Below are 144,179 nucleotides of genomic sequence, written 5' to 3'. Positions count from 1 at the left end.
CAGTATAGTGACAGCTCTACCACACATCGTCTGGTTTTAGCATTGTGTGATATTATAATAATGCAGAAATGGATTAAAAAACTCATATATATATATATAATGTCATATAAATATTCTTCTTGTGTCAAAAACAACAAATACAATAATAACTAACCGTTTTATCTATAACCCCCCTATACACACACACACACAATGTAATACATTACAAAATAGCATTATGCAAGCATTTCTAAATTTAGTGGTGATGGGCAATTCATAAACAGAATCATCTTTGCAGTTATGACACAGCAAAATATCCATGTGATACCACTTTAAAATTATACTTTTGAAATTATACCCACTGGTTAAAAAGGATCCTAGCCCTCTGATTCCATTGTTTCCTTACCTGACATTTTAAGAATCTGTTCTCTGCAAATTGACTCTTGTCAACTATTAGTCGTTTAATTGTACAAGGTGTGAAATGTAGAAAAGGCAGCCAGTCTGTTCTCTTAGTTAGTAATTTAACATGCTCAGCATTGTCAATAGAGTAGTTAGTGCAGACAAAGCCAGGAGGTAGGATATCCCAGGCTTATCCATCCATCCCGCATACAGAGCATGCATAAACAGGATTTAATTTAGTCTTTTCGACTTCATGCTGAATTGCATTCCCTAGGAAACAAGAGCTGTGCACATCAGTTCCTCTTGGATAGAATTTTAATGTGTTATTGAACAGTTGGTGATTATCGCAAGTGGCAATAAATAGTGCATGCTTTGTGTGATTTATGCCCAATATTACCACAGAGGTAAGCAGCTTAGTAACAATAGCCTGTTCAGAGCTGTGTATTGTTTAGACCCTACTACAAGAGAGGTTAGCAGCATAGTGACAATCAGTGGCGTAACTAGTAGTGGCTGGGCCCCATAGCAGATTTCTGCATGGGGCCCCCCTTCCCCTTTAAAAGATATATGCAAATTTTTACAGACATATACACACATATAAAGTTCTACACTCATACATTCACTATCCTATACTCGCATCCACATACATACATGTATACACTCATATGCATACATTTATGTACTCAAATACATTAATACAAATATATACAAACTCATACAGTATATACACATCAAATTTACTGTATAGTACATACACATTATATACATATAGTATGTATATGTATACTTATACATACAGTATAAACACAACATATACATACAGTGTTTACATACAGTACATACAGCATTTACACACATACATTTAGTATATACAGCATGTACACACACATATAGCATGTACACACATACAGCACATGCATACATTCACATTCGCACCATATACAAAAACACACATACAGCATTTATATATTATATATAAACACACACACACAAGCATATATATATATATATATATATATATATATACACAAGCATATATATACACACACACACAAGCATATATATACACACACACAAGCATATATATACACACACACACACACAAGCATATATATATATATATATATACACACACACACACAAGCATATATATATACACACACACACACAAGCATATATATACACACACACACACAAGCATATATATATATATATATATACACACATAATCATATATATATACACACATAATCATATATATATACACACACACACACAAGCATATATATACACACACACACACAAGCATATATATACACACACACACACAAGCATATATATATATATATACACACACACACACGCATATATATACAAACACACACATACATAAGCATATATATATATGCTCACACACATACATAAGCATATATATACACACACACACACAAGCATATATATACACACACAAGCACATATATATACACACACACATATGCACACACACATACATAAGCATATATATATACAAACACACATACATAAGCATATGGATAAGCAGACACGCACATAAGCATATATATATATATATATATACACACATACATAAGTATATATATATATACACATATATACATATATATATATATATACACACATATATACATATATATATATACACACATATATACATATATATATATATACACACATATATACATATATATATACACACATATATACATATATATATATATATACACACATATATACATATATATATATATACACACATATATACATATATATATACACAGATACATGTAAATAATAGTACTTACTTTTTTGATGTCCAGCGTGGCGGCTGTGTAGGCCATCAGCTGGGTGGTTCGGCGTTCGGGCGGGCAGGTGGGCTCGCGGGCGGTTGGTAAGTGCGGGGGGGGGTGGTTGGTAAGTGCGGGGGGGTGGTTGGTAAGTGCGGGGGGGCGGTTGGCAAGTGCGGGGGGCGGGCGGTTGTCAAGTGCGGGGGGGCGGGCGGTTGGCAAGTGCGGGGGGGCGGTTGGCAAGTGCGGGGGGGCGGTTGGCAAGTGCGGGGGGGCGGTTGGCAAGTGCGGGGGGGGGGGCTTTTGGCAAGTGCGGGGGGGGCGGTTGGCAAGTGCGGGGGGGGCGGTTGGCAAGTGCGGTGGGCGGGCGGATGGCAAGTGCGGTGGGCGGGCGGATGGCGGGGGGGGGGCTTTTGGCAAGTGCGGGGGGGCGGTTGGCAAGTGCGGGGGGGGGCGGTTGGCAAGTGCGGTGGGCGGGCGGATGGCAAGTGCGGTGGGCGGGCGGATGGCAAGTGCGGGGGGCGGTTGGCAAGTGCGGGGGGCGGGCAGCAAGTGCAGCGGGCAGCTAAGTATGGTGGGCGGGTGCGCGCGGGGATAGTGCGGTGGGGGCGGGCAGTGTGGTCGGAGGTTCCTTGTGCCGGCGGCTGGGAGGGAAGTTCAGTATTCGGGGCGTGTCAGTCACGGGGTGGGTGGTCAGTCCCCTTTGTCGGACGGCGTATGGGAGCCTGTTTGGGAGGCAGTAGGCCGGTTAGGCACATGCGGCCATGCGTCCCCGGGCCCCTTAAGTTCACGGGCCCCGTAGCAACCGCTACGGCTGCTACGGTGGTAGTTACGCCACTGGTGACAATACAAAGCATGCACGCAGCTATCTATTGGATGTTACATACGCTACCAGAGATTGTTTTTTTTTTTTATAATCCCCATGTTATAAACACCAATGACAAAAGAGAAAATATGTACTCCTATTTAATCTGTTGGAGTTTTTATCTTTTTGTAATAGTTTAAATATAAGTTGTTTTTACAAAGATTATGAAAAAGAACCAATATCAGATTCTATTGGTTATATAGATCCAGCATTGCATTATGATGTTGTTGCAAGTACTGGTTATGCCTTAATGTAACGGGTCACACAGACAACAGAACTAAAAGTCCGGAGGGAGGAGTCTGTGGACCAGTGGACCCTCTGGACCACCGCAGGAGATGGTATGCGGCCCGCCGTGGCAGCCAAGGTACAGGGATGTGCAGGAAACAGTCCAAGCCTAGGATGACAGCAGCAACACAGAGGAATACTGGTGACACTGGCACAGACTGGAGACACCGCTGGACTGAAGACAGGAACACCAGGAGCGTATGGGAACGCTGGAGACAGGAGACACGGAGGCGTCTGGAAACGCTGGAAGAACACTGAGGCGTCTGGAAACGCTGGGAGACAGGAGCGTCTGGAAACGCTGATGGGCAATCACTTGAACAGGAACCGCTGTGGGAAGCGAGGTGTGAAAACCTTGGAAGTTCCATTAGAATGCTGAAGATCCGGCCGGGAGAGAAGGAAGGTGCCGGATTATAAGGGCGAGCCGGATTAGCAGGAGCCAATCAAGAGGACGCTGGCCCTTTAAGGCTTGAGAAGGCTTGAGAAGTTGCCTTGCGACTGCAGGCAAGGAGGCGTGCAGCCTACATGCCGCAAGCCGGAGCACAGACAGGAGCCAGGAGAGGTAAGTGAGGGCAGGGGAACGGCAGACAGCGGAGCACGGGTGTACCCGCGATTCGCGACATGGATCGCGGGAGTACTCGTGACACTTGAGACAGTGGGGAAAATTAATATTTGATCCACTGACGATTTTATAGTTTTCCCATTTACAAAGAATGGAGAGGTGTCTCATATTTATTGTCAGTACACTTCAACTTTAAGAAATATAATCTAAATAAAAAAAACAAGAAAATCACATTGCATTATTTGTATATATTTATTTGATTGCAACATCCGCCACCGGGGCCTAGAGGCAGCCGGGCCCAGAATACCGGAGTGGCTGGCAATTGCGTCCTTGGACGCGTTGGTGTTATGGTGCTTGGTATGGGGATCGGATGGCTGTCCTACAGTCAGGTCTCCAGCAGGTGGTCTGTGCAAGAAATATGGAGGGAGAGGCTGATGTAGTTGTTCTCCCTTGGGCAACCCCTGACTGTCTGTAAGATAGGTCCCTGGATAATGGATAGGGAAGCCTGTGGTGGTAGACAGCCGTATCCAGGGATCAGACAGAGGCAACGTTGTGCAAATCAACTCACGGTTCTTTATTGAACATCAGATAGCAGGCAACGGGCCTAAACGGTCATACAGCAGATGTGGATTCTGGCAATGGAGTGGTCATGGAGATTAGTCCTCAGGAATAAAGCACTAGCCTGGTAGTAGGTGCAGGCTGGGAGAATTGAGATGGAGTTGTGTCCAAACTGTGGAAGCTGCATCACTGGATTAGAGTCTCCTTGACTTAGTTCCTGGGATTGGTTCTGTGGTAGCACTGAAGGTGTGTTACACACTGACTCTCTCTTCTGTCTGTCCATGTGCTAAGAAACCTGGTGGTAAAGAGCTGACAGGCAAAGACGAACTCTCTGCTCTGTGGAAAGACCATAAGGTCTGGCCCATGTGCTCCCACTGCACGGGGGTTTTATACTCCTCCTGGTCAGGTGGTAGCACCTCTCCAATCACACTCCAGTTTACAATACATCCACATAATTGGATAACATCTTACATCCATGTAACTATTACATTTCAAGGCAGGGGCTACAGCTGCAGATTACCTGAGTTCTCTCTGCATTATCCCTTGGGTGAGTTGCACAGGCTCACCAGATGGATCCTGACAGATAGAGGGCCCTATTTGCAACTACCCCCTTGCCTATACATTGCACATGAAATAAGTATAAAAACAGAATTATTTGACCAAGGCTCTGCAAAGAGAGCTGAATCACAGACTGTTGCGGTGTGGCAGTGGTACTGATCTGAAGGAGAGGATTGCCATCCGGACCCCCACTGAGAGGGCAAGTAGCAGCATCCTGGAAACTACTTTGTTGCTGATTGAGTCCGTCTTTCAGCGGTCCCTAAAGATTAAGTACCCAACAGACCAAAGTTAGTGAGAGAACTGATGCCCCTGTGCAGACACAGTGGGTAACTAGGCATGCATCGCATTACACTCTTGGCACATATTGGGGCACATTTACTTACCTGTCCGGAGGAGTTCACGAAAGTGCATTATCCAACGACAATGCACTGTGCTGCGATTCACTAATATCGTGCGCCCGATATTCTGCAAGTGTCGCTTCCCTGCTCAGGTTTGCCGGAGTTCACCATCTTCTTCTCAGTGTATGTAAGTGCATTGGTTGCGACACAATTTTAATCTTAAATCCTGCGCTCAGTCCGAATCAGTCAGATGGTCCAACGGCCCGCCTCCCGATTTCTGTTGCATGAAAGCCGGCGCCGCCTCTCACAGCGGCGTAAATCCTGAAGTCGTCAGGAAGTCTGACGGAAATGCGATCCGCTTACCCTTAGTAAATAAGCCCCATTGTGTGTTAAAACTTAAGGTAGTTCGTAAGTCACAGGCCAGCAGGTGGTTTACTTATTTGCATAATGTTATACTCTTTTTTGGGGGGAATAGAATTAATTTGTTTGTAAGCTTTTGTGTTATACCACTAGTGTGCCTCTATCAAACTCACAGAATTGTTCCTGTGGATTAGGGTATGAGCAATGAGCAATCACACTGCCAGCACAGAGGAACACTGGTAACGCTGGCACGGACTGCAGACACCGCTGGACTGGAACCCTGGGAGGCATAGTAGGAAGCACGGAGGCAAACTGAAGACTTGAGACAGGATGGCAGGAGCACATGGAGGTACCCTGGTAACGCTGGAGACAGGGACACAGAGGAACACTGGTAATGCTGGAGACAGGAACACCAGGAGCATTTGGGAGCGCTGGAGACACACAGGAAAGCGTCTGGAAATGCTAATGGACTTTCTCTTCTACCGGAACGGCTTAGGGAAGCCTGGCATGGAAACCATAGGAGATCCTAGGAGAAGATCCGGCCTGGAGTGAAGGGAGGTGCCGGATTATAAAGGCGAGCCGGAGTAGCAGGAGCCAATCAGGAGGACGCTGGCCCTTTAAGGCTTTAGAAGTCCGCGCACGCGCCCTAGTGACGGGACCACGCGCCTGCAGGGAAGGAGCGTGCGGCCTACACGCCGGGAACCGTAGCACAGACAGGAGCCAGGAGAGGTAAGTGAGGGTAGGGGGACGGGGACCGGCAGGCAGCGGAACACGGGTGCATCCGCAATCCGCGACATGGATCGCTGCCAATCTCCTGCGACTTATACCACGGCTTGTGGGAGTGCTCTCATTCACAGCCATAGTTAAAGACCCAGGAAATGACCTTTTCCATTATGATACTAGCAATGAGGATGAGAACTTTCCCCAGGTTCATTCCCTGTGCTTGGTGGCAAAACGTTGGCTTCCTCAAAACTGGGCAGAGCCAAGGGTTTTCCCCAGTTTGCGTGTTTAAAAAGTGGAGTGCAGTTTATACATAATTTTTTCCAATAAGAGCATATGACATTGATGAGACCGTTCACTCTGATGCAATGGTACCCACTGAAGTGCCTTCCAGATGTGCTGAGTTGTGTAATTCCTTGACTTGGGTTGCAGTCCATGATCTGTATGTGGGAGGCTGGAGTAGAAAAGGGTTGGCATCTGTTCCTTTCCCATTTGATGTTGAGAAGCTTGAATTGGATTGTTATAAAACATGTTTTTCTACAATGCTGGAATGTGTGTATATGTCTGAATGTACTTGATGGGCCTATGTGCCTTATTTTGTGGTGTTATTTGTCTTATAATAAAAAAAATTAAAAAATGGAGGATAGAAAAATTATAAATTCACAACCACCAAGCACAAATGTGTTACTTTGTGTGGACAGTAAAAGGGGTCATCAGAGACAAAAACAACCAGAATTTCCGAATAGTGGTTTGCTGATACTGGTGTACTATAATCGCTTGGCCACTAGATGTCCTTCTCTGCCTATTTATATAACAGCAGTAGATCTGTCATGGAGCAAAACTCCACCTTTATAAACTAACAGCTGATTCATTATACATTTTATCTAAGAAGATCTAATATTTGAAAAACAAATGACTGCATAAATGATGAGCAACTCAGCAGTAAGTTGCCGTGCCTGCACTGATGCTTCTGGTACAGGCCCGTCACTAACAGAGGTCTTAGGCCTCTTTCACAAAAACGTATGAAAACATTTGCTACCCATTCCATATTGTTTTCAGACGGTTAGGATACAGCCACATTCATTACAATGGGTAATATGGACATACATTTAAATGGCTGTATTGTCCAGTGTACCATGAGTGAGACATACAAAAAATTAGCACTTTTTCTACTTTCTCCAGTATTTTTGATTCATACTCCCCACAGAAGTCTGTGGCACTGGGTCTTATTTTCAGTGGAGCATGAAAAAGAATTCACATTTATTGTTGAACAAACTCAGAATTTTATGCTGACTCCACTTCTATAGGAATCATTGGGCCCAATCTCTCATGTTTAGCAATAGTACAGGCGGTCCCCTTCCTAATAATAATAATAATAATCTTCATTTATATAGCATCATCAGGTTCCTTAGGGCTGTACAGATTGTGGGGAACATATACAAATAAAATTACAAAGACATTACAGAGTAACAACAGTCATATGAGACATTAGGATTGAGGTCTCTGCTCGCAAGAACTTACAGTCTATGAGGATGGGGGGAGGGGAGTGACAAAAAAGGTAAAAGAGCTTGTATAATGGTCCAGCCAATTATTTTTTTTTAAGGGAATGGAATAAAAATAATAAAATAAAAATAAATAAATACTGCTGCTTGAACCAGCCAATCGCCGCCATCTTATATACAAAGTCCATGGGACTGCCGAGGAACATTTTTTACCCATAACAGACTGGGGGAGTACCTGGAATTGGTTAATAAAGAGTTAAAGTTGCATGCAGTTAGCGGGCGTGATAGGCCTGTCTAAATAAATGTTTTTTTTTAAAGCATGTTTGAAGCCCTGGTGGTTGGGTGTTAGTCTGATAGAGCGGGGTAGGGCATTCCAGAGAAATGGTGCAGCTCTGGAGAAGTCCTGGAGACGTGCGTGGGAAGTTCGAATTAAGGAAGAGGATAATCTAAAATCACTGGCAGATTGAAGAGCATCGGTTGGATGATAGACTGAGATGAGAGAGGAGAGGCAGGGTGTGCAGCGTTATGAAGAGCTTTGTGGATGAGGGTTATTAATTTAAACTGTATTCGCAAAGAGACTGGCAGCCAGTGGAGTGACTGGCACAAACTAGAGGCATCTGTGTAGCGTTTGGCCTGAAAGACAAGCCTGGCTGCTGCATTGAGAATGGATTGTAGAGGAGAGAGTTTAGTGAGTGGAAGACCGATTAGTAGGGAGTTACATTAGTCTAGACGAGAGTGAATCAGTGCAACGATTAGTGTTAAAGAGGTTTCAGTTGTGAGAAATGGGTGCATTCTGCGGATGTTTTTAAGGTGCATCCGGCAAGAGTGGGCAAGAGATTGAAAATACGGTGCAAAGGAGAGGTCAGAGTCCAGCACAACTCCAAGACAGCGGGCCTGCTGCCTCAGGGTTATAATGACATCACAGATAGAAATGGAGAAATGAGGGTTACATCGGTCAGAAGACGGTGGAAAGACAAGGAGTTGAGTTTTGGAAGGATTAAGTTTCAAGAAGAGAGAAGATGATTTTAGAGACGGCGGAGAGACAGTCACTGGTGTTCTGCAGTAAGGCAGGAGTGATATTATGTGCAGAAGTATATAGCTGGGTATCATCAGCATTGAAATGATACTGGAAACCAAATCTGCTGATGGTTTGTCCAATGCGGGAGGTATAGAGGGAAAAAAGAATAGCACCAAGGACTTAGCCCAGAGGAACCCCAACAGTGAGAAGAAGAGGAGAAGAGAGAGATCCAGAGAAGGAGACACTGAAGCTGTGGTCATAGAGATAGGAGGAAAACCAAGAGAGTGCAGTGTCCTTCAGGCCAATGGAACGAGGCATCCTGAGGAGGGGCTGGTGATCCACAGTGTCAAACTCTGCCGAGAGATCCAAAAGAACAAGGAGAGAATATTGCCCTTTGGATTTAACAGTGAGGAGATAATTGGAGACTATAGTAAGAGCAGTTTCAGTGGAATTCATAGAGCGGAACTCAGATTGTGATTACAATGGTTAGTAGCCAGGTTAGGACAGGAGAGAGAGGAGATGGGGGACAGTGATAACTGCAAAGTTTCGGTGAGACTACAGGGGGCTGACTGGCTATATACTACTGAGGGCTGGCTGGCTCTATACTACTGGGGACTGGCCGGCTATATACTGGGGAGGCTGTGACCAATGCATTTCCCACCCTAGGCTTATACTCAAGTTAATAGGTTAATAGCTTATACTCGGGTTGGCTTATACTTGAGTATATAAGGTATATTACTTTTGGTCCTCCACTTATTTATTATTATTTATTTAAGAACCTTTAATTCTATAGTGCTGTGCAATCAGTGAGGCATTCACATACATTATAATAAGACAAGAACAAATACAAGTGCAAATACAAACATTGCAGTGATCAGGAAACAGGTGGAAGGAGGATCCTGCCTGTGAGGGCTCACAATGTATATGGTAGGGAAGATGGAGACATGAGGTGAGGGAGCAGAGCTGTGCAGTTATTGTGTATTGTAGGCAACCCTGAACAGATAGGTTTCAAGGATCAGTCTCACACATTTTGGTAGAGAGTCCCAGACTACAAGGGATGTAATGGTAAAATCCTGGATACCATTGTGAAAAGAGCGGATTGTAATAGAGTGGAGCTGAAGTTCCTTTGAGGAACTGAAATGGACAGGTTATGGACAGCGTTATAGAATGTAGTATTTTAAATTGATTTCACTGTGCAATGGGTAACCAGTGGAGAGACTGGAAGAGAGGAGAGGCAGAGGAGAAGCAGGGAGACAGATGGATTAGCCGGGTAGCAGAGCTAAGGATGGATTGTAGGGGCATTAGACAGTTAGCTGGAAGACCACAAAGAAGAGTGTTGCAGTAGTTCAAGCAGGAGATGATGAGGTCATGGACTAACGATTTTGTAGACACTGGATTGAGTAAGGGTCGGAGACGAGGGATGTTCTTAAGATGAAGGTAGTAGGTTGTAGTAAGGGAATGTATGTGAGGCTTAAAGGGGTATTATGAGCATCTGCTACAAAAATCCATAATGTTACACATAAATGAATACAGCAAAACTCAATGTAATCACAGAATGGTGCTTAAATAGTTTTATGGATTCACAATATTTTATGGTCTTTTTAAAGGTGTAGTTATCTCCAAAATGGCCACGACAGGATACTACAAGTCCCACGATACCTCAGTTCTCAGTAACAGCTCCTCCCTCTTATACTCTGCTCCCATCGATGATCTAACAGACTTGCTCTGTTACCATAGTACTGTCTCACCAGAACATTGGCCATATTGAATTCACTGCAAGCAACTGGCTACAGCTGAACATAATGATCACATGACCTGTTGAGGCAGGTGCAGGAACTATGATGCGGACATGGACCAGCAGCCATCTTCTGTCCTGTGTCTCCTCCACAGGGACAAAGCCACTGGACTAATTAAAGGGCCAGTATCATTTGAATTCTTCATTATACAATACAATACAATAGGGGAACAAATTTTACATAACTAATTACACATTAGCTTATACGGATTTCTCTGTTGGTCACTAGAGGGCTTTAGGCTAGGCCAACAGGTTTCTCCGCGGCCTAACCTTAGGACTGCAGGGGACTGCACGGCTGTGACAGGTATTTAGCAGGGGATTGTGTCGCATGCGATCGGATTTTGGAGCAGCTGCAAATCGCAAGGCGGGTCATGGGATGATCCAACTGATTCAGACTGAGCGCAGGATTTAAGATTCAATTTGTGTTGCAAGATAATGCACTTACATGCACCGGAAAGAAGAAGGTGAACTCCGGCGGACCTCAGTGGGGAAGAGACACATGCAGGAAATTGGACGCACGATCTTAGTGAATCGTGGCAGCTCCGAATCCTCGTCGGACAAGGCACCTCAGGGATTGTGACGGGATGGGTAAGTTAATGTGCCCTTAAGGGTTTTTGCTTAGAGAGTCCCCACTCTGGAATTTTACATTGACCATCACTGAGTTATAGGAGCTAAAACAGCAATAAAACTGAGTAAAATTGTGAGTGGGAGTGAAATCTGAGAATTTTCTTTTTTGGGAAAACCCCTTTAAGGTTGGGTAAGGCTTGTTTCAAGACCCCACAAATATCTGTGAAGGGTAGTTCTATCTATACTGAACTTGTAGTGCTTTTGTTGTAAAATATGTCCCCTGATGTCATTTTGGGTGCGATTTGTACATTGTAATGAATGAAGAGGAAAATCTACATATACTGCCATACTGGCAGGGCCGCATCTGCCATGAAAATCTGGCAGATGCCCGAACCCTGAGACAAGCGGCAAAATTTGGGGCCCGTAATGTGGGCGATTCGGGTGACCATTGCCATCACCCACTTGAAACATCAATCGTGCCTGTCTCTTTAAGAGACAGACGTAAATGATGTACAGAGTGGCACAGATCCTTCTGTCTGTGCCGCTCTGTTTCTCTGGAGGACTCGATGACGTCACACTGCCTGCGTCCCTGCCTGCTTGCACAAGGCAGATGAAGATACAGAGGACGCGAGTGGCGGCAGAGGAACGTGACAGGAGTCGAGGTGAGTATTTGCTTTACTATTTTATTTAATAGAAAAAGGGGCTGTATATGTTGAAAGGTGGCCTGTATGTAATGAAAGAGGGTCTGTATGTAATGAAAGAGGGGCTGTATTTAATGAAAGAGGGGCTGTATGTAATGAGAAAGGGGGGATGTATATATTGAAAGGGGGGCTGTATATAGCCATGAACTCACAGAAATACAACTACAAGCAATGCAAGAAAGCAAAAGTGAGACAAAAGTTGTAAATTATTCTGCAAAAACACAAAAAAAGGTGGCCTTTTATCGATGCCAAGGTAAAAACTCGATTGCCCTGCATATGGTGAAATTTATCAAATAGGAGCAGTAAGCGCTCCAGGATCACAATGGTTTGTAACACGTTTAGAGTGCATGCTGCTACAGTTACAAAAATAAAACCTAGATGTCATCTTCAAAAAAGCATATTGCAGACTTCTTGTCAAAAGCAGCATTACCTCACAAAAATGTGGATAAGATGCACAAAGAAATTTTAGCGAGGACTCTTATAATCACTTAGGAATTTAAGCATGCCTTTGTAAAGCCAAGGATGTTATTTCATGGCCACACATGGGTCCAAAGATAATAGAAGCAATAAAGAACTGTGATACTTGCAATAAGTATATGTGCAGACAAACAAAAGAACCACTAATGACCCACAAACTGCCAATTATGCCACAGAGCAAGCTAGGCATGTACTTCATTTTTCCAAGACAAGATTATTAAATAATTGTTGATGTCAGGGTCAGTGGTAGTGGACCCAATGTACCACCGCAAGATGGCGTAAGCCGACACCTGGGAGCAGAGTTTAAGTGGCACCCGGTTTTTACCAGAGCCTGTCGCAATGCGGGTTGGACTTGCTGCAGCGGGATACCACCAGGTCGCTCCACACGTTCGATCTTTGCTTGTGGTGGTGGCCAAGCCGAAGTACAGAATCGTAAGGCAGAGATGGAGTCAGGGGAATCGAGGTCACAACGGGAAATCACTATAAACTTACAGGGTAACAACAGGAAAGCTTTCTCAGAGGCACAAGGCACAAAGATCCAGCAGGGAACACAGGAAGGGGGAGACAATTTATCAGGGCAGGAAGCTGGCCAGTGCCAATCATCGGCACGCTGGTCCTTTAAATCTTACAGAGCTGGAGCAGAGGGACTGCCGCTGGAGTGAGAAAAGGTGAGTGAGGCTGCGGCCTGGCTCCAGCGGGACAGGGAGGCACACAGGTGTGCCTGTGACCCGTGACAGTTGATTATTACGATTTCTGGGTGATTGATCTTGTTGCTCAAAAACCATCATAGAATGCTGTAAAGTCTGGTTTAGTAGACATGGGATCCCTGATCATGACAGATAATGGACCACAGTTTGTAAACAGAGAGTTTGCATGAATTTGTAGAAATTGTGAATTTGAACACATTGGGGGATATTTATCATACGCTGGCGCTCGTGCGCCAGCATGATCACCCCGCCGCTGCAAATTCGCAACCCGATACATCAAGAGGCTTCTGCCTGGCGTAGATAAATACGCAGCCGGCGACTTTTCACGTATGAAAAGTCGCCGGCAGCAGCGAGTGCGCAGGCGCAGGGACAGTAACGCCCCGCGCCGGCCCACTCTCGTCCGGCCGTGCCCCCCCTTCACGCCCCTTCACGCCCCACTGGCGTGAAGGTGGCGGATTGGGGAAAATAATCGCAAAAGCTAGCAATAAGTTAGCATTTGCGATTATTTCAGGGCCTCTGCGCCACTGGCGGTGCGCAGAGGTCCTGATAAATATGCCCCATTGAATCCTCCACATATCACAGTCAGACAAAAGGGAAAGCAGAAGCTGCACATTTATCTATCGCCTTCATCAACAGATGAAATTTGAATGAAAGGGAACTTTTTTTAGAGCAAGTTGCTCTATGACATTGTACAGTCAAACGGACAACTTTACAGAAGGAACAGCACATTTTGAAGGGATGTGGATGACAAGAGTAACAATGAAATAACAGAGATGACTTCACCAAATATATCCACAGAGACTCCTGACACTGCAACTCCAGAAGCAGAGACAGAGGAGAATAGCCAAATATGTAAAACTTTGGCTGTGCCAAGACATACAAGGATGAAAATTATTCAGACACCAGACAAATATAAAGACTATACTAATTGTATTCTAGATAACATTTTTTTAAACTGTATTTATTGAGTTTTTCCAATTTTATAGGAAAACAAGACCCCAATCCTTCTCCAGCTTAAAGGTCGAAAGGAGGAAATTCATTTTATTTAAGTCTTTCGGTGTAAGAGTCAAGGGCAGGGACTGTAGGAGATATAACAGCTTAGGGAACTCCACCATCTTAAGTAGATTGGCTCTACCTATGAAAGAGAGGGAGTGATGTTGCCATTTGGAAATTGTCTGTTCCAGGTTTTGTATGTTTAGTAATTTGTACGCCTAGGTACGTAAGGGAAGTGGTTTTCCACTTGAAGGGGAAGTTCCTTGTCCAGAGGGGCCTAGCCGGACCTCTCAATAGGGTCTTTGTTTTGTCCAAATTTAAAGAGTAACCTGACAGTCGGCCTATCCTAGGTATGTCCTCCGGTGCCGGTTGTAAACGTGTCTTAGAATCAGTCACTACCAGTAATAGATAATCTGCAAAGGCAGAGACTCAGATCTCTCTGGTTCCCAGTTGTATTCCCTGGAAACTGGGGGTGGTGTGTAAGTGATAGAGCAGGGGGTCTAGAGAAATATTGAAAAGAAGAGGGGATATTGGACAACCCAGTCTGGTTCCTCTATATATAACAGTCTGTGGAGTGTTCCTTTTATTAACCGTGATCTTAGTGTGGGATCCTGTGTATAACAATTACATTTTGGAAGGGTCCACCAAAGTTCCTTTGGCCCAATGTCGCTTGTAAGAAAGGCCAGGAGACCTTATCCAAGGCCTTCTCCTCATCAAGCCCTAACAGCATTGAGAACTGGCCCTCGTTTTCTAGTCCTCTATCGTGGCTGCTACAACACGTGGAATGTTTTTGGCCCTGTGGTGCCCCTTTGTAAATCCTGCCTGGGTCGGGTGCAATATATGAGGTAGAATAGATTGCAGGCGAGAGGCCAGAATGGATGTCATGAGTTTAGAATTGTTGTTGAGCAAAGTTATAGGGTGGTAGGATTTAAGAGAGTCAGGGTCTTTATTACTTCGGGGACTAGTATTTTATAATACTCCGCTGATAGGCTGTCTGGCCCTGTCGACTTTCCTGACCATGATCCTGAGATAGCAGCCTTGACCTCCTCCTCAGTAAAGGGGGCCCCCAGTACCTCCCTCTGTTCCTTAGTCACTCCTGGTAAAGAGAGAGAGTCATGGAACGTCTCAATACTAGCAATATCAGTGGGCGCAGTTCGGTAAAGATTCTCAAAGTAGTCATGTATCAGAGATGTATCAGAGAGCTATCATTAAGGCCGGGTCATGAGAGAATTCCAAGTGGTCATCTAGGTAAGTTGTCCAATTGATTTTAAGAAGGGTACGGAAGTCTTCCGACTGCTAAATATGTGGGGAAGCGCCATATTTAAGACTCTATGGGGGTAATTTACTAAGGGCCCGATTCGCGGTTTCCCGACGTGTTACCCGAATATTTCTGCTTTGCGCCGATTTTCCCTGTATTGCCCCGGGTTTTTGGCGCTTGCGATCAGATTGTGGCGCATCGGCACCAGCATTCACGCGACGGAAATCGGGGGGGCGTGGCCGAACAATAACCCGACGGATTCGGAGAAACCGCCGCATTTTAAAAAAAAAAAAAGTGTCGCGGGACACGCACTTATCTTCACCAAGTATAGGATCGTGCACTCCGGCGGGCCTCGGCGGACTTCAGCGCAGCAGCGACACCTGGTGGACGTCGGAGGAACTGCCTTAGTGAATCGCCGGAAGACCCGAATCCGAAACACGTAAATTGAATCTATATAGGTTCTTTCATGAGGGAACGGGACCCGACATAGAACGAAGACCGGGTGAAGTCCCAAGCATCATTGGTCCTCTAAGTTTCAGCCCCCTAGATAGAACAGACGGAGTTGAACTGACAGACATTCAGTTATTACTTGACTTACACCTGCCACAAGACATAGAGGCGTCTGACATTGGTCCCTCTTCCATCCAAATTGAGGATTTTAGGGGAGGAATTCGATCCACTTTCTGCCCACCCTTGCCGGCCGGTCATCCTATTGAAGTTTTTGTCTCGCATGTCACTGAGGATGTGAGAGCACTCGTGTATACCAATCCCGGTGACAATTTGTCATCCGGAGAAAGGAGGCTCTTGACTTCCTCAGGGCACGAGATGACTTAATTATAAAACCGTCCGACAAGGGTGGGAATGTGGTGATCATGACGCGTGACTACTACGCATTGGAGGCCGAACGACAACTTGGGGATAGGGATACTTACCTACTTCTGGATCATAATCTAACTAAGAAATATTTATCGCGTCTGCAGACTCTACTAAGACGCAGTGTAGAAAATGGGATTCTATCTCAAAAAACAGCTGAACGCCTTTATCCAAAAAACATACATACCCGGTATGGAATTTTCTTCCGAAGATACACAAGACCCTCCATGATCCACCAGGCCACCCGATTGTGGCTGGCATTGGGTCAGTCACTGAGCCCATATCCCAGTATGTGGATTGGCTGCTACGCCCCCTCCTCCCGACATCCCGTCTTACTTAAAAGACACAACCTCATTCTTGACTGCGATAAAGGACGTGAATTGACAGGACTCTTTTAGTCTTACCTCCATAGATGTGGAGACTCTGTATACCCGCATCCCCCAGGACCTTGGTGTGAACGCTGTCCGCCAGGTCCTGGAGGGTGCGGATAATAACGCAGGCTATATCTCATTTGTCTGTGAAGCTCTGGAATTTATCCTCTCCCATAACGCCTTTATGTTTGGCGATAGGTGGTTTGTACAGAGAGTGGGAACGGCGATGGGCACTCCCGTCGCCTGTACATTGGCCAACATTTTTCTGGCCGTTTTTGAATCTCGTTTTGTCCACTCTCTCAGCAACCCCTTCGCCAAACATATTCGCTTATTTTTGCGTTATGTGGACAACGTTTTTATGATATGGGATGTCTCCGAGGAGGAATTTTTTCAGTTTGTCCACTACTTAAATACTTCCAATGATATGAATATGAAATTTACAGCCAATTTTGGGGGTGAGTCTCTGGATTTCCTAGATGTCCGGGTGATAGCGAAAGATGGTTATTTAGTTACCGAAGGGTACAGAAAGCCCACAGCAACAAATTCGCTCCTGCACTATAAAAGCTTCCACCCAGCACACGTAAAATCTAGTGACCCGTACAGCCAGTTTCTCCGCCAAAGGAGGCTAAACAGCGAGATCTCAAATTTCTACCACCAGGCGGATGAACTGGCTACACGGTTCACCGAACGTGGGTATCCAAAAGATATCATACAAGGTGCTTTAGAGAGAGCCGCAAGGGTCCTCCGACGCAACCTTCTCTCGAGCGTTAAATCTAAGAAACAGAGCAACGACAGAAGATCTGCCTTTTCATTTTACTTTAGCTCCAACGAAAATGTTATTCGTGGAGCTATTAATAGACATTGGAACATACACTCACCGGCCACTTTATTAGGTACACCATGCTAGTAACGGGTTGGACCCCCTTTTGCCTTCAGAACTGCCTCAATTCTTCATGGCATAGATTCAACAAGGTGTTGGAAGCATTCCTCAGAGATTTGGTCCATATTGACATGATGGCATCACACAGTTGCCGCAGATTTGTCGGCTGCACATCCATGATGCGAATCTCCCGTTCCACCACATCCCAAAGATGCTCTATTAGATTGAGATCTGGTGACTGTGGAGGCCATTTGAGTACAATGAACTCATTGTCATGTTCAAGAAACCAGTCTGAGATGATTCCAGCTTTATGACATGGCGCATGGTGAAAGTAGCCATCAGATGTTGGGTACATTGTGGTCATAAAGGGATGGACATGGTCAGCAACAATACTCAGGTAGGCTGTGGCATTGCAACAATGCTCAATTGGTACCAAGGGGCCCAAAGAGTGCCAGGAAAATATTCCCCACACCATGACACCACCACCAACAGCCTGAACCGTTGATACAAGGCAGAATGGATCAATGCTTTCATGTTGTGGACGCCAAATTCTGACCCTACCATCCAAATGTCGCAGCAGAAATCGAGACTCATCAGACCAGGCAACGTTTTTCCAATCTTCTACTGTCCAATTTTGATGAGCTTGTGCAAATTGTAGCCTCAGTTTCCTGTTCTTAGAGGAAAGGAGTGGCACCCGGTGTGGTCTTCTGCTGCTGTAGCCCATCTGCCTCAAAGTTCGACGTACTGTTTGTTCAGAGATGCTCTTCTGCCTACCTAGGTTGTAACGGGTGGCGATTTGAGTCACTGTTGCCTTTCTATCAGCTCGAATCAGTCTGCTTATTCTCCTCTGACCTCTGGCATCAACAAGGCATTTCCGCCCACATAACTGCCGCTCACTGGATGTTTTTTCTTTTTCGGACCATTCTCTGTAAACCCTAGCGATGGTTGTGCGTGAAAATCCCAGTAGATCAGCAGTTTCTGAAATACTCAGACCAGCACTTCTGGCACCAACAACCATGCCACGTTCAAAGGCACTCAAATCACCTTTCTTCCCCATACTGATGCTCGGTTTGAACTGCAGGAGATTGTCTTGACCATGTCTACATGCCTAAATGCACTGAGTTGCAGCTATGTGATTGACTGATTAGAAATTAAGTGTTAATGAGCAGTTGAACAGGTGTACCTAATAAAGTGGCCGGTGAGTGTATTACGCCAAGAAACAAAACTGGCGGAACTTGTGTCTCGTAGACCCCTAGTTACATTTAGACGTTGTCCCACTCTAAAAACTGAGCTTGTCCGGAGTAGGTACTCTGTCTCAAGACACAATTGGCTCAGCAAAGGGATTCCGAAAGGTAACTGTCACGGGTGGTCCCGCGATACCCGTCGCAGATCGCGGGCTCACCCGTGCCGTCGGTCCCCCGCCAGCGCGCCGCAAGCGCTACTCACGGGTACCGGCTCCTGCCCCGCCGGCATCGGCTCCGTCCGCAGCTGCTCCGTCCCCTTCGGCTGTGCGCGCGCGTCCCCGACAGCTAGGGCGCGCGTGCGGCAAGTTCTGCAAATTTAAAGGGCCAGCGCGCCACTAATTGGCGCAGGTCTTTTCCCTTTAAACTATTTAACCCTGCCTCTTCCTGTTACCCTTGCCGGAGAAAGCTGTATTTGATGCCTTGTGCTGTTCTTGAGATTTCCTGTTGTGACCCCAGTTCCGTTTCTGACTACGCTCCTTTGCCGCCTGCCCTGACCTGTTGCTACGACTCTGACTACGAACCTGTGCTGCCCGTCCTGACCTCCTGCCTGACCCCGACTACGAGATTGCCTGCCGATTCTGTACCTCGACCTTGGCTGCCACTGCGGACAAGTCACGCCTGTGGAACGACCTGGTGGTACCACGCTGCAGCAAGTCCAACCCGCTTTGCGGCGGGCTCTGGTAAAAACCGGGTACCACTTAGACTCCGGTCCCAGGTAGTGGCTTGTGCCATCGTCCGCAGTGGTTCAGAGGATCCACAACCTCTAAGCCTGACAGTAACTTTAAATGTGGGCACTGCAATTTTTGCAGATTTAACATGCAAGCTAAGACTTTACAGATAGGGGTACCCAAATAGATGTCAGAGACTTCATCACATGTAGAACCTCCTTTGTGGTTTACGTTCTTTTTTGGTCATGTAACAGGTTCTACATTGGTAAGACAATTAGAAGTCTTTTCATTAGGATCAGAGAACATCTCAATTCCATATCGTCAGGGAATGGATGTCCTAGACTTATAGAGCACATTAGGACACACCATGCGAACGACCCCTTCCCCTTACGGTTCTCCGGCATTGAGAGGGTACATGTAAATCCCAGAGGGGGGGGGGGGGACCGCCTGAAGGACCTACTACGGCGTGAAGCCAAATGGATCCTTAAATGTAATGCACTGGGTGTATTGGGGTTAAATGATCGTAATGATCTAAGTGTGTTCTTATAATGTCTTGGATCTTGGATCCAGATTTTCTAAGAGATAATCGACCAATGAGTTCTGCCACGAGTCTTCCATGTTTCTCATGCTTTTCATGTTCTGCATGTTTCTGCTTCATAGCTTCATCATGTTGCAAGCTTCCCCTTTAATGTATTTATCTCTTTTTAATCGTCACTTTCAGTTTGGATATTTTTATACGTGTGATGTGTATCCAGACGCATTTGTTTACACACTGTAATTTTTGTTGTCAACTACTATGGCAACCTCCCTCGAGCCATGCTTAAATTCAACACGCCCCGAGGAAGTGACGTCAGAGGCTTGAGCGAATAAAACGAATAAAAACAAAGTTTGGAATACCATACTGGAGAGTGCCGCACCTTCTTCTCTTCCATCGCTTAACTGTTGAAGAAGAGCTTTGTGTGTGTCTTTCCACCATTCCTGCCAGGATATCCCTTTTGTGTTTATCGAAACAGGCACAGGTTTCACACTGAGTGAGTAAATATTTTCCAAATTTGAAAAATGGCCCCAGATTCTGAGCCTCATAACATTCTAGTAAAATATGTGGAATCTTAAAAAACCATGCCAACATAAAGCAGACATTTGGGAAATGGAAGTTATGAATTTATTTAGGTGCTATGACTATCTGCATCAAAAGTAGAGAATTTAGAACTTTAAAAATAAAGAATTTTTCCAAATTTTTGCCAAATTTAGTCTTTTTTCATAACTAAACACAAAAGTTATCATCCAAATTTTTACAGTAATTTGAAGTACAATGTGTCACTAGAAAACTGTCTCAAAATCCCCTGGAAGTCTTATATCGTTCCAAAGCAATAAGCACTTATAGAGACACAGGGCAGATTTTAAAAATGGGACCACGTCCTAAAGGCCAAAAAAGGCTGAGTCCCGTAGGGGTTAAAGTGCAAACTTCAAGTGATATGGGCTCCCCATATTTTTGCCATATTTCAGCCTATATTGAAATGTCGTTTACTTTCATCAGGATTTTCGAACATCAAGGTGCGTCTGTCTTGGACTCGCAGGCGAGCAGGGTACTGTAGTTGGAATCGTGTGCAGTAGTCGTGTTGATATCGGCAGACTGAAACAGTCCTGAAACAAAAGGATGCAATGCCCTTGAATTGTGAGCTGTGCTTCGCTTCTGTAGGCTCTGAGGATTTTCTTTCGTTGCCCAATGAAGGTATTTCGCAATGACTGGTCTAGAACATCCTCCTCCATTATCCCTTGGTGGCCCTATACGATGCGCCCATTCTATGGTCATAGGGTCTTGAGGACAATCCATTTGAAGGGCTCTCGGGAGATCTTCAGTGAGATATTTTGTTAACGTGTCCCCAGTGATTGACTCCGGGATGCCCACAAATCACAGATTATTTCTACGGTCCCTGTTTTACAAGTCCTCCAGTTTGTTTTGAAAACTCCATTGTAATTATTTTTTGCACAGGCAGCAACTGAGGTTTCTGTGGCCGTGACTCTGGGTTCCAGCTCTCCTATACGCTGTGTGTTGTTGGTGATTTGCATTAGTGTGTTGTTAATGGAGGTGTGAAGGACTTCCAGTCTATTGTCTATAAAAGGCATCAGGACTCGAGAGACTTCTTGGGCAACAGCCGCTGCCCTATCATGTGTCGGTGATGAAGGTGCATCATAGACAGGTGACAAATTTGGAGGAGTGATCCTGGAGGTGAGAGCGGTGGACATCTTGGGGACGTACACTAGGGATGGCTCTGCTTTGTGTGCCCTTGCGGGCCGGCCTCTGGTCCTTCTCAGTAGCTTTAAGTCCTCTTTGGGAGGTAGGTTGTGAAGCTTTAGTAGCCATATTAGACTGTATAGGCAATAAAAACTTTTCCATGTTGGGGAGTAGGTGAAGCAGAATCACTTCATATTTTGTTAAAAGGTCCAATGATGGTAAAAAAAGGCAGTCGCCCCAAAAGCAGAGGAGGAGGCAGTAAATCACAGGAACAGCAGTTATACAGTTGCTATAATGTAGTGCGCAGGAAGCAAGTTATGGGGTTAGGTTATGCCCAGCAAATTCCCCAGCATGATTTTACTAATACAGGTATACCAAACACCATGATGACACATTTAGCTAGCTGTCCAATGTCCTTTTTTCGACTATACAGGTGAAAGACAGCAATGTGCACCTGAAAAGTTGAAAAATGAACAGCAAACAATCTAGATACAATAGTGATATATTCCCCCAATCCCCCGCCACCCCCGAGTAAATATATATTCAATGCAGGGTCTGGGAATGGACATGTGACAAAGACAGAGACAATGGGCCCTGAAACTAAATCCACTTTTCTGCTGTCCCTACACGGCCTCACACTACCCTTAAAAATGAGGAACAACTGGTTGATGTCCCCTTCATGCACCGAAGTGCAAAACACAAATGAAAACAAGACAATACAAATAGGGAAGAGTAGTCTCCAGAGCCAAGTCACAACAAACAGGGCAAACACAGTACAGAATTGCAAGGCAGAAGGGTAGGCTGCATACAGGGAGAAAGTTAAAACACCAGAATACTAAATACAGGAACATAGGGTCCCAGGAGCTAACTACACACAAGATCTATAGTCAGCACTGAACTTATTGCGAGCAGACAATTTATGTCCCAGCCCCAGGAGTGTTTGGAGCAGAGCTCTATCAGTCACAGCAGGTTAACTGGAGCAGAGCTGCAGTTGAGTGTGGTTGAGAAGATGGGTGTGGTACCATAAAATACAAACAGGCAGCATGCTTATGCCCCTGAGACACCAGACACATTTAATGCATCCTCAGATTTTACAATATAAGTCATGTACCAAAAAAAAAATTTCACCCAGATGTACTGATACTGTTCTTCTGAACGACACAATGTTAAAAACCATTGGTGGTGTTTCTGTTCTCTGAAGACGATTTTGAAAACTACATATATACTCGAGTATAAGCAAAAATAAGTTAACAAAAAATGTGCTGAAAAAAACTAACTCGGCTTATACCGGAGTCTATAAAAAAAATGTCAGGTGCTCTTCTTTCCATGGATGTTCCGGCTTCAGTTCTGTCTCCGTGCAGTACCATCGCTTGCATCATGACGTCATCCACGTGCTGGCATTCTAGTATGGGCGCTGCCAAGTGGCTGATGTTATAGTGCGTACACCAGCACCATGTGGAGACACAGAGCCGAAGCCGGAACATCCATGGAAAGAAGTGGACCTGCCGGGGGGGCGTCTGAAAGTGAGTACACATTTTTTTTTATAGGCTGGGCATTCCTGAGCCCTGAACAGATGTAGCTCACCTTATATACAGTCTCTATATGGTTTACCACCCAGACTGCGTCCTACCAAGTCAACGGCGCATGACCGGAAGTAAGTCCACATATACAGGAAGTAGCCCAAGTACACAACGCGTGCGCTACCCTGGCCGGGGTTAGGATGTTTAGGACGTTACCTTAGCAACGGCAAGGCGTGCTGAATGATCTGTCATTATACAATTGTCGCATAATAGTATAAGGGTCAATGGTACAGAGTATACCCATAACAGTACTTCGTAAATTCGTAACTTATAAATTTAATATTGTTATACAGACCAACAAATAATTAGAAGCCGGCAAAACAGATGGACCGAGAAAAGGGAAACAGGTGATATCTGAGAACTCAACAATCCCAGACATGAATTTAGATCAGCAGATATGTCCATATACAGTAATCGGAATCATACAAATGTCCCTCAGTCCATGACTATAGGAAAGTTACATAGCCTCAAACTTGTCTCCATGAGGCAGGTATTCTTATAGTGAATTCAATCAGGGAAAGAAAGTAATTTTAGAACTGGTTGGTTTCGCAGCAGCCTTGTAGAAGTTAAAGTCAGAAACTCAAAGAAGCATCCTCAGACAAATATGGCAAAGACAGCAGAGCGGAGGACATCAATTCCCAGGGTAAGACCTCACTGGGACTTTGTAGAAGATAAGATCACATTTAATCCTCCAAGAATAGATTATTTTATTTACATGTGCGTTCTCTGGGCATGTACCAGTTCTGTATGTATTTCACCCGCGTGGGTCCCTTTGATCATTGTATGGCGCCGTAAAATTAGACTCTTTTATGTCTGAATCATTCAGCATGCCTGGCCGTTGCTAAGGTTACGTCCTAAACATCCTAATGGGGCTGCGCTTGCACTGTGTACTTGGGCTACTTTCGGTATATGGGAACTTACTTCCGGTTGACTTGGTAGGATGCCGTCTGGGTGGTAAACCATATGGGGACTGTATATAAGGTGAGCTACATCTGATCAGGGCTCTATACCCCTGAGGAAGTCGCCCTTTTGTGACGAAACACGTGGGAAGCCCGTCGCCCCTGTCTTTACTTACCTCCTCCTACTGCATGCCGGCTTATTAGTGTTAACATTTTGGTTGCATCTTTCTTTGATACTTTGTCACGTCTACCATGTAATCAGTATTATTATGCCTGGAACTGCTATACATGTGGGGGGTTAAATCTTCCAGCCTTATGGGTGCACAGACCCTTGGATCTTTTTTGACTGAGGTGTGCATACAGCATGTTTTTTTTTTTTTTTTTTAAATTTCTTTATTCAAATTTTCCATAAATATTACAAAAAACATTAATCAAAAGCGAGGGATAATTCTAACAATCACAAGATATCAACACAGTGTTAAACAACCTTTTAGTACATTAGAAATATGCTATACGTCTCAAATAATCCACTATATATTATTGATATCTGAGCATCTCAACAATCAACAATAACCATAACACTTTCACTTATACAGCTTGTTTATAATCACCTTAACTACAACAATAAATATTTGATATCATAGTGCTATTCTTTATCCTCAGATTCCCTCTTACTTTTTCTTTCCTCCTAATCTATTCCATTCCCTCCCTCCCCACCCCTCCCAGTCAGCGAGAGAAAAAAAAAAAAAAAAGATATGCATACAGACACATATATACACACATAATTCCTCCTCACAGTTAGTTCTCTACATTATCGTCTAGCCATCTTTTTTGCCACCTTTTCTCCTTTCCTAATTCCATATATTTAATTTTTTCAAAAATTTTTATTCTATCTAATCTCTTATGCCATTCTGCTATGGATGGTCTTTTAGGGGACATCCAATTATAAATCAGTGTACAGCGAGCCACCTGTAGTCCCATTCCCAGCCATCTGACCTGATGTGAGGTACCAGCGATATCACACGTATTTCCCAGCACAGCATGTTTAATACTCTTTTTCACTCAATGTAGTGTTCAGGCTGAGATTTATTTGGGAGGTTTTATATCACTACTTAGTGACTGACAGTGGGCTGTTACAGTGTACCAATACCTGGTCACTGTACGGTTTTTGGATTGTATATTATATGTTTTTAATGCGTGTTGTTGCTTGTTTGTCATGTACTAATAAAATTTGATGAATTCTTTCTCTTCTTTTTTTGGTTTGGAAATATTGATCTAGGCTTGATGATGATGAAATCTTCAAATATTTAGTATAGACTCCTACAAAGTTATATTAGTGATACTAAGAAAGTAATTGTTAACATAGTGCACTGCATGTGTTGTACAGTAGACATCAATTAATTTACATTTCATTTAAAAAACACATACAATTGCATATAAAGGGCTGTTTCTTTTTTTTAACTATGTTTTTTGTACCTTTCATTAATTATGTATTGTCATATTTTTAGCTGCAAAGGAAGTCCTATGAACAGATGTTGCTTACCAGGAAGGACATCTGCGCAGCCTACTTAACAAATTACCAAAGAGTAGGGTGTAACAGTGGAAGAAAGATTTGCAGCATAGTAGGAACTAGAAAACACCTTTTGAAACATTTCATCTACTTCCTCCTTACACCCAATGTGTGCAGAAATCTGAAATCACTGCATATGAATAAGCACTAACATATACAATCATTACATTACATCCCCCCACATTGTTTCTACTTACCAATTTCACTTTCCTTTCTTTTGTTACATTACCTTGAAGGATATCTCCTCTTGCGCACCACTTTGCCCACTATTAAGCACCTACTATGACTGAAGAAAAACTGGCTTCAGTACATACAGTATTGCATGTGATTGACAAGAATTCACTAATACATGCATGTACATTTATTGTTTAACTCTTTGCTGCCAATTGACATTTACCATTTTATGTTTTTGTTTTTCACTACACACCTTCAAAAACCCTCAACCATTTTATTTTTCTGTGTACAAAGCTGTGTTTTCTGAGTAACCAGACGTTGCGCTCATTTTTTTTTTTTAAGGACAGTAAAAATAATCGTCTTATGATTCTTTCTGATTTTTACAGAGGAGGAGTATGATATTTTCAGTAATACAAACACTGCATAGGAGTTTAAAATGTCAGTGGATGTATATTTATTTAGGTCCCCAGACCTGACAGTGCCCGAGGCTTAGGGCCTAATTATTTTTTATTTATCACTTTAAAATATAACCTGGGCAAGAGTAAGCAGGGTGCTCATTGAGTTTTTCATATTCAGGACAAATGTGGCAGTGATCTAGTGGAAAAAGCCCATTAGATCACGGTTACCAGTGATCTCTAACAGGATGCATATGGAATCTTCCCTGAATGTCTATTAACCCTGTCTGTCCCCGAGAATCCTGATCACCGACGTCACAGGATTCCTTTACATTACTGTACGCAGCGCTGTGGCAGGGGACTGATTATATTGGCCACCAGTCATGTTAGAGAATCCTGCCGATGACAACAGTAAGGGCAGTTTCTAGGCTATTTGGTTTACAGAGAGGGTTTTAGAAAAGTGTCCCCCCCACATATACTGCTTACAATATTAATAGACATTATTACATACTGCAGGACCTCATTGTGTTATAGACATTGAGATGTAAAAAGTGTCCTAATACCTATATCTTCCTTTTAGTGAACAACTGAAACTACGGTAAGACATCGACTGTGTATACATTTAAAAATAATAAACACTGAGATATATAAAGAGTCTTAAGACATTTCCTTCATATAAACATTCCAGAGCAGTATGTGAAAGGTTGAATGATGGTAATTCTCACTATAATGCTTGAATTATAGCTGGTTTTATAATCCTTGATATAATCCTTGATATACATGAGATTTCTAATATCACAAGAAACCACACATTAATTCCAAAAATTAAGCTGTCACTGAGATATTATTACAGCAAAGAGCAATTACAAAAAAGCAGGCTAACCTGGATAATTTTTTTTTAAAATAGTGTGCCTATTTTTTTTTGTTTTTATTTACACTAATAACAGTTACATTTTAAAAAAATAGTTCAGTTTTGGGCACAAAAAAGTCTATTATAGGTGTTCTTTAAAAGCACTCTTTTTTGGTTGCATAGTCACTAATTAACATTTTGATGTGCTATGAAACGGCAAGAAAATGACAATTCAGACATTTAGGCACCATTTTTCATTATGAGGTTCATAATAATATTTAAATAACAACAATAAAACATATACTAGTCACTAGTTATTTATATAGATGGACCACAAAAACCATAGGGTTAGAAAAGAGGCCGAAAACCTGGTGAAACACATGTCTAGATTTTTCTAACACTTTGTAAGTAGCCAGCTAATTATCTTTTTTCTTTCTTTATACTCACTATATTTTTGTGCATATAATTTTGTTCATATCTGAATATTCTAGCCTTTGGCAGACAGATATTCCCTTGATCGGATTCTCTATCATGCTTCTTCTATTATATATACCGGAAAAGGTGTAATAGATCATTATCTAACTGTATGTTTGTACACCTATTCTGATAAGGCAGCCCTGGAAGAAACCCTCCTTTGTAACCCTGTGGTTTTACTGGTCCATGTATATAAATAATTTTTCATCTTACTTTGACTAGTTTATGTTTTAGTGTTGTTATTTGAATATTATTAGAATACTATTAATAACTTGAAATGAAGTAGAGCTCTCACTAGTTTATAGGGTGTATTTTGCATATGGAGCTAACCAAATATCAAAAACAGTATGAACTGATTATTTGGCAATACAGGTTATTAAATTCTGTAAACACAACCTAAGAACTGGAGAGCTGACTCACAGTGGCATTGGCTGTGTACGACACATTGTCAATTGAAATGAAGCACGACCAAGGGAAAAAGTATATGAAGACATAAATGGTCAGCCATGGTAAGACCCATCCAGTTGTCCCTACCTACTGCCAATCCGACCCTAGATGGTAGATGCCATCTCCCTAGATGGGAGAATAGTTGTAACACTATGTGGACAATTCAGAATAGAAATGTAGACAAATGGAAGGGAAGGGGGTGAGCAAAAAACAAAAAAGTTTAAAGTAATACAAAACAAGCTACCAAGCTCCAGAGAAGACTTATAGAAAGCACTAGGAAGAGGCTACACTTTGGGGGTTCCCATTGTTTTGACCCCATTGTCAGAGGCCCCATCCAGCCATGGTGCTACCCATAACTGTTGAAGGGAGAAGAGAACAGGGGGGTTGGGTAAGACATGTTATGCTCATTGTAACAGCCTGTGAGTTTACAGCAATAAAGATCTCGTAACTCCCTCCCAGCATACTTTTAAAAGTTGATTTTAGAAGGAAGGAGGGCATGGATAAGAAATATAAGATTTCCAAAGTCAAGGTGCCTGGATCTATGAGTAAGTTTCCCAGGTTTATCATGCTGGATTTTTTAAAATAATTTTACTGGTGTCTTTAACACATCAAAGGGGTTATTTGTGGGGGTTCCCACAAAGGAAAGTTAACTTGCTGATCAGTGGGGGTCTCAGTGCTGATTAATGGAGCAGATGGTCGCACATGACCGTTCTGCCCCATTAACCTCTATGGAGCTGATGGAGATTGGTGAGTGCCAACAGACCCCTTGTTTTCGCGATCTGCGGGGGTCTCAGCACTGAGACCACCACTGATCAGCAAGTTAGGCCCTCTCCCATGGATAGGGCCTAACTTTCCTTCGTGGGAAATCCCCTTTAAAGATTTCTCTGTGGCATCATCTGTGCAAGGGCTGGGATCTGCATCTGCTATCTGGATCTCTCCCATATTGCGCATCAGAGAATTAAAGTCTATGGCTGTTTACTTCCTCACAGGCCACAGTAAGCTTGTAGCTTGTGAGATGGGAAGCCTGTGTGGCCACACAATCATATTGTCACGGCCGTACCTGCGATCCTCTGTACGGATCGCAGGTACACCCGTGCCCTTCCATGTGGCGCGGTGTCCCCCCGGCCCGTACTCACCTCTCCTGGCTCCTGACTTAAGATTTAAACGGCCAGCGTCCTCCTGATTGGCACTGGCTAATCTGGCTCGCCCTTATAATCCGGCACCTCCCTTCCTTCCTGGCCGGATCTTCAGCATTTCCAAGGAACTTACAAGGTTTCCAGACCTCGCTTTCCACAGCGGTTCCTGTTGAAGAAGAAAGCCCATCAGTGCTTCTAGATGCTCCTGTCCGCCAGCGTTTCCAGACACCTCCGTGTTCTCTTGTGTTCCTCCAGCATTTCCAGACGCCTCTGTGTTCCCTGTGTTCCTCCAGCGTTTCCAGGCGTCTCCGTGTTGCCTTTCTCCAGCGTTTCCAGACGCCTCTGTGTTTCCTGTGTCTCTCCAGCGTTTCCAGATGCAACCATCTCCAGCGTTGCCATATGCTCCTGGTGGCTCCTGTTTCCAGCGTTCCCAGATGTCTCCTCCAAGTACCTACCATTCCGCCTGGGTCCTGTGCCAGCTCCTGCCTGCCTACCTGCTGTGAGTTCCAGCTCATCCTTCCAAGCCGCTGTCATCCCAGGCTGAGACTGTGTCCTGCTACTCCCTGTTTCTCTGGACACCGTGGGCCTAGTCACACCCATGGAACGACTTGGTGGCACGTCGCCGCAGCAACACCATCCCGCTTTGTGGCAGGCTGTGGTTAAGACCAGGTGCCACTTAGACTCCAGGTCCCAGGTTGCGGCTAGCACCATCATCATCTCCCGCGGTGGTCCAGAGGGTCCACCGGTCCACAGACTCCTCCTTCCAGAGTCTTCCCACAGAGACTTTCCTCCCTTGGTACTCCCAGGTACCTTCCAGAGACTGTGTCACCATAACACATATTTACACAAAATAGGCTTTTGACGTGTTGAATGGACCTGGGATAAAGGTGCCAGCTTTGGATAGATGAGTATTATTTTTTGTTTGGGCACTGACTATTTGCTACTGTAGGGAAAGTTAGATACTGTGACTATTGATTACTGTGAGGGAACTGTGACTATTTTGTCTACTGTGGGGAAACCATTGCTATATTGGCTACAGTGGGGCTCTGTGGCTACGAGCCTTCATAATTAACATTTATTATCCCCTAAATAAATTGAGAGGAGCCTAATTGAGAATATGACAAATAGTGCAATATATAGTATTATTCATTATGAGGGGGTTGTTATGGGGACAATGTGGGGGTCATTTACTAAGGGCCCGATAAGCGGTTTCCCGACGTGTTACCTGAATATTTCCGATTTGCGCCGATTTCCCCTGAATTGCCCCGGGATTTTGGCGCTCACGATCGGTTTGTGGCGCATCGGCGCTGGCATGCACGCGACGGAAATCGGGGGGCGTGGCCGAATGAAAACCCGACAGATTCGGAAAAACCGCCGCATTTAAAACAAAAAATGTGTCACGGAGCTTGCACTTACCTTCACTCAGCCCGGCTCAGTGTATTCCAGTGCGTTCCAGGGAACTTCAGCGCAGAAGCGCCACCTGGTGGACGTTGGAGGAACTGCCTTAATAAATCCCGGCCGGACCCGAATCCAGCGCAGAGAACGCGCCGCTGAATCGCGAATGGCGATTCACTAAGATTATGTGCCTGATATCCTGCATGTGTCGCTGTCCCTTTTTTCTGCTTAGTTCCGACAGAGTTCACCATCTTTTTAGTGGTGCATCTAAGTGCTTGGGCTTGCAACACATTTTGAAAGTTAAACCCCGCGCTCAGTCCGAAACAGTCGGACAGTTCGACAGTGTGCCCCCTATTTTGTGTCGCATGGAAGTCAGCGCAGCAGCGCCACAAAAGGATCGTGTGCACCAAAATCCCAGTGCAGACACTTCTTAATACCTGTGCAAGCCGTGTAATCCCCGAAAAAGGTGCACACTCTAACGAAAGTGAGCAAAGCAACCCTTAGTAAATGAGCCCCATTGCCTGAAGGTAGGAACAGTCTGAGGAAGACCATTCTGGGAGCAGGAGACAAGTCATGATGCTCAAGCAATGGTACAATTGTTGTACAGAGTTTTAACTGGCCCAGCCATCAGCCATCTTGGGTAAGGGCAAATTCAAGGACAAATACATGGAGAAGCAAAGTGCAGCATAAGACTGAGAAACAGCAGCCCCTAGTGGTCATGAACCAAAATACACCAAGATTCTGACAAATAGATCACCACAGTCCATATACATCACCATGTGGGTAGGAGATGAACACCACAAATTGTAAAATTCCAAAAAAGGGGCTTATTATGCTGAAAGCCCATAAAACTTTAATGGGTTTCCTTTGAAACGACAAATTCCACTTTTATTATCCATAAATTAAGGTTATAACTTGCTACAATTTTTAAACAGAAGTTCTTTTTTTACAGCATGGGGTATCAAATAACAAACACAGTGGGGTACATTTACTTACCTGGTCCAGTCGCGATCCAGTGGCGGGTTCTCCGACGCTGATTCGGGTTCTGCCGGGATTCACTAAGGTCCGTGCGCCGATATTCACCAGGTGTCGCTGCTGCGCCGAGGTCCGCCGGAGTTCACCTGCTTTTTTCTGGTGTATGTGAGTGCTTGATCTTGCGACACGAATCCTTCGGGTTGTCCGGTGGCCGCGCGCCCCCGATTTCTGTCACGTGAAAGTCGGCGCGATTGCGCCAAAAATCGATCGCGTGCGCCACAATCCCGTGAAATACAGCGCAAAGCAGAAATATTCGGGAAAAACCAGACGGATTCGCGGCTGCGGACCCTTAGTAAATGTGCCCCAGTGTAATGACCAAACGGGGCCAAGGACATTGAGATCTAAAAATGAGCCACCCAAACTATCCCAGCCTACTTGCTTGGTCCATCCTTACTAGTGGCCAGTAACTGGGCACTGTTCCTTGCCTACGCCGAAGTGACAACACAAAACAGAAGAATTGTCTACAATCCAGGTCACAACAGAGATAGTGCTGCAGTTCAGAGTTGGAGAATAGTCAAAAACAGAAGCCAAGATCAAAATACTGGAAGATAGCAAACAGAGTCACACTCGCACAGGGAACAAAATGGGCAGAGAAAAACTTTAAAGGGTTAACAAACTTCCTGAAATTTGTTTTACATATGTTATTTCATGAAGTTTCTAAAATGAATTGGTTAATGTATGGGGTTTTACTTTTATCTTGTTTTACCAAAAAGTCGCCCGGCTTGCGACCAAAAAATCCCTTTTTGTCCACTTAGGCCAAAGTGATAGGATAAAATATAACTTTTATTTCATATTTATTAAGACCGATTCAGTGAAGATTAAAATTACCTATCCTCTGCACTCTTGTAAGCTCTGTTTACTTCTTTTTTTCTAAAACTGAACCTTATTGGTAACTTACTCTGTGTCGCAGGCTGATGATCAACGTATGGTAGGTTATATAAGCTTTGAACATCTACTAATCATGCCACAGTCAGCCCTAAACCCCTGATGACGCCAGTCCAGGCGAAACATGTCGGGTGGGCTTAGCTGATGTGTTATACATTTTAATGAGCAGCAACCAGTGTTCTATATTTAACACTACCCCTAGGAATTCTAACTATAGGCTCCTATGCTAGGTTTAACCTGGGGTTGATAGTACCTTATTATTTGTGGTCTATTAGGAATATAGGGAGAATATAGGGAGAATCCTGTCTGCAACTCATAATTATGCATGGTATTTGGGAGGAAGCGGAAACAACTCCTCTCATCTAAATACTTTGTTGTCTTTTGACAGTGTCCCTATATCCCACTCTACTAGAAGTTTGGGCACTGCTTGTTTGTAATTTTAATCTTCACTGAATCGGTCTTAATAAATATGAAATAAAAGTTATATTTTATCCTATCACTTTGGCCTAAGTGGACAAAAAGGGATTTTTTGGTCACAAGCCGGGCGACTTTTTGGTAAAACGTGTTGTTGGTTGATACCCTTGTCCACCCAGTGCCTTTAATCCTGTAGGGTCCAGTTGCTCCCTTCCCCCTCAATTGGGGGTTTGTTGTTTTGTTTACTTTTATCTTGGTCTCTTATTGTCACTTGAAACCTGAGCTGGCCTCTCAAAGGGTAAGTTTGGGTAATTTTCATGGAAATTGCCCTGAAGCTCAAAGCCTCATACAAAATGATCAAAAACTTAAAAAACCATGCCAACATAAAGCAGACATATTTTGGTGGTTGGACTATCTGTCTTAAAAGAAGACAATTTAGAACTTCGATGGATATTTTTTCCAAATTTTTGTTAAATTTTTCAACTAACATGAAGTACGAAAAAACTCTCTCAAAATCATCCTGCTAAGTCAAAGGGGTTCTCTGGTCACTATCTGTACTTTTTTTTATTAAAGCTGACCAGTTCTTTTGCATTTATTATAGTTACACTTCCTTACCTCACCACACTGGGCGTATACTTTCTTTTCCTTCACTTGTCACTTCACAGCTCACTGCTCCAAGATGGCTGCCCCCATTCTGCTAAAAGATTACATATCCCACAATCCCCCTGGTCACACAGCTTTTTCACACAGAGGAACATGCAGCCACACCCCCACAACAGGGAACAAGGAGCTGACCTCACATGCCCAACTGGAGAGCAGAGAATGTATACAGGTCGTTTCTGTGGAAACTGTAAGGCCCCATGCACACAACCGTATAAAAATGTCCAGAATACGACCCAATGCATTACAAATGCAACCATGTACATGGCCGTAATGACCACCGTACCGTAACTGAGCCATATATATATATATATATATATATATATATATACAAATATAGAGCATGTTGTATTTTCCACCGTATTTCCGTTCCGTATGGCCCATAGAAGTAAATGGGAATGTATAAAATACGGGCTAAATACGTGCTGCATATGGCTGTGCACCATATGCTGCCGTATATACGTGCAGTGTCCAGGAACAGTGGAAGGTGCATTCTGTCAGCCATCTATTATCTGCCAGCCCACTGTATTTTATATGGGTACAATACAGATACAATGCAATACGCTGCCATACTGGTGAAATACATCCCGTATTTTTGGCAAGAATACAGCCATATATACAGAACAGAAAAGACCATACGGTTGTGTGCATGAGGCTTAAGTGCAGCAGGAGCTGGCAGTGCAGACTTTGATTCCATGAAAAGGGGCAAAAGATTTAATGACACTAAATTAGTGAAGTGTGAGGAGATAAGGCATAGTGAGGTCAATTTTTGTGAATGACACCTTTAAAGTGTTCAAAAGCTATGCCCACATAAAATGATAAATGTCAGAATGGAAAAATAGGGCATGATCAGGAAGGGGAAAACTAACTTCCGCTGCAAGGTTAGACCTGTATAAAGAGGAAATAAAACTGTTTACCTTGTATATACAGGGCCAGCGCCACGGGTAGGCAAAGTTGGCATTTGCCCAGGACCCCCTTAAAGAGGAGAATGTCTTCTTTCAAATTAATCTAGAATTGTGTTTCTAGGTGCCATGGATCCAGAAATATTCAGGTTTAAATTCAGAATTTCAGGTGCGATCTTTATATATAAAAATCACTCCCGACGGTATTTTAAGAGTTAATATCTCCATTTTCCTAACACATAGAAACACAATAAAATTGTCCATATCCATATAAAAGAGGAGACTCTCTTTTTCTTAGGAAAAAAAGAAGTGAGATTCTATGTGTCACAGAGCCATAGATACAGCCCCCTGAAATGTGAACCCCCCCCCTCCAGATTCTTAGCCATCAGGCTACAGGGAGAATTTGCTGCACACAGGAGCTGCTGCTCCTCACAGATAATGGAACTATTCACTTTATATATACTACATTCTAATGAAGGATAATATCAACTAATGTTTATGTTTTTATGTAACCCTCTCCTATCCAGAACTAATCTAAGAACACACTTTCTCTCTTATTGCCTTTTATTTTGTGATTGTTTCTTTTTGTGAAAATTGACTGATACGATGAACATTTGATCCTCTTCGCCTAATGTCACTATATATTAACACTGCGACCCAGAACATATCTATAAAGTTATATGTAACACCAAAAACACACACATGCTCTGGAATAAAGTTTTTATTTCACACGATCCTCCATTATTTACACCTACAGTATATTATGGCGTTCTCACTCAGAGTCTTATGAAGCGCGGAGGGTTCTGTTATTGCACGGCTAATACAATGGCGCACATCTATAAGTGACTTTTGTTACCTCATTAGCTTGGTTTATGGATATTTAGTTAGTTATTTGGGTTACTATTGTGTAAGGAGCATACAATAATAGATCTGTGTGAAGCTCAGTGCCATTTTCTGCAAAATTAGTTTGGTTTCTCCTGTGGATTTGCCATTCCCTTTGCTGCATATTTTGGTTAATATACCCATGTGGGGTATGTATGATCTCCTCACATTTTGCTGTTTTAGGAAAGTATGTTTTCTTTCTATAAGTATTCTGGATTTGTGCATATTTTGGAGGAGATTTAGAATTATCATGCAATTTTTGTATTTTATTGCCGTTTGCTGCAAACTTGCATGAAGGTGGTAGTGTGTATGAATTTAAAAGTTATTCTTGTTTACATTGTGATTTCTGGAAAAATTAGATTTTGACAGAATAGGAGCTTTTTATTTTGTGCGTTATATATTTTTAAACACATTTGAAGAAAGCAACCAAATATGGTTTTTGTTTTAGCATTTTAGGGAGTGTAAATTCTTGATGTTGTGTATTGTTGTATATATAAATCTGCACACTTTCTGATATTATTTTTAAATCCCTATTTGTGCGTAAACCTGATGTGAGTTTCATGTAAAAACGTATGTTATCAAGGCATTTTCAATGCACATTTTGTTCAATGATTTGTGTTTGTCACAAAGTTACATGAGGGTGGTTAAATATTAACTGCCAAATGCATCGCTTGGTTATCTGCTTTCAAAAATATATAGGTTTTACGGGTGCCTTTACTTTTTAATCTGTTTTATTGATATATTTTGCAGGTTGTGACTGTCTTATAATTTCTTTTTTTTTTTTATCAAATAAAATTTTTATTGAAAACCCAAAAAAATTGATTTCCATTTTTTTACATTTGAACAGCATAAACAGTAAACCAAAGACCTCCCAACCCCCTCCCTTCCCCTGCTTTGTCTTATAATTTCTAAAAGCAGATATTTGGTATTTTCAGTTTTAGTGATATTATTATGATTTATTCATGTGAACATATCAATATGAGTCATTTGTGAACTCTACACATGTCCATCTATTACATTTAGGAGATGTGAAGGTTAATATTTTCTGTTTGGAGCACATTTTTTTGCCATCAAAGTCAAATTTTAAGTATTTTTTATAAAAAGTTTCAGTTTGAATCAAAATTGCATGATGGCGCCTATGTCTATAAACTCTTTAATGCAATTTTGAAAATGGGGCAAGTGTCTGATTTCAGAAAATATGTGGTTTGCTGCGGTTCACATTAACTCTTTTTGCTGTAATTTCAATTTTATTTGTCAAACGTCAAATTTTTTTAAATTGCTCTGGCCAATAACATGACAAAATATACAGAAATGGCAGTGAAAGGGTTAATACCCCTTGGTTGAATTCCTGGGTGAAGATGCTTATTATCTATTTCGTGTCTATATATCTATCTGTCTAGTTATCTATTTCCTATAATCTGACCATTTATATATCTCACTTTTTCTCTATCTATTTATCAATCAATCTTCACTCTCTCTTCTACTGTATTTATCTCTCATATCTATCTACTGTATATATCATCTACTTTATAGTTCTGCATCTAGAAATCTTTATAATCTTTCATATTTATCTTCTATCATAATAATTAGACTGAATAATTCCTTTATTTATATAGCGCACAAAGATTCCGCAGCTCTGCACAGAGTTTTGCCAAATCAGTCCCTGTCCCCAAAGTGGCTCACAATTTAATCAACCTACCAATATGTTTTTGGAGTGTGGAAGGAAACCGGAGGACCCAGAGGAAACCCGCACAAACACCTAGAGAACATACAAACTCTTTGAAGACGTTGATCAGCGCTGCAAGTGCTAACCACTGAGCCACCGTGCTGCCCATCAATCTCCCTATCATCAATCTCCTATAAAATTCTCCCATATTACAGTTTGTTTTACCATACTAAAGGGAGCCTCTTACTATCTGTGACAGGCCATAAAATAGTTTTATTTTGGGGCCCCACTTTTAGTTTTGCCCAGGGCCCCACTTTATATTGCTACTGTAAATATTACTACAATTAAAAACTGCATGTAATTCTTAGATACTTGGATTTAAATGTGCAACACAACTGAGAAAAAGACAATGGGGGTCATTTACTAAGGGCCCGATTAGCGTTTTCCCGACGTGTTACCCGAATATTTCCGATTTGCGCCGATTTCCCCTGAATTGCCCCGGGATTTTGGCACACGCGATCGGATTGTGGCGCATCGGCGCTGGCATGCACGCGACGGAAATCGGGGTGCATGGCCGAACGAAAACCCAACGAATTTGGAAAAACCGACGCATTTAAAAAAAAATGTGTTGCGGAGCTTGCACTTACCTTCACTCAGCCCGGCTCGGTGTACTCCAGTGCGTTCTGATGCTCTTTAGCGCAGCAGCGCCACCTGGTAGACGTCGGAGGAACTACCTTAATGAATCCCGGCCTGACCCGAATCCACTGCAGAGAACGCGTCGCTGGATCACGAATGGACCGGGTAAGTAAATCTGCCCCAATGAGTGAACCCAGTCTTATAGTTCACCAATTGTTGGTTATGCAATAATAATGATAAAACATGGGTAAGACAATTTTACTTACAATGTTTCAACACCTTGGGGTAACCCCTTAAAGATCATAGAGAATACTCCCACACAGTACTGTAGTAAATGGATTTCCCAGAGTTAACAGCTATCCTTGCACATCCACCACCGCTTGGCACCTGTCATAAGAACTTCCTCTTTGAAAATGAACTGTTCTCCATCACTGCCTTTTTATCCATCCGTGACTTTCCTTTTGTGGTGACACTTACCTGTCAAGCCTCATGAGTTTTGTACCTTTCAACCATTAGACTTTTCAAACATACCAAATCAGAGTATAGAAATACATTCAAAAACTATTCATATGAGTTAAATTGGAGTATAGTAAATACACTAAATATCCTAAAAGTCCTCAGGGTGGCTGCACGCAGTATTTTGCATTAGTATTTGTAAGCCAAAACCAGAAATAGTCCGTAATAGACACAGATCATTTAGTTATACCTCTTTCTGTGTAGTTTCCACTTCTAGTTTGGCATAGAAATGCTGATGCAAAATATTGATCAAATCCTGACGCCTGAGGCCCAAATTTTATATTATATGTTTATATAAAGTGTTTTAAACATGTTGTAGACATTTTTACCTCTTGAGTGAAAAATAGGGGTCTGGGCTTCCCATGAAAAGTGGTTTGGTAAAAGTTAGGATGGTCTATATGAGAAATAGAGAAGCAAAAACAGGACTAGCACTACAAAAATCGATATTATACAAGTCAAAGCTATACAAGAAAGCAACAATGCAAAAGACAAAAGAAAAGGACCTATACTAAATTACCAAAATAATGTATGATTCTATTTATATAAAAAAAATGTACCACAACACAAACAGGTTAAAACATCTAAAAAGTGTGAAAAACACACAAAAACTGTACAAACAAGAAGACCTCGCATATGAGCCCCTCTCAACAGCATTGTAGATGTAAGCCATAAGTGAAACAAGCTTGTAAGACAAACACCCCAATATATACACACTCCAATGATAGAAGAATAAATATTTGTAATTGTAATGGTACCAAGAAGGTGAATGCAGCACCACAAACAAGCTGGAATGCTGTGTATATCTACCTGGTATGACAAGAAATCATGCAGAAAGAGGGGTAGGAGGGAGCTGGGGAGAACCCCACGCGTATCGCCACCCAACTGGCTTCCTCAGGGGTGCCGTAGTATTGTGCTGTGTCCATTATAAAGGGTGTCCCATGTGTGATGGCCCGATCGAAACTCCCAACTTCCGGTCCCGACCAGAAGTACGCTATGTGCTAGGTAAGCTGCTCCGACCTCCGATATGACGTGCGCCCAAAAAGCGCCACCCTGCGCCAAATCATGTTTATTGCAGGATGGTCTATATTGCAATGCATTAAGAATAAATTATTACATTATATTTGTGACAACTCGCCATAAAAGGATTCAAGGACATCAGAAGGAGATATGCATTTCTTCAGCCCTACCTATCCTAGAATACTTTTAGCAGATCTACTTAAAGGGCACCTACCACCACGATTCTACCTATAAAGGTAGATCGGGTGGTAGGTGGATGTAAGGGACGTGAGGATAGCTCTTTTTAGAGCTAATCCTCACGTCCCCGCTAACTTTTGGTACACTTTATTGAACCAATATGTAAATTTCGTTATGCGGCTACTGGGGCGTGGAGTAGCCGGGCATGAGGCTAAACGGCGCGGCTACTCCACGCCCCAGTAGCCGCATAAGTAAATTTTCATATTAAGGGAATAAAGTTTATTAAAAGTTAGCGGGGACGTGTGGATAAGCTCTAAAAAGAGCTATCCTCACGTCCCTTACATCCACCTACCACCCGATCTACCTTTATAGGTAGAATCGTGGTGGTAGGTTCCGTTTAAAGGAAATCTATCACCGGATCCTGGGTGAATTGACAGAAGCACACCTCCTTCTGGGCTCTGTACTACTGATGCCGGCACATTTGTTAGACGCATTGGTTAGGGACAAAAACCTATTGTTTAGTCAAAAAAGCATTTTATAATATAGCTCTGGAGCTCTACTTGCATCACCAGGCCGATTCCCCACTCTGATATTTAATTATGCATGACTCCTTGTTTCTTCTTCTTGTTCCTCATTCCGCTCTCTGCACTTGCGCTTCTCGTGCAGCTGCAATGTGAAGCGCAAGATTATATGAAAGCCCATGCACCAGCAGTGCCAAGAGGCAAGTGATGTCATCGGCTCTTGGCAGCAGGAGGAACTGAAGAAAAAGGAGGTGTGCATCATTACATTTCGGAGGACCGCAGAATCGGCCTGGTAAGTGTAGTGGCAAAGCCTCATTTGAATAAATTATAAAATCCTTTTTTTTAAACAAAACTATAGGACTTAACTATATTTAGGAATGTACGACCTTTTTATCACTTTTTACAGAAATTTTTATATTTTTCAAAATGGCAAAAAGTGGTGTTTTTGACTTTGGGTGCTAATTTCCATTACGGGGTTAAACGCTGTGAAAAAACGTTATTATATTTTGATAGATCGGACATTTTGGGATGCAGCAATAACTAACATGTTTATGATTTTTACTGTTTATATGACTTCCAGGGAAAGGGGGGTGATTTGAATTTTAAGGTTTTTAAAAATTATTTTAACTATAATAATTTTTTAAGTTTTTTTAAACTATTTTTCATAACTTTAATGACGTTGCACACACTATGATGTCGGCAGGCGGCAAAGGTGAGTACAGAGGGTTTTTTTCATAGATTTGAGTATAAGCCGAGGAAGGGTTTTCAGCACTTTTTTTTATATTCGGCTTATGTTATGTTTTTTTTTACTTTATATATCCCCCCCATTAGGTCATAAAAGACCTCTGGGGGACATCTCCACTGTTGTGTTTTTTTAATTTTTCTTTTTTTACTAAAGATGAGTGGATCTGAACTTCCTATTGGGGTTCGGGTGAACCTCTTGCTACCCAGACATATTACTGGATTGCCTGCCTGAGCAGCTATCTCTACTTTTCACCTGTAACTGGGGCATCTATAAGAGCCAGAGACATAGCTAGGGGTTCAGAATAGGGGAGGCAAAACTCACCCAAGTGGGCCCCCAACCCAGGTGTACCAGTAAACCGCCCACAGGTCCTTATGGGGCGTTTAAACTTATCCAGATGTGCATGTTGACAGATATAAAAGGAAAATCTTCACTTTATATCCATCAACCTTGATTTATCATTACTAGTACTGTGCACATATATACAGGATAGGAGTAGTAATATTGTGGTCTGCTCATATATACAGGATAGGAGTAGTAGTATTGTGGTGTGCCCATAAATTTCGGGATAAGAGTAGTAGTGTTGTGCCAATATATATATATATACAGGATAGAAGAAGTAGTACTGAGCTGTGCTCATATATACAGGATAGGTATAGTACTACTGTATTGTGCCCATATATACATTCAACATCCCACCGGGGCCAAGCCTTTGGAGGCAGCTGGGGCCCAGAATATTGAAGTGGCTGGCTAGTGTGGCATAGGGCACGCTTTGGTCACGGTGCTTGGTATGGGGACCGGAGGGCTAACCTACAGACTGGCAGGTCTCCAGCAGGGGGTATGTGCAAGAAATAAGGAGGGAGAGGCTGATGTACTGGTTTCTCCCTGGGGCAACTCCTGAGTGTCTGTAGGATGAGTTCCTGGGTAATGGATGGGGAAGCCCGTGGTGGTAAGCTGCCGTATCCAGGGATCAGATGCAACGTTGTGCAAATCAACTTACAGTTCTTTACTGAACAGCAGGCAACAGCCCAAAATGATCAAAACAGCAGATTCTGGTTGCTGGACTGGTCATGGAGAGTGGTCCGCATGAATGGTGCACACAGCCTGATAGTAGATGCATGCTGGGATAGTTCAGGTGGAGCGGTGTCCAGGTTGTGGAAGCTGCAGTTCTGGGCTAGAGTCTCCAGCACTGAAGGTGTGCTCCTCACTTTCGGGGAAAAACAGACCAGACGAAGACTAAGTGCTTCCATCCAGCAGAGGTTTTTTTTTCCAACTGTATTTTTTTTTCAAATACATCAGCATAAGAAAAACAAGAACAGTCAATAAACAGGGTTTTTGCAGACACATTATGTCTCATCTAGGTGGACATGTAAAGCTTACGTCTCCCATATTTCTGGCGCTGTTCATAATTGCCTCTTTGACCTGGAACCGGTGTACTCTACATATTATATTCCGTGACTAGAGATGAGCAAACACACTCGTCCGAGCTTGATGCTCGTTCGAGCATTAGCGTACTCGTAACTGCTCGTTGCTCGGACGAATACTTCGCCAGCTCGAGAAAATGGCATCTCCCGCCGTTTTGATTTTTGGCGGCCAGAAACAGAGCCAATCACAAGCCAGGAGACTCTGCACTCCACCCAGCATGACATGGTACCCTTACACGTCAATAGCAGTGGTTGGCTGGCCTGATCAGGTGACCCTGGAATAGACTAGCCCCTGCCCGCATCATTCTCTGTCTGGATGCCGTTAGGGAGAGAGCTGCTGCTGCTGCAGGGATAGCGTTAGGCTGTTATATTAGCTTACTGTTAGGCAGGAGTGAGTCTACAAGAACCCAACAGCCCTTGTTATGGCTAGAATAGCGTTATATATATATTTTTTTTTGTTTGCTTGTGGCTGGCCTTGCTGGCACTAGTAGTGCAGCTAGTACCATATTGTGACAAATTTGCAGGGAGACTGGCGAACATTATATTTAGCTCTTTTTTTTTTACTTTACTTTTTTTTTATCAAAACTAAAAGTCATCACAGGCAAAGCACAAAATCCAGTTGTGTGCTGTCAGTGTAGGTTAGACACTAGCCATACAAGAATCCAACAGGCCTTCTTAGGGCTACAATAGCGTTATATATTTTATTTTTTTTGTTTGCTTGTGGCTGGCCTTGCTGGCATTAGTAGTGCATCTACTACCATATTGTGAAGAATTTGCAGGGAGACTTGCGAACGTTATATTTAGCTCTTAGTGACACACATATCCATCTCAAACACCTAAGTGGGACAATTTATTAGGGGTTTGATTGAATTAGGGACAGTCTGATGATTTTATTTTTTTTTTTCAAAACTTAAAGTGACTTAAAATCCAGTTGTGTGCTGTCAGTGTAGGTTAGAAACTAGGCATACAAGAACCCAACAGCCCTTGTTAGGGCTAGAATAGCGTTATATTTTATTATTTTTTTGTTTGCTTGTGGCTGGCCTTGCTGGCACTAGTAGTGCAGCTAGTACCATATTGTGACGAATTTGCAGGGAGACTTGCGAACGTTATATTTAGCTCTTAGTGACACACATATCCATCTCAAACACCTAAGTGGGACAATTTATTAGGGGTTTGATTGAATTAGGCACAGTCTGCTTTTTCTTTTTTTTTTACTTTTCTTTTTTTTTTTTAACTCAAAGTCATAAGGCACAGCACAAAATCCAATTGTGTGCTGTCAGTGTAGGCTAGAAACTAGCCATACGGGAACCCAACAGGCCTTCTTAGGGCTACAATAGCGTTATATATTTTATTTCTGGTTGATTTGCTTGTGGCTGGCCTTGCTGGCACTAGTAGTGCAGCTAGTACCATATTGTGACAAATTTGCAGGGAGTCTTGCAAACGTTCTGTTTAGCTCTTAGTGACACACATATCCATCTCAAACACCTAAGTGGGACAATTTATTAGGGGTTTGATTGAATTATTTTTTTTTATAACTTAAAGTCATCAGGCACAGCACAAAATCCAGTTGTGTGTTGTCAGTGTAGGCTAGAAACTAGCCATAGCAATAGGATAGCATCGTTTTGTTAAAAAAACAAAAACACGGGGGGGGGGCGTGGCTAAAGAATGGCGGGTTAAGACGCACGGGCTGAGTGCTCCGCTCCATAACCCGGCTATTTACGCGGCAGCAGGCGTTTAATACTTACCACCCCAGCCATGATGGTGGGCAAAGGCGGCAGGAGTACCGGGAGATCCCACCAGAAGAAAGAATCCGGGAGCTTGGCAAGTTTCTTTGAGCCGGCGGGCTCCGTCAGCAAGAGGCCAGCATCACCCAAGATGGCCGCCGGCACTGTGAGACACAGCGCTTCCTTCCCGGAGACACGGGGGAGAGAGAAGGTGCCCAATCAGGCGCCCACTACAGCCTCTCCACCCGGTCGAGCGGCAGTTGGAGCGGGGGTAGTCGAGACCGGGCAGTGTAAGGAGGCATTGCACGCCACCACAGTCCAGGTAGGCGAGGGACCGGAGGCGGCATCAGTGTCTGCTCCAGCTCAGCGCACACGCGCCACGTGGGCAGTTATGGCGGCCCCACCATTATCAGGAGGAAGTCAGCCTCATGACTCCCCAGAGAGTTTACAGGTGTATAGCCCCCGGTCACAGCAAGATGCTCCCCAAGATTAACAGGGGTAAAGGTGGGTGCTCACACCAACATCTATGGGGAAGATCAGCCAAGGCCTTATTCAGCAAGCCCTGGGGCCCATTCTGCTTCACTGGGAGCCTCTCCATGCTGGGCATCTCCCAACAGCCCCAACCCTCCTGTACAACCCTCTGCTGCAGGCGATGAGGGGGCATTGGCCTGGCGCATCCTCGCCTGCTTCACATTTAAGTGACCAGTGGGACTGGAAGGCCCATATAATGGCGCTACCCACAAGAGAAGATCTCCAGGCCCTTTTGGGAAAGATGGAAGCCTCACATAGAAAAGATATGGAGGACATTAAATCAGAGATTAAGCATGTGGGACACAGGGTCCTGGAGCTGGAGGACCAGCAGGAAGGCCTGCGTGATATTATTCATTCTCATAAAGAGGTCATTTTGCAGCACACATCCCAAATAGCTGATATTATGGATCATATTGACGACATTGAAAACCGGCATAGGCGGAACAATCTGAGAATACGTGGCCTCCCAGAGGAGGTTTTGCCAGAGCAACTAGAGAACTGGGCTCAGAAATTCTTTGGTAACCTGTTGCAAATGTCTCCCAACAAGAAGATAGAGATAGATAGGATTCATCGCACACTTGGTCCACGTTCTTCAGATCCCAAACGTACACGTGATGTCATTTGCCGTGTCCATTTTTACAAGGAAAAAGAACGTATTTTGCAGCGTGTTCGAGACTCTGGGGGCCTACAGCATGGTGATTGATCCATTTTTATCCTTCCAGACCTAGCCAGACGTACGTTGTTCCTCAGGAAAGCTCTTAAACCTCTCTTGCAGCTCTTACGGGACCGTGATATCCCCTACCGTTGGGGGTACCCCTTTCAATTGCTGGCCAGAAAGGATGGGAAGAGTGCCTCCTTCAGACGCTTAGGAGATCTACCTAAGTTCCTAGGAACTTTTGAGTTACCAATGGTGTCACTGCCAGATTGGCCAAGTCCGATCTCTCTACCCGTGTCCCCCCCGAGGGAACAATGGAATAGGGTCCCGCCAAAACAGCAAAGAGATCCCAAGAGACCCAGAAGCGCTGCCTCTACGGGTTCACCCTGAGATACAATCCGCTTAGAGGCTGCCCCTGAAGTAACCACTAATCTAGTTTTATTGTGGATCTTCCGCTTGTAACGTCCAGCTGGGGCGCCTTAGAGAGTAATATTGGTGCTCGATATAGGAACTGTTTCGCCTGCTGCCATATATCTGGCCTGATGGGCCATGTTTTCTCTTAGGGGTGGGTGCTAATGCACAAACGCCACAAGTTTGCCCAGTTCCCAGGTAGGGTTAGCAACAATTAGTGTTGCTTAGTGCATAGCACTCAGTATAGAATAATATATTGCATGGTCTGTGCTGGCTTCCTGGCTCCCTCGGGAAATAGGAACCTAGTTTACGGCTTGCTTGTTTTTTTTTTCTCTTCTTTCTTGGTTGGAAGTTTATCATTTGAAATCCCCTGTCTGTCCTTGTTTACCCGGTAAGTCTTTGTCAGGTCTCTGTTCGTCTCAATCCCCCCCCCCCTCCTTTTTTTTTTCTCTTCTTCTTCCTCCTTTGGTACGAGTGATCTTCTTCTAATATATCCAACCTATCCTTTGCCACGTTCAACGCTAGGGGCCTGAACAGCCCAGGGAAGAGGGGGCAAATTCTATACAAATTTCAGCGTGTCCAAATAGTCATGTTTCAAGAAACTCATTTTAAAACATCCTGTATACCTGTATGTCGCAATAAGTTCTATAATGTCTGGTTCCACGCTCCAAATCCAGTACAGAAGTCTAAAGGGGTCTCGGTGGCATTTCACTCTTCCTTTTCTCCACAGGTCCTGGACTCAAGGGTGGATCAGGAGGGCAGGTTCCTCTTCCTTAAGATATCTGTAGCAGGTTCTTTATACACCCTGGCTAACGTGTATTTCCCAAATACAGGGCAAATTGCATATGGCATCCGTCTCTTGGAGAATCTAGCAGACTTTGCTGGGGGTTCGGCCATCATACTTGGCGGTGATCTGAATACACCACTTGACCCGGACCTTGATACTTCTGAGGGTAAGTCCTCGATCTCATTTGCAGCCACCCATAGATTAAAACAAGAAATAGCCAAATTGAATCTAGTGGACCTTTGGAGAATACTGCATCCAACACTAAGGGATTATAGTCATTACTCTTGTGTTCACAACACATATAGCCGAATTGACTTTATTCTGGTCTCTCATTCCCTTCTTGATCTCGGTCCCACATGTTCCATTGATTCTATTCTATGGTCCGACCATGCGCCAGTGCTGGGTGCGATCAGGCCTTATCTTCAGAGGAGGAAGACATTCTCTTGGCGACTGAATGATCATTTGCTAAAAGACGCCTTATGTTTGACAGAGATCAGGGCGGCCATAGAGAGATTTAGGACAGATAATACAATTGACCACAACAATGCCCCGATTATGTGGGAGGGGTTAAAATGTGACCTTCGTAGAATATTCATGTCCCATGGGGCCAGGCTTAAGAAATAAAATGCCTTTAAACTCAAAACCCTGTTATCTACCTTAACTTCCCTTGAATCTGCGTACAAGCAGCAGAAGACCGATGTCCTTAGAGCAGAGTTATGCGCAAGAGATCGGTTGCGTTTTGGCTTTTTTGAGTATGGTAATAAATGTGGAAAATGGTTATCTAGGGCCCTACACCCTAGGTTACTTTCCTCAAGGGTTATGTCTATAAACTCTCCCACTAAGGGCGTATTGCATAGTCCCTCAGAAATCCTTGAGGAATTCAGGGAGTTCTATGAATCCCTCTATAATATACCAACACATACAGACCCAAGCAAGAGAGAGGAAATCGCTGCATATTTGTCTAAATATGCCCCTAAACGTATTTCACAAGAGATAGCGCAGGGACTCGAAGATGAATTTGCATCAGAGGATCTTTGCCAAGTGATCAAGGAACTGAAAGTGGGTAAGAGCCCGGGCCCGGACGGCTTCTCCGCGCGCTTCTATAAATTACTGAAATCGGATTTATTAGAACCCCTCTTAGCTTCCTATAATGCAATAGCAAAAGGAGCCTCCTTCCCTAAACAATACTTAATGGCACATATCTCTGTAATCCCAAAGCCGGGGAAGGACACCACACATTGCGCCAATTTTAGGCCTATTTCCCTTATAAATATAGACATAAAAATATTTTCCAAGCTGTTGGCTCAGCATTTGCAAAAATTGATCCCTGGCCTCATACATAAGGAACAGGTAGGCTTTGTCCTAAATAGAGAAGCCAGAGATAATAAGATTAAAACAGTTTCTCTGATGCATGCTGCCCGCCGACACAAGATCCCTATGTGTTTGCTCTCTGTTGATGCCGAAAAGGCATTCGACAGAGTCAGCTGGAATTTCATGGAACAGACACTTAAACAAATAGGTCTTGGCCCACTCATGCTAGCGCGTATAATGGCTCTATATCACCACCCGACGGCGAGGGTCAGGGTTAATGGGGACCTTACTAAACCGTTTACTATAAGTAATGGGACACGCCAAGGGTGCCCCCTCTCGCCGCTGCTTTACATTTTAGTAATGGAATCCCTGGCCATTAGAACCAATTAATCCATTAAAGGTCTAAATCTCGGCGGTTACCATCATAAAATGGCTATCTTTGCAGACGACCTATTATTATTCATCACACAACCACGTATAACACTCCCAACGGTTATGGCAGAGTTTAAAATCTTTTCCAAACTCTCCAATTTCAAGGTGAATCTCACTAAATCCGAAATCCTTAATGTAAACTTGCCTGACACCTTGGTGGGAGACATAAGAGGCGAATTTCCTTTTCGTTGGGCCGAGAAATCTATCACGTACCTAGGGATACAAATCCCAACGGACTTGTCTAGCCTTTTTCAGATTAATTACCAACCTCTTCTGACCACAATTGAAAAGGATCTTCTCGCATGGAAGCGTCTTCCGCTTTCCTGGTTTGGAAGGATTAGTGTAATTATAATGGACATATTGCCAAAAATACTTTCATGTTTTCCAAACAATCCCCCAACGCATAGCTTCTTCCTTTTTTAGCAGACTCAAAAAGCTAATATCAGGTTTTGTATGGGACTCTTCCAGACCCCGGATGTCACACAATATTCTTACCAGACCTAAAGAACTAGGAGGAGCGGGTTTGCCTGACATGGGTCTATACTATGAAGCCTCTATATTAGCCTGTATAGTAGACGCAGTTCTAAGCTCACCATCTAAGTTATGGGTGAAGTTAGAAGCCTCCTTGAACTCAACATCTTTGGGGGCGTCCCTATGGCTTTCTACCGCAACACGTTGTCCATCCACGGTCCACACACCCCTTTATAAAACGCTCCTTAGCACCTGGGACTTGATGAGGAAACGCCACTCATTGACATCCATACCTGGCCCTATGTCACCAATATTCTTAGATCCTAGATGCCCCTTGAGAGACATGACACCGGAATTATTTGGACTCCCACCGAACACGGTGGTACAAATAAGACATGCACTGGTCAATCGGGATATGCAGTCCCTAGAGGGGTGGTTTCCCACAGATATGAGGGGTAGTAGATGGTTTATGACTAAACAGTTGGGTAGTTTTATCCAGTCTTTAGGCCCTACACAATCCCTCACTCGAGAATTGACATTTATAGAACAGATTTTCACAAATAAAGACGCGCCAGGGTGGCTGCTGAGGGAAAGGGCTAAGAAAACGCCAGTCCCATATAGACAAGCATGGGAGAGAGCTCTTAACAAAACATTCTCCGAGGAGGATTGGGACAAGGCGGCTATCTTGACTCACAAACTCTCTGTATCATCACAAATTCAAGAGACAAATTTTAAAATCATGGCTAGGTGGTACCGAACCCCAGTAAAGTTACACAGGATGTTCCCCTCGGTACCTGAAATCTGCTGGAGATGTAATCGGGAGCAGGGTTCCATGCTGCATATCTGGTGGTCTTGTCCTGGGGTCCGGGACTTGTGGAAGGGAGTTTGTGACCTGTACAACAAATTGTGGTCGGATACTATTGCGCCACTTCCAGAGCTTGGGTTATTGTCTATGATTCCTAGTTCTATCTCAACGGTGAAGAAAGGCTTTCTGAGACACTGCATTGCTGCTACTCGCCAGGTAATTTCCAGGCTCTGGAAGTCAAGTGTGTGCCCATCAAGAGCCCAGTGGGCAGAAGCCCTGAACAATATAATGAGGATGGAGGAAATGAGAGCCATAGAGGGATTGGTGGACTCACAATTTGATAGGTACACCAAGGTTTGGTCTCCTTGGATAGAGTTCCGCAGCTCAATGGAATTTGCTTCTTGGATAGAGGGAGTATAGACTGAACAGGTAAAATTTAGGATCAAGTGGGCGAATCCTCGTACCCCGTACCCCCCCCCTTCCCTATTGTATTCCCACCCCTGACCCTTTCCTATCTCCCTTCCCATTGTTCCTAATGTGTTTTACCGGTATATGTTCGTTTTATGTTGGTTTTTTTTTTTTTTTGTTAATGTTGTTAGTTTTGTTAATCAAAATTGGTCTTTTACAATACCCTTAAATATAGATCTTCATAGAGGGATGGCCTCTTTGGTGGCACTCATACAATGTTTTTGCTTTCCATGAAGCGGCTATCCATACTATGTTAGTTGTACCATTGGTTGTATGACATTTGTCTTATGTACACTAAGATATACATTCACCGTTGTTAGTTTGAACCTTGTTATTTACCAATTTCAATAAAAGTTTATTGAACAGAAAAAACAAAAACACAAAAAAACACAAAAAATTTTTTTTACAGTTTACACTTTAATTTTGAAAATGTTGAACCCGAGCGCTAGGGGTAGAGGACGAGAGCGTGCAACTACTGCAGGGGTCAGAGGCCGTGGTCCTGGGCGGGGTGAGACACCACCTGCTGATGAGGGAGCAGGGGGATGCCGCAGAGCTACACTCCCTAGGTTCATGTCCCGAATTACTGGGACTTGTGGTAGAGCACTGTTGAGGCCAGAACAGTGCGAACAGGTGATGTTGTGGATTGCGTACAATGCTTCTAGCCATTTGTCCACCAGTCAAGTTAGTCTTCCACGCAGTCCACCCATGTCACCGAAATCAGCACTCCTCCAGCTCCTCCACCTCAGCCTCCTTCCCCCCAGTCTGCCCCCTCCCAGGAAAATTTGGCATTTGAACCGGCATACTCTGAGGAACTGTTTTCTGGACCCTTCCCAGAGTCACAAACCACTTGTCCGGTTGCTGCTGAGTTCTTTTCCGATGTTTTCCAGGTTTCCAACCTTTTCCAGGTTTTCAACCGGTCGCAGTATGTGGGTGATGATGACATTGTTGACGTAGTGGAAGAAGTGTGTAAAGAGGTGTCGAACGATGAGGAGACACGGTTGTCAGACAGTGGTGAAGTTGTTGTCAGGGCAGGAAGTCTGAGGGGGGAGCAGACTGAGGGATCGGAGGATGATGAGGTGACAGACCCAAGCTGGGTTGATAGGCCGGGTGAACACAGTGCTTCTGAGACGCAGGCGAGTCCTCAACGAGAACAGGTTGGAAGAGACAGTGGTGGGGCCAGACGGAGAGGCAGGGCCAGAGCTGATGCATCAGTGCCAAATGTTTCACGTAGTGAAGCTCTCGTGGCGAGGGCTAGATTTTCGGAAGTCTGGAGGTTCTTTAAAGAAACATCGGATGACCGACGGACTGTGGTGTGCAACCTGTGCCACACCAGGATCAGCAGGGGTTCCACCACTACCAGCTTAACCACCACCAGTATGCGCAGGCATATGAATGTTAAACACCCCACTCAATGGAACCAAGGCCGTTCACCTCTGGCCGGGCACACCACTGCTCCTTCCCCTGTGTCACCTGCTGCCTCTGCTAGTCAGCCCTCTGCCCAGGACCCGGGCCCAAACACCTCCCGTGCGAAAACCACACCTTTGCCTCCACGATCCTCCACAGCATCCACCAATGTCTCCATGCGCAGCGTTCAGCTCTCCATACCCCAGAAGCTGGAGCGCAAGAGGAAGTACAGTGCAACCCACCCACACGCCCAAGCCCTCAACGTCCATATCTCCAAACTACTTAGCCTGGAGATGCTGCCCTATAGGCTGGTAGAGACCGAGGCCTTTCGCAACCTCATGTCCCAGCCCTGCACCAGCACGTGTCAGACATCATCCGTGCCCTGACCAACGCCGTTTCTGACAAGGTCCACCTGACCACGGACACGTGGACGAGTGCTGCCTGGCAGGGCCACTATATATCGCTGACTGCACATTGGGTTAACTTGGTGGAGGCTGGGACCGAGTCTGACCCTGGGGCTGATCATATACTGCCGACGCCGAGGATTGCGGGGCCTACCTCGGTCCAGGTCTCTCAGGCCTACTATGCCTCCTCCTCCCGCCCCTCCTCCACCGAATTACCATCCGTGGGCATGGTGCCATCAGTCGGTAGCTCTAGGCACAGCAGCAGTGTCGTCGCTAAGCGACAGCAGGCGGTGCTCAAACTGCTGAGCCTAGGCGATAAAAGGCACACCGCCTAAGAGCTATAACAGGGCATCATGGCGCAGACTGATTTGTGACTGGCACCGCTGAACCTGAAGCCAGGCATGGTTGTGTGTGACAATGGCCGTAGCCTGGTGGCAGCTCTGCAACTCGGCAGACTGACACATGTGCCATGCCTGGCCCATGTGTTAAATCTCATAGTTCAGCGGTTCCTCAAGACATACCCCAATCTGTCTGATTTGCTCACGAAGGTGCGCCGCATCTGTGCGCATTTCAGGAAGTCCAGCACAGATGCTGCCACTCTCAGGGCAGCGCAGCGCCGTCTCCAACTGCCCGCTCACCGACTGTTGTGCGACGTGCCCACGAGGTGGAATTCAACATTAACCATGTTATCCAGAGTTTACCAGCAGCGCCGAGCGATTGTAGACTGCCAGATGTCAACTTCCACCAGAACTGGTAGTCAGGTCAGTCAGCTTCGTCAAGTCTACAATGAGGAGTGGACGTGGATGTCTGATATCTGTCAGGAAGAGTCAACACAGATGGTCAGTGGCAATGCCGCCATCATCAGCCTCACCATCCCGCTGCTTGGACTGTTGAAAATCTCTCTGGTCAGCAGAAGCTTTGGGCTCGTCACAAGAGACGGGGGAAGAAGATTCCCTTGTTGATAGCCAAAACACCCTCAGGTCTGTTTCTCAGCACATATCGGAGGAGGTGGAGGAGGATGAGGAGGAAGAGGAGGAGAATGTTGTTGAGACAGAAGAGGGGAGCATTGCTCAGTCCTTCACTGTTCTGCGTGTATGGGCAGAAGTAGAGGAGTTGGAGGAGGAGGAAATGGACAGTCAGGCCAGTGAGGGGAGATTGGGACTCTGGCGCATATGGCAGATTTCATGCTAGGCTGCCTATCCCGTGACCCTCGAGTTCAAAGAATTTATTCCAGCACCGATTCTTTCCACTCTCATCCCTGGAGAGGAAAGGAGTGTGAGAATGCATGAATACCAGCAGACCCTGGTGCACAAGCTGAAACAGTATTTTCCTTTCCTGACAGCGCTAGCGGCAGAGGGCGTACTTCTGCGGGACAAGTAGCGAGGGAGAGTAGGCGAGCAGGCAGCATGTCCAACAGTGGCAGGGGTACGCTTTACAAGGCCTTTGCCAGTTTTATGTCACCCCAGCAAGACACTGTCACCTGTCCCCAGTCTCGGCAGAGTAGGGCTGATCTTTACAGAAAGATGGTGAGGGAGTACGTAGCTGACCATACCATCGTCCTAAATGATCACACAGCTCCCTACAACTACTGGGTTTCAAAGCTGGACATGTGGCACGAACTGGCGCTGTACGCCTTGGAGGTTCTTGCCTGCCCTGCCGCTAGCGTGTTTTCTGAGCGGGTTTTCAGTGCAGCTGGTGGCATCATCACCGATAAGCGTACACGCCTGTCGACTGACAGCGCTGACAGGCTGACGCTTATCAAGATGAATAAAGCCTGGATTTCTCAGGATTTCCATTCTCCACCAGGTGAAAGAAGCTCAACCTGAATAATGTATGCACTCCTCCTCCTCATTTTACTCCTTCTCCTCCTCTTTGTACACTAAAGCAGAGGAAACTGGCTATTTTTTGCCAGGGCCAACTGGCTCTAGGTATAGTACTCTATGTATTTAATTTTTCTGGAGGGCCACCTACCTGGTCCTCTGTTTTAAAAATTTTTGGGAGTGCCACATACAGGTACTCTATGGGGCAGATTTACTTCGGTCCGTTCGCGATCCAGCGGCGCGTTCTCTGCGGTGGATTCGGGTCCGGCCAGGATTCGCTAAGGTAGTTCCTCCACCGTCCACCAGGTGGCGCTGCTGCGCTGAAAAGCATCGTTCCGCACTGGAATTCACCGGGCCGGTCCAAGTGAAGGTAAGCGCGTCCCAAGCGACACTTTCTTTGTTTTAAATGCGGCGGTTTTTCCAAATCCGTCGGGTTTTCGCTCGGCCACATCCCCCGATTTCCGTCGCGTGTATGCCAGTGCCGATGCGCCAAAATCCGATGGCGTGTGCCAAAACCCTGGGGCAATACAGGGAAAATCGTCGCAAATCGGAAATATTCAGGTAACACGTCGGGAAAACGCGAATCAGGCCCTTAGTAAATGACCCCCTATGTATTTAATTTTTCTGGAGGGCCACCCACCCGGTCCTCTGGTTTGAAATCTTTTTGGGACTGCCACATACAGGCACTATCCAAATTTAATTGTCTCCATAGCAGCCTCCACAAGTCGTCTTTATAGCTGCCACCACACGTTGTCTCCATTGCTACCTCCACACATCATCTCCATAGCTGCCTCCCAAAGTCGTCCATATAGCTGCCTCCATACATCGTCCCCTTAGCAAACGAGCTGTGTCAGGCAGAATTTTGGGTTATTTTCATGGCTTCCACGTCAAACTTGTTAACTTTGTTGCCACCCTGCTGTGTTATCCACATAATATACTGGCAAACTTTTATCATTTACCGATATTATTTCAGCACTTCTTGCGCATCTGTTTACACTCCCCTCACCCGCCATAACAAAAACTTATAAGAACAGTACTACACTTGATCTTATCCAAAAGGTTCTTAGAAGTGCTGTTTGTAGCCCCCGCCTGCTTTGAAAATTATAAATTTTTCAAAGTAAACGCTTCTGGCCCCTAGGCCCATTTTGGGTGAGCAGGAGCCGAGAGACAGGGGCTTGGACAGGCGAAAGCTCGCCTGGCAGCGGACCGCCAGCTCCATCCCAAGATTAGGCAGCCTCAGAGGCATCCATGCATGCTGCCCCTGCTGTTTCCTGTCCATTTCGCCTCCACGGTCCTCCACAGCATCCACCAATGTCTCCATGCGCAACTTTCAACAGTTTATACCCCAGATGCTGGAGCGCGAGAGTATATATAGCACATCATCCCCTTAGCAAACGAGCTGTGTCAGGCAGAATTTTCAGGTGTTTCACCAGATACATAATGGAACTCGGCGCATCTGTCTCCGCCATGCTGGAGACCTGAAGTTTCAATCATAGCAGCGCAATATGGATGCCCCATCCTGTCACTCTTAATCATAGAAGTCGTCTCCATGGCTGCCTCCACATGTCGTCCCCTTATCAAACGAGCTATGTCAGGCTCATTTTTCAGGTAGATACGTTATGGAACTTGGTCACTATGTCGCCACCATGCTGTGTTATCGACTAAATATACCGTCAACCTTTTGTTCACATAGGAAATCATTTCATCGCTTCTTGCTCACCTCCTTTGGTTCCTCTCTGCCACCCATTGGTTTGAAGCCTGAGTCCATTTGGGGTATGTCGACATGCCACTCTCTAGCCTTCCGCTGCTGCCGCTGCCTCTGCATGCCGTCTTCTATAGTGTCAGGGTCAATTATTGGATGTTTTAGATGCTATCTAGCCTCATTCGGTCACTCGACATGCTGTTGCCCATAATTTTGGCATAATGGTGCGATTAAGCAGCCTCAGAGGCATCCATGCATGCTGCCCCTGCTGTTTCCTGTCCATTTCCGTGGTGTTTCCATCATTTTCTGAGGTTTCCAGGTGTTTGGCCAAGCTTCCCTGTGCAGACCCTTGGTCCCCTTGAAAAATGCTCGAGTCTCCCATTGACTTCAATGGGGTTCGTTATTCGAGACGAGCACTTGAGCATCGGGAAAAGTTCGTCTCGAATAACGAGCACCCGAGCATTTTAGTGCTCGCTCATCTCTACCCGTGACCTATTCGGCTCTGAAGGTTCAGGTCCTAGGGACCGATGAGCACGTTGAGTTCCAGAGGGGTATCAATAGGAACATCCAGAACCATATTGTATAGCTCCTGTAGTGTCGAGTAAAGGCGGGGGCCTCTATGGATTCTACGGATTTGTGGCCAGAACGTTGAGAAGTCTACTGTCGATACCCTGCCTTCTATCTGATTTACTTTGTCTCTGAGTGCAGACATTTTGGATCAATAAGATTGTTCCTGTCTGGAGATATAGTTCTCCATATCTTCCCTGGTAGGGTTGGTGTGTATATGTGCTCGCATTGCTCTTAGATCAGACAACACCTCTCTATCCAAAGAGGGTTTAGCATAATACATGTGCACTGATGGTGTCTGGTTTTAAGTAGAAAAGTTGGATGTGTATTGAAAAATGGCTTAAATCAAGACTATTTAGAATAATGCAAAAATGTATTATTATACACAGAAACACTGACATTTAAAAACACTTAAAAATAGCACAAGCAAATGTTGTGTTGTGTGCAGTGCATGACAATAACATGCTCTGAGCTAACTCCCCCTCTGTTTACAAGTCTAGGTAAATCTCTGCTTGGTGTCTCATGAAAATGAAAAAATATGTTGTAAACATTGGCTGGCTGTAAACATTTGTAGCCCGTGCTAAGTAAGGTGCAACAAGAATCCCGGGATCAATATTCAATGCACATATCCAAGGAAAGCTTGGACAATCATATAAGAGGCGATGTGCGGGTGTGAAAGGTAGCAGTGGCCCCAGCTCCTTTCCTCTTCTTTGCACCCATGCAGGTGAGGATTTCAGGTGAAATTGATATATATCTGGACTAGTTCCCTGGGTCTAGCGCGGGAGCTCACAAGGAAAGCATCCTCACGCCTCCATGGCCAAACCATGCCCCTCTTAGCTGTCTACTTTTATGAAGAGTAATACAAGAAAGATCTGCAAACGCCTTTGCCCCATACATTTCAATTGAGTTGATTTTCCTGGCGCTTATTGCAATACGTTCCTTGATTACGTAATCCGCCAGATGACAGATGATGTGTCTCTTCCTAGTTGCTGATCCCTTTGTTTTGTTGTTGGGTCACATATGTTCTAGTATTATTGTGTGCAGTTTCTAGGCCATCCACGTTGTCTACTAGTAATCACATGTCTTCCCTAATTATTTCAGTGCGGAAGGTGGCTTTCACCTATTCTATCATAGCTTTAAAGTAAGACTTAGTGGGTAGACTTTGAAGAATGAGCTATAAATCAGGAGACAGTCGGTGGGGCCCATTTGACATAGGTGGGTCTGAGGAGGAAGAGGTGGCTGGGGACAGCCAGGGAGTGTTCTGGGTGATCAGATTGGTGAGTGAGGGAGTCGCACCTAATGCATCCTCCGAATAGCTCGGCCAGTCAGACTCTGTGGCTTTATTGAGGGGTTCCTTCCCCCCATTTTTCCTGTTTCTCTGGGGGTGTCTCAGCTGAGGCCTGCCGGGTGTCGCTTGATGGGGCCGGTGACTGGACCTGTGGGGCAGTGTTCCCTGCCTCCATTTCCCTCTGCTCTCTCATGGCTCTCCCTTCACCTCCCCCACGCTGATTACTGCGTAGAGGGGGAAGCAGGGCCTCCGCTTGGAGAGAGTCCTGTGACATCCCACATGGAGGCTTTGTGGACGCTTACCTGTATTGCCGGGTCGCCAGGAGGCAGCCGCTTGTTGTGCTGAGGAGGGTTGCCATCTGACTTCCTCTCCCTCCTCTGTGCTATGCTGCAGCAGCGGGAACTCGTCCTCACGCTGCATCCACGATGTCGACCTCTGTGCTGTGGTCTGGGGCCTGTCCCGGAAGGTCCACAACCCAGTCGGGTGAAGGTGGCTGTTGCTGCCACTAGATTCCTGGGATCTCCGTCCGCACCTGGACCCTCGCAAGGTGCTGGTTCGCTGTTGCGCTGGTTCGTCGTGTCTGTGGCAGGGGCCTACATGGTTGGGCTGCCGCGCGGTCTTTAGCCTCCTGGGATGAGGTCACAAAGCGGTCCATCGTCGCCGTTTACCCTGACACAGTGAGAGGGGAGTCCTGTCCCTTTCTGGGATGCTTTTTGATTCGGGTAGCCAGGGTTCTATTTGCTTATGAGCCGATGATAGGTGTAGGCAGCAGGAGCTCAGGAGAACGCGTCCTACTCCATGAGGTGCTAGGACATGAGCAGAGGTTTTTATTCTCCCCCTGGTCAGGTGGTAACACCTCTCCAATCACACTCCAGCTGACATAGCAGATAGATCATTTGTTAATTACTTACACCAGTTAACTGTTGCCTTTCCGGGCAGTATCTACAGCTGCAATTACACAATACTCAGTTTCTAGAACCTTCCTAGAGAGGTGATCAATCTCCCTAACAGCTCCTGACCTGAGGGGGGCGCTATTTGCAACTACCCCCTTGCCTATGCGTTGGCAGGGGTGTTGCATACAGGATAGGAGTAGTAGACCTGACTGGTGTCAAACGTTTGTGCTGGTTTGTGCAGCAGAATTTTCGTTTGTGCCGCTATCATTTTTAAGATATTAATAAAAGGCAACCAGGTTGCCAAAATCAAACAAAATGGGTGCCAATCAATTGTGCTGGTTTGTGCTGCTAAAATGTTTGTTTGTGCTGCTTTTGTTTTGAAGAAACAACAAGAAAATTATAAATTTTCATTTATAATACATTTATAGTTTTTCCAGAGGTCATCAGAATGTATTCCTTACAATGTACAATGTGTTTGCTGGCTCCCCTTGGTTTGACACCAGTTTTGTTTGATTCGGTTAATGTGGGGGGGGACTGCCTGACCTTTTGAACTTTACAAATTGCTTTATATCTTCAAAACAAAACTAGCACAAACAAAAATTTGAGCAGCACAAACCAGCACAAATGTAGCACAATTGATTGGCACCAGTTTTGTTTGATTTGGGAAAAGTGGTGGTGGTGGTGGTGGGAGGTTGACCTTTGATGACCTGGAGCCTGAGCCTCTGCTTCCCCTGCCCCCTCGGTAGCTACGCCTCTGATTTAGCAGCTCTGATTAACCTCAAAAGAACTGGCAGCTTATAAAATCAGGGGCACCGTTGGCTACTGCATTTACTACCTAGCGGTACTTTAGTGATATGCAAGAAATGAGGAGCCAGAAGTGGTAATAAAGTGCTTTAGACTTCTCCCTAGGGTCTCCGGCTGAGTCTGACAGTCAGAGACATGTTCCTGCACCAGTGATTAGCATGGGAGCATAAAAAACTGCACCGATGTCGAAAGACATCACCATAGACTCTAGTCTAACGTCTATTGACTTCTTAGGGTGATGCCACGCATGGAGTTTTGAATCCATTTTTGGTCCGTTTTTAAGCAGTCCATTGAAAAACGCATCCGTTTCTGACAGGTTTTACCAATTATCTTAATTAAAAATGGGTGCATTTTCAAAAATGCATGCGTTTTTAGACGGACTGCTTTAAAACGGACGGGTTAAAAACGCCATGTGTGGCATCACCCTCAAATGTGGATATATGGGAAGGTAAAAGAAGGTACATTGAAGTCTATAGGGAGCAGAAGATCTTACATTAGTTTCTGTTCTCCTGAAATGGAGATTGTTACAGTAACATGTTTGCCGTCATATTCACCCGTGTTCAAAGTTATCAAGCACTGTGCAATAGTTTGGGTGCTAGTAATTCTACCATGGTTTTCATCAATGTCGACCACCCTCCCAATACAGGACCCCAGAGAAGGGTACCCTATTGGTACGCTATTGGAGTCTATTTACTATGGGTACATAGTGGTCAGGCCCTAAAAATAATTTCTCTGGTGGGACCAAGGGCCCACAGTCAGACACTTGTTTTGCAATGGGCTCCTTCTGTGTGGTGATATTGTGAAACATGAAGGGGTAACCTTGTAGCCGACACAGAAGGGCACTGGCTGTGGTTAATAGAGACTTCGTGGCCACAACATACATATGTCAGCTTCTAACGGGTGCGCTAAAAATTAAAAAAAACTTTGTGTCATGCTTTCACTGATCTTGTGACTGGAACCGGCCGGGAGTGCAGTTCCTGCAGCGCACAGCAGATGGCAGTGAGGAGCCCGGCTCGCTAAGCTTGTTGCCACTGAAGGATGAGGCCGCGCCTGGTGAGGCGGGCCCCGCGCGAGCAGCTTCAGCTGTCACTGACCGCTCAATGACTAGTCCCTGAGCCAGTGCTGGTGCCAGTGAAAGCAGTGCGGGCGCCGGGCACACACGTCCTAGCAGCGGTAGGGCTGCTCTGCTTATTGTTGTGTGTGTAAGTGCGCTCCAGCCACAGCCATGGGTAATGGCATGAACAAGGTACAGTACACTGCATGGCTTCTGTCTACTTGTATCTTCCTGTTCACACTGCGCGTCCATGAGGAGAGGCGCTCACTCGTGTTATAATGGCATGCCCCACCCTGTGCATGGCTGTGATGTAAGAAGAGCAGCAGCCATACTGAGCTCAGGGAGCTGTAGTATATAGGCTGCCGCTGTGACGTCACTGGAAGTCGTGTGGGCTGTGTGTGACGTCAGCAGTATTTACATACGTGGTGGCAGGTGGAGGGCACGAGGTGTGTGCCCACATCAGGGCCATCTTTTTCAGATAGAGTCACAGGTCATCACTGGTGCTTCAGAAATATCAGTAAATTGCATAAAAGTATGTGTTATTGTTGGTAACAATAATAACCATCAGGTGACAAGCAATGCAATGTGGGGGTTGTCCGTTCTCTTCCCATTCTATAGCCACCAGAATCCGATATTGACAGCAGTGATTCCCTGGGTTACGTTCAAGATAGGTTTCCTTTAATTACAAACCTAAAAAAAACCTAACACTTAAAAAAATAAAGTCCTACTTACCTTCCGGTGCCCTCCGGTATCCAGCGCTGTTGTCGCACCGGTCCGGGCGCCATGTAAACAAACATGGCCGCTGGAGCAGCGCTGGACTCAGCTGAATCCAGCGCTGCTCCGGAGCGCTGGATACCGGAGGGCACCGGAAGGTAAGTAGGACTTTATTTTTTTAAGCAGCGCCCTCCCGGCCTCCCTGAGATTTTTTTTCAGAACTTGGACAACCCCTTTAAAAGTGGTAGTTCTAACGCACAAATACATGGCACCAGCTCAGGGTGAGCTGGTGCCGGAGCATATTTTCATTAACGCAAGAAACTTCTATTACAGCCCGTTTCGGCGCACCAGATTACAGCACGGCGCACCATGCACGCGACCGTGCGTGCGGCTGATTCGAAGTGCCAGAGAGCCGGTGACGTTATCAAGCTCTCAGGCACACTCGCGCCTGCACAACTTCGCACGGGGAAACAAATCTACCATTTGTTTTTATGCATTGTGAACCAAACATACCTTGAGAATGTTGTAGCTACACTGATGCAGAAACATATCTTGTTTAATGTTTTGCTCAAAAAACAATCATAAAATTCAGGATCTTGGGAAAGCTGGGTGCAGATGGTCTTCCTTGCATAAAAGAGGTGCTGCTTGAACTGTCCAGACAGGACTAATCCACCTGAGCTGCATGACACAGCAGCTTCGGCATAGTGCAACGATTGAATACTTCTGCCTGGCAGGGACATAACAGTGATTACATATTCTTGGCTTATGCTGGGCAGGACAAGGCTGAAGCAGTGTATAATTAGGGTGAGGAGAAACGCTTAGGAAGCCACAGGAGCGCCAGAGCCTCATTATCAGAATTTTATAATTGTTTTATTTTTAGCAGATTAAACAATTAAAATTATTAGGGCGTTGCCCATTCTCTACCAGTGTGGGCCTGACACTGTCAGTGGGTTTCAGATATTATTCTAGAAATAGCAGGATAAAATCGATAAGTTTTCTAGAGAAAAATGTAATTTATAAGTCTGCATAAAAATATGCGGGGAATTTATCAATGAAAACTGGGGTAGAAGCAGTGGAATAATAGCAAATCCTTGCACACTGCAATAATTTGTAGATTATTATGTTACTACCACACCTCCATGCCAGGGGGGCGTGGATAGAAACTGCCGCCGGTGTAGTGGGCGGGCACAGGGCATTCCTGCCCTGTGCCTGCCTACTTTTTAAGAACATGCCTAAGGCCGGTGCCACACGCACCGCTTTGTCTGCGTTTGAAAACGCAGACAAAGCCGCGCCTACCGGGGCGGCCCGCGGCCCGATCGCATCGGCGTTTCTATGGAAACGCCTGCGATGGGGAACGAGCCGCCGGTGTTTTGCGTTAATTTAATGCAAAACACCGTCGGCTTGTTCCCGATCGCAGGCGTTTCCATAGAAACGCCTATGCGATCGGGCCGCGGCGCGGCTTTGTCTGTGTTTGCGTTTTCAAACGCAGACAAAGCGCTACGTGTGTCATCGCCCTTAGTCTTTTGATGTATCTGTTGGGACGGAGGGTGGTGTGGCCTCTACAATGTGCCGGCATATGATAAATTCCCCCCTATATGTTTGAGGCATTAAGCAAGAAAGATGCTCAATTGGAGAATATCTCCTGATCTGGGTGGTACAATTGCTCTTGAGCACAAACAGTTGGTCACTCTGGCTCTCATTTTCAATAGATGGCTTATTCTCTGAATTTGTAGAGGTGTGCAGAGTTTTGTTTTTCTGTCTGAAAGCTTATGAATTCAACAGACTGAATAAGACCTGGTTTGTACCAGGGTACAATATCCTGATATATATATAGTGACAAATGGCTGCTGCTGTACTGTTATGTCATCAACAGGAATTCAAAGTTTTCTTGGACTTTTTTATTTTTCCATGTACAGAGCTGTGTTTGGGCTTGTTTTCTATGTAACAAATTACACTTCAAAATGGTGTAATTTAATATTCCATGCCGTGTACTGGGAAGCAGAAAAAAAATCCAAATGCAGTGAAATTGGTAAAAAAACGCATTTGTGCCGTAATTTAACCCTTAATACTATATACTACTGTATTGCAGTATATACCAATGTTACAATCATTTCTAATAGCCTGCCATCTGCTTGCTATTAGAGATCATTGCACATGGCAAGCCTGCGAGTCTCTATGAGACTGTAGGCTGCCATGCCAACCGATCACCGCCCTCCGTTGATGTTACAGGGGGTGGCGATCGGCCATCCAAGATGGCGGCTCCCATGTAAAGGTAAGTTAGGTGCCGCGGTTGTGTTCGACCGCGGCAGTAACAGGCGGGCATCAGCTGTGTTATACAGCCATCACCTGCTGTGTATGGAGAGAGCTCAGCTCGTGAGCTCTCTCCATACACCCTTCGCAGCACGAGGACAATATAGTTTGTCCTCGGTCGCAGAGGTGTTGATGACCAATCCTTTGGATAGGGTGCTGAGAAACAGGGGGTTAATGTGGAATGTAGTGAATTACCACTATTTCTTTCGCACTTTTACAATGAGAAAAAATAGCTATACAGATAGTACAAGTGTTTTAAGGGTTTTCTAGTTTTTGATACTGGGAAACGACCCCAAATGATCATCTGATAGGATAAGATGCAAAATTGGCAAACGCTCTGTACTGAATCAGACAAGCAAATCGTCCAGTTTGGACGTGTTTTCCCAATTGTCACTAAAATATAACTTTTAATAATTTCTAATTTAAAAAGTGAAAGTTGATAGTGTACAGCGGATAGAGGGTGAGGGTACAGTTCCAGCACACTCAGGTTAAAATTACAGTCAGATGAGTAGTTAGAGCCTTATTTTACTCAGTGTCAAGTAAGTCCTATGAGTGTTTTTTTCCTTTCGTGTGTTATTGATACTACAAGTTTGTATTTGACTTCTCACTATGATCTGATTAGTGAGAAGGACTCAGAGAGGAGAGGCCATTCACCCCTATCCCTGTTAGTAAACCTCCATAGGGTATGTATGGGGGTACATAAGTCCTCCCTATTTAGGGGCAGATTTCACCCATATACTGGGATCATACTCTCATAGTTCGTATAGTTCTGCCTCTCTTATCCCTATTTAGGAGTATTAGTGGATGTTTTATAGATTCTGTACTCCAATAAGTACTCTGTAGGTTTTACACTCGATAGAATTCAGCTATGCTAGTAATCCTCTTTTTTGGCTCCACAACTCTACTGCTGATCTAAAATCCTAACGGTATAGCCCCCCCGACATGTTTCACTGCATAGAGCAGCGTCCTCAGGGGTGCCGGGGCTATAATGCGGCACACCACGTGAATTCCCGTCCTTTATGACTTCCCATTCTGACGTAGTCAAGAAGGGCCCGTCTCTCCCATCCAATCAGAGGGCTAGGTTCCAATAGCCAATCGCGGCAGTGGGCTGTGTCTACTGTTATCCAATCCTCGTGAAGTCACCCTGTGACATCACCGATAGCGTCCCTTCCCTGCGCATGTCTGTTTTTCTTAGTACCTAGTATATTCGTTTCAGTGCGCCTGCGCAAAGGTACCACATCTAGGCCCCTGCGCATGTCTATTTTACTTAGACCCGATCTCGGTGAGTCCTCTGCGCATGCATGTCGACTTGGTGTTTCGTACTCTTAATTCTTTGTCTCCGCGCATGCGCGCTGACTTAGTATTTCGTGCGTTCAATTCCTGTTGTGCGTTCAATTCCTTCTCTTCGCGCATGTGCGCTGACTTCGTATTCAGTACGCTCGATTTCTTCTCTTCGCGCATGGTAAGGAACCTGTTTGAGGTTCGGCTGTTTTCCCATCTACTTAATAGGTGGGTCCGGGCAAGTAAGTGGATTCCAGTGGCTATGTATTTTTTATCAATACTAGGGGGGACGGAATTATTACAGTATCAAGCGATGGAGTTATCTCTCCATCTTAGTGGGGACGAAGTCGTACCTAATGATGGGATCTCTGTGACTACAGATACTAAGTCGTATCTGATGATGGGATCTCTGTGACTACAGAGATATAACAATACCAGGTGACGGGATATTTGTGACTCATTTTTAGTTTTGTCCATTTATGGTGTCTCAATTCTTTAATTGGCACCTTGACACAGTAAGTGGTGTGCTTCTTAAGCTGGATTATCCTTCATCCTACAATTCCTATTTATTATCATTTATAAATTCAAAACAAGATTCATTTACAGAAAAGCTGCATAATTAAATCCCTCGTTAAGGCCTTTAGGGCTCATCGTTCCTAATTTGTAAATCCATTTTGCCTCCAATTGGAGGAGGTCTCGATCGAGGTCACCCCCACTTGTACCCGTCTTCAGATGATCAATGCCCCAGAAGCGGCATGCACTTTACATCAGAAATACACCAGGAACACATCTGCTTTCTAGACCTGAACATCAGAATAGATGAACAGGGCTCCCTACAGACCTCAATATATAGGAAAGAGACCTCGACCAATAACCTGCTAAGCTGGAAAACCTGGCACCCAACCCCCCTTAGAAGAGGCATTCCTGTGGGGCAATACCTCCGGGCGAGGAGGAATTGCTCATCAGATCTGGAGTTCGAAAAGGAATGTGGAGAACTGTACGAACGATTTCGAACTAGAGGGTACCCCAAGAAGGCCCTACATAGAGCCTACCAGAGAGCAAAGGGGACAGCTCGTGAAACCCTACTGAAAAATGAAAGGAAGCAGGAACAACAGGGACCAATTAGATGCATAGGCACCTTTGATGGCTACTCACAGGAAGTAACAGACATCTTTCGGAAATACTGGCCACTTTTGAGGGCCGATAATGACATCCAATCCGTTCTAACAGAACACCCGTCAATAACATATAGAAGAGGAAAAAACCTAAAAGACCTCCTGGTACATAGCCACTATGCGGACAAACGTCTAACCTCACAAACGTGGTTGCCACCTCGAAACACTGGTTCGTTTCCCTGTGGGGATTGTTCCCTTTGTAAATATATGTCTAGAAAAAAAGAATTTTCTAATCCAGATAATACTCGAACCTATCAGATTAGACACTTTATTAATTGCAAAACAACAGGGGTGATATACGTGGCACAATGTAGGTGCCCAAAAATGTACATAGGAAAAACAATACAGGAGTTAAGAAAGAGAGTCTCCTCACATCTTAGTACAGTGAGAACAAAAAAAGACACAACCCTCTCAAAACATATGAAGATGACACACAATGGGGACCTTGAGCAGCTTCGCTTCTGGGGCATTGATCATCTGAAGACGGGTACAAGAGGGGGTGACCTCGATCGAGACCTCCTCCAATTGGAGGCAAAATGGATTTACAAATTAGGAACGATGAGCCCTAAAGGCCTTAACGAGGGATTTAATTATGCAGCTTTTCTGTAAATGAATCTTGTTTTGAATTTATAAATGATAATAAATAGGAATTGTAGGATGAAGGATAGTCCAGCTTAAGAAGCACACCACTTACTGTGTCAAGGTGCCAATTAAAGAATTGAGACACCATAAATGGACAAAACTAAAAATGAGTCACAAATATCCCGTCACCTGGTATTGTTATATCTCTGTAGTCACAGAGATCCCATCATCAGATACGACTTAGTATCTGTAGTCACAGAGATCCCATCATTAGGTACGACTTCGTCCCCACTAAGATGGAGAGATAACTCCATCGCTTGATACTGTAATAATTCCGTCCCCCCTAGTATTGATAAAAAATACATAGCCACTGGAATCCACTTACTTGCCCGGACCCACCTATTAAGTAGATGGGAAAACAGCCGAACCTCAAACAGGTTCCTTACCATGCGCGAAGAGAAGAAATCGAGCGTACTGAATACGAAGTCAGCGCACATGCGCGAAGAGAAGGAATTGAACGCACAACAGGAATTGAACGCACGAAATACTAAGTCAGCGCGCATGCGCGGAGACAAAGAATTAAGAGTACGAAACACCAAGTCGACACGCATGCGCAGAGGACTCACCGAGATCGGGTCTAAGTAAAATAGACATGCGCAGGGGCCTAGATGTGGTACCTTTGCGCAGGCGCACTGAAACGAATATACTAGGTACTAAGAAAAACAGACATGCGCAGGGAAGGGACGCTATCGGTGATGTCACAGGGTGACTTCACGAGGATTGGATAACAGTAGACACAGCCCACTGCCGCGATTGGCTATTGGAACCTAGCCCTCTGATTGGATGGGAGAGACGGGCCCTTCTTGACTACGTCAGATTGGGAAGTCATAAAGGACGGGAATTCACGTGGTGTGCCGCATTATAGCCCCGGCACCCCTGAGGACGCTGCTCTATGCAGTGAAACATGTCGGGGGGGCTATACCGTTAGGATTTTAGATCAGCAGTAGAGTTGTGGAGCCAAAAAAGAGGATTACTAGCATAGCTGAATTCTATCGAGTGTAAAACCTACAGAGTACTTATTGGAGTACAGAATCTATAAAACATCCACTAATACTCCTAAATAGGGATAAGAGAGGCAGAACTATACGAACTATGAGAGTATGATCCCAGTATATGGGTGAAATCTGCCCCTAAATAGGGAGGACTTATGTACCCCCATACATACCCTATGGAGGTTTACTAACAGGGATAGGGGTGAATGGCCTCTCCTCTCTGAGTCCTTCTCACTAATCAGATCATAGTGAGAAGTCAAATACAAACTTGTAGTATCAATAACACACGAAAGGAAAAAAACGCTCATAGAACTTACTTGACACTGAGTAAAATAAGGCTCTAACTACTCATCTGACTGTAATTTTAACCTGAGTGTGCTGGAACTGTACCCTCACCCTCTATCCGCTGTACACTATCAACTTTCACTTTTTAAATTAGAAATTATTAAAAGTTATATTTTAGTGACAATTGGGAACACACGTCCAAACTGGACGATTTGCTTGTCTTATACAAAAACGTACCCTATGAACCCAGTCACAAAGTGGTCACAACTTCTAAACTCTATTTTTTGTATAAATCTGTACTGAATCAGACATGGACACTTTCAGAAACTGTATATTGGCCACTGGGAGCTGAAGTATAGTTACCTATTTTGGTCACTGCCTGATGTATAAATCTGTCTTCTGTGTGTGCCTGTGCCACAGCTCCTGCTATCAGATGATCAGTTGTGTTGCTAGACCCCTCGGGATTTCATATTGATTATAAAAGTATAATTTTTAAAATACAAATGTATAGCAATTGCTACATTAACAGATGAGTCTGAAACAAGCTTAAAGGGAACTTGTAATCAGAAATTGACCAGTATGTTGTCAAGTAACTAAGCAGTTTCTAGAAGATGTTTCTCTCATGGCTTGGTGTGGTGTCATCATCCAGAAAATCAACTTTGAAGTGACATTTAAATTTGTTTTATGAAGTCAGGGAGGTAGAAAATTTAACACTGAAGTCAAGCTCTTCCTACCTTAGAACTCTCTTCACTGTAATTGACGGTCTTGCATCTAGTGACATCATTGATTAGATCTCCTTAAAGGGAACCTGTCACCAGGAGACCCATTTTTAGCACTCCCCCAGTCCCCACAGAGCATAGAACATACACTGTCAGTGTTTTTGTATAAAAAAAATAGGTTTTACAGAAAAGAAGATATGTTATATTGTACCTTTCATTAGCATCTGCTGTGTGACGAGGCAGTTGCCTTTTGGGAGGAGCTGGAAAGGAGCAGTTCCCCCCCACCCTTGGGGAACAGCTTCTCCATGTGACCTTTTCAAATGTATGAAAACACCCATCACTGGGCTTAGCGACGCCCCTTGCTCCTCTACAGCCAATCCCGAGTGTTGGGAGTTATTCATATATTTGAAAAGGTCACATGTTTCCCAAGGGTGGGGGGGGGGGGACTGCTCCTTTCCAGCCCCTCCTATTAGGCAACAGCCTAGTCACACAGCAGATGCTAATGAAAGATACAATATAACATATCTTTTTTTCTGTAAAACCTATTTTTTATACAAAAACACTTTGGCAGTGTATGTGCTATGCTCTGTGGGGACTGGGGGAGTGCTAAAAATGGGTCACCTGGTGACAGGTTCCCTTTAAGCCCAGTACATGATGTCAATCACATGAAAGGAGGTGTTCAGAGGCAGAGTGAGCTTGGCATCAGCGTTAGGCAGAGTGAGCTTGGCGTCAGCATCTCCACCTCCCTGACTAAATGCATCTCACTTCAAAGTAGATTTTTTTGGATGATGCCAACACACTGGGCCATGAAAATGAAAATTTATCTAGAAGTTGTTCAACTGCTTGGAAACATACTGGTAGTGGTTTATTAGGCAAATTTCTGATGACAGGTTCCCATTAAAACGTGTTTTAAATAACATTTTAAAGGGATTGTCCGACTGTTATAAAAATGTAGCAGGTGGACTGGGGAAGGCTTTTAAAAATAAATAAAAATAAAGCTGTACTCGCCTGCTTACACATGTCGGATCCTTACCCCTATTCGTTTAGACACGGAAGCTCCGTTCCGTCAACTTCCAGGCTGCCTGTCACACCACCACTCTCCAGTCCCATCACTTTAATACGTGCAGGAGCAGGTGGGTAAGCTGTATTTTTTAAAAAGCCCTCCCCAGCCTGCCTGCTACATTTTTATAATAGTCGGACAACCCCTTCTAATTGGATTTTACCCCAAATTTTTTTTTCTATTGTACATAAGTCTCCAGGATGATTTTTGTTTGTGTGACAGCATTGGAGAAAAGACACTGCACAGGATTGTATACAGTGCAGACCAAAAGTTTGGTCAAACCTTCATTGAAAGAGTTTTCTGTATTTTCATGAGTATAAAAATTGTAGATTAACACTGAAGACTTCAAAACTAAGAATCAAAGGGGTATCCACACGAAGATAAGTTTTTTAAATGTACTAAGGATGACAGAATAACACATTGGGGGGGATTTAACAATGTGTCTTGGGTTCTGCCAATTTCTAGCTGGAAAACGCTAGTCCTTTGCTGCACCAGATTTATCACAGTCATAATGAATTCTGGTACAGGATAAGAATGTTGGTTCCTGATTTAGAACTACTTTTAGTTGGTCTAAACTGCGGCAGAATTTTGAGCGCATGGACAATTTTTGATAAGCCACGCCCCTTTTGCCTGAGGCCACACACATTTTCCCGAAGGCCACACCCCTTATTCAGACAAGTGGGAAAGATGCCAAAAAATGGTCTAAAAGCCTTGATAACTGTGGTGCAAGGCATTTTAGACAGTGTTTTAGGCGCAAAACCACCAGAATTGTGGCACAAGTGCGTTAATACATCATACAGCATTTCACATATATAAGTCCAACCTATCAGTCCTGTTGTACACAATTTCAGTTGCCCCTAGACACGACCGTGTAACTTCTGACTTGGGGTCGGGGACGCCATTTTGGATTTTTTTGTGTGATGGCCGTGCACCTGAGATTTGGCTTTCTCTGCTCCCTGCATTGTAGCCCCTCCGCCATGCAATCCAGGACGGAGCTCACAGACACTCAATTTCTGCCAGCAAACACCACATTGTGAGGAGGAAAACTGCAAACTGCAGGCAGATAAGTTCTTTGCCTGGGGAGGGAGAACAGATATGTAGCAGAGCTGAAAGTGTGTAATGGGCATCTCATGGATCTCATAATCTCTGATCCGTCTCATCTCTCTTTCTATGGGTCAGATACTAGTACAATGTTCAGAAGCTAAATAAACCCTGTACTCTGTAATCTAACCACATTTTCAGCTCACAGAACTAGATGGATCATAATGTGTCTGCTTAGATAGTCCCCGCCCACACTCTGGAATTTTATACTGAGTGATAGGAGTTAAAACAGCAATAAAACTGAGTACAATTGTAAAGTAAGGGGTTAAAATGGTCTTTATTGTGTTAACATCACTAGGGGTTTGAGATTCGAGAAAACCCCTTTAACATGTGGAATTATATACTTAACAAAAAAGTGTGAAACAACTGAAAATATGTCTCATATTTTAGGTTCTTCAAAGTAGCCACCTTTTGCTTTAATTACTGCTTTGCACACTCTTGGCATTCTCTTGATGAGAATAGTTACCTGCAAAAGGTTTTCACATCACGGGTGCACCCTGTCAGGTTTAATAAATGGGATTTCTTGCTTTATAAATAGGGTTGGGACCGTCAATTGTGTTGTGCAGAAGTCAGGTGGATACCCAGCTGATAGTCCTACTGCAGTGATGGTGAACCTTTTAGAGACTGAGTGCCCAAACAACAACCAAAATCCACTTTTTTTCCGTGAAATGCCAACATGGTATTTTGCACAGTAACTTATTGCTCTCTGTTGTTCCACAACATTCAATCGTATCGCCCCCCTGAGGACAGTTGAAAGAAGGAGGGCAGATTCAGACTCTCGTTGTAGCTTCTCTACAGGGTCTCTCTGTACAGGAAGAATGGTGGGTCCAGTAAGATGACATCCAAAGATAATGCACTTCTTCCATCACCTTCTCACTTTTCCCATAGTTCCAAACAGCCAATAAAGTGTCGCTTTAAAATAGTGAGAGCAGCATCTCTTAAGTTGCCTGGGACTGCAGAAAGGACCAAATCCACAGGATCTGTTTGGCGAACTCTGTTCTGGGGCGATGGGCTGTGTGCCCACAGAAAGGGCTTTGAGTGCCACCTTCGGCACCAGTGCCATAGGTTCGCCACCACTGTCCTACTAATTAGACTGTTAGAAGGTCTGATGAGTCAAAATTTGAAGTGTTTGGTTCCAACCACCATATCTTTTAGCGGCGCAGAAAAGCTAAACAAATGGACTGTACTTGGTGTGATGGTGTGGGGGTGCTTTGCTGGTGACACTGTTGGGGATATACTGTTGAAGATTTACTGAACCAGCATGGTTACCACAGCATCTTGCAGCAGCATGCTATTCCCTCCGGTGTGGCTTTAGTTGGACCATCATTTATCTTTCAACAGGAAAATGACCACAAACACACCTCCAGGCTGTGTAAGTGCTACGCCGGATGACCTCAGCAGTCACCAGTAGTGACCTGATGTTAACTGCAACTCACTGCCTGCCCATGTATACAAATGATGCTGTCAGAAACGGATGACAGTCCGTGAAAATTCATCATAACTCGTATACCAGTTTTCCCTGGAATTTAAACTTTGGTTTTTTTCCCCGCAACGTCCCCCCAATGCCAAGTGGGTGGGGTGGGGCGGGGCGGGGCAGTTTCTTCATGCAGATTATAGTGCAATTCCACAACAGTAGGACGTAGTAGGAGTTCAAGATCACAGGCTGGATAATCTATCGGGCACAACATGTAGTGAATGAATTAACCAGCTCTTGATAAATTGCCCTCCCATGTGTCTGCTGTACATTCTTGCCTGCATAGCTCATATGATCTCGCATTATCATTCATGTGACAATGGGAAAAAAATGCCACAGTGGCTCTGATACATCTCCACCAATGAGTCCATCTGTCTATGGCACAATTCTGGAGTAAATTGCAACAGCAATAGCGTGCACCACATTTATTGAGGGATTTAGACCATTTTTAGGCACTTTTCTGAGCTGAGCTGCAAAGAAGAACCCACCAGTCTTTTTTCTGATTAATCATCCTGCATCAAACACCGTGATCAATTTGGAGCAGCAGGGAACTGTCTGCTTGTACTCTGCACTGGTCTAAGGACCGACACATTAATACATCTCACCCAATCTGTTCAGGATACTGTTGTAACTGTTACATAAACTACTCTGCACAGGTGCAATTCGACCATCTGAGTAATCCCGGTTGGAACATATTGACAAATTAGATTCCAAAGAATGAAGCCTTCTCCTCAAGGAGTAACATTAATTTATCAATCTTACAGCATAATTGCTACTGTAATTTGCCACAAATCTGTGGCGCACACACTTTTATGATGTGGGGGTATGGCCGATGAAAAGGGTGGTGACTAAATGCCAAAATGTCTGTGCCAACAATAATGGTAACATGCCAGAATTTTAGTGCAGCTTTCTTGTGTAAACTAAGCATACTAATGGGAGTTACAAATTATGACTAGAGTCTTCTACTACACCAGATTTATCATCCAGCATCAGACACAGTGATAAGCCTGGTGCAGAATAAGGCTACATTCACACGGACGTATGAAAACGGCTGTATCTGTACCGTGCCGTACTGTTTTTTTACGGGTTACATACGGCCACAATCATTTCAATGGACAATACGTCTGACCATTTATATTGCCTTTGTTCCATACCATACCGTACACTAGCCGTATAAAAATATAGAGCATGTCCTATTTTCTCCCGTATTTCAGTTCTGTATGCCCTAGAAGTCTATGGGGACGTATAAAATACGGGTTACATACGTGCTGCATACGGATGAAAAATGTCACGTATATACAGGCTCATACGGCCTGTAAATACGGGACTGGAGAAATCATACGTCCGTGTGAATGTAGCCTGACTGTGTAGTCTTACCTTACAACACTTTTGAAAAATTTGCCCCAGTGTTAGGGTGAAGACACACATGGCGTTTTTGGGCCGTTTTTGGGCCGTTTTTACTAAGTGCGTTTTCAGATCGTTAAAAACGCATGCGTTAAAAAACGTTTTTGTCAGTTTTTCCGAAATTGCGCAATGAAAAACGGACAAAAACGCATGCGTTTTCAAAAAACGCATGCGTTTTCAAAAAACGCATGCGTTTTTAACGATCTGAAAACGCACTTAGTAAAAACGGCCCAAAAACGCCATGTGTGTCTTCACCCTCAGGCTACATGCACACTGCCGTGTGCCCGTAGCACGGCGGGCACATGGCAGCGTGGGGAGAGAAGGCGAGCGCCGCTCACCCCCGCCCCTCTCCATAGCAATCTATGGCCGCGGCACCGTAATACGGGAAAAGATAGGACATGTCCTATCTTTTCCCAGGCTACGGAGCGGTACGGTGCCGCACGTGTGCTGCACCGTACCGCTCCCGTAGGGCGCGGTGAGCCCACAGAAGTGTATGGGGGACGTACATCGGCCGTATATACGTCGGCCGTATATACATCCCCCATACATGTGTGTGAATGCAGCCTTAGGCGGGCACGTGGCAGCGCACGGGGAGAGGAGGAGGAGGTGAGTGCTGCTCACCCCCGCGCCTCTCCATAGGAACATATGGCGCACGGCGCTCTATGCCGTGAAAAGATAGGACATGTCCTATTTTTTCATGGGGTACGGAGCCGCACGTGCCGTCTATGGGGGACGTATATACGTCGGCCGTACATACCTCCCCCATGCGGCAGTGTGAATGAGGCCTTATGGTGTTGTAAGGATGTTGCATCTTTAACCAATTGTCTTTGACTAGTTCATAAAATGAAGAGCAGCGTTGGTAAATGGGATGCAGCAGCTTGCCATTGATAAATTGGTCTAGTTGTGTCTTATTTGAGGTATTTGCATCTAGTGCGGAATGTTGTTATTACACTCCGTTGTAGCACCATGTGCTGCTTTGGCTTTTGTTGAAATACAATACACTGCATGCCAGGCCAGTCAGTGGCATGATGTAATCTGAGCTATCTAACAGCTGAAGTACTAACTGTAAATTGTCTGCGCCTATGTAAAGTGAACTAGCTGGTGAGAACTCAGATGGTGCAGACATATAAAGTCAGGAGAAAAAGAAAGTACATCCTTTCAATTGTATAGCTTCACATATAACGACTTTTTACTATTGTCTTAACCCCTTTGGCTTAACCCATCAGATCGCTTGTTCAAGCCTTTACACTACAATACACTTGTATTGCAGTGTATAGTTTGAGTAACTGAGCATGCTGGGCATTCTCGGTTACTTAGAGCCGGGTCCTGCCAGGAAGGCAGAACCCGGGGTGAAGGATCACCGGCAGCCTCGGGTTACTCGCCGGAACCCGGGGCTGCAGCAGGAGGGATCGGATCCCACGGTAAGCACACCGGGCGGTCCGATCCACATGGGACACGCTTCCAAGCCGCAGTCCCAAAATCTTCTTCTGACGCGCCGCCATAGAAAGGTGTCGCGTCAGAGGAAGTACCCTTAATGACCGCCGTAGAATCCCGATACGGTTAAATGGAAGGGCCCAGTGAGTAGGAGGACGGGGCCTCCACAATCTTGCCTGCTCCAAATACTACCGCAGAATACTGCTGCTCCCTATGTAGTAAAGTAAAGTCTTTACTAGTGCTTCAAGTCTCGGAGCCAAGCAAAAGGAAGGGGCGTTGTTAAGCAGGTGATGGGGGGCCTTTAACCAGTGCTGCTGCTGCTGTAGAAGGTGTGCAGCTGTGCAAGAATTTGTGATTAAAATAGTGAATATGCAACCTCCACGCCGTGTTGGCGTAGACTGGCAGAGGGTGTTCTGGCCCCCTGCCTGTGTCCTTTTGGAAAACTATGCCAGGTCGGAGCAGACATAGTTTTGCCCGGCAGCCATGACGCCCGCCAGATACATCAAGAGACCTAAGCCTCTTCATTCATATAAAAGATCTCCCCCCTGGTGTTTGTTCCCAGTTGCCAACATATTAGTGGAAATGCATCTACCATCCGACCAGGCCCATTTCAAAACACAATTCAAATGCTGCTGGTGAACGCATCCTCAAGAACCTGAGGCGTGTATTGTGATGTGCTCTAGCATATGAGGCATGCATCATGAGGCTCTGTAGTCAATTGTCGTAATTTTATTAAGTCAGTTTAGTAAATTGTAAATAAATAGTATGCATTTGGGAAAATATTAATTTGTGCTTGGAAATAGTGTCTCCTCCATCAGATTCTCCTTTATATATGACCTCTAGTCTCCCTATTAAAGGAAACCTACCACCACGGATCTACCTATTAAGGTAGATTCTGGATCTGATGTATGTAAGCATAGCCCTGTTTAGAGCTAATCTTTTACTCCACTATATCTTTTATTATCTTTAATCGGGGAATATGCATATTTTCTACTGGGGCGTAGAGTAGCCGGAGCTGAGGCTACACGGCGCAGCTACTCCACGCCTACCAGATAGCTTCAGCACACAGCTACGAGGAGCTGTGCGCACTTGTCCCCGAAACCGGAGTTCTGCGCATGCGCAGAATGCAGGCTGGTGGCTGCACAATCTCTGCTCCAAAGCCTGAGCTACTGGGCATGCTCCGGTTTCGCAGACAATGTGCGTGCAGGTCCGCGTAGCTGCGCGCTGAAGCTATCGGGTAGGAAGATAAAAGTACCCTCTGCTTTGGCTACTCCACGCCCCAGTAGCCTCTTTAGAAAATGTGCATATTCTCTGATTAAAGATAATAAAAGATATAGTGGAGTAAAGATTTAGCCATAAAAAGGGCTATCCTTACATACATTAGATGCACCTACCACCGGCTCTACCTTAATAGGTCGTAGGTTTCCTTCAAGGTTTGAAAACAGCCTCTCTACTGTAACTTGGGTTGGTTGCACAGTGGTAACCACACGGGCAACATTTCTCACAATGTCGGGTTATAAAGGAGTTGTATCGGTCAGCTTTGATAAATGGTTGAACTCTTCTGTTTTTGTGAAAAAAAGTGAAAAAATGTTGCTTACCTATGGCACCTTACCTGTTCGCCATGGGATTGAAATCTTTATCTCTGCAGCAACGCTTTTAGTGCAACTTGTGTATTCATTCTTTAGTCTGTATGTTTTCTACCCATTTGTTACAATGTACCAGTGGCACATTTATCCTACCATTTTACTGATCATTTATTACATTTAGACAACCTGGGGTTAAAGTACCTTAGGGGATCTGAAAAATAGTAAAAAAAGAAAAAGTAAAAAAAATTTTAATTAACCTCCTCTTTTTAGAAGTGATATTAAAATAAACAAACCTAAACGTGTTAGCTATCGCGGCGTACCAAAATGCCACTTTTCTGCCATTTTTTGCAACATACAAAATAATTAAATGTAAAAAAAATTCTCAAAAGGCCATACGGAACTCAAAATGGTAGCAATAAAAACGGCATCTCATCTCACTAAAAAGTTATTATCACCATAAGATGGCAAAATGAAGATTTTATTTTTTTTTAATGTATTAAAACCTATATAAAGATAGTATCCCTGTGATTGTACCCCCACAAAGAATAAAGGAGAACTGTCATTTGGGGTGCAAGGCAACAAGAAAATGGCACAAATGCATTTTTTTCACCAGTTTCACTGCATTTGGAATTTTTTTTCCCACTTCTGAGTACACAGAGGGAAATAATATCACTGAGAAGTACAATTTGTTATCCAGAAAATAAGCCCTCATATAGCTCTTAAATTAAAGAGAAAAAAGAAAAATAACAGTTATAGATTTTTTAATGTGGGGACTGAAAAATGAAAAGCTAAATCGAAAAAACGCCTCAGTGGGAAGGGATTATGGCTGTCTTCTAGGTGTGTAGAGACTTATAGCAATTGACCTTCAAGGTGGCCTTAATTGGCTAAATCTCCATAGGGCCGCGGTCACACATTCCGCCGGCGTTGCAGACAGAGGGGCAGATCTCGGCTCAATCGCATATGGGTTTCCAGGCCCGCTCTCTGTACACAACGCTAACGGAATGTTTGACTGCGGCCTAATTAGAATTCTTCCTGACCTGTAGCAAAAGTAGAGTTTTAATGTGCTAATGGAAAGCTGCTTTGATTTAAAGGAAATGGAACAAGAAATTAAGGAACGCTTCAAGCAACAAAAATTGAAAAGCGATCGTAGCCAATGCATTAAACATTTTAAGATCTGCAGAGGCCTAGTGTTTGTAGTTTATCCTCAATCCAGCTAAGTATGAATTTTATCAATCTTTGTGTCGGCAGAATGGCAATACCCACAGCAGTCAGTGGGAAAACAAATTCCCTTGCAGGACCTTTTGACTTGTAGGGTTAAGGATGGGTTATGGGTGACATTGAAAAAAGAAAAAAGAAGGTCTCGTGGTAGACAGCATCTTTGCTTACTTTTGTGTTGCTTGATGCACCTGTTAAACTTAGTAGATCCTTTTTTTCTATTTGCCACCATGTCAGAGTTATCAGATGACCAAAGAAAAAAAACAGAAATTATGAACCCGTTTGCAAAAGCTTGCAATCGCTTAAATCACTCTAGCCATGCTATCCTGGGCTAGAGGAGAGATTTTTCTTTGGGATGTGTGCCAACGCTCAGGTTTTCAGATGCAGTTTTTGGGCCGTTTTTAAGCAGTCTGTCAAAAAACGCATGGGTTTTTTTTGACAGACTGCTTAAAAACAGACCAAAAACGTGTTCAAAATGCCACGTGTGCCATCACCTTTAGGCCGGCGCACGTGGCGTTTGAACCTGTTTTTGGGCCATTTTTAAGCAGTCCGTTTAGCCACATAGATGAAGCCGCATTATGGTGGCGAAACGGCCGTAGGGTTTAGTAGGGAAAGTTCTACTAATTATAATGAGGGATAGATAGCAACTCTGTAATACGAGTAACCAGTGTCAGGAGCCTTTGACAGTGGCTACAAACCCCTGCTAACATGGGGAAAAGATTGAAGCGCTACAGCACCTTATAGTATAAGTTGGAGAAAGCGCTCTTCTGTCACCACGCGACACACGCATGGTAACTTTCTGCTGGCGTATAACTCGCCAGTGTGGGACAACAAGTGAAGCGCAATAGCGTCTCACAGTGCAGATATAATCTGTGAGCGCACATTTGTGACTACCTGACACATTAACTAAGCTTGAGAGCTCCGCGGCATGCGATCACACTAGACCGCTGAGACCCATGCAAGCAAAGTGAATAGAATTACAATAATAAAGAATTAAAAGAGATCCTAATAAATGGTGATCAGACAGTGCTATAAGTAACAAAATCTACATATATGCCTGTGACATCTAATGGAAACATCACATATATGCCTGTGACGTCTAATGGAAACATCACATATATGCCTGTGACGTCTAATGGAAACATCACATATATGCCTGTGACGTCTAATGGAAACATCACATATATGCCTGTGACATCTAATGGAAACATCACATATATGCCTGTGACATCTAATTGAAAGATCTCACATCGCACTCCGCTAAATGTTAATTGACTCAGTGCGTATGTGAATGAACAGACACACCGAGTACAACGATATGCAACATTGTTTCCTTAATGATGTGTGTACAGATAATTGATCTAGCATAGCACAGCACAAAGATAACTAAGGTTACTTATTACATGAAGTTGCTATCAAAAAGAATGGTGGAATAAGAATTCAACCAACCCTCTTATGAATCCCTCAATTCAGGGGATCACATGCAAATTAAATTATAGGGGTCTATACTTGCATGTAGGGGAAGAATATCCCTAAAACTTTCCCTATCAGTTTTTTGATTTTAATAAATTTCACTTAATTTAATAAAGAGTATTATCTTTTTTAGAAAAATAAAGAATAAAAGTGAATTTTTACTGCCACTTTTCCCTTCTTTTCCCATTCTCCTCGGCTTATACTCGAGTCAATAGGTTTTCCCAGTTTTTGGTGGTAGAATTAGGGGTCTCGGCTTATACTCGGGTCGGCTTATACTCGAGTATATACGGTATATCTTGTGAAATCTGAAAATGGACAGTGCTTTGTCCATTTCCTCAAGACAAAGAAGTAGAAGAGGTAACGGAACAAGATGTACTTTTTTTTGATAATAGCGGTCCTTGTATATAATGACATCCTGTAGTTAATCACATGCACTCTGGCACATTTCGGAGGATTCCTCCCTTGTATGTTGATCTTGTTGTGAAGATATTAAGTTGTTGCTAAGGGTAGAGGAAGGGTGTCCTGCTTTGGTGGATACCCATTTATTTATAACCTGCTTTATCAGGGATAGAAGGAAACATTCAACATTTTTTGTAGTAGAGTTTTCTTTTTCAGTGGCTTAAACTTTAGTGTAAAGGTAATAATAATTATGCATTTGGTGCTTCCTGGGGAGCAATGGAATAAAATGGTTAGTCTATCACCTATTTTTAAATTTAAAAAGTTATGCAGTTTTCACCCTACAATATAAAATAAAAACAATAATTTAGGTTCAAACGGTGAAGCAAACACTAGAAGCATGAAAATTCTTCTATGTTTTATTGCTTCAGAAAAATGTTACAGTAGTATGAGTGCGCTTGTCTCTTGTGTCTAAGTCCCCACTAGTGGATGAGCACCCGTCCTGGGTCTTTAACAAGTAAGGATCATCACATATGTGAGAAAATGTATTTTCTTAAATGGGAACAAGCTGAGTTGTGAAAATGAGCTAAAGGGGGGCTCTACGAAAAACACAAGGCATATTTTTGTGTAAAAAAAGAAACCTGTTACAATCCAATTGAACTGTAGTTTTAACTGCAACGTGTGAACGCACCCTAGGGCATGTTCACATCTCCGCTAGATCTTTGTTTCCTTTGGTTATTTTGAGCAAATACCATGTGTGGTTGAACACACAGAACAGGTGCAAGGCTTTCCAGTGACTACACAGGGATAAGCTATAATGTGGTAGTTGGTTCAAAATAAGAGCAGGTTCACACTGCTGTTGTCAGTCCACAGACTGACAACATTGCTGGAGTGTGGAATCTTTACATCATAGTGATAAATAATGTATGTAGTCCCTGTTTCTTTAATAAGAAGTGTCACTTTTATCCAGTACCTGTCAAAGCAAAGTGATTACAACCCTTAACTGTGGTTTATATATACCGTATTCTCCGGACTATAAGGCGCACTTAAAAGCCTTGGATTTCCTTGGAAATCCAAAGTGCGCCTTATAGTCCGGTGTGCCCTATGTATGGCGCTGGGCAGCGGACCATACTTACATAGGTCCCCGCTACCGGAGACAGCAGATCTCCAGCGGGAACTGCAGACCACGCGGCACGAACAACTTCTGCCGTGTGGTCTGCAGTTCCCGCTGGAGATCTGCTGTCTCCGGTAGCGGGGACCTATGTAAGTATGGTCCGCTGCCCTCCTCCACCTCCCCCTCACCTTCCCCGCGTCGCCGCGTCTCTTCTCCGCGTCGCGTCCCGTCGGGTCTCGTCTCCGCTCCGCCCCCGGACCTCCGCCATGCCCCCGACCCTGCGCCTTATAGTCCGATGTGCCTTATATATGGAATTATTACATATATAAGGCGCATCGGACTAATGCGCCTTATATTCCGGTGCGCCTTATACGGTACTTACAAATTCCTTTTTGCATTTTTATCTAAATGTTCCTTTCTATTCTTTTATTTTTCAGAAGTGCAATATTCTCAACTACTACTGTAATCTTTGTGCTGAAACAGCCCCACATGGTTTATACTGGGGTTTACGAAAAATAAAATTAGTACTTGTCTTCAAATGACCCCCACAGGTCCATTTCTTGCGTCCTGTGCGCCGGCAGCAATGAGTCTGTGCTCTTTGGCGGCACACATACTATGGCGCAATAGTCTGTTCGCAGCGCTCTCCCATGGACTTGTTGCTGCCAACATGCAGGACCTGCAGGATGCATCGGAAAGACGAGTATTAAGTTAACTTTTTTTTTCATCTGCTTGGCATACAGTGGCATGGGCTGGCTGGCTATATGCTGGGGGAATGGGCTGGCTGGCTACATGCTGGGAGGCTGGCTAGCTATATACTGGGGCAAAGACTTGCAGGCTTTATATTGGTTGGAGGCTGTGACCATGCATTTCCCACCCTAATCTTGTACTCAAGTCAATTAGTTACCTTGGCATATGTACGTGTATATACATTACTTTAGTATTTGATACATTAGAATTGTATATTGAAAAATTACTTTTGATAACGCTTTATTAAAAAATTATTGAGTTTCCAAATGGCCAAAAAAGTGGAGTTTCGGTCATTTCAATCAAATAAGAAAATCATTGTGTATTAAAAAAAAAGTTTGAAATCCAACAAATAATATATTCATTGTAGTATCAACCATTAAAATAAATGCTTGCTTGTCTATTTTTTTTGTGTGTGCAACAGTGTAATTTTTATTTGGTGTACTGCATTTATTTATGAATGAATTACTGACTAAAATTTCTTTCCTACAGATTCTTCCTGGGTTATTCATTGGTAATTTCAAAGGTATGTTCACAATATATTTGCAGTCACCTGTTGCATTGAGCAGGTTTGGAATATTTTTATGATTCTTCACTTATTAAATGTGTCAGTGTATACCCACACATAGAGAAAACTGCACCCTTACATCTTATAGAGTTAGGCTACATGCACACAATGTATGCTACAGTACGACGGGCATACATCGGCACTGCGAAGAGGAGCCCCTCTCCATAGGCATATACAGCGCACGGCGCCGTATCACGTAGAAAGATAGGACATGTCCTATCTTTCTACGTGATACGGAGCGGTACGGTGCCATAGAAGTGTATGGGGGACGTATATTGGCTATACATCGGCCAAATATAAGTCCCCCATACATGTGTGTGAATGTAGCCTAATAGAGATGTTGGCCAGTTTACCTAATTTTTCTGTTATGTAAGTGTGCGGTGCAGAATATTAGGTCATTTACCGATATCCATCTATTACAAATGCTGCACCGCTTCATTTATATGTAGATTGAAGCATTCTGTCTTTTACCTCAAAAGCCAGACATTCCCGACCATACAATGGCTGCAGATGTTGGGTCATGTGATCCTAACTGTCCATGACCAATCGCACTGCCTGGACCTTGATGTTATTATATTCATGAATACTATATTAAGGGCCTGGCAGAGCGATTGTTTATAGACAGACAGAGATCTGCAGCCATTTAATGGTAAGGAGTGTTTGGTTAATGAGATAAAACACAGGAGGCTTAATTTTACATATCAATAAAACAAAAAATACATACAAAGAAGTGATCTAAAACACAACTTTTACTGAAGTCTCAAGATACATATAAAATACGATACAAAAAAACTGCTTCCAAGTAGAATCCTTTGTGCATGAACCCCATCTAGGAGAAAAATAGACATTTGCAGAACATGAGCTGGGTGGCCTTAATGTTCAAAGTGTACAGATAACAAAACTGAAGAACTAGTACATGGCTCACCTTTCAGGCTCAGCAGCATATGTCACTAAACACACTATCCGTATTCATCGAACGCGATGCGTGTTTATTAGTGTTGTCCCAGGCGAGATACGTCAAACTGCTCGTCCAGGAAAAAAGGGGGGCACATCGTGTCCGTATAAAGTGAAAAGGATAGGTGAGTGTAAACAGGGTAAGATGGGACTTGTGGATGTCAAGAATGGGGTCAATATGACAATGTCACTCTCCCTGATACAACCTAAGTCCAACTTCTCTGATACCCTGAAAACCTAACCTCGGAGTCGTGGTCCTAGTTGGCCACAACCCCGACAGGAACCTATCCCTGCCTGGATAGCCCTATCAAAAAGCCTACACAACCGGAGTGGTCCCAGTAGAAAAAAAAATAGGCGTCTAGTAGCAGGTTATGGACAATTTTTCGTCCTATAGACACTAATACACATCGTAGGGGTCAAGGCAACCAAATCCGGACAGGACCTGTTTCACCCTTCCTGGGCTCATCAGGGGAAAATGTGGTGCGCCAAAAGAGTCCCTAGTCATGAAACCAGTTAATGGCTGATATTGGTACCACATGTCAAAAACAAGCATTTCAGTGAAAACAAACAGAGTGACATGTTAAAGGTACCGACTCAATGTATAGTTTTTGGAAAAATATCAAATATCTTTATTTAAATTCATACTACAGACAAGTTAAAAACATTTAAAAGCACCAACATGTGAAAATTCATGTCCTATGTAATCGGTCAAATATGTGCAAAATGATGCAAGGATTACAATAGCAGCCACGTAGATATGTGCAAAAAATAAGCAGTGGTTGCTGTAAAACCCTCTCCCCTGTTATGCCCACACGATGCAATCAATTTCCTAGTATAATATAAAGCATAAATAAATACAATCAAAGCTCTATATACTGTGAAATGGTTAAATAAATGAAAAGATATCACCGTTTTACTGCAACCACTGCTTATTTTTTGCACGTATCTATGTGGCTGCTATTGTAATCCTTGCATCATTTTGCACATATTTGAATGATTACATAGGACATGAATTTGCACGTTGGTGCTTTTAAATGTTTTTAACTTGTCTGTAGTATGAATTTAAATAAAGATATTTGATATTTTTCCAAAAACTATATATGGAGTCGGTACCTTTAACATGTCACTCTGTTTGTTTGCACTGAAAAGAGTCCCTAGTGAGAACAATCATAAAACATTGTTTCAATCAGTAGACCAAGACACCCAAAGGCAAATGGGTGGTATAATAGATTTCCAGTGTCAATATTAAGCAGTCCTACCTTACTCTAGGCGGGAGACACAGGGGTGGATGGTCCCTATTATAAGAGGGGAGTTTGCAATTAGTGAGTTTCATATGCCCACAAATATCAAGGGGCCCAAAAATGAAGGTGAAGCAAAAAGCACCAATATATTGGCACAATTTAAATAAGTGCGCCCTGCACCATACCACCACGCCCCCGACGCTCCGCCCCGTCACATGGTCAGTCGGTCGTGAGTAGTCACGGGGAAGACTGGGGGCAGGGCCGCGTATGTGCACAGGCCGAAAACACCCGTGCATGGTCACTCGCATCCCCAGAGCCAGCCGTGCGCCTGAAATGTCGCATGGTGGCGTGGCTGATGCGCGCGACCCCCTGAAGTCGCCCCAGGGTCTGGCAGAGATGAATCCGGCCCTTGTTGTGTCGGTATGGCGAGCCTTTGGGCTCACTATATCGCCGACATCTTCATCACATGGGAGGGCTCAGAGGAGCAGTTTTTGACACTCTTGGGCGACCTCAACCAAAACACCCTGGGCCTTAGATTTACTCACGAAATCCATACCACGACTATACCATTTCTTGATGTGTTCATCCAGAAAAGACCTAACAGTGAATTGGATACCACAGTGTACAGAAAACCCACCTCTACCAATTCCTTCCTGCGCTGGGACTCATTTCACCCACCAGCCCTAAAGAAAGGTATCCCCTATGGACAATACCTTAGGATGTGCAGGAATTGCTCATCCATTGGTGAGTTCAGATGTCAGGCTAAAGACCTGAGATCCCGTTTTCGGGCCCGTGGTTATCCGGACCACATCCCCCGTTCAGCATACCAGCGAGCATTAGGGTCCAATAGAGTTGATTTACTCATGCCACGTCCTGCTTCTCCTACGCCCCAACTTATCCGTTTAGTTGGCACCTATGATGGTGGTGCACAGTTCATACGTCAGATCCTCAACAAGCACTGGCACGTACTTAAAAGGGACCCAGATCTATTGACCGTGACACAAGACTATCCCACAATTACCTTCAGAAGAGGGCGGAATATCAGGGATAGACTAGTCCATAGTCACTTCGTTAGACCTAAACAGACGGGGACCTGGCTCAAACAGGATGTAGTGGGGTGCTACCGATGTAGTGGGTGTATGGCTTGTAAGGTTATAAAGAACACCAAAACCTTTAATAGCTCTGTTACAGGGATCACATATACCGTCAGACAGTATATTAACTGCAAATCCCTCGGGGTCATTTACTTAGCCACATGTGGGTGTGGAAAACAGTACGTGGGGAAGACATTTAGGGAATTCCGACGTCGTGTTGGGGACCATTTAGGTGACATTAGGCATAACAGGGACAAACCCCTCTCTAGACACTTACATGACCAACATGGGGGCAGCACACAGGGGCTTTCCTTCGTTGGCATCGATTTGGTGAAACTCCCAGAAAGAGGGGGAGGGATCGCATTCTCATGCTGGATTTTTAGACTTAAAACTGAAACCCCAAAGGGGTTGAATGAACAGCTAAGTTTTGCGTGTTTCCTCTAGTCCTTACTCTACGCCTTACACCAGTCTCATACGATAACTCAGCTTTTTATAAAGAAATTTTGACTATTGTACCATCCTTGACTACTGTACCAAATTGGATATTTTTGGATGTATTCACTTCACTAGCTCAAGCCACCGGGTATGTATTGACCTAAATCCCCTTTTCTTGTTTTTGTACTTTGGATAATTGGATCAGGCACTCACCTTGATGTATATCTGATCTACCATCCCCCGGTCCCAAGCTCAACAGCCAAGGGGCACATTAGCGCACTATTCTCTTTTTCCCTGCATCTCTTCACTCCCCCGGGGACGCTCTTGTCGCCGGAGTCCGTGCATCTCTGCCGGACCTCGGGTTGCTTCAGGGTTTGTCTCTGCGCATGCGCGGGTCGCGCGCATCGGCCGCGCCACCGTGCGATATTTCAGGCGCGCGGCTGGCTCCGGGGGTGCGAGTGACCATGCGCGGGCGTTTTCGGCCTGTGCACATACACACGTGCGCAGGCCCGGCCCCGCCCCCCACTCCTGCCCGTAACTACTCACGACCAACTGACCATGTGATGGGGCGGAGCGTCGGGGGCATGGTGGTATGGTGCAGGGCGCGCTTATTTAAATTGTGCTGTCGGACCTCACACATAGATCCACTGGTCCTGCAAGGCTGTGTACGGGGACGCTGCATTTGGGCCCGCACAGCCCCAACCTAACCACTGGTTCTTACCCACGATTCAGACCAAGGTAAGAGGACAATATATTGGCGCTTTTTGCTTCACCTTCATTTTTAGGCCCCTTGATATTTGTGGGCATATGAAACTCACCAATTGCAAACTCCCCTCTTATAATAGGGACCATCCACCCCTGTGTCTCCCGCCTAGAGTAAGGTAGGACTGCTTAATATTGACACTGGAAATCTATTATACCACCCATTTGCCTTTGGGTGTCTTGGTCTACTGATTGAAACAATGTTTTATGATTGTTCTCACTAGGGACTCTTTTGGCGCACCGCATTTACCCCTGATGAGCCCAGGAAGGGTGAAACAGGTCCTGTCGGGATTTGGTTGCCTTGACCCCTGTGATGTGTATTAGTGTCTATAGGACGAAAAATTGTCCATAACCTGCTACTAGACGCCTATTCTTTTTTCTACTGGGACCACTCCGGTTGTGTAGGCTTTTTGATAGGGCTATCCAGGCAGGGATAGGTTCCTGTCGGGGTTGTGCCCAACTAGGACCACGACTCCGAGGTTAGGTTTTCAGGGTATCAGAGAAGTTGGACTTAGGGTGTATCAGGGAGAGTGACATTGTCATCTTGACCCCATTCTTGACATCCACAAGTCCCATCTTACCCTGTTTACACTCACATATCCTTTTCACTTTATACGGACACGATGTGCCCCCCCTTATTTCCTGGACGAGCAGTTTGACGTATCTCGCCTGGGACAACACTAATAAACATGCATCGCGTTCGATGAATACAGATAGTGTGTTTAGTGACATATGCTGCTGAGCCTGAAAGGTGAGCCATGTACTAGTTCTTCAGTTTTGTTATCTGTATACTTTGAACATTAAGGCCACCCAGCTCATGTTCTGCAAATGTCTATTTCTCTCCTAGATAGGGTTCATGCACAAAGGATTCTACTTGGAAGCAGTTTTTTTTGTATCATATTTTATATGTATCTTGAGACTTCAGTAAAAGTTGCGTTTTAGATCACTTCTTTGTATGTATTTTTTGCTATAAGGATATTAAAGAGAACCCGTCATGCAAAATAACCCCCCTAAACTAAAAATATTTTCATAAACTGCCATCAGAGAGCATTGCCTCTTTCCCTTCATTGTCCCTCTACATGCCTGTAAACCTAAGCAATGAGGTCCTAAAGCTGTATGCAAATGACCTGTGAAATGTCCAATGAAGCATTAGCATATTCAAGCTGTCCACTCTATTCATGAGTGGGAGGCACAGCCACACCCCCAGTGCATGACTGACAGCCTGTATAATGATGTGAGGCTGTATAATGATGTGCTTCCTGGTGCTGGTGGCCACGCCCCCTGCAGCCTGTGTGTATATGTGTGTGTGTGTTTAGGAGAGATACAGCAGCTCCATGCAGCCATGTTACAGCAGAACATGTCAGATTCATGTGTAGCTCATGTCTGTGTCTCTCACCTGTATATTAGGAGGATGCAGTATGTCAGCAGATGCAGCACACACACCAGCCATGCTTTACTATACATTACACACAGACATGAGCAGGGGGAGGAGAGGGGAGGGGTAACAGGAGTGACATCACTGCCTCTGACCATGTGACCAGCCTCATTTACATGATAAAGAAATGATGATTTTACAATGATTAATGTATGAAATAACTAGATAAAGGCTGGGATGGGATCCTTGTGAGCTGCTCCAACAGGTAGAGGTAACAGGACTAGTGACACAGACCTGATGACAGGTGTCCTTTAAGTGATCATGGGTCATTAATTCTATTTGACCACTTTTTGTGGAGTGTTTATATCAATAAAGCAGTGGAGAACAGTTAATAGAAGTATTTTGGTAAATTACCGAATATCCTGCTCACAAAACTAAAAACTTTACAAAAAACATGAGCCTTCCCTTTTAACCCCTTCAAGACCAAGTTTTTCCTTTTTTTTTGTTTTTCAATTCTCACCTTCCACAAGCCTTAACTTTTAGATTTAATATTCTGTTCCATACACTAGGAAGCTGGAAAAAATTTCCAAATATGGTGGAATTGGTAAAAAAAAAAAACCTGTTGCACCATATTTCTATGGGCTTTATTTGTTCGTTTTCAATTGGATGACCGTCTTATCATGATGACGTGTGATAGAATTACAATATAAATGTGTATGTATAGTCTGTTGTCTCAAACTTGTATATTATTTTTAAGAACTTAACAGCATAGTTGCTTTAAGAAGAGCCAAATCCCTCTGGCACAAAGCACTAATTCTGTCCTGACCACAGTGTCATGTATATATAAGCAACGGACTTGGTCATTTAAAATTTAACTTTTACTTAGTCACTTTAAAAACACTCAATGCAGTAAATAAACATAAAAGAAACGAGCACTCTTACCAGGTGGAGCATCGGGTTGCAGGATGGATATCCTAGAGAGACCTAAAGGGGGAATAGTTTCTCTCCCTATATAGTCAATTGTCCCTATGGCCCCAGTTGCTCCCGTCCTGACAAGGACAGTACCCAAGTCGTCCCTAGACCGGTGTACTATTATGCCCTAAAAGGTATAGCCGATAAAAGTGTGCTCCCCGTCCCTCCCTACCCTACGCGTTTCATCACCGTTCACGGTGAGTCATCAGGGGGATTCGTGAGGCCTGACCAAGAGGTTCAGGAGGGGGAGAAAATAACATTCAAGTCTGGGGTTCCAGGAATCCTGGAAACAGGTCACACGCAGGCCTTCCTGGAAACTTCCCCAGAAGAGGGGCCGGGTCCACCTTCGTTAAGTGGTATACCTTGGCTAGTGAGCTCACTAGCCAAGGTATACCACTTAACGAAGGTGGACGAGGACGACTTGGACGACTTGGGTACTGTCCTTGTCAGGACGGGAGCAACTGGGGCCATAGGGACAATTGACTATATAGGGAGAGAAACTATTCCCCCTTTAGGTCTCTCTAGGATATCCATCCTGCAACCCGATGCTCCACCTGGTAAGAGTGCTCGTTTCTTTTATGTTTATTTACTGCATTGAGTGTTTTTAAAGTGACTAAGTAAAAGTTAAATTTTAAATGACCAAGTCCGTTGCTTATATAAGCATAGTTGCTTTAGCTAGAGACACTGCATGAAACATGTTGTTAGGCATCCTTGCAGAAGTGGAAATTAATGCAATGAACAGTTCAGGATGTCCAATGTCCAAAGATTTAATTAAGTTTTAATTTTTTTTTTTTTGTTTTTAAAATTCTGTTCAACAAAACATCGGCAGTTTACTAAAAATATTACACAGCTTTATAGTTTTGTTATCAAGAAAAAATAAGTGAAAGCGAAAAATAAAAGCTCTTATTCCCCACCCACTTTTTAGAAAAGATTTCTAAATTAGAAAAAAAGCACATTTGCATTAAAATATAATTGTGTGTTATAACAAGGGCTCAGAGTAGTTCGAATCCCACTGCAGCCATCAATCGCTACACTTTCACCCATTGGCAACTGGCACCAGGGTTTGTAGGGTGCTGATGGAACCCTGACTGGTGTGGGACACCAATAAAAGACCTCAGGACTGCTTCTAGCAATATGTTTATAAAGCTGTGCCAGAGGCAGTATAATACAAGACCCCAAATGTCAGTGGTCAGGGAACCCCTGTGGGACACAATGATTGTATATTTTTTTTAAAATTAATTAATTAAAAGCACTCACATTCTGCTTTTATCAAAATCCGTTCCCACTCAGGCTAGATAGCTTGCCATATATCCCATACAACACAAAAAACTAAATAGACGAAGACAGTCCACAAATTTTTTTCTTGCCCATCGTTCTCAGCAAAAAATAATAAATGCAACCAGAAAGTTCATGAACCCCCTATACAGCAGGAATGCAAAGAATATAGATCTTAATAGAAAAAAATAGTCCTCAAATTGGAAGAAGACTGCAAAGATTTTTTTATTGTGAAAAGTTAGTAACTTTTTTTTTTTTAAACACTGTAAGTTGGTATCATTATTTGTATTGTAGAAAATGGGTTTTAAGTTATTTATGTTGCACTGTAAAGTGTTCAATATTTTGTTATAAACCAATGGAGGTTTTTTGGTAAAACTTGATGTATAGCCCTCCGGGTTAAGCTGAGTATACCAAGAATTTCTGGTATAACACTACATCAGGCCCTGCCTGTGCTATTTCCTACACCAGGATTTGCTGAATTCTCCCCCAATGGATGGATTAAAATTATATATATTTGCACTGAAAGGGTTAATGCAAGTTGGATAAGTTATATGAAAAACTACAATTTCTACCCCACAACCCCATACAGCTGCAGTGACCTTATAGGTGAGATCTACACAAAAAAGTAAGCTCTGAACAGGCCTGAAAACTGTGGGTAATGTCTCTGGTTTCCTCTTCTAATGCCCAGTTTGTCCTTGCCAACCAAAACAGACCAGGTAAAATGACTATAAATATCAGGCTGTAGTGAAGACAGGCCAGGATGTAGTTACACTTGGCTAATCTGTTCAGCTTGTATCTTTGACACCATGGGTGTAGTATAAATTTAGTCATAAATTCAGTCCGTGTTAATTCCACCTATCATCATGTGCTTGAAAAAACCTCACTGTGCAAATGGAAGATTCATCTTCCCCTATGTGCGTTTTCCTGATGTAAGTAGCATCACATTAGAAGTTTTGCAATACTTTAGGCCTTATTCATATTCTGCTTTGTGTGCTGTAAGAGAACTGAATCTATGTTGTTAATCTCCCTAATGGGTACTGTGACGCTGGAGTGACTACTGTAATAATTATTTGTACGCTGATGGTTCAGCTCTTTCCCCTTGGTTTGGAAACATGAGATATGTGTGTGTGTATATGTATGTATGTATATATATATATATATTTGTGTGTGAGCTAATAATTTAACTTCAAAAATAGCATACAGAAGAGCGAGGGGATGGGTCTTCTTAATGCACTTGTTGCATAATCTTTTAATCTCTTACAAAACAAATAAATCTATGATTGACAAAAAAGAAAATGTATCACAGTGATGAAACCATCTTCATGATCTCAGGCCCAATTCCTTTTTTAACTGTAAGGGATATAGTGTTAGGGTGCACTCATTTCTTTGTAAGTAGTAAATGTATAAATACCATTTTTTTTCCAATTTAGACCTGATGAGGTGTCTACTGTAGGACGCAAAGTCTTTTACTTTGCTATAATTTGTTATAGCCTAGTTTTTATAGCCTGTATTTTTTAAATCTATTTTTATGCAATAAGACCATTGATTTTTACACAGCTTTTTTGAGAACACTTCTCACCGGCTTGGACGTGACTGCAGCCATTTCCGTTTATGTTATCCACACAGTAGTTCCTGCCAGTGCAAATCCATAAGTTGAGGCGACTTCCACCAATCAACTGAAGTAACACAGTTAACGGAGATGAGAAAAGCTCCATCCATGAGCGAGCTGATCTGCCAGGGCCCAACCTGTCCATCGCACAGAAATTGGTGCTGCAGTTCAGCAATGTGACACATCAATATCCTGGATAACTTTAAGAAAGTATTTTTGAATATGAATTTTATTTTTTTCAAATAAATATGTCAAAATGCACTAAATGCCTGTTGACAAACTTCTCAATTTCCTGTAATCTAGGTCAGAATACAATAAGATCATCATTGACCCTTTTTTGCATAGCTCCCCTTTTGTCCTAATTTTAGAATATACTACAGGAGCTTTAGCCATAAAGCAATGATTTAGAAATAAAGATCATTTATGTTTTTGTTTTTTTTTTCATTTGACTGAAAGTGACCTTTCTTCTTGTCCCTTCTTTTTAGATGCTAGAGATATTGAACAGCTAAGAAAGAATAATGTTACTCACATTTTATCTATACATGACAGTGCCAGGCCTATGCTAGAGGTAAGTAGAATTGCCTTTCTTTTCATCATCCTTGTAAGCATGACTTTCTACTTGTCCTTGTCTATAACATTGAATTCTTAGACAACAACATTTACCATACCATGACTATGCTGTAGCTACACTGATGCAGAATAATATCTTATTTAGTTTCAACAAGGTTTTATTGTTTGAAAAACATAGGAAAATGCCTTACAATAGGTCACGGCACAAGATGTTAGTAATGAAACAGAATTTTTTGATACATTACCAGCTTCTGTATCGTTTATAACAATAAAAATAGGGAAACCAGGGTGGGGAAGGGTACAGAGGGGGAAGGAGAAAAGCATACAGGTAAGATCACAAGAACTGTATAGTGTAGAATATTGATAGACCAAGACTATGTGTGAAGAAGTGCTGGAGCCATGTTGATGCATAATGGACCATTAAGGGGACAGGGATAGAGTTCTCTCAAGGGTGGGGGAGCCTTGTGAAGAGATCCATGGGTTCCAGATCCCTTCAAACAATGGGAAAATGTCAGTCCTTGTTGTCTCAATTCTCTCAAACAGCATCAGTAGGTTGATTCTGTTCTTAACCGCGGTAAAGGATATGTGCGGAGATTTCCATTTAGCTGCTATGTAAATTCTAGTCGCTAAAGCTATAAATTGGACTAACCGATGGGCTCTGTTTTTAACCTTTGCTGGTTTATCTCCTAGTAGGAGTACTGATGGGGTTACAAGTGTTGCGTTACCTAACAGAGAGCGAATGAGGGTTTTCATGCAGTTCCAAAGGGAGGCAGCTATGGGGCACTGCCACCATATATGGGCCATATCGCCCAGGGCATTGCAGCCTCAGAAGCAACTGTTGGGCAGGTGGGGGAACATATCGGAAAGACATGCGGGAATGTAGTATGTTCTATAGAGTAACCGAAGAAAGGTCTCTGTTAATGAAACTTGCTGGCTGCCTTTCGCTAGAGTGGTACAGCAGTGTCTCCACCTTGGCAGGGAGAACTGGAAACCCTGGTGAAGGGCATTGAAAATAGAGTAAAGCAGAGAGATCGTTCCTCTACCAAATGGGTCATTGTATACAGGTATTTTCAAATGCCGTGCTTAAGTTTGACGACATAACTTGTGGAACAATATCTTATTTAATTTTGAGTGGTTTTGCTGAAAAAAACAATTATAAATAATTACACATGAGCTTTCTGAACAGCCAAGACAGGACTAATCAACCTGAGCTGGATCACTCATACACAGCAGCTGGGGATGATGCAACAATTGATTATTCTGCCTGGCAGGGAGAACATGGATTTCATCCTCCTCTGAGCAGTGCATAACTAATGTAAAAGGAAAACCACCGAGCCCAGGCACAGAAGCAACAGAGCTTCATTATCATAATTTTATAATTTGTTTTTTTTTCAGAAAAAACACTCAGCACAGGGATTAAATAAGCATTCTCTAGGTATTTTTGGTTCATAATGCATTAAATCAAATGGTAGGTTTCCTTAAGTAAGTACATCATTTTCTACAGTAGACAATTATATTCTTATTTAAAACTGTCTAACACAACCGTGATGGATCTTGGCAGACAACTAGACTTCTCTCATGATCCACCATTAAATTGAAGGGAACCTGTTAACAGATTTTCACTAATTGGCCTTATAACAAGTTAACATAGCACTATACTAGTGCTCACACTGTTTTAAGCTAAAAAAAATGCATAGTTCCTATACCCAGAAAATGAAGTTTGTAAGCCTACCTGGCACACTGTCAGAAGGTGCAGGTTGTTCCAGGGGTGTGTGCGGTCATGGAAAGCAGTGTGTTTATCACCTCATGTCTGCTCACCCATCCACCCCTGCTATGGTTGTTTCCTGTGTTACTATGCTACACTTTATCTGTGCTGTGTACTGGTGCACTTCACACAGTAGACAAGGAGGGGGAACCATATGATCATTTTTATATTCAGCCAAACAACCATATTAAAAAGCAGATCTAATATTGTTTGATCACCTATTGATCTGGGATTCTTGCTGCAATTTTAATGTCTCAATGCAGGGATATTTGGCTAATATACTGAAACCACCATTGCAGTAAGTAAAGGCCAGTGTTGCTCTTTTAGCTTTGAGGGATTGAAGTGATGTTCACGTCCATAGTTTCATGGCTGTGTGCAGTTAGGCTTTTTATATATTTTCCATTCCTTTTTAAGCCTAATCTTCTAAAAAGCAAGAAACACGTCCAGTTTGTCCTGATGTCCAGGATATTTTTCTGTTTACTGACTGCCTACCCAGGCCCCATATCACCAATGCTGATTTTTATAAGGACATGCCTTATAAAAATAAGCATTTGAAGTTAATGGCAGCGGCACTTATGTTTTCCAGGCACTTCTTGAACACAAAGCCAACTACCAGCCGCATCAGTGTGGTTTAGAATTTGATGAACAAATCTCTGCCTAATGCAATCTCTGAAAACATGATATTTATCTGTAATATAAATTTTTTTTCTTCTCTTTGGAATGTATATAACCATGTTATTTTATCAAATATTATTCTTCTTGTCACATTGCAAAATAGAGGAATGATCACTTATGAGCTTTAATTTTTTTTTTACCCTTCAGTATACCCTGTCAGTCACGGCTTATGCTTAGAACATTTTCATGAGTCATGTTAGCTGTGAAAGGCAGATGCACAGTTCTTATTATGGCATGATGGACATCCTCCAGACTTTCAGTGTTCCCCATGCAACCACTGACACATTTCACACTGAAATTATAATGTCCTTGAAAAAGGGCTATTTTGGGCCCCTGTTGCCAGTAAAAGTCAAATAAGGGTTGACATATCTGAAAGGAATAGCCAGGTGGCAACTAGTTATTTGCATACAACAAAACAAGTCATACTTTCAGGTTTACACTAGAACAAAATGTATTGTGACTTGTTTTCCTGGAAATCATGTATAATAACAGTTTTTTGCAAAGTAATATTTGAAGTCCATGTTTCATACTAGAATGGTAGTTATGTAGAAAAATAACACAAAACACTATACCTTTTATTATCGATCGGAAGAAAATGCTAAGTACACCATTCTGTGAAGAGCCTTTGCAAGTAAGCCAGTATATTTTCTAGGGTTTTTACTTGTACTGGAAATCTGCAGATAGCACTTCTATACACATCAAGACACTGTGCCACTTTAAATGGTCACATCTCCTGAACTGTCCTATGTTATCTTTCAGTACAGATTTATATTCCAGACTGTAGCTTTAACAGAGGATATTTACAGTTCGGTTTCACTTAGAAACACAATCCTAATACTATATTAAAGGGAATATTCTCTTTAAATACACCCCAACTACATTTCTAGCCATGGGTTAGTTGATATGACCATTTTAAGCCTGTCAAGTTGAAGGAAGAAAGTATAAGGAGCTATTTAAGACACTTTGCAAAAGTACATGACCCTCGGTATCTGTCTACGAACCTTGTAATGGGAAAAATGACAAGAATATCTCTAAACATTTGCTTATTCGATAGAAAATTTTATTAATTGTTCTGTTAAGTTAAAGTTTCACATGTCACGAAAATAACAAAGTAAACATTACTATGTTATCATATGTAGAATGTTTCCATAGATATAGTCATTTAAAGAAGAACAGAACTGTGAGCAGCATAAATTGTCCTCGACATTCAGGTACTAATGACCCTCCGTCACAAAGGGGTTAAAACATACATATGAACTATTGCCATGCAAATACAGATACTCAAATAGCCATGTCCCATGTCCCTGAGTGATGTTGTATGCATTGGTGTAGTTCCATTATGTGGGGTTATCATGTGAACAGTATACTGCACATCACAAAGAAGAAAAAGCAGTAAGCAATATTACATGACCGTTCCACTAAACTGGGTTAAAAGGGTGCATCCAAAATGTAAAGCAGTTTAAAGGTTTGAATAAGTTACTGTCAGAAGACTGATTATCCTTTGGCCATTATGCAGTGCCATGTTTTATGGTACTTCAGAATATCCAAAGTACAGGTCGCCCACGCTTGCATCCGCTCCTGCTGAAAATGCCTAAAAATGTAACCGTTTACATGCCATGGTTGCAGGCATAATATAGAAGTGCTTCTCCAGAAATTAAATTAAAATATCAGCAAAAAGTCATTACAAACAGAGTAAACTTTTTTATGTTAATGTTGATGATTATGGTTTACAGCCTAGGAAAACCCAAGAGTCGACTCGAAAAATTTAAATAATTCACCCAAACCACCTGAAAAGGCTTCCTTAGGATTTTAAAAAGTTCCATAGCCTGGTTCAGTAGGTGACACAATCATGATGAAGGCTGCTGATTTGACATGTCCAGAAGGCAGTCATTGACACACTCCAGAAGGAGGATATGCTACAAAAGGTTATTATTAAAGAAGCTGGCTGTTCACATAGGGCTGTATCAAAGCATATTATTTCAAAGTTAAGTGGAATAATAATTCTTTTATTTATACAGCGCACACAGATTACATAGCGCTACACAAAACTTGCCAAATTTCCAAATATGTGTGGTAGAAAATGGTCTATAAGGTGCATAAATAAATGGAGTTACCACAGCCTTGATAGGATTGTTAAGAAAAAGCCATTCAAAAATATTGGGGGAGATTCACAAGTGGACTGCTGCTGGAGTTGTTGCTTTAAGAGCCCCCCAGACACAGAAGTATCCAGGACCTGGGTTACAAGTGTCACATTCCATGACAACACCAGAAGCATCTTACCTGGGCCAAGGAGAAAAAGAACTGGACTGTTGGTGCAGTGGTGTTTTTTTTTTATGAAAGTAAATTTTGCATTTCATTTGAAAATCAAGGTCCCAGAGTCTGGAGCGAGAATGGAGAGGCACTTTCCAAGCTACTTGAGGTCACCACACACAATTTGATCTACAATCTTTTTACTTTTATTTTACCCATGTGGTAAACGCTTTTACCTCGCCCACCTTAAAATGAAATAGCTAAAATCTTTTTTTAATTTGGTCACCCCAAAGCAATCTAGATTTTGCTTTTACTTTCTGCATTTAAAAAGCCATTCATTTTTATTTCTACTAGGCAAATTAATATTTAATATTTAATTTCTATACCAAAAACTGTAAAATTAAAAAAGGCCAGTCATACTTTTTATGATTTTATAATTTTTTTGATTCAAAAACATTTTTGTAGCAAGTAAAGGGGCAAAAACTTGATTTAATCATTTAAATTTTTCTAGTTGTGGTGTTTACTATATTGGATGATTATTTCTTTTTAATATTATGGTCATTGGACATGGCTTAAAATGCATTTGAAATTGGAGAATAAATGTATCATTTCATACAGTGAACAAATAAAAAGAGGAAAACCTTATTTGCAGTTTTTATATTACCCCTTTGGAAAAAAACATACATGTAAATCAATCTCCAGAAAAAGGCCATTTTATGTCTGTGACAATGTTTATTATTGTCTATGAAAATTGCTCAATAATCCAATCCTAACCACCAAAACTTGATGAAATTCTTGCTTCTCCTGAAACCAAAAATCAGTTAAACCAATTCAGTGAGAGCCTGAAACATAGAACAAGTTGTAGGATTTCCAGATTGTCAAGACGTGAAACAAGCGAGAGTTAAATATCTACAAAAAAAATCAGTTTTCTACAGAAAATGAAGATGATTAAGGCATATGGAGAGTCGGTGAAATGAATTGCTTTCATTTGCCACAATCAGGTGCTTTCAGCTCCACTTGAGAAATGGATGTACGCTACGGTATATGTGTAATAGCGTGTTCATTGGTAATTCATTTTTCTGTACATATATTTTATAAATGTATGCTGTACAGTGTAATTATCCCTACTGAATTATGAAATATAAGTGTTTTGTTATAGCCTGTTGCACCTTCCAAATTATTAGGTTCACATCCACACTGTGATATATAGATAGATAGATAAAATATGTTATCAATAAAATAATTGAGATATCTAATTTAGCACTTCCAATAGTTGAGTTGTCATTCACTTGTGTTTATAGTTTTTGTCTGTAATTGTTAACTCGCCGCCCTACATATTGATGTACTTAAGGCACTCTATATGTGACTTAGTTAGCACTTGGGGAACGCCGGGGGCTGTCTGGTTGGATGGTATCTATTTCTAACATGAATTAAGTAATTGCTCTACAGGCAGTCCCCGGGTTACATACAAGATAGGGTCCGTAGGTTTGTTCTTAAGTTGAATTTGTATGTAAGTCAGAACTGTATATTTTATCATTGTAATCCCAGCCAGAACTTTTTGGTCTCTGTGACAATTGGATTTCAAAAATGTTTGGTTGTCATAAGAACCAGGATTAACACTAAAGCTTCATTACAGACACATTTGATAACTGTTACAGTTGTTTATTGTAGCCTAGGACTAAAGTACAAAAAATTTCCAATATCCAGTGGGTCGTATGTAAGTCGAGTGTTCTTAAGTAGGGGACCGCCTGTAGTTTGCTTTTGCCTTCCTGTTTCATAAATAAATGAGAAGGCTCATAGCACCAATATTTAGGTTCTGGCTTCAAATTATAATGTTAATCTAAATATGTCAGTAGAATTTTATTTTGATTGTAGGTAAAATATCTCATTGATGGTGAATATTCCTTATAAGGAATAGGTAACAAATATTCTAGATTGCATCTTCATGTATGTATTTTATTACAAATGTTATACATGAGTGAATCTGACTTTACAACAAAGATGAGTATCTTAAGAACTACACGTTCTTCTACATGTCCTAACATGTCCAAATGTTATAATAACAGTTTTTCATGTGAAACGTATATTTTTGATGTAAATTGTGTTGTTTTGTTTCTTCTAAGCATATGAACTCTTAAAATTGAGACTCGATATGTAAATTTCTCTTAGGTAAATTGTGTGGGTTTCGTTGAAATCTGTAGCAAATTTTTGGTGTGCAGTGCAAAAATGTATTCATTAGTTGCTCTAATCAATCATTTCTTTAATTCTACCACATGGTATAGCTGTGTGTGTGTTTTTTAGTTTTATTATTTGAGCATCTTGAAATGCATTAGACCTTGTGCAGAGTTCTTCCTAAAGAGCATGGCAAGACCATGTTGTATCTTCGTGATGGTGCCTTTGTGCAGGACTACTAATGATAACCTCACAGCTGCTGAACAGATTCTTCTGTCACAAACACCTGTTTTTCATGTGAAACAAAAGCTCTCATTATAGCTCAGCATGATACACATAGGCTACTTTTTCTTCTCTCGACGTTTAACTTTCGAGTTTCATATGACACAGCTGCCTTTGTTTTAAAGTAGTTTCCTATTTATAAACTTTATATAAAGTGGTTGTATTATACAGTAGTTTCAAGGTCAAACACTGTTCTTGAAAAGTCACTTTGAATTTGCTTGATTTTTAGATGGTGATATAGTTATATAGTTCAGAATGTTATCTGGGGAATATCTTTTCTAGCAGAAGATTCTGTTCTTTTTAATCCTGTATCCTATTAAACAGAAAGTAAGGAACCCCAAATGCTCATTACATTTCCACTAAAGTGAATGAGAAATTCCATTTATCCCTCTTGTTGGACAGCAGTGTGCGGGGAGTGCCAAAATGAGCTTGTTATGCTTTGTGTAAAGGGTATTCAAGACCAGTAAAAATGTCAAGAAACCAACAAAAACACAAGCAGAGGTTGGCGCCTCAGGTGATATCGTATTACTAGATCAAAAAGGGGAACCAGACCCCAAATTGGGTGCTGACCTGGGTCCCACTTGGTTTTTGTGCATATACAGTGAAGGAAATAATTGTGTTCCCTGGCTGATTTTGTAAGTAAGACATGAACACTGTAATTTTAAGGGTAAGTTAAGTTAACATTGAGATATAGAATATCAGAAATAAAATACAGAAAATCTAATTGTATAAATTCTAGAAATGTATTTGCATTTTGCTGTGATAAGTATTTGATCTCTCTGGCAAACCCCTTGTTGGCAAGCACAGCAGTAGGACATTTTTTTTGTAGTTATTGATTAGGTTTGCACACATGTCAGGAGGAATTTTGGTTCACTACTCGTTGAAATGATTTCAATCATTAAGCTTTTGAGACTCAGCTCCCTCCATAAGATTTCTATGGGATAAAGTTCTGCAGACTAGTTGAGCCACTAAGGATTTTGGTGTACATGGCTCCATCCATTCTCCCATTGATGTAGTGAAGAAGTTCTGTGCCCTTAGCAGAGGAACATTAACATAATGTTTTCATGCTTGACAGTGGGGACAGTGTTCTTTGGTTCATAGGCAGCATATGTCTTCCTCCAAACACGGTGAGTGGCAGAGCAGGGGGACTTTGCGGACATTGCAGAATTTTAAACCATTACTGCGTAATGTGTTACCAATGGTTTTCTTGTTGACTGTGGTCCCAGTTGCTTTTGAGATCATTAAACAATTCCCTCTGTGTAGTTTTGGGTTGATCTCTCAGCTTCCTCATGATCAAGGACACCCTACAAGGTAAAATTTTTCATGGTGCCCCAGACCGATGTTAATGTGCAGGTCAATGATCTTGTCCCTGACATCCTTAGACAGCTCTTTGGTCTTGCCCATGTTATAGAGATTGAAGTCTGACTGATTAATTTAGTCTGTGGACAGGAGACTTTTATACAAGTGACAACATAATATGTTGTCTAATGGTAACAAGTAAATTAGGAATCATATAAATGGTCTGTAGGAGCCAGAACTCTTAATGGTTGGTAGGGGATAAAATACTTATTTCTCTAAGAAAATTCAAATAAATGTATATAATTTATACAATGTGATTTTCTGGATTTTTTTTTTTGATCTTCTATCTCTCAATGTTAAAATTAACCTACCCTTAAAAATATAGTCTGTTCATGTATTTTGTCTTTGTCAGTGGGCAAACTTTCAGGTTTAGCCAGGAATCAAATAATTATTTCCTTCACTGAAACTCCACAAAGGTGATTGGTCTTCGCTGCTATGAGTCTGCAACATAATTGATTTTGGGTGATGTGGTACCTGCAGCTACTCTTGGTCAAAAAAACTGAAACCACAAATTGGAAAACTGGTATAGTATATAATAAAAATGAGAAAAAATATAGCACTATAGGGGGTTCTGGAATCCACATCTATTATACAGGAGTCCATGCATCCGCACAGCCAAGGACTGACTAATTATTTCAAATTAATACATTTTTTTTATGTAAAAAAGTGCCCCCCATATGGACATATTTTGCTATGAATATTCTCTATATAGCCTTAGGAGTCCAGGATACTGTAAACTTTATATTTGATGGCAATGCACAAAAGCATGAATACGCTTTTTCTAGCTTGCCCAAGCAGTCATTGTTCAGTCTTTCACCCAAATTATCAATCCTTAATGTGGTATCACCAACTCCTATTCATATTTTTTTTTTAAAGCTTTATTGATGACAAAATTTTTTTACAAGCAATAGACAATTCAAAGATCACGACCATCTCTTACAAAAATATAAAGTACATAGTTGTAATCCAAATTTTCCAATGAAACATATTATACCCTCCCCGCCCCTGATCCAATCCGATTCACGAATTGTAATGGCCAAAGGCTCCACAAATAGGGCAAATAAGAGTGGGGAGAGGCGACAGAGAAGAGGGTACCTCTGTGTAGATGGAAAGGCTCGGAATACCAACCATTGACGCCAATTAGTGTTATAGGGGAATGATCTTTAGCCATCTGATAAACTCATTGCCAAGCCCAAATCTTCCCAGGACCTTCCAGAGGTAATGCCACTCCACCCTGTCAAACGCTTTAACTGCGTCTAAAGACAGGATGGAGCTGCTACCTTTCTCCCCCAACTGTATATCTGAAAACAACCTATGGAGATTAAGCCCCATTCCCATAGATGGAATAAATCCATGAATGAAGATCACCTTTTTAAGCCTAGAAGAAATAATATTCGCTAAAATTTCCATATCGCAATTTATCTGCGATATATTGCAATGTACTCACCTTTCTGATGTCCCCCATAGGTCCTCTTCTCCTTCTGATTCTCTGGGACCTCCTCGGTTCCTTCGGCTCCTCTTTGGGTCTTTCCGCTCCTCTTCAGGTCCTCTTGCAATGCTGGCGGCTCACTAACAATGACATCAGCAAGCAGCTGACGTCAGTCTGTGTGCCGGCCGAGCGTGAAGACCCGAAGAGGAACAAAAGACCCGAGGAGAATCGGAAGCAGAAGAGGACCTACGGGGGCTATATATTAGGGGGCTGTCTGGCAATATACTACTGGGGGCTGGCTGGCTATATACTACAGGGGGCTGGCAGGCTATATACTGGGGGCTGTGACCAATGCATTTCCCACCCTCGGTTTATACTTGAGTCAATAGGTTTTCCCAGTTTTTGTGTTAAAATTAGGTACCTTAGCTTATACTCGGGTTGGCTTATACTTGAGTATATATGGTACATCCATTTCTTCACACAGGTACCAACACCCTAAACAGACAACAACATTTTTGTTTGGATTGTGCTCAGTGAGTATCTTTCTAATTAAAAGGAAGGTATCGCTTATATTTTCAAGAATTTATTTTCACTAATTGAAAACTAGAACCAATACATAAAACATAATTTAAGTGCAAATTACATTTTCATATAGTGTTTTTTCCTACAGGGCATGAAATATCTATGCATTCCAGCATCTGATTCACCAAATCAAAATTTGTAAGTACTTTCCTTTTGCATTTTTTTTTTCAATGTTATTGATTTAAATCATAATACTTTATAAAGAAAATCAAGAAGACAGTAAATGGGTGCTGTCTAAAGTACATGAAATGTAGTGTTCCTGTTTGTGAACTTTCTGGCTTTACATCAAGTATATGTTGTCATAATTTATTCAGACCAACTTATGAACTTCAAGGCTGTTCCACTGAGTGTGCTTTATTCACCATTTAATCAGGTACTGTGACTTTAATAGATAATAATGTAATAGATAGGAAGGTAGACTGATTTATGTTGGTATGCTTTGACAATGTGCATTAAATATATGCTTAAATAAATCTTTATTTAAACTAAAGTATTACAGTATTTCGATTGCATTTCAATAAAAAAAAATGACATAAGAGAAGGGAGCAATAGCTAAAAATGATGTTGCTGAAAGTAAAGAGGCTTAGGAGTGGTGTCTGAATAAATCCTCATTTGAAACTCTTAGCACAAGCATAAAGTGAAGTCAAGTTTATTAAAATGTATTAATTGAGGTTTACTGTTTAACAATGTTGACCGCTTTTATTATAGACAGATGCTGTAAGAAAGATAAAAATTAAATCTAAAAAGGGGGAAATTTGGTAAACATAGAAGTGGAAACAAGATTGTTAAAGGTGATATAAAGGGGAAGTCCCTTGCAGCATGCAAAAATGAACCCAGTGTGCACTTGGTAATTTGTGATGCATAAAGTACATGGAATGTCCTATTTATGATTTGGATATATTCTCCCATATGTACATTTCTTGTTGAATGGGGAAAAACCTTGTACCGCGTTGTGATTTTCAGCTTGAACAATGACACTTTGGACTGTTCTAATTCAGTAATGATTACTGCTGTTCTTCAATTTTCCAATATACTTTCTGTATCCATTCCTCTAGATTTTCTAGATTCCTCTAGGTTTTCTAGATTTCTGCTTGCTGTCCTGCTAAAGAAAGCTTCTACGTTTACTTCCAGTGGCTAGAAATCTGTCCATGGTCTTGTGATGGACATGCAGGTGCATGAGCCTTATTATCACAGAAAGTAATCAGAGCCATGTGATAATAACAGCTTATCCACCTGTGTGACATTGCATGACCATTGATAGATTTCTATCCACTGGCTATAAACAATGAAGCTTTCTATAGAATGACAGCAAGCAGAGACCTAGAAATCCATGACGAATTGATACAAATTGTATAACTTTTCCTTATACAAACTATATAATATTTTTGGCTGAAAGTGGAAAACCCCTTTAAAGACATCTGAATTGGAGGTGGACCACTTCTGCTCACTGAGACCTCTGGTGAAGCTGTAGATGCTAATCATTTCATGAACTTTAGCCCCCAGCTTATTGATCAACTATAATATTTATCAAAGGTGTATACAATGAAGTTTTATTATTAATAATTGTTCCCATATCAACCCAATCTTTTAAAATCCAAATGTCACATGAACAAAAACATATTTGTCTTAAAAAAATATACCGTATATTCCGGCGTATAAGACGACCTGGTGTATAAGACGACCCCCCTACTTTCCTGTTTAAAATATAGAGTTTAAGATATATTCGCCGTATAAGACTACCCCTTTTCCAACGCATACAGTAGTATACAGCACAGCCCCCAGTAGTATACAGCACAGCCCCCAGTAGTATACAGCACTGCCCCCAGTAGTATACAGCACAGCCCCCAGTAGTATACAGCACAGCCCCCAGTAGTATACAGCACTGCCCCCAGTAGTATACAGCCCAGCCCCCAGTAGTATACAGCCCAGCCCAGCCCAGCATTAAAAAAAAATAAATAAACTTATATACTCACCCCGATGTCCGCGCCGTCTTCTTTCTTCTGCCGGGCGCCGCCATTGATCTTCCCCGGCAGGCGCCTAGTATGACGCGCCGCTGCTGACGTCATACTAGGCGCCGACCCGGGGAAAGACATGGCGGCGCCCAGCAGAAGAAAGAAGACGGCGCGGAAGACTGAAGACAGCACAGCGCGGACATCGGGGCCAACGGAGGGTGAGTATTTTCCCCCCGATGCCTTTTTGAGGCTGCCGGCAGCTTTTTGAGGCTGCCGGCAGCCATCGCTGTGCAAACACCCGCGATCGGTGCTAGCACCGATCGCGGGTGTTACCGGTAAGCCTTTGCTGCAATATGCAGCAAAGACTTACCGGTTATGGAGAGGGCTCAGCCCGTGAGCCCTCTCCATGCACCGGTACCCGCCTTATAAGACGATTACCGGCGTATAAGACGACCCCAGAGAAGACAGAAGATTTTTCTGTCTTCAAAAGTTGTCTTATACGCCGGTATATACGGTACCTGTTCAGAGCATGTATGTAACTAGGTAACTGCATGTATGGAACAATAAACCCTTAAAGGGAACCTGTCACCAGTAACCTCAGGCTCATTTATATCTTTTTGTAAACTTAATTTCTTGAGAATACTGATGACCTTCAATTTAGAAAAAACTGTGCCATCCACCCCTAAAGGTAAGAAGCATGTATGTGAGGACAGTATACCATCAGTAATCTGATGTTAGATGTCCTTTTTATGGTTTTTATGGCTCCTCTGTGTTGCTGCATTTGTCTAAAAATGATTTTAATTTCCTTGGTTTTCTTCTGGATATCCAGTCAAGGAGGTGGGAGAGCTCTTAAATGGAATCGAGCTCCCCGCACTCTCACAGCCGCTCTGACTCGTAACGCCGCACGGATGCCGCTCCATGTAACTGCTAATCCCCACACATGCAACTGCTAATCCCCACACATGCTAGCTCTTACCTCAGGAGTGGCTAGGGAAAGAAATTATGTGGAGCTGGGGGCCATGCAAAGGATGGATTGAAGGTGCTGTCACGCGTGTGGGCCTCGACCCTATCGCATATGTGTTTCTATGGAAACGCAAGTGATTGGTAACCAGAACCCAGTGTCTTGCATTGTTTTAATGCAAGACATTGGGGCTCATTTACTAAGGGTCCGCGGAGTGCATTTTCGTCGGGTTTCCCGATGATTTCCACTTTGCAGCAAATCGGCCCAGGATTTTGGCGCAGGCGATCGGATTTGGCGCATCGGCGCCGGCTTGCAAGCGAGACACGCACTTACAAGCACCGGAAAGAAGAAGGTGAACTCCGGCGGACCTCCACTGGGAAGCGCTGGATGCAGGAAGTCGGGCGCGCAATCTTCATGAATCGCATCGGACCGTCTGAATCGGGGATCGCGACAGGACCAGGTAAGTAAATTTGCCCCATTGTGTTCTGGTTACCAATCGCTTGCTTTTCCATAGAAACGCATATGTGATCAGACCGAAGCCTGCCCCCGTATGCTAGTGCTGCATTTGTAAATGCAGTGCTAGTGGTACATGTGACTGCACCCTTAGAAGTCAGACTGGATATCTAAAAGAAAACCAAGGCAATACCCAGGCATTTTTTAACACATGCAGCAACACAGTTGACCCTTAGAAAAATTGTTTAGACACCTTTACAGACTTGTATAAGGTTCTATTTAGAGTCTTTAGGGTACCTTACTGGTGACATATCATCACCACTAAATGGTATATACTTGTGTATAAGCCGAGTTTTTCAGCACAAAAAATGTGCTGAAAAATCTCGCCTCGGCTTATACACGAGTCAGTAAAAAACCTTCCATACTCACCCTTTGGCGTCGGTCGCGGCTTCCCGATGCACAAGTCCTCTTCTGTCTTCTCTGCTGTAACAGCCGACAGAGACGCGTCCATGTGATCTGCCGGCGGCGCATTCTATGATGCGGCCGTTGGTGATGTCATAGTATGCGCCGGCCGGCAGATTGCATGGATGCGTCTCTGCCGGCTGTAACAGCGGAGAAGACAGAAGAGGACCCACAATTTTTTTATGCGGGCTGGCTGTATACTTAAAGGGTTATTCTCATCTGGGAATTCACATTCCGTTTCATTAATCTGCCATATATAAACATTTCTTCAATTAGATGTTATTAAAAAAATGTTAATTTCTCATAAATGTAGTCATTTGGTCCCTTAGAAACAAGACTCTGTCACTGGATACAACCACCTCTGCTGGAGGGATTGCACAAAGAAACAAAAAGTTTTTGTATATGAAATGTCTGGGTGTTACTGTATGTCCCACAGCCGTCTTGTGGTAATTGATTGCAGAATCCTTGAGGTCAGGCAGGACTCAATAGCTCATGTCTGGCCACCGCTGCCAGAGTGTGGGGTGGCTGTAACCGAGGAAGCCATCTCGTTTCTAAGGGACAACATGGCTGTTTATGAGAAATTATCTTCAAATGGGAACATTTCTTTTTAATAACATCCAATTGAAGAAATGTTTATGTATAGCAGATTGATGAAACTGAATGTGAATGCCGAGATGAGAATACCCCTTTAAGGGGGCGGGCTGGCTGTATACTTAATGGGGCTGGCTATATACTACTGGGGGCTTGCAGGCTGTATACTACTGGGGGCTGGCTGGCTATATACTCCTGGGGGCTGGCTGGCTATATACTCCTGGGGGCTGGCTGGCTATATACTACTGGGGGCTGGCTGGCTATATACTACTGGGGGCTGCCTGGCTATATACTACTGGGGGCTGCCTGGCTATATACTACTGGGGGATGCCTGGCTATATATTACAGGGTGCTGGCAGGCTATATACTACAAGAGACTTGCTGGCTATATACTGAGAGGCTGTTACCAATGCATTTCCCACCCTCGGCTTATACTCGAGTAAATACGGTACTTTAAGGTGTAACTGTAAAGTTGCTGATAAAAAATAGTTTGGCACAGCTGGAAAGAGCCTTTGATGACAATTCCAAGCATACCTGTATCATGCTGCTGGCTTCTTCCTATCCTGAGATATATCTAGTATATTTAACATTAGATTCAGATTAATTACTAATTATAGTAATTAGCTATCGCAGGTGTTAACCATTTAAATCCCTGGGTTCTGCGATATTGGATTTGATGGCCGCCACCTGCGAGGTCAATCGGACAACCTAGGGTTAAAATACCCTAGGGCAGGGGTCCCCAAACTTTTTACATAGGGTGCTGTCCATTGTCTCTCTGACCGTTGGAGGGCCGGATAAAAAGCGGTACATGTGACCGCATCTGTAATACACTGCCCCTCCCCCTCAATCAATTATTTAATATGCTGCACCCCCTTGTGAACTATTTTATATATTGGTCCAATTAATTAATTAATTGGGTCAATTAATTATTAATTATGCTGCCCCCCTATTAATTACTAGACTGTCCCTTAAAATTAATTATTTCCTATGCTGCCCCTCCACCATTAATTATTTCCTATGATGCCCCTCCACCATTAGTTATTTTATGTGCCCCCCCCACCCACCATTAGTTATTTTCTGTGCCCCCCACCCACCATTAGTTATTTTATATGCCCCATACCCACCATTAGTTATTTTATATGCCCCCCTACCCACCATTAGTTATTTTATGCCCCCCCCACCATTAGTTATTTTATGTGCCCCCCCCCCACCCGCCATTCATTGTTTCATATGCTGCTCCCATAGTGAATTGTTTCATATATTAGGGCCCCCAGCCAGCACAATGTTTTAACTGCTATTTAAAAAAATTAAAAAATCCTATACTCACCTCTGGCTCCCACATCTTCTTTCTTCTTGCAGCTGTCGGACAGGAAAAGGTGTGCAGCCGCGTGATGACGTCATCACGTGGCCGTGCATGCAGGTTCAAAGAGCGATGTGCGCCGGGGTTGTCTTCCGGGCACATCGCTCCACCTGCAGTAATAGTGCTCGATTCCGGCCGCATGGAGCACTATATTGTGACTGGCAGGAGCGACCGGACCGGACGGACAGAGGCCCCTGCCCGACTGCCAAGTCCGCGGTTCGATGTGACGGGGGCCGCATAGAAACGCTCAGCGGGCCGCATGTGGCCTGCGTGCCGTAGTTTGGGGACCCCTGCCCTAGTGGGTCTGGTAAAGTTTTTTTTTTTTTTTTCTAAACAAACTAAAGGAAAATTTTAAAAAATTCATTTAAAAAACCGTAAAAATTTAAATCGCCCCCTTTCTCTAGAAGTGATATGTTCGGTCTATGAAATTATATTAACTGTTATTCCTGGCGTTTAACCCCGGAACAGAAAATAGTGCCCAAAGTTTAAAATGCCACTTTTTTTGCTATTTTGCAAAATATCAAAAATTCTATTAAAAGTGATCATAAATTCCTGCACCCCTCCCCCTCCTCTGTAATCCTTCTTTTTTCTTCAAATTCTCTCTTGCCCCTCTTGTTTTTCTTTTTCTTTTCTTCCCCTCCATGTGTAATTGAGCTTTTATGTTGTTCCTACTCGCTATAGAGTTCAGTAGGGTGACCATAGGGTCGCCTAATTGGTAACACTTGTTCATGTAAACCCAATGTGTTTTGTTCTTTCTTTTTTTCATTATATAACAGTTCACATATTCATATATTTGTTCGTGCACTAATTGTGTCCTCCTGGGATCCTTATGCCTCATGTTTACTACTTCCACAAACTTCGGAGTGTGGTGTATCCACTCTACCAGACGGACATCTCTTCTCAGCTGCTCTGTTCATGTCCTGCGTGACCTATACTGATATTGATCTGTAATTCTACATTTGATACTTTTGACCTTTTGCATTTATGTATGTGAACTTCATTACTCCTTAAATAAACTGTATTGAATATAAAAGTGATCATAAGGCTGTACAGTTCTCAAAATGTTAGCATTGAAAACGTCATCAAAAGTAAAAAAACAAATTACACAACCCCACAAGAACATGGCACAAATGCATTTTTTCCCTCAAATGTCATTGCATTTGGAATTTTTTTCCCGCTTCCCAGTATACGGCATGGAATATTCAATACTGTCATTATTTCATAAGTGACATTTTTTGGTCTGTAGTGACTGCGCTCCTATTCATATTAGGATGTGGGTCTGCAATTTTTTGTGTAGAGAAAAATATTGGCAGCCCGGACTTGTTCTACCTTTGTTACAAACTTACCTCTCTGTCCACTGTGACCTCTGAGGAAGCTCTCTGTATGTTTATAAATTACTGTACTTTAGTTCATTGCAGCCTGGGACAAAAGTGTCTTCAATGAAGCTTTATTGTTAACCCCTTAACGTCGAAGCCACTTTTCACCTTCCTGACACAGCCCATTTTTTCAAATCTGCCCTATAAATGGTTATAACTTTGAAATGCTTTAACATAGCCAAGTGATTTTAAAATTGTTTTCTCGTGACACTTCATGTTAGTTTAAAAATTTTGGTGGTATGTTTTGCATTTATTTATGAGAAAATCAGATATTTGGTGAAAATTTGGAAAAATTATTGATTTTCGAACTTCAAAATTTTCTACTTTTTCCACACATAGTCATAACAGCAAAAAAACTTAATAACTAACATTAACCAAATGTCTACTTTATGTGGACGTGTTTTTTTATGCATACTGTTATGGGCCTTTGAACGTGTGATTTTTCACATTTTCATAAAAACCGCAAAATCCTGCTATTAAGGGACCTGCTCAGGTTTCAAATCGCTTTGAGAGGCCTACATAAAAGTAAAACCCCATAAATTACCCCATTATAGAAACTACACCCATCAATGTATGTAAAACAACTTTTATAAAGTTTGTTAACCCTTTCATTGTTTTACAGGGGTTAAAACAAAATCGGTTACAATTTTGAAAGTACATTTTTTTTGGTTAAATTAATGTGTTTTTCAAAAAATGTACAAATTCTCAGTGGATAAAATACCAAAAGAAGGCAGGACCCGGCTCACTGAGGAGGATCACGCAGCCCTGGGCACTGGCAGTCCAGGGGCTGCAATCGGAACCACGGACACCCCCCCCTCCCCCGATTCTCTTGAAATGCCCCTAACACGCTACAGTCAGCACGACCGTGGCGTGTTAGGGGTTAACACCCGCGATCGGCGAAATCTCCGATCAGCTCAATTCAGGAGCCGGGGCCAGAAGCTTGACGTAATAATACTGCATTTCGCGGGAACTCACCTCCCGCCATGCAGTACTATTACGTAAAATGTCGGGAAGGGGTTAAAGGGGTATTCCGAGAATATTAAAAACCTTATCAAAAAGTCTGATACAAAAACCAATGATGCTAAAAATAAATGAATAAAACAAAACTCAATGTCATTAGTGACAAAATTGAGCTCATATAGTTTGATTTTATGATTCACAAAATTTTATGGCCTTTAAAGTAGGCAGAGTTATCATCAAGATTGCTGCAACTGGAAAACATTAGTTCTCAGTAACTCCTCCTCCTCCTCCTTATGTTCTGCTCCCAGTGAAGATCTAACAGACTGTCCTTACTGTTACCATAGTAATGATGTGTAATTGCAATCACTGCATTTCCCCACTGAGATGACGTCTCACCACAACACTGGCCATACTGGATGCACTGCAACCAACTGACTACAGCCAAACTTGGTGGTGATTACATGACCTGCCAAAAAACTTCCCCTCCAAAAACATGGTGGTTCTCCTTCCCTACTGCTCTGTATTATGTGCCCATAAAGGGGTTTACATCCACATGGGGGGGTATTGCCATACTCGAGAAACTGCACAACAAAATCTGAGATTTGTCTCCTGCATGATCATGTACATTTAGGACAAATTTTAGGGCATTTTATTGTCAAAATGTGAAAATTCTGTATGGAACTTTCATTTTGTTTTATTTCATGTTCGATGATTAAACACTTAACAAGCTTAACCCCTTACCGACATTTGACATAATAGCACTTCATGGCGGGAGGTGCGTTCCCTCATTTTCAGTACTATTACGGCAAGCTTCTGGCGTCGGCTCCTGAATGGCCAGAAGCTGCGGTCGACGGCTGTATATTATAGCCGGCACCCGCCTCCTAACACCCACGATCGGAGATTTCTCCAATTGTGGGCGCTAACCCCTGACCGCGGCATTGTAAGGGGTCCGCTGCTCCGATCGCGGCCCTGGGGGCTGCCAGTGCCCTGGGCTCCGTGTCTTCTTCCGGGAGCCGGGTCCTGCCTTCTGCTACATTACACTGTGTAATACATATGAGGAGTGCAATTTAAAAATGTGGTACTATGACGGGAGTTTCCATTAAATAGAACTTTTAAAACCCCCTATAAATATGAATAGGCCATATAAAAAAGTGGAATCTTACATTTTCGTGAAAATCTGGAAAAATTGCTGATTTGATTTGTAAGCCTCCTTATAAAATGAAGTAGCATTAAAAAAAAATTACGTCAACATAAAGCAAACATATGGTTAGTGATGGTTTAACCTACCAAATAGGCTACTAACTATAAGATGAGCGTAACGTTTAGAAATCCTGAAATTGATGATTTTTCTACATTTTAACCAAATTTTACATTTTTTACATGAATAAGTTTTGTAGGAAAATGTACCACTAAGTGAAGTACAACATGTCACGAAAAAACTATTTGAAAATCACATTGTCTTGAACATAGCACTGAATCTTGCCACACCATGACAGTTATAGTTGTATAACTGAAATAAGAAATAATTGAAGTAAAAATAACCCAGATGAAACAATTTTCTTAAAATTTGATACTGTTTTAGCTCCTATCACTCATAATCCCTCTAGTGCTGTGATAGGCTGTGTGCAAATAATGTGGTTAGATTATCAGAGTCCAGGTTTGTATACATTTAACTAGTCTGTTTACTCTTCTCACAATGTTGCTTGATGGCAGGAAGTCTGTGTGAGTTCGTCTTGGATAGCAAGGGTGGGGGCTAGAGACAGAGAGCAGCTCAGTGCAGCGTCAGACAGGAGAACAATATGTCCTCCCGACCCTAAAGTCAGAAAACTCAGGTTGAAATTATATCTGTGAAATGCTGCATTTTTGTAAATAAGATTTGAATTGGAGAATGTGTTGTTTTGCTATCATAAATATATATAAGAATTTTGTCTTTTGAATTTTGTGGGAATACCCCTATATGAAGTGTGACTATTTAAAAAGTCGCTCATTTGGGTACAAATCCTCTCCAGTAACTATAATCTAACTTTGTTTCCTATGTCATAGAACACAACATTTTAAGGAAAGCACATCATTTATCCATGAGTGTCGGCTGAAAGGCGAAGGATGCCTTGTCCACTGGTACGTATCTTGACAAACCTTTTCCGTTGTCTCTTTCATAGCGTTTTAGTGCCATTAATATCATAAATGAAGTTGCATACATCATTATATTTCTTTAAAAGCAATGTACCTCATTTATAAAACTGTAAAACACTAAAACTGGTTCAAAACGGGGCCATTGTCCCCAGTTAATGGTCAGATGTATTTTTCATTTTTTATCACTTGCAGTTATGAAAACAAGCGTGTGTATTTCTCGTTTGCTTGATTTAGTAATTAATTGAGATTAAGATATTTACTTGTGTGTTTGGTTTTTTTCTTTTTATAGCTAGGAAAAGCAATAGCTTTTATAGCTTTATCTTTCACAACTGTTAAAGTGAACCTGTCATCAGCAGTTCAGATTTGCACCGAATGAGGTTAAACTCCCTTTTTATGGCTGATAAAAGTATACCTAACAGGGTTTTAAAATTTCTTTTAGTGCTAAGTTAAAATACCAATTTTAGAATTAAAACGGGAGCAAACAGATCTAATACTGGTAGTGTTAAGTATTTGCTAACTTAAATTACCAGTCATGGAACTATTTGCGTCATACAGCACTATATTGTGCTGTTGTCATTACTTATTTCACCTATATCCTCAATTGGTACTGCAGGTGTTTTAAAATGAGGAATGTAGGAATTAAGGGACATGGCTGTGGTGGTGGTGATGGACATGTTGCTGCAGTGGGAGGATGTGTTCCGTCTCTGCCTGCTCTGAGTTCCTCTAGTGCAAAAAGGCGCAAGGGTGCGCAGCTTATACTGGTAGGCCCCAATAGGCCACACAAAGTTGAGGCATTGGTCAATTACATGGACGGTGCCTCCCCTTCCATGGATTTTTTTCACCATACTCAACCTCCAATTAAAGTGCAGAACTCTACACATCACCCCACTTAAAACAGCAAAGTCTTCTCAAAAGTCATGGAGCAGGCACCCATGACTCTCCTAGCTGGGATTCTGTGGCCCATCCACCAAGATCCTAGATTCCTAAGAACTTGTATTGGAGAATGAGGGTGTAAAGGAAGAGATCTAAGATGATGATGAAACCCAATTGCCGTGTGGGACATTTTGTTCAGTGCTGCACTGCTATCAATATGCAACCAATATGGTCAGGGCTGATGATGCCATTGTCGGCACTACCTTCCCCATTGTTTGGCTGCATGGAAAAGCTCTTCTGGCCATGATGGAGGATGCAATGGTGGCACTGGAGGAAAATAAGAAACCGCAGCCAGGCCAGTCCATATATGGCTCGCTGGGTGGGTTGCTGGACCAGTGGTCAGGTACTGTTCACAGTGGTCAGGTACACTTTTGGAGGAAGAATGGAAGAATGAGAGGAATTAGCAGGGTGACACGGAGCAGCTCATAGGCTGCAATGTAACATGGCTGGTGTGATACAAAGGAGGAGGAGACGCCTCCCACCAAGGACAGTTTGCTCTTGTCTATGCACAGCCTAGCTTTCATGAGCTACTATATGTAATCGTGCTTATGCAACAACACCCGAGTTATCCAAATTTATATAGGTTTTACTGTGTTTTAATACATTTTCAAAAATTAAACAAATTTGTATGAAAATTTTTTTTTGGCATATTCTGACCCTTAATAACTTTTTCCTACTGTGTTGTGCAGAGCTGTGTGAGTTGTCATATTTTTTTTTGTTGTTTTTTTAAACTTTTTTTTTTTACTATTTCTTAGACCCTTTAGGTTATTTTAAACCTAGATATTCTGTGCATTCCTACCATATACTGCAAAACTACTGTATTGCAGTATATGGCATTTTTACACAGTATTCACTACAATGTATTCACTACAGTAAGCCACTAGCACATTGTAATGAAACTGCATATACCATGCTGCCTCAGGTCTGACAAAGACCTGAGGGTTGTCATGGCAACCGATTGCCGCTACCCGATGACGTTACTGGGAGTGACAATCGGAACAACGTCTCTTAAATGCCTGCGGCATTGGAAGGGTTGGTACCCACGATCGGTGCAAGAACCGATGGCGGGTATTAGCTGTGGGTGTTTGCTGCAAACCCCACCTCTGTATGAAGAGGGCTCAGTCCATATATGGTGCAGAGCATGAAGAGGTTAAGTACTGTTCCAAGCATGTTTTGTCCAGGGTCCTGTTGTTACCACCGTTTTTCATCCCATTTTAAAGTCATTTTTGGGTGTTAAAATTAGGCGCCCCATTTATTTCAATGGAGTCAGGTTCAAGTACAGAGTCCCAATCCAAAATTTTTAACTGTATTCGGACGAACTCAACAAACCCACGTTTTACCCAACTCGCTCATCACTACTTACATCATTACAACTATTACATTCAAGCACATATAAGCCACATGATGAAAGTAAATGCACCTGAGAAGCAGACCTGCTGCTAAAAAAAACTAGAATGTCATTACAATTATGTAAGACTGTAATTAGTAAGTATATGCATGATTTTATATATCGTGATTCATAACATTTGCTCTGTTTTAAGTTTGGCAGGTGTTTCCAGAAGTGTTACTTTGGTAGTAGCCTATGTCATGACAATCACAAATCTAGGTTGGGAAGATGCATTGGCTGCGGTTAAGGGTGCAAGAACATGTGCCAATCCTAATATGGGTTTTCAGAAGCAGCTTGAGGACTTTGGGAAATGTGATGTCCATCAGGTAAATAAACTTGTACATGCTCTTTAATAAGACAACTACAGGCGGTCCCCTACTTAAGGACAGCCGACTTACAGACAACCCATAGTTACAGACAGACCCCTCTGACCTCTGGTGAAGCTTTCTGAATGCTTTACTATAGTCCCAGACTGCAATGATCAGCTGTAAGGTGTCTGTAATGAAGCTTTATTGATAATCCTTGGTTCCATTACAGCAAAAAATGTTTAAACTCCATTTGTCACTGGGGCCAAAATGTTTTTTGTCTGGATTTCCAATTATAAAATATACAGTTTCGACTTACATACAAATTCAACTTAAGAACGGACCTCCGGATCTTGTACGTAACTGCCTGTATTTTAAAGTTATGCTCCTTCTCGGCTACACCATAAATGAAAGAAATGCCTTTGACCTTCCATAAAGTTTAATTATTAAAGGGTTATTCTCGTCTGGGCATTCACATCCAGATTCATTAATCTGCCATACATAAACATTTCTTCAATTGTTCATCAATGTTATTTAAAAAAAAATGTTCCAGTGTGAATATAATTTCTCATAAATGTAGTCATATCGTCCCTTATAAACAAGACTGTGTCCCTGGATACGGCCACCTCTGCTGCGAGTGATTGCACAAGGAAACAAAAAGTTTTTGTATATGAAATGTCTGGGAGTTACTGCAGATCCCACATCCGTCCTGTGATAATGAACACTGAAGCCAGGTCAGGCAGGGCTTGATAGCGCATCTAGGGCCATTGCTGCCAAAATGTGAGGTGGCCGTATCTGAGGAAGCCATCTCGTTTCTAAGGGAGAACATGACTACATTTATGAGAAATTATCTTCACACAGGAACATTTTTTTTTAATGACATCCAAATGAAGAAATGTTTACATATGGAAAATGTATTAAATTAAATTTAAATGCCCAGATGGGAATACCCCTTTAAATGTAAAGGCTGAAGTCTGTAGAACTCTTCAGAAGTCTGTTCAGTAACTGTTAAACCCTATGTTTAAATGCTGACTCATTTCTACTAGACACAAAAAATGAAAACCTAACATAACATTCTGTTTAACCGACCAAATTACTTCCTCAACCCTAAAATACATATTTCTGTTGAGTAGGAGACTCATTATCTACTTACTGCAGATCTCTCTCAGCAGTCCCTGTTGCTTTAGTGCCTTTTGTGCTTTGGTTATTTCTACGCTTCTACTTATGAGTTAAAACAGTACATTATAGTAATTCACTTTAATACTATTTTATATACATTATTTTTTAACATATGGTAACATTCAATATGAAATGGAACGTCATGAAACACAACCAAGCTTACTCATTTCTGTCCCTAGTGAGTAACAGTGCATCCAGAACTACTGTTGTATGGCACTGATACAGCCTAAGACAGTGATGGCTAACCTATGACACGCGTGTCAGTGCTGACACACGTAGCCATTTTCACTGACACGCGGCTGCCTGAGAGTTAAGTTTCATCCTACATGATCAGGTGCAGTAGCCGGGAGGCTGAGAGATTGCACTGAGCTTCCAGCACTCCCCCCTCCTCCTCCTCCCCAGGGCCGGCCCCTCCCCATGTGTGAGCTGTGCCTAGTGTCTCCAGTCAGCACAGGTATCAGCACAGGGCACAGCAGGAGAGGTGACCCGGCCATACACCCAGGAGGCTCCTCTGCAGCTCCTGATAGTTGTGGTGGGGGGAAGATGGCAGCACAGTCAGAGGCCACATCGCTGCTGCCTTGTGTGATGTCCCAGCAGCTGCCACCTCTACACTGACCAGCTCCAGAGCAGGGATGAGGGAGGACAACCACTCCCATCATACAGTGAGTAAGGTCAGTGCACTGTATGATAGAAGACAGTCATCAGGGCTTGTGTGTCAGTTTTGTGACGTACAAGCCTTGAAATAATCGCAACGCCTTGCAAATCGCCAGCCATTGCGATTATTTTGCTCAGCACACCTTCTCCATGCCAAGAGGGCATAAAGGAAATGCGGACAGCGGTGCCTGCGCCCTCGCTATAACCTGTGAACTTTCATGACTGAAAGTTTGCAGGTTACTAAGCAATTTCACACTTGTCTGATTGTATGGCAGTACATGGTAGGATCAATCAGACAATCCACGGTTAAAGTACCTTAGAAGTTAAATAGTATACATATTTGTTATTTAAACTATAAATATCACAAAAATATGTTTTTTTGTCAAGGTGACACACCACCCGAGTTATGCTCGGTTTTTTGGCGAATTTTGACACACCAAGCTCAAAAGGTTGCCCATCACTGGCCTAAGAAGTAAAGAGTCATTTACTCAAACTCACATTCAGGTCTTTCAGGTTTCATAGGTGCAAGAAAATTAAACAAGTCGTTTATATCAGAAGTTCTCAGAAAAATACAGATGAAGTGCCATTCATCGGTTCATTCCATTTTATTATTCCCACCATTCAGGTGAAAGTCTGCACTAATGTATTGTCACAGTTGGGGGCACTGTTGCCAGCTCAATGGTGTCAGCTACTTAGGCCTGCAGCCCCTTGGGAACCAAAAAAATGAATTGCCTCTCGTTCTAATCAAAACCGATAAAATGCATATAAATGTGAAAAAAATCAATAAGAGGTAGATATAAGAATATTACCGTAGATGTGAAGACGTTAAAATTACAAAAAAAGGAAAACTACAGTAAAAGACCTGTGCAAGCTAGTTTTATCCACAACAGGTAATGTATATTGATTTACAAAATGAGCAAAATTCTCTTCTGAGGCCAAAGAGATCCATAGCTTCTGCCCTTAAACTTCAAGTTGATTCCTGCCTGAATTATATTTCATAGCAGTCGCTGCCAAAGGCTCAGAGTTCACCCTTTCAATCCTGGTGAACCTAAGTTTGATTTTAGCCAATTAGATCCTTGTTCTGATGTGGTTATCAGTTTCTTGGTTTTTCTATATAAGATTGCTAATAGATGCCCTATATTTCCCTAAGAGCTATTTAAAGCCTTATGAATGAAGCGTTATTATGGTATTATGGCAGTAAATCACGACACAACTGTTATATTTCTGGGCATTATACCTCCTTTCTGGTTGGAATTTGTGTAGGCAATGGTTTTCAATATAAAAAAATACTAGGCCAGGCAACATCATTAATCATCTGAGTATGGTGAATTGTAATATGCGTCATACTGGACAAGCTTTTGAACTCCGGGTCCTATTAAAATACAACATTTATTCACACATATTACACACTTATGGGTGCATGTGCATTGCTGTAGTGATGACTAATTGGAATTTACAGCTGGTCTACAGATCGGCCTCTCTGCAGTTCTTTATAGTTTCAAAGTAGATAAGGTTGGTAAAAGGTCTGTCAAATGTAGGTCCGTCAAATTTAACTATCAAGCTCTGCTTAAAATTTGATAGTTGAATGCTAGGTTGATATGCTATAGTTTGATAGAAAATGCTAGGGTATTAGTAGATATCTGTAATAACAAATAACTGCATCTGTGTGTATATGAAATTATGTATTGGTACCATGTGTAATTTGATGTAATGGACACTGTAATAAAAGTTGACACAAATTATTCCAGTCCAGTAGTAGAAATTAACCAGTCTGTAAAATACTACCCTGCAAGAACAGCATGTGCCCCTGTATTACAGAAAGTGTATCTAGATTTCACTCTTAGACGTGTTGTACCAACACCCTGGAGGGAAAACGCTGTACTCAGCGAGCATTTTTTTGTGAACATTTCTTCTAAATCTTCCATCAAGTTCAGTCAATGAACTGCTCTTAAAACGTTTAAAGATGTCAAGCGTGAAGAGCCATTTGTAAAGTTTTCCCCATTCACATACTCTATAAGGTCTGAAGAAATTGAAGAAAAGACTAGGGACTTTCCATTTTCTTTTCTTACGCAGGGCTTTAGTCATTTCTTAGGTTTTTTTTATTTGGTATTTTTGGGCAAAAGCATTGCATTCAAATATAAATGTTTTTTTTAATAATTATTCAAAGTAACCAAAGTGTTTGTGTAGTGTGTATATGTGTGTATGTATATGTGATATATATATCTCTGTCGATATGTGTATGTATATATGTATACATACATACACAGTATATTATAAATTTTTTTTTTTTTATAAATATATTTATAAATGATTAACTACAGTAATGGCAGCCTCTATGGGCCCTGGGGGGTCAGGGGGCCCCGTTATCCAACCTGACACACTAAAGATATATAATATACTGTAACATGCTGTATATGTGTGTGTGTATGGTGTATATATACTTTGTGTAAATATGCTGTACATCTGTATATGGCACTGTGTGTATGTGATTTGTATATACTCTTTATGTATGTGTGTGAGAGTGTTTAATTGAATGAGTGTGTAGAGTGAAGAACTATATGTTTATGTATATAGGTAAAATATATAGAAGTCTTCTATAGAGACCGGCCTCTCCTAGTTACGCCCCTGATTAATATGTTGTAAAAAATTTTAAATAAGAGGTCTGAGTAAGGGAAGCAGCAGAATTTGATGCATAAGACTGTTTTCTGCTTTAAGAAGGGAGAGATGGAACCATGGCTGAGGTAGGAAAGCTGTAGGATTTGATGCAGCATACTGAGCTATCTGCTATAAGACAGAAGAAGCGGAGGTGTGGATAAGGGAGAGAAGCAGAAGGATTCTTGGAGCTTGTAGCCGAAGCTCTTGCATGATGGAGAAGGAAAAAGTTGACCATCTGAATTTAATCATGAATTTAATACATGCAAACTGCCTAACGCAAGACATTTTTAATAGGTCTCTTATAAATATAGTAAGCAGAAAGGGAATGTACATGGCTGTGTGCTGTTTCGGGGCTGCAAAGGTCCCTTGTTTGTGACCAATCTGTCATTGGCGTGTGAGCAGAAGAGACTGCCCGAGCCACAAAGTCTGGCAGGAATGGGTTGTGCTCTATAATTTTCAACCCTGGTAGTCGACTCATGCACAAGGCCCTGGAATCCATAGTCCTGGGCATTAGACGATAGTACACATCCCTATTTATGTCATGTTTGTTTTCTTGTTCTGTTTGGGGTTTTTTAACCCAATAATAAATATATCAAATATATCAATATAAAAAGGCCAGATGTGAGGATTTAGCCTCATATTTTTCACAGGCTACCAGTGTATAATAAATGCCATTTCCAAAAACCCTTATCCTGATAGAAGTGGTACGCACAACTATAACTGAGCTTAGCACTTTTCTCTACAGAGTGGTTGTTCTCTACTGTTGTAAAATGTGCTTTATGCTGCTGCAACCTGTAGTGTGAGAGCTAGAGATAGAAATCAAATGACTACTTGTGTGTTTTGTTTGAAAGAACTCATATGAGCTACTCTCTCCAATAGCTCAGCTATCGAATGAGTACAGTTACGTATAGAGCTGGAGAAATGGTTAAAAAAAACTGCATACAAGTTATATTATATTGTAATTTAGAGTGTTACAACTTTAAGTGAATTTTCAGAAGCTGCACATGTATACAGAGCGAATAAGCAATTTATTATAGAAAAAAATTGTGTAATATATATAAAAAATGTAATCTCTATTCATTACAAACTTTTTCTTTAATAGCTACGAAATTGGTTAAAGGAGACGTACGGTGAAAGTCCTTTCCATGATGAAGAAGATGCCAAACAACTTGTTGCCAAGCATAGGCAGCATGAAGAAGAAGCAGCTGCAAGTGCTGGAAGTTCAGGAAGACAATGGAGTAGTCACCTAACTTCTCTGTCATCCATGGCATACAGCAATTATACTACAGAGACCTAAGTTTCACTGTACTTGTATCTGAGATCCAATATTCTTTAAACTGTCACTTCTCCAAGTATATAAGTTGGCACCACATTGGTGATTGCCACCCAATGAAGAGAGTTACAATGAGTTAAGAGGTCTTAAGATGTGTATTTCTATCTAAATACTTGCCAAGATGATTGATGAAGCATAAAGATAAGGCACAGGTCTTGAATTTAATTCTAGTTGGACACAGCAAAGGGTTATAATTCCACTAATGTGTTTTATTGTTATCTTGGCACTTTATTATATGTATATCTTAAACATGAGTTTCCTAAAAGCTTTGTTATAGGCAAGAACTGTGTCATTGCTTTTACTGTGCTTCTGATTTTAATATATACTTTAACATTTTCTACCTCAAGATTACTTGTACCATTAACAAAATCAACCACTTGTACCCCTAACCAACTAAGGTAACTGACTGTAATTCTCAGGTAGGTACCGGTAATAACATTTTGAGGCTTAAAACACTGGGCACAATTTCTCGAGAATGATTATTAATTACCACTATGAACAGTATATTGAATGCAAGGAAGTATGTGTCAGAAAACAAGACACTTGCCAGACTTGACTCATGTTTCTTCTGTTGTCTTACTAACATACTGTGATATATAAAGTAAACATTTTCCCATTTCTATAATATAAAGTTATCAGCGGTTTCACACTTAAAATATGGAAAGAGGATGATACAGACACCATTCTTGCAAAAACGTATTTATTCTTTAACTACAAAATTAAGGACAAAATCATTTATGCATAATTATATTATTAAGCTTACAGGACACAAGGACTTCATTATAGACTTTGTTTTCTAACTGACATGGGATTGAAAATGGCAAGTTACCACATTTCAGTACTATTCTTTTGGACAGATTTCTTCTAAATTCTGAAGTGGGAATTGGACATATGCAAAAATGCATTGTCTATTTGTATGTGGTATAAAATAAAAACATGTCATACTACTTCTAATAAACTTCTAATAAAACAATATTAACACACTGTCTCATACCTTGTAGTAATATGGGCATGACCTCTTGTCATACAAAGTAATCTAGAATGTAATTCAAGAAAGCCTTGTCTAAAGCCATGGCAAGTGACTATCATAACTTATTTCAGTTACTTTATATTGGAGTAGATTTTTTTACCACTTTTACACTAGCTCTGTCCATAATTTTCTTTGTTGTCAAGTTGCAACCCTAAAGGTGATCTGTATTTGTATGGCAATGCCCTCTGTGATTCTAGCATAATAAGTCTAATGCTGCACTACATTTATCACTGTGTGGGATAATAAATCTGCCTCTAGTCATTCTTTACACCATCTATTAGTGCAGGGGTGGGCAATTCATTTTCTCATTGGAATAATTTTAACCCCTTAAGGACGCAGGGTTTTTCGGCTCATTTCTCGCTCTCCAACTTCAAAAATCCATAACTGTACAGACCTGTGTGAGGGCTTATTTTGTGCGTAACAAATTTTACTTTCCCGTGAGGTTATTTATTTTAACATGCCGTGTACTGCGAAGCTGAAAAAAAATTCCAAATGTGGAAAAATTGAAAAAAAAACGTCACGTTCTTGTGGGCTCAGTTTTTACGACTTTCACTCTTCGCTCCAAATAACACGCCTACTTTATTCTTTAGTTCGGTGCGATTGCGGTGATACCAAATTTATATAGGTTTTATTGTGTTTTAATACATTTTCAAAAATTAAACAAATGTGTACAAAAATGAAAAAAATGTTTTTGCCATCTTCTGACGCTAATAACTTTTTCATACTTTGGCGCATGGAGATGTGTGAGGGGTCATTTTTTGCAAAATGAGGCGACGTTTTCATTGCTACCATTTTGAGGTCTGTGCGACATTTTGATCATTTTGTATTTCATTTTTTATGTTATGTAAAAAGGTGTAAAAGTCGCATTTCGGACATTTGGGCGCCATTTCCCGCCTCGGAGGTCACCGCCGCCCATAACCGTTTTTATATTTTGATAGATCGGGCATTTTGGGACGCGGCGATACCTAATATGTTTGTGATTTTTACTGTTTATTATGTTTTATATCCGTTCTAGGGAAAGGGAGGTGATTTGAACTTTTAATATTTTATAAAAATTTTAAATTTTTTTAACTTTTTTTTATTTTTTTTTTCACTATTTTTTAGACCATCTAGGGTACATTAACCCTAGATAGTCAGGTTGCTCCTACCATATACTGCAATACTTCTGTATTGCAATATATGGCATTTTTGCAGCACATTCATTACAATGAGCCACTGGCTCATTGTAACGAATCTGCAGATGCCAAATAGTCTCGGGTCAAACGAAGACCCGAGGCTACCATGGCAACCGATCGCCGCCGTCTTTTAAACGCCGCCAGCGGCGTTGAAAGGGTTAATAGCCGCGATCGGTGCAAGCACCGACCGCGGTTATTAGCGGTGGGGGTTTGCTGCAATATGCAACAACCCCCACCTCTGTATGAAGAGGACTCAGCCAGTGAGCCCTCTTCATACATCCCTTATACCTCTGCGCCATAGAGCTACGGCGCAGAGCGTTAAGGGGTTAAAGGCAATTCTAATATACTTGACGCAATTCCATACAATACCTATATACTGAATTTAGTATATCACCGATTCCAACATAAAAAACTGTATATAAAACATTACAATGATTCATTGTATGGAGGATTTAATTATCATTATTTAATGATGGGGAGGCGAGCAATTTTGCATAATTCTGAGGTCATGGCCAGAAAAGTGTCTAAAAAAGCAGTACAAAGCCCTTGATAAATGTGACACAAAGCATTTAATTATTTTTATTGCAAATGTACAACATAATTTTGTCATAGTGTAGAAATCTTCCCCAACTGTACTAGGCACATATTTTAATTGATAGCAATATGAATTGCAGATGGTTAAAATATGCATGGTAGCTTGGGATATGGAAATGCTTAAATGTGGCAGCAGACTGAGCAGGTAGATCCTGGATTATATTGGTGAGCTGATTGTAATTCTTTTTGGGACCGACATAAAACTTGTTCACCGTGTTCTATGTATTATCATAGCATGAATTCTACCGAATTTTTATTAAATGATGTCCATCATGAACAATATATTGGTTGCAAGAAGGTATGTGTTTTAAAACATGACACTTTTCATACTTCACTCATGTTTCTTTGTGTTACTAGTATCCTATGTTACATAAAGTAAAGGCTTCTATATATACAGTGATCTCTGCAATACACATCATGTCAATATATGTGTCCAAATATTTTTCAAAAATCTATCCCCTTATGTAAAACTCAGTCCTCTACACCTTCCCCTCTGCCAGGGGTGGGGCGGTTGGCAACTTTAAAATCTTAAATGGGATACCCCAGGAAAAATTACATTGATTTGACCAATTTTTTATTTCAGTAACCGCACTTTCACTTTCATATTTCAATAACAACACATCAGATCCAAAATCCGGAAATAGACTTGTGCAATATTTTTCTAAAAGATATTTAATGTTACCAAGAGATTTAAGTTAATCAAGCTCTCCAGTGTGTGAAAGGCAAGGGGACATTAAACCAGTTCCTTAAGAGATCAAAAAACTACTACGTCCAAGTCCTTACACTGAATGTAGTGTCTAAATAAAAAAAAATTAGATAACCCCCACCTCATCTTGATGGCTGAAAATACTACGTCAACTTTAGTAGCATTGAATAGATTTGCCACAATACACAATACTACAATACAATATTTGGCACATATTTCTTGTTTTTGATCCAATATGCATTTCTTCACATTTTGGAAAAATGTTTTTACTCATTTTGATTTTTCTGTCAAAGGAGATTACTTGAATTGGACTTTGAATCAATGTAATTTTTCCTGGGGAATCTGAAACTGCAATAAAAAAGTGCGGGATTGCTTTCTGACTTACCCCCAGAGGGTAGGGGTTAGATTTTTAAATCTAGCCCAGATGCCTGACACAGACCTCCATAGAAGTTAATGTATCCTCAAAAAAAAAAAAAAAGACCGCACACAGATGACATCCGTATGCAGTTGTTTTTCTCTCAAATGTTGCTAGGAAATTAGGTAATTAGTTTTTAATAAATTTAAAAAAAATTTAAACCAGGGGAAACTAGGGTCACCACTGGGAATAGCTGTTTATATATTAGGATAGACTGGGACATTTGGGACTCTTTATTTTTATTTTTTTTATTTTTTTTTTGGTTTATCTTTATATCAGTTCTAGGGAAAGGGGGTGATTTGAACATTTTATTTTTTGGTTATTCTACTGTATTTGCAGATCCCCTAGTTTACTCCTATAGAAGAGAGTCGCCAGATCTAGGTCTCTGCCCACCAGCTTAGATACAAATACCAGTTAGAGATCCAGATTGCATAGGGAATTTTTTTGTTTCTGGTTTTTAACTTTCCTTAATTCAAGCCGGGAATTTTTCAATGTACAGAACTGTATGTGGACATGCTTTCTGCAGGATACATGGCCTTTTCCAGCTGCAACACCCTTTACTGCTAAAGCCTATTTTCACCCTCTGGTTAGTTGCCTTTTTTTCGGATCTGAAGTGCATGTGGCCCCCCCTCGATCCTAAATGTGACCACTGCCGTTACTACTACCTCATAATAAAATGCTGATTGGCATTTTTATTGCAGGGGTTAGGGGGATTTGGGTGAAAACATGGGTAATATTATTACCCCTTTTTATTCCTCCATGCAATAAAAATGACAAGAGCTGATGTAGATAATGCAGTATAGTTACAAGGTGAAAACAATTCTTACATTACATTTCACCTCTACCCCTGCCATCCCACTCACTTTGTTAGTTGCACCCCCCTGCCCGTAACTTAAATTCTACAGATGCTGCTTACCCCATCCCCATACAACATATTCCAACTGCACACATAAAATATATGTATAAACCCCTTAACAATGTGTGACATACTAGTTACATGTTTGTTATGGGAATATAAAAGGGACTCACAGCCAAATTGCAGCAAACATGACCATATGGTGTCCTTATAAGACTTCAGGACTTACTGCAGATTTGTAACAGTTTGCTAGTGGCAAGTAATTTCTCCATGTGCTGCAATATAGTAGTATGGCAGTATATGGTAGGATCAATTAGACATCCTAGGGTTCCCTAGTGGGTCTGAAAAATAGTTATTTAAAAATGAAAAAAGTTTAAAAAAAATACAATACATTAAACCTATAAGTTCAAATCACCCCCTTTCTGTAGAACTTGATATAAAAATAAACAAATAAAATCCTAAACATGTTAGATATTACCACTTCCCAAAACTCTAGATCTATGAAACCATGCTAAGGGTTATTTGCAGTGGTGAACCCTGTAATTAAAAATAGCCCCCAAATCACCATTTTTTTGCCATTTTAGTTTAAAGTTTATTAACGTGATCTAAAGGTAATACAGTCTCCAAAATGCTTGAAAAGAAAATGTCAGCTTTAAATGCAAATAATGACACCTCGCACTGCTCTGTACACAAAGTATGAAAAAGTTATTAGCATGAAAAGATGGCAAAAAGAATATTCATTTATTTATTTATTTTTTTACAGAAGACTTTCTTTAAAAAATTTTTAAATGTATTAAAACCAATAAAACTTTTACTAATTTGGCACCCATAGAGACATGTCATTTGGAGAGCAAAGTGAAAGCATTGAAAACCGAGCCCACAAGAAAATGCCCCAAATGTGTGTTTTCACCAATTTCACTGTATCTGGAATTTTTTTCCACTTCTCATTCCCCGGCATGGAAATATTAAATACTGTCACTGGGACGTAGCGTTTGGTACGCAGAAAACAAGCCCCCACATTGCTCTTTACAAACAAAAAAAGTTATAGATTTTTGAAAGTAGGAGTGAAAAATAAAAACTCAAAAACAAAAAAGGTCATGAGTTAGATACACATATATCCACTATACACACACATAATGCATACACATACATGGTACAGCTTGCCCCACACACGCATACCCTTATAATTACAAATACACACAATTACTCACACACGCAGTACATATACCCCTTCACACAAACATGCCTTATACAGTATACACTCACCGGCCACTTTATTAGGTACACCTGTCCAACTGCTCGTTAACACTTAATTTCTAATCAGCCAATCACATGGCGTCAACTCAGTGCATTTAGGCATGTAGACATGGTCAAGACAATCTCCTGCAGTTCAAACCGAGCATCAGTATGGGGAAGAAAGGTGATTTGAGTGCCTTTGAACGTGGCATGGTTGTTGGTGCCAGAAGGGCTGGTCTGAGTATTTCAGAAACTGCTGATCTACTGGGATTTTCACGCACAACCATCTCTAGGGTTTACAGAGAATGGTCCGAAAAAGAAAAAACATCCAGTGAGCGGCAGTTCTGTGAGCGGAAATGCCTTGTTGATGCCAGAGGTCAGAGGAGAATGGGCAGACTGGTTCGAGCTGATAGAAAGGCAACAGTGACTCAAATCGCTACCCATTACAACCAAGGTAGGCAGAAGAGCATCTCTGAACGCACAGTACGTCGAACTTTGAGGCAGATGGGCTACAGCAGCAGAAGACCACACCGGGTGCCACTCCTTTCAGCTAAGAAAAGGAAACGGGCTACAATTTGCACAAGCTCATCGAAATTGGACAGTAGAAGATTGGAAAAACGTTGCCTGGTCTGATGAGTCTCGATTTCTGCTGCGACATTCGGATGGTAGGGTCAGAATTTGGCGTCAACAACATGAAAGCATGGATCCATCCTGCCTTGTATCAACGGTTCAGGCTGGTGGTGGTGGTGTCATGGTGTGGGGAATATTTTCTTGGCACTCTTTGGGCCCCTTGGTACCAATTGAGCATCGTTGCAACGCCACAGCCTACCTGAGTATTGTTGCTGACCATGTCCATCCCTTTATGACCACAATGTACCCAACATCTGATGGCTACTTTCAGCAGGATAATGCGCCATGTCATAAAGCTGGAATCATCTCAGACTGGTTTCTTGAACATGACAATGAGTTCACTGTACTCAAATGGCCTCCACAGTCACCAGATCTCAATCCAATAGAACATCTTTGGGATGTGGTGGAACGGGAGATTCGCATCATGGATGTGCAGCCGACAAATCTGCGGCACCTGTGTGATGCCATCGTGTCAATATGGACCAAAATCTCTGAGGAATGCTTCCAGCACCTTGTTGAATCTATGCCATGAAGAATTGCATTACAGGAACAGTAACACTTCCTCCCTTAGGTTTGTCTTCATTGAACATTGTGGACTTAACAGGCCCACAGCATGCAGCTCCAGAGAGGAGGGGCAGGAAGCGAAGCCTCAGTTTTAAGCAGAGGGAAAAGCTTCCTGTTTGCAGTAAGGTACATGTGTCACACCGGGTCTGCGGCTTCCACAGTTCATCTGCTTGTGTGCTGGGCTGCACTTAACTACTTCTTTCTGGGTGCAGCACACCGAAGAGCCGCAGGCCCTTCTCAATCAGTGGACCCGGTCACACGCTCTGCGACTGTGGTCGTTACGCCCCTGCCTTATAACTTTGAACCCTGTAACATGACCAGGTGAGATTGTTGATCATTAGGAAGGTCTAGTAGAAAAGACTAGCCCATGATGATTTATATCACTACACTGGGGCTCAGAGATGGATGTAGCTGAACACATCTATGTACATACCTGAAATACCACAGCCTCCATGCATATCACTGGGGGGAGGGGGAAGAGGGGCAAAAGGAACCATGGACTCCTGTCTCTGGTGTTGGCTTCGCCCCAGGGTCTAAGAGCATTATGACAATCAATTCATTGAATTAATTGCCCAGCATTAAATTGAAAAGTAGACCATTTGTTTTTTAACTAAAACCTCTTAACCTCTGACTAGTGTTACTACAGTTTATGTACTGTATTTTGGACTTCTTGTGATTTTATAAACTAAAAGCCTTAATAGGAAACATTTGGAAAAAAAGAGCTTTATTACAATGGTTCGATTGAGGAATGGACTACATTTTTAATTTCTTTTTAAAATATATTCCTATCCTATGTATGTAAGAGTATTTTGTTCTAGTAATAGAGTTTTTAGTTTTGTTTCTCATCTTCTAGCAGTAAGATTTCTATAAGGGATCTATATGCTGAAAAGGCTTCTTATACTCTCTATAAATACAACCCACAGGCCATGTCTATTTTCTCATGAAATAACTGACAACATTCCCCAGTAGTTTTGGCCAACAGCCACTATGTTAAGAGTACACTAAATAACTTGCTCATTTGATAAGCTAAATTTACACTTGTTTTATATATCAGAATTCTAAGCCTAATAAGGATAAGCAGTCCTTACATACCATTCTGACCAACGTAGTTCTAAAAGGTGATGATGTCAACTGTAATAAAAAGTTCAACTCTCAAAATTTTGCTTTTGGCTATTCAACAGCACTAGATGTCATATACTACTTTGGCAATAAAAGGTTATCTTAAAAGCCACTGAATAAACACACATGTTTTGGAAATGTACTTGGAAATGTACTTTACACTCCTTAAAGATGTGCTCAGAGTGCAGGGAGGAGTTTGAGATAGTGTAACATTCTGTAAAGCCAGATCACACAGGGACGAGGGTAGCCCCTCAGGTTTATTAGCATAATTGTAAAAGTTGATATTTAGAAGAAAGGAGGCCATGTATAACCAATATAAGAATATTACCACAGACACAGTGTTGTGTCTCTGGTTTATCATGCTTGATTTGCAACTAATAACTGACATAAATCCTATTGTACATTCCTCTATGAAGGGATGAAAAAATCCAACAAGAAACACTGAGTAAACAAGTTGAAAGAAAGTAATGAAAATAGAAATACTTTATTATAACAAAATATTATACTGGTTTTAACCCCTTAAGGACGCAGCCATTTTGTAGCTTAAGGCTCAGTCCCATTTTTTGGCTTCTGACCTGCGTCTCTTTATATGGTTATAACTTTTGAACACTGTTACTTATCTTAACGATTCTGAGATTTTTTTTTTTCCCCCACATGTTGTACTTCATTTTAGTGGTAAATTTTGGCTGATAAGTTTATTTACTAAAAAAAAGAAAAAAATATTATTTTTTAGAAAAATTTGGCATTTTCGAAATTCGAAATCATCGCGTTTTCAGGCAGATAGATTTACCACCTAAATAACTTGCCGAATAACATTTCCCATATGTCTACATTTTCATCATTTTAAATGTTTGCATAATTTATTTTGACGTCACGCGGCTTACAAATCGAATAGCGATTTTCCGTATTTTCAGAATTGACTATTTTGGGGATAAATACGGTTTGAAATTAAATTTTACATATTTAGCATTAAAACCCTCCTATATAATCAACCCATTTTCAAATCTGCCCCCCTCAAGCTATCAGAAACAGCTTTTAGGAAGATTGTTAACCCCTTGAGATCTTCATAGTAATTGAATCAAAATGGAGGTGAAATTTAGAATGGTCAAATTTTGTCAGTTATACGTTCATTTAGCCCTAAAATTTACAGATTTCCAAAAGATAAAAAACCCACCATACAATTTGTTCTACATTTTCTCCTGAGTGCAGAGACCCCCCACATGTGGTCGTTACTTGTGTTATGGGGGCACAGCGAGGCGCAGAAGGGAAGGAGCACCCTGCAGCTGCCAGGATTTTAGTTTCCTCATTGGCCCCTTTTGAAGGCTATAAAATTTTTGCTTTTTCGTTATTGGGGCCATGTGACGGCATTTTTTTGCGGGTTGTGATGCTTTTTCCAGTGTTACCATTTTGGGGTTGATATCACCTATTATTGAAAATTTAGGAACTTTTTTTGAGGTCAGGAGTAGAAAAGCATCAATTCTGTACTGGATTTTTTACTTTTTTTTTTGTTTTCGTGTTCACCGTATAGCCTGATAATCATGTTATCTTTATTCTGTGGGTCGAGACGATTACGGGGGTACCAGACATAAATATTATTTCTTATGTTGTACAAAATTTGCCAAATAAAACCCTAATGTGGGGGAAAATCTATCATTTTTGCATCGCCGTCTTCCAAGTGGCATAACATTGTTATGTTTTTGGCTACAGAGCTGGTTGATGGCTTTTTTTTGCGGGACATGTTGTACTTTGCAACAGTATCATTCTGGAGTACATATGTTATGTTTTTATATGACTTTTTATTGCATTTTTAGTGGGATTCATTAGGTAAAAATCATAATTTTTGGCAGATTGTTAAAGTTTTTTTTTTTTTTACGGCGTTCATCGTATGGGTTCAATAGTTATTTGGTTTTATTCTACGGATTGTTACAGACGCGGTGATACTATATATGTGGGGTTTGTGTTATGATTTAGACTTTTTTGAGCATTCTATGTCTCTTTATATGTTTTGGGGCTTATGGGCATTAGTTATTTTTTATTGAAAAACATTTTTTTTTTTACATTTTTTTACTTGATCCACCATGGGACATGAACAAGCAATGATCTGATTGCTTGTTCATGATAATACTCTGCAATACTTATGTATTGCAGGGTATTAGCAGTGTCAGCCTATGCACATGCATGCACACGTCACAGACGCCATCTTAAAGGCACTGCCTTCAGGCGTCTCTGGGGTCCCGATCGGACGGTTCGGCTTCTGTGCAGAGCTGAATTGGCATCGTCTCTGTGCAGTAGATGTACTGCGCTGAGCACTATTTGCAGGACTCGGCGCAGTACAGCTACGGCGCAGAGTGCTAAGGGGTTAAAATGATTTTGTCCCAGGTGGAACACAAGAAAATGTTACATGCCGGGCAGCAAATCAGAAATCACAAACATATTATTTTATACAAATGTGCATTGGCATCGGTAGCCATTTGTATGCGAAATTATCATGGGGGAATCCAAGTATTGTTGGACCTGGAAAAGTAATGCAAAACCATTATTGTAATAAAGACAATAACTCGCCCATGTTACTGATCACTGCTGCCCCAATACGCTTTTCAGCCTTCTTCTGGGGGTGGAGTCGTCAGAACGGCGGGCCACAATAAAAAATACCCAGTCAGCCAATGACAACATGGAACAATAATCATGTGATGAGCCCATTGGCGATCTATAACGTAGCACATGCGCAGTATGCATTTAGAGTACCGCAACATTAAAAATTGAGTGTAAGTGAGCACTTCCTAGTGCACAAATGCGCGGGTAACAACATAAATAACTTCCGGTATGTGCTATAACAATTAAGCCGGCGGACCTAGTTGCTAAGTAACAAAAGATAGTTTACAATGGTGAATATGGCTAGCAATTCATGTTGTCAATGGCCAATACATATATAAGGGTTATGATGATATATCAGCAATATAAAAACAATGTATCCATATGGAATACATAATATATACAGAACAGACCATATAAATAGAGCGAATCTAATAAAGTGCAATCCATAGGATAAAGTGCTATACATATGATCGTGTAATAATAATAATAATAATAATGAAAAATAACAGCATAAATTAATAACACTGTTGATTAAATGCAGCATATACTTGTTTATATGATAAAGTGCAGAAGAGAGGGAGGGAAGAGGAACGGTGGGTGGTATGAGGGAGAGTATGACAGTGAGGGGAGTGGAAGGAAGTGAAAACTAATGTAAATAAATTTAATTGGCTATTACATGATATACTCCTAGTAATACATAAAATCTGATCACCATGTTTGGAAAAAGTGCTGACCTATAAGAATGGTCTGTATTGGAAATTTCATATTAAGAAAAACATTTTAAACATTTAAAATCTAGTATGTATGTCTTATGTAAAGACTACATAAGTTTAGTGTATTTCATGTAATCATTGCGTTGATTTTAATTCATCTATCATATGTAATGAGAGGACAAGAATACTCTCCAGAATGTCAAATATTTCCTATCCCATAGACATACGAAATGGCAAGAACTGCCAGAAACAACATGTGGCTCTGAATCTACAGTAGATTCAACCTGTTGACTGCTGCGGTCAGCGTAACCACAGCATTTAAATGCCTTCAGGGGGTTTCTCCACTCAATCACGATACCCCAAGCTCCCCATGTGCCACTTTTGGGGGTTGCTAATCATTGATTGCCATGGCTGTCCATGGAATAGAGTAAAAATATATAATGTCATCAGGGGAAGTGGGCTGTAACTTCCTCTGGAGGACGTATATATTTTTGTGCATTTTTATTTATCAACATCTATAATTAAGAGTCGTATTAACTCAAAACGCATAAGACTTGTGGATCCTTTTTGTCCTTTGTTTGCTCATGTGTTTTTAAGAAGAATGAAATAAAGAGGTGACCATTTTTCTATTGAACGTGGTGGACATGCTGATCCGTATGTTCTAATTTATCTTCGTTTCCACGTGCTGTTAGTGCGCCAGCTCTAGGATCGTGTCTATTAACATTTTAAATACCAAATGTATATATATATATATTTTATTTTGTTTTAATAGGTTTTTAAGAATGAAAATCTTTTGTATGAAAACAAACTTTTCAATTTCACCACATTCTGACATCAATAACTTTCCATATGGAGCTGTGTAAGCTGTCATTTTTTTTTTGGCGTGACGAGCTAAAGTTTTCATTGCTACTGTTTTGGGGACTGTAACACCTGTTGAACACTTTTTATTAAATATTGCAAAATTGCAACACTTGGGCAGTATTTTCCATTACAGGAGTAATTGTTTTTTATTTTATGATGGCTCTGGACTAGATCTGAGGTGGAGATACCTAAAATGTTCATGGCAGTATATGGGGATTTTCATCCTCATGCATTACAATGTAATGAATGGGTTAAATCCAAACAGCCTCGAGTCTTCGGAAGACCCGAGGCTGTCATGGCAACCAATCGTCGCTCCCCGATGACGTCACGGGGAGCGACGATCTCCAACAAGATGGCGGCTCCCATGCACCGCCATCTTTTTGAAGCCGCCGGTGGTGATGTGCTGGTTCAGAACCGCGATCAGTGCTAGCTCCGATCACGGGTGTTACCGATTAGTCTTTGCTGTGATATGTAGCAAAGACTTACCAGCTATGGAGAGTGCTCAGCCCATGAGCCCTCTCCATGCACCCACAGCCGACCCGTGATGTGCTATTATGTCACGGGAGCTGGGGTTAAAGATAAGAATGTCATCTTTCAGATTGCATCAGGCCTCTGGTTCTATGAGCTACAAAACCAGAGTTCAACTAGTTCAAGAAATGAGAAACATGTTTTTCTCTTTTAATATCACACCAAAATAATCTTTCTAGTTACTATAGAATTGAAGATGGTTGGGGTGATGGGGTCCCTTTTAGGAGTTAATTGAAACCCATCTAATCAAGCATTCTTTCCCAATTACAAGATAAAAAATGATATAAAACTGTAGAAACTGTAATTATTTTACATGGAAAATAGAAATTGTAGAAAGTAACTATGTTACCAAAAGTAAACCTATATAAATAAGTGAGAATTCTCCAAGAATACGAAAAGAAATATAGAGGGAAAGAAAAGTCAAGGCTATGTTGAAATATATGGGGGACTGTTAACTAGAGAATAATGGTGGAAATACATATTCCCCAGAACTAACACTCTCCTACAAAAATAAATTCTCAGACAGCTAAGCTATGGCCCATGGAGTTAAAATCCACAAAACAGGCTCAAATAAAAATTTTTGTTGTTTTTGTTTATGTTCATTTTTATATTACAGGTGGTCCCCTACTTAAGGACACCCGACTTACATACGACCCCTAGTTAAAGACGGACCCCTCTGCCCCCTGGTGAAGCTCTCTGGATGTTACTTTAGTCCCAGACTTCAATGATCAGCTGTAAGATGTCTGTGAGCCATTGTTGAGACATGGTTGTATTTTTTTATTGCTGCAAAGAATTAGTCATGTACACTCACCGGCCACTTTATTAGGTACACCATGCTAGTAACGGGTTGGACCCCCTTTTGCCTTCAGAACTTCCTCAATTCTTCGTGGCATAGATTCAACAAGGTGCTGGAAGCATTCCTCAGAGATTTTTGTCCATATTGACATGATGGCATCACACAGTTGCCGCAGATTTGTCGGCTGCACATCCATGATGTGAATCTCCCGTTCCACCACATACCAAAGATGCTCTATTGGATTGAGATCTGGTGACTGTGGAGGCCATTTGAGTTCAGTGAACTCATTGTCATGTTCAAGAAATCAGTCTGAGATGATTCCAGCTTTATGACATGGTGCATTATCCTGCTGAAAGTAGCCATCAGATGTTGAGTACATTGTGGTCATAAAGGGATGGACATGGTCAGCAACAATACTCAAGTAGGTTGTGGTGTTGCAACAATGCTCAATTGGTACCAAGGGGCCCAAAGAGTGCCAAGAAAATATTCCCCACACCATGACACCACCACCACCAGCCTGAACCGTTGATACAAGGCAGGATGGATCCATGCTTTCATGTTGTTGACGCCAAATTCTGACCCTACCATCCGAATGTCGCAGCAGAAATCGAGACTCATCAGACCTGGCAATGTTTTTCCAATCTTCTACTGTCCAATTTCGATGAGCTTGTGCAAATTGTAGCCTCAGTTTCCTGTTCTTAGCTGAAAGGAGTGGCACCCGGTGTGGTCTTCTGCTGCTGTAGCCCATCTGCCTCAAAGTTCGACGTACTGTGCGTTCAGAGATGTTCTTCTGCCTACCTTGGTTGTAACGGGTGGCGATTTGAGTCACTGTTGCCTTTCTATCAGCTCGAACCAGTCTGCCCATTCTCCTCTGACCTCTGGCATCAACAAGGCATTTCCGCCCACAGAACTGCCGCTCACTGGATGTTTTTTCTTTTTCGGATCATTCTCTGTAAACCCTAGAGATGGTTGTGCGTGAAAATCCCAGTAGATCAGCAGTTTCTGAAATACTCAGACCAGCCCTTCTGGCACCAACAACCATGCCACGTTCAAAGGCACTCAAATCACCTTTCTTCCCCATACTGATGCTCGGTTTGAACTGCAGGAGATTGTCTTAACCATGTCTACATGCCTAAATGCACTGAGTTGCCGCCATGTGATTGGCTGATTAGAAATTAAGTGTTAACGAGCAGTTGGACAGGTGTACTTAATAAAGTGGCCGGTGAGTGTATTTCAGGTTGGAATTTCTAAAAGAATAACTGTATAAGCCAAGTGTAAAAACTCCAAGTGACAGTTTATTTATATCCATTATTGACAGTGGCTACATTCTTGTCTTTACATGGCTGAAAATACAGGCTTATATATTATTGACGGATATTCAAATTTAATTGCTAAGTAAAGTCTGATATTTGTGACTCAGCAAACTTCCAGTTGCAGCTGTAAATCATTTAGTTTAATACTGTAAAATACATATAGATTGATTGTATTATTTTAATTTAAATTGCAAGTGATTAATAGTGATTGATAGGATGCACTTGCACTCCAGAATCTTGTACTTGATACTTTGTCGATGTGTCTTGTAAAACAATTTGGTATTGAGCACAAATTGAAGATCTAAGGCATGAATGTTTACAGGAATTGGAATTAAATTTGGTTCTTCTCTGCCTCTGGTTTATTAATAGTTAACTTGCTGTGATTGACAAAATCTCTCTCCACTTCCATTGCAATCCTGTCACCTGTGGCAATAGATTCTTATATAAGGTCTGGTGGATCAGTACTCTTTGCCTGCTATAGTCCTGTACTTGGCTGTCTGAATTATTCTGTCATTCTGTTTTCTAGTATCTTTGACCCCTTGCCTGTATTCTTGACCATTTCATTGCCTAGTGATCTTTTTCTGTACTGCATTGTCATCATGGTGTTTTTTTTTACCCGTATTCGCAGAGCAAATCTATTTGTACTGTCTTATATGGTCTTGTCTTTTGTCTTCGTGTATGTGCTTTGGTGCAGGAAGAGGAATGTCAACTAGTTGTCTACCTACCACATAGCTGTTCTCTGACCCTGCATAAAGCTCTTCGTGTACTTATACTCCAATATGGTTCTTGGTTTACTGTGGGACACAATTACTTAAATTAGTTTCTTAAGGAGAGTGGTATACAAAGTGGACTTACTTGGAGCTACTTTTCAAAAATCCAATTTGACAATTTCCCCAAATTTATTTGGTGCAAATTTCACATTAACATACTTCTTGATATACAGCAGTCACTCAAAATTTGGATTGTCTGGTTTAACAGTAGGGAGACCTTGCAACTTATTGGTAAATTTCATGGGGTTGAAGCTGGAATCACCCCACTAAATTAATGACGCCAATAAGGTGAATGCAAAACACCAACTTGCTCAGGGTCTCTTCATGTTCAGGTTGTTTGATTTAACAGGAGAAGGATCATTCAACTCCTTGATACATTTCATTTGAAACTGGAATTCATCCTCCCAATCAATAGCACTAATAAAGTGAATGTGCCAAGTTGCTGGTGCTAAAGTGACTTCTGCACTCAGAAGTGACTGCTGCAGTTGTGGCATCAATGTTCTCCTCATCTTCATTGGTAGCAGCCAGGTCCACTTTGCCGGAAAACAATTGTCATCTGATGCCTGCCAAAAGGAGGCAGCCACATACCGCATTCCTTTTGAGGAGGCCTCTCTTTCAGTTGATAAACCTGTTTGGCAGGGGAAACTGGATATGGAGCCTTTGAGGGCTCAATTGGCAAAACACCAGGGCACAAAGTTAGACTGGCCCATCACCATTACCAGAATCAGCCGCTCGAGTACTATCCCTGTGCTGAAGCAGACTATGCAGCTATGTCTTTAAGACGCAAATGCATTGTCAGAGTGAGTGCAATGCGGCCAGGAGACTCCCCGACACACATCACACTTTGACCTCGGATGTGCGGCCACTTGACAATATCATAGCGTGGCTGCGCATCCTGTTCCCTTCTGTCTTGATGCAGCGTAGAGAAGACGGGAGAAAACGTGGGAGTCGACTGTCAAGAGTAAATGTTTTATTGTTTTTAACAGGCACAATTGAATATGGGGGCGGGCTAATTGATTATAAAAACCTTAGAAATTACAGCAACTAAGGGAAGACCTTAAAGGCATAGACTGTGATAATGTTCTCAAAGACAAAAGCACCCCCCCCAAAAAAAATGGGACTTTTTCTCATATATTCTGAAAAAGTCCTGTGAGAAACACATACCTTATGGGAAAAAGCATAAGAGGAACGAGGAAAAGCCAATGTGGCTAACTAATCTTGTAAGTAAAGCAATAAGCGAGAAATATAAGGCGTTTAAGGTGCTAAATTGTGAAGGTAGTGATGAGGCATTACAGGATTATAGAGACAAATATAAATCCTGTAAAAAGCAGATAAAGGCTGCAAAAATGGAGACTGAGAGAAAAATTGCCAGGGAGAGCAAAAATAATCCCAAATTATTTTTCAAGTATATAAACAATAAGAAACTAAAAACAGTGAGAGTGGGTCCCCTTAGAAATAACATGGGGGTCATGGTGGAAGGAGATGAGGAAAGGGCCAATATACTGAATGTCGCCTTCTCAACTGTCTTTACCAAGGAAAATCCCCTGGTGGAAGACACAATGAGGAATAATGTAAATTCTTTTTGGAATGTCAACAGTTTAACCCATGAAGAGGTACGGCGCCACCTCGCAACCACTAAGATAGATAAATCCCCGGGGCCAGATGGCATTCACCCCTGGGGTTCTGTATGAACTATGTACTGTGATAGACAAACCGTTATTTTTAATATTTGAAGATTCACTGAGGACTGGTTATGTTCCACAGGACTGGCGCATAGCAAATGTGGTACCAATATACAAAAAAGGATCAAATAGGGATCCTGAAAACTACAGACCCGTGAGTCTAACTTCTGTGGTGGGGAAAATATTTGAGGGGTTTGTTAGAGATGCTATCCTAGAGTATCTCACTGTGCACAACCTTATAACCCAGCGTCAGCATGGGTTTATGAGAGATCGGTCCTGTCAGATCTGATTGGTTTCTACGAGGAGGTAAGTTCAAGACAGGATCTAGGGGACACTGTGGATGTTGTATATCTGGACTTTTCAAAGGCATTTGACACAATTTAGACCCACACAAATGTCCTTAAAGGAGATGAGACCATAGAAGCAAGTGAATCATGCCGAGTTCCATAAGGCGTTGCTCTGACAAGACGGTGTAGTCCAAAATTTCATATACATCCAAAATAAAACTGAGCAAATGTGTTTTTTTTTTTTTACCAATTTCACTGCATTTGAATTTTTTTCTGGCTGGGGTACTTGGCATGGAATATTAAATACTTAAATACAGCTCTTTACATGCAAAAATAAAGCAGTTATAGATTTTTGAAGGTGGGGAGTGAAAAATGAAAAGAAAAAATGAAAAAGGGCCTCAGTGTTATTGTTTGTATAATGAAAAGTTATACAATTTTCCAATATACTTTCTGTGTCAATTCCTCATGGTTTTCTGCTTGCTCTTATTCTATAGAAAGCTTTTATGTTTACTTCCAGTGGACAGAAATCTGACCATGGTCACACAGATGCACGGCTCGTTATAACACACAGCTCTGATTACTCTCTATAATTCTCATGTACCGCACATCTGTGTAACTATGGTCAGATTTCTGGACAACAAGCAGAGATCTAGAAAACTTAGGAATTGATACAGAAAGTATATTGGAAAATTGTATAACTTTTCACTATACAAACAATAACATTTATAAAATGAGAATACCCCTTTAACCCCTTAAGGACTAAGCCTGTTTTGACATGTGACAATTTACCGTAATAGCTTTGGAAGCTTTTGAATTCATTTATGAAGACAACTGAAAAATAGCAAAAATAAGTTAAAAATGTAATCGTTTTAAACTTGGAACTCTTATAAGCAATAGTAAGGAAATTGAAGAGAAGGCACAGCAATTGCATCTATTGACATCATAGGGGTGGGTAGCTGCGGACTGTCTCTCCGCATGTCCTGAATTGTAATGTGGTGGTTCAGACTTTTCAGTTTCACACTCTGCCTCATGTTAGGCGTTATTTTAGAAAAACTTACTTTCCACGAATTGCTATAAAATTTGCATTTGTGACAAAGTTTTCCTGAAGTTGGAATTAAATTCAACTTTGTCTGATTTGCTTTGCTCATCTCTAATTGCACTGAATACGTTTTATGGAAGTCCAAGTTGTGTGATAGTAGCCTTCAGTTTGTCTGCATTGATGGGTCTGGTGTCATCTTCCTCTTGACAATACCCATAGATTCCTAGCTGGATCTTAAGCAGCTTGGATTATGTGTGTCTCTACTCTTCCTCTCAACTCTGGGCTTCTACAGGCACTTTTTAGAAAGATTTTTTAGTGTTAAAAAGTGTGTGTTATAATCTGTTATGGTATATATAGTATATATTATATGTGTAAAAGCTAAAAGTTGTTAGACACTATCTATACCATGTCCCAGTTTTATTTATGAACTTACATAAAATTAATATAACATAACCAGACAAAAAGCACCACAATTTCCCCTTCAGTAGTCAACCATGTTTTAATATTGTTACCAGAAAGAAATAACCACTTGTTCAATTCATAGACCATATTTAAATAAAAATATGTCATCTGTGGCGTGAAGCAGACTTTTTCCTCAATGTGTGGGTGGTCTCTCGTGATGGCTGATTGTAGAAGACAAACAAAAGTAAGTCATAAGCACCAATAAGGAGTAGAGAAATTGCTTAATAACTGATCAGTCCTTCTTTAAAAGGACAGATGTTGGGGAAAAGTGCAGAAATTACCTCCAACATGTAACTGAAGAAATGTGCCCAAAAGTCATATGCTACAAGTTAATGAGAAATGTAAAACAAATTTGGATAGGGGGGGGGGGTTGAGTTCAGTTCCATTTCTTAATAATGAAATCCAGAAATTCATTCAGTAGCCCTAAAAGGTTTCCATTACAAAACAATTTTTACACCACGTTCTAAACAAAAGGTCTTTCTAATAGAATATTGTCTAAAAGATTTTTAGTAAAATACTGTGTATGAGTACTCTGTTAGTTGTTCAGTTGCTGTGCTGAGTATTATTGAAAATTTACAAAACCATTCAAGAATTTTAGTGACCGTCTCTGACCGTCTCTGTCTCTGACCGTCTCTGTCTCTGACCGTCTCTGTCTCTGACCGTCTCTGTCTCTGACCGTCTCTGTCTCTGACCGTCTCTGTCTCTGACCGTCTCTGTCTCTGACCGTCTCTGTCTCTGACCGTCTCTGTCTCTGACCGTCTCTGTCTCCGACCGTCTCTGTCTCCGACCGTCTCTGTCTCCGACCGTCTCTGTCTCTGACAGTCTCTTTCTTGGAAAGCGTGGGGTGAAAATTTTGGCTCAAAACCTAGTGTATAACGTTCCCTGAGAGAGTGGCTGGACAAAATTTGGTGATTGAAAACGGACATGCATACATAAATACATACATACACATACATACCCTCAGCTTTATATATGTATAAATATATACTCTTTGCGAAATTAAACCCTCAAAGTTTTGTATTGCTGCTATTCAAAACCCATAAAATTTTTATTCATGCGACTTAGGGGTACATTTTTTTCATCATACCCATCCATCATAGTTAAAAGGCCTGAAAAAAGTTTTACTACGATGTCTGTCTCTATTGCAGTTCAGAGATTAGACTGGTGGGGCTAAAATAAATAACAAAAAATACATATTTAGTTTTGAATTCCTTTCAGCCAGTAATGCAGTAAAAATGTGAATAATTTATTTCTGCTATAAAATAATGAAATGTGTGAATACCCCCAACCACTGGCAGCAGCCATAACCTCAATGGGACTTATATCACTGTTATAGGCAGTTATGAAGTAGTATCTTTTGTAACAAGAGGTGGCATCAGTGAGGTTAACACACCCTATAAAAAAAAACTACAACATTGTTTCTCTATTTTTCAGAATTTTCATTATAAATGAAAATAATGAGGAAAATCCAACCAGATATGAGACTGACACATGTCCTTAACTTGAAATCTGTATCACTTCTTTATCTAGGAGCATAAAAAGAGCATTTATTAGAGCAATTTATCATGGCTTGCATACCAATTTTCTGGCATGCAAAGCATAAAAGTTTTATTTTCAGGCATAAGCTATGAAAATTGCGATTTTCTTTTTTTTTGCCCTTTTTGATTGCTGCTTCCCACCTTGTAATAATGCTGGTAATTCTGGCACCATCAGCACAGTGGACTAAAACCAGCACACAATGTGGTATATCATCCATTAGTTGGTCCTCATATTTGATTTTGGCATACCAACTTAATTTTTTGGTGCACAGACTTTCCTCCGATAAGCCATGCCCCTTTTCCCTGGGTCCAAATTTTTCTAAGAACTATCTTAAATCTCTTCAAACTGTAAAACCATTAATAAATTTGGGCAATGCATTTAAGAACTTTGTTTGCCAAATTATTCCACAATTCTTTAACCGTTTCACGCCACAGCCTTGTTTCCGTATTTTTTACTCTCTACCTTCAAAAATCTTTAACTTTTTAATTTTTCTGTGTACAAAGCTTTGTGGGGGCTTATTTTCTGGGTAAAAATTGTACTTCTCAGTGAGTATTTATTATTTCATGCTGTGTACTGGGAAGCTGGAAGAAAATTCCAAATGTAGCAAAATTGGCAAAAATGCATCTGCGTAACTTTCCTTATAAAACCTTATAGGCGGAGCTGGATTTTGACTGCCGTCGGCGACAGTCAATGGGTTGAGACCCGCATTTGGTGCTAGCATCGGTTGCGGGTGTTATTGGGGGATGTTTTACTGCCCTTGTCTCTTAGCTATAAGCTTAGCTTCGATGTAACAAATTTAGTTTGCTCTCTATTTGCTGGTACAATTTAGGATGCTCTGTGGGATTGTAATTCAAGGAGATACTTTCCATACATGATGAAACACTGATTTATTTTACTGAAAGTTTTGAGTGCAGAATGAGAGCAGGAGCAACATCTGCATGATGTTTAACCAACTTACCATTTCCTGTGTGGTTTTACTCTGAGAACTTTGGTTTACTTCTACAATCCAATAACATTCTGATAGGTTACCTGGATTTATATGCAATTTGACCTGGGTTACTTTTAGGGTAACTGCCCCCTTTCTTGTTGCCTCCATATCATCTCATGTTGTTAGTAAGTGCCCTCTTTTTTGCCCCAATTTGTACTTCTTCCTTAGTTAATGTCCCTTTTAAATACAGTCATATAACTATAATTCTAACTACATAGATACAGTACCATAACCAAGCTTACTGCATAAATAGAGACCAAGAACAAGATTAGTACATAGAAACAACAACAGAACCAAGCTTACTTCAAGCATATCTTACCAGAACTATACTGACTACCAGAGCACTGGAATGAAAATTACTACATAAGATACAGGACCAGAACACTATTACTACATAGGTACGATACATACTACACAGAAACAGAACCAAGACTGCTACATAGATACAGCAACAGAACCATAGTACCCAATGTAGTTACTGTGCCCCAACAGTAGCCAATATAGTCACATGAGCCACGCAGTTGCCAATATAGTCACAGTGCCCCCTGCAGAAGCCATTAGTCATATTGCCCCCATCAAAAGCCATTAGCCATATTGCCCACTAAAAGTAGCAATTAGTCATATTGCCCTCAACAGTAGCCATTTGTCATATTGCCAATCACAGTAGCTACTAATCGGGGTCAACCCACTCAATAGTAGCAGTGCCCCCATAGGCTAAGGAACCAAGACTGCTACATGGATACAGCAGTAGCCAATGTAGCCAATGTAGTCAGAGAACCCCCAAGTTGCCAATATAGTCCCAGTGCTCACTACAAAAGTCATTAGTCATATTGCTCCATCACACAGTAGCTACTAGTATCTGTCCCCCAGCCCACCAATACTAACATCAGAGGTTAAGGAAAACTAAAAAGAAAATACTCCCCTAATTTCCCTCCTCTTCACGGCTTCTATGTCCAATGCTTTTGTAAAGGCAACATGTGATGTCACATCTGCTGGTCAGGGCCACAGGCCTTAGCAGCTTTTATATAGTGCATGTGGATGGAAACTAAAAGGACCTGTGCACTACTACTACAGATGAAAGGTAGGATCGGGTCGAGTAGGTTCTCCTGGGCAGTGTGACAGCTGTGAGTCCCCCTGATCTAGCACACGGATCAGATGCAGGACATTGTAGTCTGACACTACTCCTGTGATGCAAATGACCTATCCCCTTAATCAGCAGGACCCATGGCTGTCAAACTGTTGTAGCTACTTAAGAACTATGACAGCTGCTGGCCCTCCTCTCCTGTGAGACCCAGTTGTTTTCCGGGTTCCGGTATCCCATTGAGAACACATTATAGGACGCAATGAGGCAGCAGATGTGAACTAACTGGTATTGGTATTTGTATTTGTGTTTCATTTCTCAGTTGCCTATGTGAACATGTACTTAACTTGCTGCTGTAT

The 144,179-nt window shown here is 42.1% G+C and overlaps 2 protein-coding genes across 3 annotated transcripts in view; one reads left to right on the top strand and one right to left on the bottom strand.

Annotated features, from left to right (window-relative positions):
- NQO2 (N-ribosyldihydronicotinamide:quinone dehydrogenase 2) overlaps nucleotides 1-654 on the bottom strand; it is an 18,305-nt gene extending 17,651 nt beyond the window's left edge. The window contains exon 1 of one of the 2 annotated variants that reach the window (XM_072152487.1): nucleotides 386-654. In XM_072152487.1, the coding sequence (XP_072008588.1) occupies nucleotides 386-392 (7 nt within the window). In that variant the 5' untranslated portion in view covers nucleotides 393-654. The remainder of the gene's footprint in view (nucleotides 1-385) is intronic. The other variant, XM_072152486.1, reaches the window with a different exon arrangement.
- Nucleotides 655-59,590: 58,936 nt separating this feature from the next.
- DUSP22 (dual specificity phosphatase 22) lies at nucleotides 59,591-121,827 on the top strand. Its single transcript, XM_072152499.1, has 7 exons — nucleotides 59,591-59,851; nucleotides 81,271-81,304; nucleotides 91,549-91,631; nucleotides 102,236-102,285; nucleotides 112,306-112,380; nucleotides 114,870-115,041; nucleotides 120,611-121,827. Exons 1-7 carry the CDS (start codon nucleotides 59,831-59,833, stop codon nucleotides 120,803-120,805), a joined length of 630 nt encoding a protein of 209 aa, XP_072008600.1. The 5' UTR covers nucleotides 59,591-59,830; the 3' UTR covers nucleotides 120,806-121,827.
- The last annotated feature ends 22,352 nt before the right edge of the window (nucleotides 121,828-144,179 follow it).

Source organism: Engystomops pustulosus, chromosome 5 (assembly GCF_040894005.1).
Source record: "Engystomops pustulosus chromosome 5, aEngPut4.maternal, whole genome shotgun sequence".
Classification (NCBI taxonomy): Eukaryota; Metazoa; Chordata; class Amphibia; order Anura; family Leptodactylidae; genus Engystomops; species Engystomops pustulosus.
Note: the sequence above shows the minus strand (reverse complement) of the source record. Positions and strands in the feature narration are given on the sequence as shown.

Coding starts and splice junctions, on each gene's coding strand:
- DUSP22 (XM_072152499.1), top strand. CDS start 59,831: ATGGGTAATGGCATGAACAAG. Junction 112,381..114,869: donor GAAGGATGCCTTGTCCACTG/GTACGTATCTTG, acceptor CTCTGTTTTAAG/TTTGGCAGGTGTTTCCAGAA. Junction 115,042..120,610: donor GGAAATGTGATGTCCATCAG/GTAAATAAACTT, acceptor TTTCTTTAATAG/CTACGAAATTGGTTAAAGGA.